We start from the raw sequence: 141247 nt of genomic DNA, 5'->3' as shown, positions 1-141247 counted from the left end.
TCTGGCTGATAACATTTTCAAGATGGATACCGAGACATTTCTTGGCTGATGTCAAATGAATAAAAGACTGAGAGCAAAGGGCAGATAGATTATTTTTATATAAAAAAAAAATCCTCCAACATATCTTGTTTATATAAAACATAAAGTTAGTTTTGCTGACTTTATAAGCCTGCAAGGCTGCAAAATAAGAAACACTTCCCAAACTCACACCCACACACACACACATACAAATACATAACAGCTCTTCTAAATGTCTGCGCCGTTAAGCCTGGCTGTCATCGTTCCTCCCGCTCCTGGCCAACAGGACAGGGCCTGCATTCATTAGTCAACTCCACACTCTTATATAGTATTTACAAGCAGCAGTTTATGTGACTGCAGAGACCTGGTGCCTCCAGAGAAGCCTGGACAGCACGGCTCACCTCAGACCTGATTGACCATAGCTCTGTGCGCCGCTCCTCCATTTTGCAGTGCGATCGGTGAAGCCCTAAAATGTCAGCCGTCGCCAGTTGTTGGTGCCAGCGACAATTGCTCATAGGCTGGCACTGATTAGCTTTGAATCAGCCTGAATAGCAACCTGGCCTGTGGGGTACATGGTGGGCTTTTGTGTGACGACTGGATGCACACCAGGAGGATATACCCCAGACATGCTTGGATAATGTTGACAGATTAGTCCTATTATTCACACAAAGCTACTCCTACAGATGATGTTACTGCCTTGAAGAGCTGAGAGCAATACACTGATACAATGTGGACACTGGTGTATGAGACTGCATCAAATAAAGATTTCTCATTATTGTGTCATTGTGATGAAGCTTGTATTTAATATGTTTTCAATCAGCTGCTCTCAATTGGCGATAGGCTCCTACACCAATACAAAAATAATTTAGTTTGAACTGTTTTGATTATTTCACATGAGGGATTTATCTAGTTGTGTTTTTGCTCTTTTAAATGGTTTACGGAGGACAGGGCTCAGATAAAAAAGGCATATTCTATTCTATTTTTTATTCTATTCTATTCAAACTCACCTTGTATCAGTCACTCAGGGGTCAGCATGGATGTACTTTAAGAACTGGGTACTGGAGCAGATGGCACATTTTCATTTCAATGGATGTCTCTTAGTGAGTGAACAGCTTCCATTGGAATCATGTGACACATTTAAAAATAGATGTCCTATGCTCTGTGAAAGTTTTGCTAATGTAAAACCTCTAAATTCAAAGATCTTAATTCATGGAGCAAGATTTGTTTGCAATTAAAGGTGGGTGTCTTTATATATATGTCTCATGATGGTGGAATACAGTATGTGGGGAAGACAAGACAAGATAAGATTTAGACGAAATTGAAAATCGACAAAACAGCGCAAGGAAGTAGCAGCAAAAAGGGAAAATGTAATAAGAAATGGAAATAAGAATAGAAAAACAATCTGTTAAAAAAAAAATCCTCGGCGCCTGAAACTCTAAAGAGTTGTTTGACATGTCTTGGTTTTAGGGTTCAGGTTAGAATTAGGTATTAAGGTGAGGGCTCAGGAATGCACAATGTCAATGAGTGTCCTCACAAAGACAGACGTTAAAATATGTGTGTGAACGCGCATGTGTGTGTGTGTGTGTGTCTGCCAGGTGACAGAGAGGGATGGGGACATGGGCAGGTCCTGGTAATGAAGGACTGATAAGTCCCTATTTCCTGGGCCGGGGTTAATTGTGCCCACAGATAAAGGGTAATAAATTGTCACAGGGTAATGGCAGGAGCCTGGGCTGGGCCCTGCTCCACATTCATCACCACTGACTGGGCCTGTGCGTCTGGAGATCAGGCAGGACTTAAACACCGGTAGAGCCAGGCTGCCGGGGAGGGAAGTCAGAAGGGAGCAGACGCCTCACAGGGCCGGATGAGGATATGATGCTTGTCTGTCTTACAAAGCTTCTGCTCTGAGCTGTGTTGTTGCTGCAGCGAGGTCAAGAGATGACCTGGGTAAGAGAGCTTACAAGAAAAAACAAGAATACTGTGAGATAGATAAAGGTTAAACAGTCTGGCATTAAAGGATTAATACAACTCTTATCACCACCCTGGGGCACTTAAAATGTATCCCTGATAAACTGACTAAACTGTAGTAGTGGAAGTACTCATATGTTCTTCTTGAATAAAAGTCACAATACAACAAAGTAAAAAATACTCAATCATGAAAAAGTCGTGCATTCAAATCCTACTAACATGAGTAGGTAGGCGAGAGCCACTTAAAAACATAATCTGTCAAATTAAAGTGTCAAGTCTTTAAAACATCTGACTTTTTCAACAGGGTGCCCTGTGACTGTCAGAGGTTCACAGTGAGATGTAGTGTTTACTGCATATAACCATTTATTTAGTTGCATTAATAATTAGCTCCAGAGCGTTCGGGGTGTTACATGAATAAAGTACAGACTCTACCCTGCACTGTTCCCTTCATGCAGGAGATTGACAAGAAACGTATCATTCAGGTATTTAAATAAACTGTCTTGCTTCTAAATTCTTTGGTACATACTCTAAATAATAACGGCAATAGAATGGTACCTTAGGGTGTGCTTGTGTTTAAACTAGTCAATTCTGACACGTTGCCATTAAAGGACACTCTTTATGGGGAGTGAGGGAATCTGATCCACCAAATGATACCACAGTCAGACCCTTGATCCAGAATCTTGTGAAGTAGGATATGTTTCTTAATTGTACTGAAAGCTGAACTAAAGTCAATAAACAGAACTCTGGCATAGTGTGTGGTTAATTCTTGATATTCAGCCACTGTATTAATTAGAGTAAATGCTGTAAAGTAGATCACTTTTTAAATATCCAATGTTCTGAACAGAGTCTGATGTATTTGGTTACAGCAGCAGCTCCTATGGTTCAGGAAGCTAGGAGATCATAAGGAATATCCACCATTCAAAATCAATCCATTCAAATCAGCCAATTCTGCAGAAAAATCTTTTATGATATCGTTGTCCATTGCATTCTATTATTGTTAATATTTACAAAAGCATTTCCCTGTTGTAGCAGGTTGAGAGGGGAGCCAGTGTTAACTACTTTATACAGCTTCATACAGTGTAGATATTGATTCAATAAATATTTAATAGCAACTGAAAGGGTTGTTTAAGTTGATCTACTCAGGTTGGATTCACTTCTCATCTCTCTGCAGTGATGTAGACGTGTATTCTAGGGTGTGGTCTGTATGGCTGGGTGTGGTTACAGGTATAAAATCCACAGCCAGCAGCAGATTTAGAGGAAAAGCAGTTGAACAATTTTCATTTTACAGTCAGCTGAAAACCTGGTCCTTCCAGTGGGTTCAATCGTTTTCTGCTTCTGCTATTAGAGGATTATGTGTTAAAAATGGATGTGGCCCTCATGGACTCATGACAACTTTTTCAGAGTCGGTTGTATCACGTCAAACATTCATTTTCATCCATCTGACATCCAGGTTGACTCCCAGTTGCTGAGAGGTGGCTGTTTTCACTGATATTCCATGTGCTGTAACATACCCAGAGCAAACAGTCACACATGGTGTCACCGAGATTTAGTCAATTACGTGAAGAAATAAGTCGGTGTCTGTTTTAGTGGGACTCGGTGCACCTCCTTGCCAGCATGACAGATCACCTCCTCACACTGAGAGATTGTGCTGGTTGGAGGTTGGCGCAGAGGCTGAGGAATGATGCATCCCACACATTATACTGCCGAGCCGCTCCCAGAGAGGCAGTTGATGTCCCCACCTCGCCATGATGACACTCAGCGTCTCATGACATATGATGTGTGTACAAACAGTAAGCACATAGGCTGCGGCTGTTGTACCTCTTAACTGTTATACGGGCCACACACATGACATGCCGGGGCACAGCGGGGGGGAGAGGGGACGTTTTTCATGGAACCCATAAAGGAGGGAAAGCACAATGCCCTTGAGACGTGACTTCTTGTCTCACAGGAATCACCAGGCAGAGTTATGTGGTACATGGGCGTGACACTGAACCACCTGAAAGGTCGCGTTCCTACCCGGTCAAATCCCCCCCCCCCCCCCTCTGACTGCTCGCCTTTCACTGAAACCTTGTTATTCTGACCATGAACATTAAAAGAGGAAAAAATGGAGCTGACTTTAGATTGGTCTGTCGCACAGTTCTTGTTTCTCCCCACAGAATAAATCAGGCCCAACGGAAACTGTGATATCAGATACACTGTTGTCACAAATTCACTTTCATTACTCAAAGGGAGACCATTTTAAATGGCCAGGAAAATGGTGGTAATGATTTACAAGTGAGAGTTTTATAAAGAAAATAGAAGAGAATCTTATCTTAGTCTTCGTCGTCCCTTGAAGACATCGGGGATCCACCCATCTGTGCCTGTCCTGCACTGTTAGGCCTCTCCCCATGTAAGAGCTCCCTGCCATGTTGCTCTGGGCCGACCTTGTTTGCGGTGTCCAGGCGGTGTCTCTGTTAGGGGTTAGGTCTTTGGTATGTGCTCCTCGTCCATTCTGAAGACATCTGATCTCTAGCACCAGGCTATTTAGTCTTCTTGTAAAGTTTTTCATTTGAGATCTTTTTAGGCCCATGCTGGGTATTTTCACGAGGCATTCATCGTGGAAGGCATTGATGTTGTTCATACGGCCTTTTACCATGCCCCAGCAGTCCAAGCTGTAAAGGAGAAAACATTTTACATTTCCAATGACCGACCTTGGCTCTCAAGTTCTCAAGAGAAAAGATCAGAGGCTGAAAAATAAGGAATAAGGTAAAAAGTCAATAGATAAGATTGACTGAAGAAGACTGATTTCAAGAATAAACGCATAGTCACGCCGGGATTATAAATGAATACATTTCACATCATGTGAGTGTTTGGAGATTTTCACTGCTTTCAATCATTACCAAGCACCAGAGAGTCCAAAGTGAGGGAAAGTAGTTTATTTGCTGAATGTCACCAGATTTATTTAACCCTCCTCTGCCACAGTAAAAACCTCAACATAAAGATCCAGATTTCAGACAGACACTGGGGAGCCATTTGAATAAACTGTGTGAACTTATTGTCATGTTACTGACTGAGCTGTCGCACTGGCTGTTGACTGCATGTGCAAGAGATAAACAGACCTGGGACCCACTCATTGAAAATCAGCTCCATGGCTCTCCCACTCTCTGGAGCTGAGTCGAAAAATACGACAAATATCTGACACCTGTCGATATGTTGCTGGAAACTAGAGTTTCCTACGAAGCCACTTGGAACATGGAGATTATTATTGCATTACCTCGTAATACTTTTCCGTTGTTTCGTAATACTTTGGCGCTACTGCACAATACTTTTCTTCCTCTATTCCCTCTGAGCCTTACGTAGTAGAGTGTGGCAAACCTGACGATCATTTGGAAATTGGCTCGTCTGCATTCACAGTCTAATTCATCGCCCATTTCTGCTTATCTCCCAGCGGAATCCCTCAGTTTGGACCAGCTTGCTTTGAACTGGGTGTGAAGGATGCTGATATAGCAGGTCAGCAGGCATGATAATATAATTAATGAAAGTAAAATTAAACGAGTTCTTATAATAAGAGTTCTCACAGTACAGTGATCTGCTGGATGTCGTCAGATGTATTCCGAACAAATGACTGTACTCAGGACAGATGCAAGGATACAGATGATGGCTCAATTGGGTACCTACGATTAAATGACGATGTTGCATGGTTTGAATAGGAAACTACTTTGAGATAAAGCAAAAGTATATACGAGGAAACGCAATATGTATTGTGAGGTACTGCAACATGTGAACAGTTTTTAAATGATTGGTTCTGTGGAGAAAAGTCGTGCTGGGAAAATTGGATTGGATTTTATGGCAATAACAAAAATACATCAGCAGCCTTATCCATTAAACAGCGACTGAGGGAAAACTTAAAATGCAAACTTTTCTCTCATCAAGATTAAATACTAAAATAAGTTGGTGACAAGAGAAATGTTGAGAAGTAGAAAATGAAACTGAAAGATGAGAGGGGAATCAGTTTTTTTGGACAACAGAAAATTAAAGTGAGACTTGAGGGGAAGAGAATTTCACAACACAGAGAAGAAGACAGCGGATATCAAGGAAAAAATTAAAAATAAATGAAACGAAAAGTGAGAAGACAGAAAGCCGATGAGTGCTCAAATTCATTTGTACGATGCTTTTCTCTACCTGGCTGCACGCAGCTTCTCTCCGCTCCAGCAGCCAGTGTTCACAGCTATAAATCTTGGAGTGACATTTTGGCCGGTGAGTCCCACGTAAACACGGCCGGCGAAATGTCAGCGCGGGAGGCAGACAAGCCTGACGTAGGGAGAGGGAGAGTAGAGGCAGTAATGTCACCACACTTTGACACACTCGCCATCAGTCTTCATGACATTTAAGAGATCTACCCCTGGGTCCCGGTGTGCCACAGCACACAAAGGGAAAGTTTGGAGTTGAGGCTGCGAGGAGAGGATGAGTGTGTGTGTGTGTGTGGGGGGGGGTTAATAGGCAGATCTGATCACATACGGACGACTCTTGGCCTCACTTAGATGCATTTTACTTCTGGTGCCAGTCAGAAGCTTTACAACTGCACAGACACGTATTAAATCAAGAGGGAGAGCGCAGCCTGGAAGAGAAAATCCATGACATAGTTTTATTCTCGTTTTACATCTGTTCACTTCTCCCTCAACTCTATTTCGCTGCTTTCAGACATTCACTGGACTCCAGATTATCTCCTGACATTATCCAGAGGGGTTGTAGGCGTACACGTAAATGTCTGAGCGAGGGGCTCCGGACTATCTCCGGGGTTTCTCCTGCCAGCCCCCTGAGTAAAAACTCCATATGCGAGTGGGCGTGAAGAGGACGTTTCTAACACACACAACAGATGCAAAACTGGAAAAAAATAAAATGTATACAAATGTCTCAGGATGAAAAAGCTGTGCCGTGCAGGTAGGAGACACCAACTAAGATGTCAAAAGAGCCTCTGGTGATGAGGGTGGACACCAGTGTCGATGTGCTGCAAACAACAGCACGTGATTTGAGCAGCTGACTGAACGCGTCCGACCGGAGAATCTCCTGCCGCGTTCTTCATGTGTGAACGTCCAGGCCCGAGTGAGAGGACATGTTGTCTGGAAACGGCTTGGATCTCTGCAGTAAAGCAGCACTGAGGACGGTCTGACCTCTCACGACACAGCAGTCACCTCCATTTCTTTCCACAGCCAACGCGTCAGAAAAGTACAGTGAGGCTGTGACTCACACCACACACATCCAAAGGCGAAATAACTGATCACAAATTAAAAACCATCCACCTTCTCCTCCTCTCATGTTCTTCCCTCTGCCTCCCTCGCCGCTGCATGGGGCTTGTATTGATTTCTCAATGAATAATTGAGGAAGTCAGCCTAACTGCCCTTTTCAAATCTCCCTAGCCTCCTCTCTGGTTCACCTCCCCCTCCCTCTCCTCTTTCTTCCCCCACTAACCTGCGTCTTCCCCTTATGTGTCGTGCCATCTCCTCTCTTCTCATCTCTTTCTCGTGTACCCTTTTCTCTCCTGCCCTGACCTTCCCCTCCCCATCTTTCCTCTCCCTCGTCTCTCTTTCCTCTCCTCTCCTCTCCTCTCTCTTGCACTGCTGATGGGGATCCTATTCGGTGACGGGCTGTTCAGGAGGGAATGGGCTGCTCGCATGGCTGGCCAGCCGGCCTCTGCGTATCATCCGTCAGCAAGACACGCTGTTGTTTTAGAGTTCTGCTGGGAGCTGTCTCCTTGTCTCTGTCTCTTTCTCAGTTGCTCCGCTCACACACACACACACACACACACACACATACACACACACACACGCACACACACACACACCGTCCTTTGTCTCTCTCCGTCTCCATCCCTGTTCCTCCTTCTCTTGTCTCCCTCCTCCTGACTTATTCCTACTGCACATCTCAACTAAAATACACAGTGAGCTGATCAGCATTTTAAAATCGACCCCAGGCTCTTTGCTTGGAGGGGAATCAATGACTGTGTTAGGCTGAGACTGAATAATCCTAATATGTTAATTCAACAGAGTGGGTGTGGGGAAGAGCTGTTTTGTTTTGGGATAAAAGCTGTTTGCAAACAACAGCCTCTTGTCTGTCTCCTGAACAGATGTTTCAGTTTAAAGGGCTCATTTACAGGTTCCTAGTTTCAATTTGGGGCTTCTACTTGACAAGGTTTGCCTGCTGTAATTCAGCACCTCTTTTCACCCTTTGTCAGAAATGCTGGATTTCTCTAGAACCAACTCCCCAAAAATCTCAGACTGTTGATTGGTCAGCTGGCCCGCTCTCTTGTTATTGGTCTAGAGTGAGTGTCGGAAATGTCCCAACCCTTACCCAGAGGCTTTCTGATCAGCTGTAAACACTGTCATAGCCACGGTAACAATAGCCTTGGTTCTGCCATATTCATTTGAACCAAACTATTTGCTAGCCAGGCATTTTACATATAGATGCTAAATGGGGAAACAAAAGCCAGGAATGAAAACAAGGTCTTCCAGGAGCAGTGTTTTCTGTGAGAGAGATGAATCCATTTGCTGTGGATTTTGGCCTCCATATTTCAGCAATTTCTGTTCTTTGGTCCTTGTTGGTATGGAGCAGATGGCTTTCTAAGAACTGTATTTCAACCAGCCACCAGAGGGCGATCAAGATGTTTTGACTTCACTTTAGGGAGCTGTCATCCATTTTCATTTTCAATTTAGTGTTTAAACACATGGATTATATGAAACTGGGCATTTGTAAGAGATCTTGAATGGCAAAAAAAAAGAAAAAAAAAGCAGTTAGGTGTGTAAATGTGACTAAAACTACTTGTCTGCTGTAATATCACTGAAGAGCAGCCACTATGGTCTCAAGTTATAAAATCAGGACAATAGTAAATTCAAGGACGAAACAGTAGCACGAGTGCAGATGCATCCTGGAGTCAACCAACTCGTCAGTCACATAACAATATCTCAGAAGCGTTTAACAATAGCTAATACTAGCTATAATAAGCTATTTTTCATTTCATGGTTACATTCTTAGAGATAATAGAAGAAAGATGATGACCTTGCTGTCATGTTTTCTAATCATCAATGGTTCCTGATAAACTCTGACTAAGCAAAGATGGAAGACATGACTGCTCCCCAAAAGTCAAGCCAAGCATCTCCATCGCCCCCGGTGGCTGGCTGAAATACAGGTTCCGAACCCTGTTGTGTGGGATATGGGCCAAACCAAATAGTCAAGGTGAAATTAAAAATGTTCAATGATGTCTTATGTCATTTTACGCAGTTCTTAGAACTGTGACGTTTGTTCAAGTTTTAGTTTAGTTTTAATTAGATATTTGATGCTATAAAAATGGCGAGAATTGCACAATCCCAGTTTTTATGTGTAATCTTTATTCATGAGTGTGAGGGACATATTTCTAGCACAGAACACAGTGCAGCACATAGGTTAGTGATGGAGGCAGAGGGGTTCAATCTGCCTGCGTGGTATCTCTATGCTGATTTCCACACTGGCTTTAGATCCAGATGTTAAAATGCATGCACTGAACCTGCCTGCATGATAATAAACCGCAGCTGCTTCTATTGATTCAAAGAAAACAAGATCTTTATCCAGCATTCCAAAGCCTTTCTCACTATTCATTTTTGTATTTCCTTTTGTATTTTTTCTGTGTCTGCCTGATGTACAGCAGATCTCTGCAGACACTTCCCAATCGTCTTCTCCATACATAAATGTATGATGTCTGTGTATGAACTTACACTCAGCTGGGCTTCCCTGCCTGTGGTCAGGTTGTCTGTGAGAGTGAAAGCTTGTCTCCTCCTGCCTCTCCTCACATGCACCTTGTACCAGCAGGTGTAAAAGTGGAAGCTCGACGGACGCCTTCCTCCAGCCTCTCTGATCAATGTGCCTCGTGGCCTTGGCTCACTTCTCGCTATTAACGTTGGTGGTGCCTTTACCGTCCGACCGCTGATGTTTCCAGACACTGCCTCATGTAACACCGACACCAACCTGTCACCCCTCACCGCTGCTCCCACAGTGTCTAGCACCAGGCCCTGCCGCATCTCCTGCTCTCTTTCTAACTGTCGGTGTGCTGTTATTGAAATATTTAGCACCCACTCCAGCTTACAAGCATCTTCTGCCTGGCTGGAAATATATCAGCCTGGCAGTATAAGTTGGAGCTGAGCAGCCAATGTGCTTCAAATCCGATTTGACTGTTAAGGATCTTTTTCTGGTGTTCAGCGGACGTGCTGCTCTCCACAGAGTAGCAGCAGCATGCTGGCCCTGAAAGATGATGTCATTATTCTGTCCAGTGAATAGAAAATAGAAGAAATAAGTGTCATTACCAGGCAGCTGGTGATGAAAGTCCAGCCATTTCCATTTCGTTAGAATCCTTTAGTGGCTGGTGATGGTGGCTTCAGATGGGAGTTTTCCCCAACCAGATCGATTCTCATCTCAGCCGTAGTGTTTTGCAGGCCCCGGTGTAGATCCTTAAAACTCATGAGCAAATAACATTGGCAATGTTGTTGCCACACATTGAGAGGAGGAGTTCATAAAGTCATTGAAATCCATGGTGTTTTCAGTACTGCTAATGGAAGAAAACATGCATCTGTCATCAAGTCTTCAAACAGCATGAATTTCAGACACATCAATAGTGTCCTGGGAAAAATAATCTGAATTCTAGGGAGGTGGCTTTCTCCCCCTTTTTCCCGACATTAAACATGTGGTCAGTTGATTATTATTCGAATTTTGATTATCAATTAGAATATGTAGCCCCTTTTTTATTTTTTTTGGAGTTGTGTGTTGTATTCTATTACAGCAAGTATTTGTTCACAGTTTATATTTATTTTTGTGATGTTGCACTGTTTGGTTGTTGTTTTCCAGGTATGTGGGGTCAGATCAGCACGTTGATCAGGGAGAGTGACAACAGGTTTACACAGATCAGCTCTGTGAGAAAGGGGGGGCTGCGAACTCAAGATGACTTGAGAGAATGGGTCAAATGTGTTGCATTGGATTACATTTTAGTACTAAATATAGTAAACTATTACGTTTTTCTTCTGTATTTGTGCAGATAGGTTGAATTGTGAGGTCAGCAGTAACAAAGTCCAAACTTGGAATTGTATTGAGTGTGGTTTCTGCTTGTCTTTCCTTTTTAGCTCACCCTATACGTACCAGCCCAGGTGGTAAGTTCCAGGCAGGTGAGGCTATAAAGCAAAAATGTCTGTCGGTAGTGAAGGGGGGGAGAGAGGTGTTGGCAGTTTGATGTGAGGCTGCAGATTCGTTCTAGTTTTGTTCCAGTCTCATTCATAGCTAGACTGGCCATCCGTCATACTGGAAGGTATCCTGTTGGACTATTGCACTGGGGAGCCAGGGACCTTTAAAACAACACAGGTTTTTACTGACCACACCAGGTGAATGAGGTCCATCCAGCCTTTCAATAACTGTCCATCTCGACTAACACGGGATTGGGAATATAATTAAGTTGAATAGAGATAAAAAGATCAAGTTTGTAAACAACAAAGTCATCACCTTGTCATTACAGTACATATATCTTCACCAATTTTCTTAATAATTATTGAATACTACTTCTTACTTTCAGGCATAGAGACATGAGAGGCAGGGAGAGGGGCGGGCTTGATGGAATCCCTCACATCTCTCATTCACTGTTCCCTCACTGAGAAGGTCTCAGGCTCAGCCACCCAGTTCCTCAAATAGCAAGTTTCAGCATGCATTGTAAACTATAAATCACTCACTGGTATTTTGGTCTAATGCCACTTGTCTCTATCCAGTACCTGTGATGTGATATGCTGTACAGTACATGTGTGGCTGCAGTGGCAAAGTAATCTTCCTGTAGGATCGATACAGTACCCAGTGGCGGACTGCACATCAGGAGCACCGCGGCCTTTCCCGCTGGCCTGATGGACACACCTTTCAGATGCACTTATCTGCCAACACTTGACATACTGACACACGGGGTCACCGAGAACAAGAGTGAGGTGATATATCTGTGTTTTCTTAAAGACTCTACAGTAAAACCTTCTGAAACTCGACATGCAGACAGTGGGGGTCACCATGATCATGTGTAAGGGGCAATATCTGCATTACACGTCTAGGCTTGCTTTTTTAATGACAGAATATTTAGTATGAACAAGTTATGAGTGCCATAATGAAAAAGTTGCCAAATTTGCCTTATAATTTTCTCATAATTTCTACAGTAAAATTTGCTGAAACTTGACATGCAGACAGTGGGGGTCACCATGATCAGGGGTGAGGTGGAATATCTGTGTCACTCTCTCGGATTTTTATTTGAATAATATTGAATATGATCAAGTAGATTTTGTGTAAATTTTCACAGTGTGGCTGGCATGACCAGGTTTTCACAAACGCCCCCATGACCGCAGTTGCAAGTGGGACATTACGATTCAGTCTTTAAATGCATGAATTAATTCATAAGTGAACGAATGTATTAATTAATTAAAATACACAAATTAAATCTAATAAGTGTTAGATTAAGGACACTCTCCATCAACGGGCCCACGGTGGAGCGAGTCAGCAGCTTCAGGTTCCTCGGGGTCAACATCAGTGATGACCTGACCTGGACCCATCACACAGACTCCATCAGGAAGACGGCCAGGCAGCGACTCTTCTTCCTCCGCAGGATGCGGAAGCTCCACATGGATGACAGGATTCTCTGCAACTTCTACAGGTGCACCATAGAGAGCATCCTGACTGGCTGCATCTCCGCCTGGTATGGCAACTGCATCGCCCTGAGCCGTAAGGCTCTACAGAGGGTGGTGAAGTCTGCCCAGCACATCATCAGGATGGCGCTACCATCCATGGAGGACCTCTAAACCCAGCGGTGCAGGAAGAAGAGCAGCCGTATTATTAAAGACCCCTTTCACCCCAGCCATAAACATTTTTGCCTGCTGCCGTCTGGCCGACGGTACTGCAGCATCCGGGCCCGCACCACCAGGCTCAGAGACAGTTTCATCCCCCAGGCCATAAGACTTTTAAACTCCTCTGAACTGCAATAACTCCACTAAATAAGCACCGTGGCATATTTGCACTATTGCACATAATTGCACTACTGTTTTTTCTTTCTTCAGCTGTATATATATATTTAGATATATATATTTTATTTCATATTTTAAATTTTTGATATTCTATTTTATACCATTTTATTCAACCCTAACCCTAACCCATTTGATAATACAACTCTCAGAATATCAAAGTAAAAGCCATAGACACCATATTTTCACACTTTTCTCTCTAAATTCAGATTGCTATAAAAATTAAGTACTTGTTTATGCAGACTTTTACTTCACAATGACAGTTCCACTCCTCAACTTGTCACCCAGACAAGGACAATCTGAATTTGGAATTTCAAAGTAAAAGTTCTTAGAAATAACATATTGTCACTGTTTTTATTGTGGCAACAAGGAGATTCTTATGAGATCATTGAAAAGATGGCAGAGGGGCAGTGAGTTACTGCGCCCCAAAAAATGTTCGGGAAAAAGTTGGCCTGTAAAGCAGTCAAATTCCCATCCTAAATTATCGTCCCAGTCCCAGTACCTACATACATGTATCTACCTCTACTATAAGCTACAAGGCTACAATCACCATAGAGGTGTCAAAATGACCATGTTAAAACAGGTTGGTGGTTCACTTCCATCTTCGATACTTCCTCGTATTCTGAAAATATTATACTGCTTCTGTTTTTTATTTTTTTTATGATACATAGATTAGCTGTGACACAGGGACACACACATGCACTCTTCACATCCTGTAGCAGACTTAAAAATAAGCCCACTTGACATTCTGCCTCCCACTGCACGGTATCCTTCATCTTGGTATTTTCTATGTATTTAAAAGATTTTAATAACATTTTTATAAAATGTTTATAAAATCTCATATCAGGAAATGATTCAACTTCCATAGGGAGTATAGAGCAGACACCTTCAGAATACTGGACACATATGACTTCACCACAGGGTACCCTTCTTTTTATGTCAAATCTCCTCTTTCTCACTCCCTCTCCCTCCATTATTTCCCTTCTCTCTCATGTTTCCACCTATGGAAGGATTAGAGAATGCATGTTAGTTTACATTAAAGGCCGGTGATGGTCTACATATTTGCTATTGTCCTCATGTTTGAAAAGACAAAAAACATCCCTTGGGTCAATCAGCTTTGCGACCATGTGTTGGACACACACATAAATTAAATACCGTTTCATTTTATAATGAGGCAAAATAATCTCTGCAAACAGCTTGACACTGTAGGTTTATATAAAAAGATTAACACAGAGGAGTAAAAACTGTATGTATTGAGAATTATTTTCTACCCTGGATTAATGCACAACTCTCAAAAGCAGGTACAGGCTCATGATTCCTGGTGATGCTTTGACTACAGCGGCTGTGGTTCAGGAAGTAGCGGGAGTCGGCCACTAACCAGAATGTTGGTGGTTCGATCCCCAGCTCCTCCAGTCCGCATGCCAAAGTGTCCTTGAACAAGATTCTGGACCTCAAATTTGCTGATGGCTGTGTAAACACTGTATATGTGTGTGAATGGGTGAATATGGCTTGTACCGTAAAGCACTTTGTGTAGTTGATAAAACAAGAAAAAGCTCTAAAATAATATAATCCATTTAGATATTTAGTATATAGGGCTGTGTTTGGTCTTTTCATGAGATTAGAATTTGACACGACCATTATTGTTGTAATGCAGACAAGTGTTTAATTTGATAATCTGGAAAAAACAAATTTATGTTAATTGAAATGTATTTTTCTCCAAAGGCAAATGTGTGCTTGGGCAGGGAATTACCAGTTTTCACTGTTAGGGAAGTTTTCCTCCTTCACATCTGTTCTGTCCACAGGGTTCTAACCCCTGCCCTGCGGAGCAAGAGTGGACTGGTTATTTTATGACGCAGGATTAATATGATTGCATGCATTTAGATGCAGGTCACAACCCAAGCTCAGGCTGGGACTGGTTTGCATGTGTGTGTATAGTAAGTAAATAAAGGATGACGTGTTTGATGTGTAAAGAGCCCAAAATTAATAAACACCAAACATAACATTGGCAAACATCAAGTTTTATATTTAAGCACGGTTCCAGTATACAAGAATCAAATAGAGAAATGCCTGATATGAATTATCTGTTTTTTTATTTATAACTGACTGACTTTTCAAACATGGAAAAGCGTAAAAAAATTCTTCGGTGTGTGTGTTGGCACGCTGCCTGGTGCTAGTGGCCAGATGGACACTTGATGGTCTCTTGGATTAACATTTGACTGTGATCTTCTCGGTTAAATGGGCACAAGCTTCCCTGAAAGTCTTCATCGCTTCCAAACGCAAGTGGCTTTTTTTATAGTCACTCAAAGGCAGAGCAGAAGTGTTCACCACAGTCCAAATCATACTGAAGTCTCTGCTTATACTTCCAGCTGTTTGCACAGGCAATACACGAAACAATATATGTCCTATACATAGTCTCCTGTGTTAGACACCATATCTCTTAAAAAACCTCTTCTTTTTTCCATTTTAGCAGCAGCCTATTATTCCAATATGTGTAGAACAAATAGTTCTCTACATGTTGTTTTTGCCTTTTTCTTGGAGCTTGAAAGTCAATTTTGTAATTGCATTGAGTTTTGGGATATTTTGTGCTCTGTTTACCCCGAGGATGCTGACTTGGTTCTGAGATAAGTTTGGCTGCTGAACAGTTTTGCCAGCTGGAAATATGAAATCTTGATGCTCAGTATCTCAGACTGCACAGAGGAGGAGGGACGAGAGCTGAGATCAATCATCAAGAATCTCAATATTAGATGGGGAGTTGGTGACTTTAAGTAAAACCAATCACATATTACATTGGATTTAAGTATATTAAATATTATTAAAGGGGAGAGGAGGGATGTGCTCATGCTGTATTATGATTCTATGTATCAGATTTATAAATCTTCACAGTCACACAGCAAGACAGGGTGAGACAGGGAGAGAAAAGAAAGGGAGAGGGCAGCACACCCCAGTTTATCGTATTGTAAAAGACTATATCATGAACTTTAACCCCTAACCCTTTTATATTATGTTATTTCTGTGCCCTTTCTCTTCAAACTCAAATCGACTTATATATTAAAACAGGCTAATGACAATAACCTCAAACACAATTCTTATTAAAATTGAATTTTCAGAGGCTCTGGAGGTTCTCCAAGAGGCCATCTTCTTAACCAAGGTGAGTTGGAAGAGATGTGCCTTTAGTCTGCAATGGAAGATGTGTAGACTTTCTGCTGTCCTGATGTCAATGGGGAGCTCGTTCCACCATTTGGGGGCCAGGAGAGTAAACAGTTGTGATTATGTTAAGTTGCTAGGTGTCACTGGCAGTGAGGGAGCAGCAAGCTGATTGGCTGATACAGAGCGGAGTGGACAGGCTGGGGTGTAAGACTTGACCATGTCCGTGATGCAGGCTGGGTCGATCCGTTTGCATCACAGTAGGCAAACACTAGTGTCTTGAAGCGGATACAGGCAGCCACTGGTAACCGCAGTGAAGGCGGAGCGGAGAAGTCTGAGTGAACTTCTGTTTGTGGAAGACCAGTCGAGCTGCTTCATTCTGGATGAGCTGCAGTGGTCAGGTGGCACTAGCAGGCAGACCTGCCAGGAGGGAGCTGCAGTAGTCTAGGCATGAGATGACAAGAGCCTGGACCACAACCTGTGCTGCCTTCTGAGTCAGAAGGGGACATATCCTCCTGATGTTGTGCAGAATGTATCTACACAAGCGGGTTGTTGCAGCAATGTTAGCAGTAAGGGAGAGTTGACTGTCGAGTGTCACACCCAGGATCCTTGTGGTCTGGTTGGGGGCTACCACAGAGCTGTCGATGGTGATCAAAAGGTCATGGGAGGGAGAGCATTTCCCCGGAAGGTAAAGTAGCTCGGTCTTGTCAAGGTGGATTTTCAGGTGGTGTGCGGACCTCCTCAGAGAGATGTCAGTCAGACAAGCACAGATTCATACTGCTACCTGTGTTTCAGAATAAAGTAAACTTTAAACAAATTACCAGGGGATATATTTTGTGTTATTTCTCAGCACTTAACACCAAGTCTATATGACCACTCAAGAAATTAAACTTTGACAATAATACACATTTGGTGCACTATTCAGGGGCAGATCCAGGGGTGGGTCCAGGGGGGCACTTGCCTCAGCTGAAATCCATTCGGCCCGTGAAGTGCCCCTGTCCTGTCAGCAGACTTTTTTTTAATACATTAGTTACTTTCTAGCAATATGATATTTGTTTTTGAAGAACAATATCTCAACAAATATTTAATGTGTGGCGTTGCTCAAAGCTATGGAGCTAAAAGTAAACGATTTAAATGTGAACCTCACTGAATCAGGATTTGTGAATAGTCACCAGTCTCTGTACGTCGACCCTGTGATACGCTGGCGACCTGTCCAAGGTGTGTCCCGTCTCTCACCCAATATCAGCTGGGATTGGCTCTGGATTCAACAGGCCCCTCACAGGATAAGCAATATAGATAATTGATGGATGGACTTTTTCTTAAACCAGTTATGAGGCAATGATATGTATTCTTGGGCTTTTATGTTCACCCACGCACTCATTCATCTTCAAAATGATCTCTATTATTGTTAAATGTCGGTGTGGGATTTCTTAGGTGTAATATGTGCAGGTTGTGAATCAGGAAGTGATTTGGTTAACTATAATGTGTTCAGGGGTGACAAACATGCATTCCCCTGCTCTCCATGTGCTAATTAATGAAGCCGCACGTGTGTCGGTGAGCGAGAGTTAAAAGCTGAAAATAATCATCAGTGTTTACCTGCCATTACTCCCAGTCGTTTTCTCCCGGCATCAGCAGGATCGCTTTTAGCGTTTCACGTTGTAACTGAACAAACACGGCGCCGATTATCCTCACGGGAAATTCAGCGGCACACGTCTGTACATTGCCCTCCTCATCTGCCTTAATATGTTAATATGTTTTCTTGCTTTCTGGCATATTGACTTACACACTTGCTATCTCGGGAAACAAACACACACACGCACAAGCACATGCAAACACACTATCTACCGGCAGTTCTTTGCTCTTGTTATCAGATGGTGCAGCAGAACGAGTGTAACTCCACATCAGAGCTGTATTTATTGGACCATAGGATCGTCCCTTTTACAGGAAGCCATCATTTGTGAGAAATACTTTCTCTAAAAACTTTCCCTGTAGCTGCACACTGAGGAGTTCTGTCAGGACGTGGGTGATGGGTGAGAATCTCTGCGAGGAGACAGTTGTTTAAGTTAATTTGGTGGAAAACATATGGGAGCAACTAGCTGTACCCACAGTTAAGGATTCAGCTATTCCTCAGTCTGGCCGAGGAAAATATTAAAGGCACGAAGTGACGGTTAAAGCCCCAAAAGGATTTCCAACTGTGAGGCGAACAGAGTTTACAGTGGAGAACTCTGTAACACTGAGTGGCCATAATTCTCTGTGGATTCGTCACTCCATCTGGCAACATTCAGGTTTTACACAGGGATTCAGATTGTTCATGCAACTTTTCCATTGGTGCAGCTTTAATAGAATACATTCTTTAAACTGGAATGGCAGTGAGTAGCTCGTATGCCTCCGCCAAGGCTCAGCAGTCTCCTTAGATCTAGTCAAACTTCACACACTCATAGTTATCAATTACCTGAATGTGTCTGATTTTCTTTAAAGGGGACATATTATGAAAATTCCACTTTTGTAGTGCTTCTACACGTTAATTTGGGTATCTGGCATGTCTACCGTCCCAAAAACTCTGGAAAAAAACAACTCCCGCGATTTGTTGTGGTTCATCTATGTCAGAAACTATACCACAGAGTGCGTTGAATGGATCAATCTGAGGAGGGCTGTTTTAGACAGGGTAAAAGGTGCTGTTTTAAATGATCCATGTGGTATTTTGACCAAAATATGTTACAGACATTTCATTAAGACCCCAAGGAACCATATCAAACTGTGGTAAAATAGGCATAATATGTCCCCTTTAAGAGGAAATTTTCAAAAGCTTTCAATGTTAAAGAAAGGTAAAAGGTTCTTTGTCCAGATCTGCGCCAAAATTCCACCAATAGAAATGCCACGTGGAGTGCTGACAAACTAAATTGTTCCACCTTCACTGAGAGTGCGTTAGCTTTATTTTTAAAATGGTGAGAAAATCGATGTTCATGCACTTCCCTTCTCTGTGGCCTTATTTACACACTTTGATAACGAGGGCAGGGCTAATTTCATTCATCAACACTACACCTGGCATTCCATTGGTGGAAGAGATCCGAGAGCAGAAGAGAAATCAGTGAGACATTTCATGTGAGCACAGAAACAGCGTGAGCCAGAGGAAAAGAGCTGAAGCTGGAGCGAAGGAAATCTGAGTGCGAGCGTCAAAACATTTGAGTGCACATGCACAGTTTGAGCACAAGCAGAGCAAATCCAACTACAAGCAAACAAACTTATTATCCCTCCACATTATATATAAATATCACGGAAATTATATGAGCGGATGAAAATATACTGTTTTCACAGTAGTATATTCACAGTTAAATGGACGTGGGATGTATCTGCAAAGTTACTTGGAGAGACGGAAGGTTTCATGTTGTTAACATAAACTACAGCTGGAGCACACGAGTTCACATGAGTAGATTTTCCATAGAATTTTATTTCCAAAAAGCAGTCAGAGAAAAGTAAAACCAGCCAGTCAAGTACAACAAAACAAATCCCACAGAGGGACGAGAAAAGAAAGAAAAAGAATAAAAGCCGATAAAGACAGAAGGCCTGATGATATTTATACAACAGCAGACATCTTTTTGGTGTTGGAGTACCAGTGAATCACTGGACAGACCCGCGGTATTCTTCATATAACGTCAAAAAACAAATAGCAAAATCAGGATTTTTTTTTTTATGGGCAGAGAAGGTTCTAAAAGTCAGCTAAGGCACACAGAGCCTCCCCAGAAAAAAATAAAAATAAAAAGATAATAGCAGGGGGGGGGGGGGGGAAACATCAGTCAGAGAAATTTGTGCAACAGTTGCTCAACAATACATTCCAGCAAGAACAACAACAATCTGGCATGTGATTTTCTCTGAGAGGGAAACAGGACAAGGCTGTTGTCCAGAAAACACTGAAACAGGTTATGTACTTTGATCAATAAACACCATCTATTCATTTGTGCCCAATTATCGACATTTTAAAAAGTCTTTAATAATTCCATGTCATTTTTACCACATCTGTATTTACATGTACAATACGGCTTTAAACAATATCTCAATACAAAATACCTATGTACATCTTCTTCATTTGTTATTCATTTTGTTACAAAATAGGACTTTCACATTGAGTAACATTTATCATCTTAATTCACCTTTTTTCCAAAACTGTCATTGAACTTACATCGTCATATGTATTGTGTGAAGTAATTACTCGGAGCACGGTGGCACTTTAAGTCAAAAGATGGCAGCAGCGGCCGGCCAGTGGAAAATAAAAGTAGTTCTTTACAACCAAAGCCCAGAAACAGTGTCGATTGGAGAGGGAAGGAGCGACGGCGATTATAATAGACACCTCCGACACTGAGGCAAGGTGAACTTGACATTAATGAACAGTAATGTCTCCTAATTAGCGGGAGCAGAAACACTCACTTAGCTTGAGTGGTGGCTAAACAATGTTGACAATCACAGATTGAAATCCAAATTGGCTTCAGACGAAACTTATTTCAAAGTAAGACAAATGTGCGACCGTACCTCATGTTCAGGATGTGTTGTGGTACAGTGGCTCCCCCAGAGTGAACTGTGTCATGTGTCCAGAGATTGTCTTGATGGCAAAAAAGGTTCTTAAAATGTAGATGTAAAGGTGCCTCAGACCCGATTTGATGAATTATGCATTTTGCAATCAAGACACAATAATGCTCACTTGAATTTGTACATTATTGTCACAGCATGAAGAGCACTACGGCTCACTATCATTCTCAAACCGTAAAACACCAAATAACAGCAGGTTCTCCTTCGAGCCAGACGTTGTCCTATGTGTTCGCTCGTGAGGAGTGTTTCTCTATTTCTTTTTTTTTTCACCTTCGCTGTTTGGTGAGGTTGTTAGGCAGCTGACCTTTGACCCCAGAGGTCAGGGTGGCTTTCGTGTGATGCACTTGGCCTTGTAAGAAACCAAGACGAGGAGATCTATTTAGACAGGACAACACTGACTGACACACAGGTGCGGGCCATAAAAAGGTACAGTATAAGTTTGGGGTGTTGGCCTTTGTAAATAAAGGCGGCTTTTCTTTACAAAAAAATATTTATCATGCTGCCAAGGCAGCGTCGCAGTTATTTAGTCACTGACTAAAAATATCAGTATTAATATAAACTTATAAATAAATAGTGACTCATGACTCATGGACTCAACCCCCCCCCCCCCTCCCCCATTCCCACACAATTTTTGAGACTTCTTGTATAACTATGTACAACATAAAGTCATTGAATTGACTGGAAAAAAAGTAAAAAATTATGAATATAAGGATGAGAATTTTAAGGTCAGCTTGAGATTAATGTGTTTTTCAAGTTTGAGGCAGTTTGGTAAAAAACAAAAAAAAAAAAATCTAAAACGAACAAAATAATAATCTCTTCGTCCTCTGCCTGTCACCACATCTGGGTTTTATTAAAGAAAACTAAGCTATGGCAAAGTTACGTCTTAAAATACTAATGTACAACAGCCACAAATCAAGCATTTATGAATTTAGACCTACATTACATTTCTATCCAGATAGTTGTAATTATGCTCTGAAGGCCTCTGTATTTGCATTTCTCTCTTTTTTATTCCACATGTAGGAAATGTGGCAGCAGCAGATGGTGAGCTCAGCCACGACAGTTCCACGTCCTGATCAGGCACTGACGTTGTGCTGCTGTTGCAAATTTATTCGACTGATTTACAAACCGAGTAACTTGACTATCAGAAACTCAGAGGTTTGAAAGAAAGTGGCTTTAATCACGCTAAAATATTTGTTGTTCAAAGTTTCGCCAATGGTGCTGTGTGTGAGTCGTATCAAAACAAACTTTTTGACTTGTTAGGGCTCATCTGAACGCCCAGATTTGTTTCTGCTGACCTGAACATGGAGGAGGCACGTTTAATGCAGTACCAGGCGTCCTCCTCAAACAGGTTTTACAGCTAAGGCCTTATTGCAGCAGATCTTAGTCTGCTACCAGTGTCGACAATCCACACTCACATGACCGCTGTGCCCCGTGCAGGGCTTTAAAAGCTGACTTCATAACTCATTCAGCAGCAGAATAGACGCTTGAAAATTGCAACGTTTGATCACAGTAAAACTCAGCCATGAGAAGAAAAATAAATACACTGAGAAACTGAAATAGCAAAGCCAGCATAATCCCCTAAAAGGAGCAACCCCCCCGGGAGGATCTGAAAACCATTCTCTCTTTACCTTCTGTCCAGACACCCTCACCAACCTCCCCAACAAAAACATGCACCGTTCCTTTAGTTTTCTTTAACCCCCCCGAGACAGAGGAAGAGCAATTTTCCTTCCCTGGCTTGCAACAAACCCCTTAAATAAATAAAAATCAACAGTGAAACTCCTGTGCCGTGGCCTCCCGTCCAGCTGGAGGCCTCACTGCTACCTGATACGCCCGTCTGCGTGCGGTGCTCCGAGCTGGGATTTGGGGTCCGGACTCAGGGAGCTCCAGGGGATCTTGGAGCAGGTCTGCATGACAGGACAGGCCGTGGGGCCCACGGCACAGACGTCGGCCGCCTCCCACAGCTCGCCCACCAGGCTGTCCAACCAATGCTCGAGCTCTGGCCCGGTCAGCGCCGCGTTCCTCTTGGCCTGCTCCACGTGGCCCGGGCTGACAGGGATGTTGAGCACCGGGTTGAGGCCGTGGAAACTCTGCTCCATGTAGCTGTTCTTCGCTGGCCCGTTGTGGAGCTTCACAGTTTCCTCTGGGGAAACGTGGGAAGGAAGAAAGAAAGAGAGCAGCGAGGAGGAGACGGTGATGTGTGGAGAGTTGACGATCAGTGGTCAGACAGAGCAAGAGGATTGCAGAGTGGGAAAAGGTTGCAGAGAAAGGGACAAAAGAGAAAAAAGGAGTCATGAGATAACAAGTCATAAACGTGATTTGCTTGATTATTATCTGAGAAGCTTTAACTGGAAGCTAATTTGCTTCGATTGATTTTTTTTTGGTTTGACTGGACTCCCTACAGCCCAGGCTTGTGTAATGTGGTTTGTCGGGTCACTGCAATGCTGACTTTTTGGAAACAGTCAGAAATACCCAGACGCACACTCATTCTTTCTTCCCATGACGGTCAAGCTGTGCAGGAAGACAGAAAACGCAGACATAACTTCTCCTTGAAACACCTTCTCCGCCCTGAGCTCCAGTGGAGCTGTAAATTCCTCACAGCTCCTCTAACTGGGGCTCCAGCCATGCCTTCTAAGTATGGCAGTGGAACCCAAACCCCTCACACCCACATGTTTGCAGACATCAGTGCTTTTCATGCTCTGGTGACAGAAAGATGCCGTCAGACGTGAGGTGCTCCTCCGCCTGTTCAACTCATGCCAAACCTAGCACTGTAGGAGAAGTGTGTGTCATGAATTTCTTTCTGTCGAGTCATTTCTGCACAATTTATGTATGGAAATGAGTGTGTCTGTGTGCATGTGTGAGCGTGCATGTGTCTGCTGCTGCCAATGCTGGTGGAGGGCCATGCCATAAAGTTTAACTTGCACTGCATGTAGGAGGGAAGTCTAGTGCCAGACATGCCAGTGAATTATAGGCGGTTGGATGGAGCCGCTGAGCCACGCACGCACAAAGAAAGAGCTGTGGTCCCTGTGGCCACAAGCGGTCATTAGTGGTCATATTCTGCCGGGGTACATGTAACACAAGAATCGTCTATTTGTGTCATTTTAAAACACAGTGTAACTGTAGCTAGTCCTTAAGCCTCTGACCGACTAATACAGCAGCATCTACTCTATATACAGAGTGTTTTTTGTAGGGCTGTGAAATGATTGAAATTTTTAATCAAATTAATCACAGGTTTCTATGGATTAATCATGATTAATCACATTACCGATTTTCTCGGAATATTTTTGTGAAAACAAGATTTATGACATTTAACTTTTCTTTTGTGCTGCAACTCAGCAGTTCTTCAGCAGTTATCATTGCTTTTCCATATGGAACATTAATATAATCTTCATCCTAAACAATATTCAGGCTCCTTAGCCATTGTGTGGTTGAATAAAACTTTTTTTTTAAAAATCAAACAGAAATTATTTGAGCTTCTTAGCCATAGGATGGTTGACATTTTTTATATTTTTTGTCACACAACCATTAACCACACCATGATACAATCTAATGCCTCTAAAGGCCCTCTTAGCTACTCGGTCTTTAGCCAGTTGGTGAGGCAAACTAACTTGTTCAAATTCTCTGACAGTAAAGCTGACCGCTTCTTTTGCACAATGTGTCCTGCGAGTGAGTCTGGTTTGGCGCATTCCACTTGAACGCCCCTCGCCAACCAACACATGCCATGTGCATATCACCTTGGTTTTACTGAATGTTCGATCTTTGTTTTTTTGGAACACGATCTTCCCGTCCAGAAGGTCCTCAGGTTCATCAGAATTATCCATGTTGTTTGTTTGTTTGAATGGCAGCTGCCGTCTGACTGCATTAGAGCGGCAACTAGTGCAGAGGCGGCGGAATTGGAAGGTCCTTCTGCGCATGCGTTAAATGCGTTAAAAAAAAAAAACGAATTAATCCTGTAATTTAATCATAACGCGTTAACGCGTTATTTTTCACAGCTCTAGTTTTTTGACAAAGCAGGTCAAGGAATATTGATAACACTTACAATCAAATTTTAAAGGAAGTCAGTTTTACACTGTGGTACTTTAACACGAGTAAAAGAACTTCTTCACTTCTACCATAAACAATCTTTTTCTTAGATGAAGTTTATAACATTCAGGTTTTAACTCTTACTCCACCTCTCTTTCAAAGAAAACATCCCATTATAACCTTCAGAGACGCAGGATTTGAGACTGAGCTGCTGCCTTACTGTTCGACAGAGGCACCAATCAAACAGGCGGCTGAGTGTGTGTGACAGAGCCGATCTAATAACTGAGCTACAACGCTGCTGGAAATGTGTTGTTCTGACACACACACACACACACACATACACACACACACATACATAAGAGGCAAATCTCAACAGCCAGACGTTAATGAGAAGCAAAAGAATAACTGTAATGCAAACGTTACTAAACACCCATTACTTATGATTCTCAGCCCCACTGAGACTCCGGTTAGAGACAAAGAGCCCAAACTTTATTTGTTGCCTCTCATCGACATTAAAACAGCTCAGGGAGTTTATTAAAGAGAGAAAGACGTAATTATGCCGGAGCAGCCGCCTCAACTCTCATGTGCGTTGGGAGCAAACTGGCTGCTTACGGTCGAGAACAATGCAATCCTGCCCCTTATCCATGCTGCCTGATTGACTTAATTGTGTCATTGTTTTTGGAGGGCTAAGTGCTCTGTTGTTTAACACTCTGTTTAGTATGTATGAGCAGCTCGCTGGGTTATTAGGGGTGACTTTTTGACAAACAACCCGGGTCTGCAGAGGCCCAGAGGCTTGATTAGAAAGGGCATCACTGCAAACACAAGGCTCTGGTGTTTGTGTGTCTGTGTGTGTGTTTGTGTCGTCTACCTAAACTGGAAATTGTTACCTCGCAGTGAATGCAAGGTTTCTCTGGCTGCTCAATAAAGACTTTGAATGTAAACTGAATATGAACTTCCTCTCACTCAACACAAGCCACAGTCGAGCTCTGTGTTTTCAATTTCAACATCCTGAACACAAACCACTGATCTAAGGGAGACAGTTACTGGGAATCGAAGCTAAATTGAGCCTGTCCATTAAGTGGCCACATGGAGGCCTCCATTCTGCAATAATGAACAACAAATATGATGCTTTTAAAGCTTGTAATTTTCAAGGTTGTGAATTCAAATCTCACTTTGATTTGAGTGTGCACATACTGTGTACACACAGCGGTGGAAGACCACACAACTGTAGTAAATAATCAAAATGTTATCCACTACAAATTTAAAAAATGTAACTTAAAGAGATGCAGCAGTGTACACTTAGTGGTGTTTTTTTTAGTTGTAAAGTAAGTTATCAATGATTAACATTAATACTGGTTTAATATCAGAGAGAAAATTTAAAACCGAATTTATAAAAGACCTACATTAATAGGTTGAACATGGCTCATAATGCCTAGTGTTTCAAACTGTTATACACCTTGCAGGGCCTACTCTTACATAGGGTCAACCGTTTTGGATTTCTCCATATGAAAAAACCTAAAGGGATAGTTCACAGAAAAATTTAAATTGCTGTTTCGAGTCCAAAAAAATTAAATTCAGTTGTTTTCTTTACGTTTGAGAAATGGTCACCACATAATTAAATTGTATTGGATCTGGCTGCAACGCTGTTTAACCCTGAAACTGACGTTTTGTGGACTCAAACACTTCACCCAATACAGGGCACCATGAACTTGTTTTAGAAAACTCTACTGGAAACCAATTCAACTGGAAACCAATTGAAACGGTCGCACCGTAGAGGCAGATTTTGTGAGTAAATCTCAAAACCAATCAGCAATCGTCTGACAACAAATTAGCCTCTGGGGCTTCTGGCGTTGGCAGCAGATATGCAAGGCCACGTCCCACTAGTGTCTCCACACATATCGTTTTGAGTCCAGACGAAATTTTGGCTAATCTCTATTAACAACTATCATGCATGTGAATACCGATAAATTAAAAAGACGGTAACGATGCATTTCAGTCAATGTGTTCCACATTTTGCTCTCCACATGGACTGTTTACCTGCGGACAACCAAAGCCTGCTCAAATGTGATTGGTCAAACTAGAATCAGAAACCAGAAGGCTTCCAACCACAAACTCTTGTCCCTCATCTACAGTTTCCATATATTCACATGATCTGTTTATAGAGATTAATCACTTTCTGACATGTAGAGGGACTTATGTAATAATTAACAAAAACTGGAAGCACAAATGAAACTGTCAACCACAAGTGAATGTTACAAGCTTCCCAAATATTGCACAGTTCAGATCCATTTGCAGCACTGAGCTTCCACTGAAGTTAGATGTGTGGTTAAATGTTTGTCCTTAAGGGTGACACCTTATGTGCTTGTTATCACAGTGCAATATGTCCGCTGGGCTGTCTATACAAATAACACAATCAATAGTAATTTTGTATTATGCTTAAGATGAGACAAATGGCGAGTTTGAGGTACAAATAAGCCTCATGGCAACCGCAGGCGCTATTTAACTCTCTCTCTCTCTCACCTTGTCGTATGGGCTGGTGTTTGTGATGGGACAGCGGGGCGATGAGGAACTTCATCTCGGCCACGGGGCTCCAGTGGTGCAGGATGCGCACGCTCCACACTCCCGGCCGCAGGGGCTGGTTCAGCGGTGGGCGGTAGTGGGTGAACTCTGCGCTGGCGTCGATCAGAATGTCGTAGGTGGCGGCGATGACGTTGGTGGGGTCGATCCACACGACCGTGACGGTGACGTTGGGCCCTTTGCTCCACTTCTGCATGCCCACCGTCTCATCCATGGGCCCCATTAAGCCGCCAAAGTTCCTGAACATGCGCTCTTTGGCATCCCACTCCGCACCGATCTGACAGGGTGGAGAGAGAGAGCATGAAGAAAAAGAGTGAGTGACAGAATGGGGTAAGAACAGAGACATGAAGAGAAGCATAAAAAAAGCACAAGAGATAAATATCTATAAATTCACTCCTACTACTTAGAGCATATTGTGCACAGTGATCATAAATAAGTAACCCTCTCTGTGCATGCACCACCATACTTTCAAGATAACCAATATCTACACCGAATCATCCAGGGAAATAATCTCCAGCATGCATTTTTCATCAAACAGCACCAAACTGCGTCCCAGCCCTCCATTCTGACGTTATATAATCCTATAATAGGCACAAGCTGACAGGCCTGACTGTTTCATCCTCCACATTTGTCCATAGTTACTCGATGATCTGTGAAGATAGAGAAGCTGAGGAAGCTCTATGACTAAGTCTACCCCTGTGCTCTCTCCGAACACATTTCAGAGCAATAAAAAAGAGAGATGGAAGGCAATGGCCACCAGTATCCGGTGTGAACAGCATTAGCGTTGAAGATAAACTAGTACACAGTGAGGATGAGTACAACCAATGAAAAAAATGAATCCAAACAGAGGAAGGCAGTGATGATATCTGACCACAGCCTTTGTGACAGGATGAGATGAGAGTCGAGGCAGGAAACAATAACAAAAATCAGGTTTTGAAGCTTCCATAAAAACTGAGAAAGATGTATTCTCTGCAACAGCGTTCAAAAAACATGTAGCAGATAATATCAAAGTCAAATCTAACTTTGGGGAATTATGAAATACTATTGCAGTACCTGTTCTAAACTGCAGGTTTGGAATGGGCTGTTCTCTTGTCCTGTGTTAATGCTACTTCAGAATTATTCCCTGTCATTAGTGAGTCCTCCTCAAACAGTGATACAGTGAACTGTCACTTTGTTATCGTCAGCGGGCTGGACGTTGATTAATGATTAACTGAACTGGGTTTTAGTTTTCATATATGGTATTTCAGAAGTCTGTTAAGCAATGGACACAATCTTCAGATTGCAAAGTGTGAAGCCGATGATATGAGTTCCGCATACATTCACACAGATGTTTGTGGAATTAGTAGGAAAATACATTACGGTGCCCCTGGCTGCAGAACATGGGAATAGCTGAAAGCCTTTAACACACTGGACCAATGAGCCAGTTTAAGATAATACATCTTGTAAGATTTAAAAATAAACGATAAGTGTTCACAAGTTTGCTGGTTTGTTTGTTAAACTAAACAGAGAATTACAGGCCGGGTATTTCTAATTGAAACCTATGATTTGACAAATGAAAACCGATTACATGTTTCTACAAAGATGTATGGCAAGAAAAGAGAGACAGAAAGGAGAGAGAGAGAGAGAGAGAGAGAGAGAGAGAGAGAGAGAGAGAGAGAGAGTACATTGCAAGAACAGGAAAGGAACAAAAGTATAATTTAATGTCGTCATAGTGGTGTAGACTGTAACTGAAGAGGTGTGATCTCTCTGTGTGTCGGATTGCAGGCTTTGCAAAACCGTGCGGTATGCAAAATGAGAAATATGGAGTGATTGCGATTGATGGTGGAGACAGGGTGATAAAGAAGGAGGCAACACACAGACACACACACACACACACACGTACTGACAGTGAAAGATGGCTGGCGTGTTGGCAGAAATGTGAGAGGAACGGCGGCTTTAGGAAGCGCTCTTCCTTACAATGGTGGCTGATTAACACAGCCTCATCCCGCAGGACGATCAATGACTGACTGGAACTGATTCTGTATTACCTCCTGTGAGAGTTGAGATTGCAATGTACACTATAAATAGACACAAGTTGAATAAATGAGCCCCACAGAGAAAGGGTGTGAGTGTCTTAGCCTATCCGTAAAAGACACCTCACTCTCATCTCAATTATTGGACTGACCTCTGCCATTTCTGCCACGTGGACCTCGGTTCTCTTCTCTTTAAATTACTAATCAACTCTCTTGTCTGGCACCTCTGGAGCTCATTACTTTATTCAGGGCTAACTCGCTGGCACCACATTACATCCCCAATTGATTGGCAGCACTCTTGTTCTAAGCCCGAGACAGAAATGGAGGGAGTATTGACGGATGAATCTCACTGTAATCCACTGGAAGAGAGTCTGCAGACTGAAGTGAGAGTTTTGAGAGGGAGATTTGGACAGTGTTCACATGCTGTGGGTATGAGATGACCCCCCCCCCCCCTGCCCACCCGAGACCGGCTTCTTGTTCTTGCCCGTATTATTTATTTGGCAAAATGCAAGTTTCACTATTTAAAACAGCTTCAGGCCAGACAAGTGGGCAACGTCCACAGGCTCTCCTCTGTCTGCACCAATACATACATATTCTATGGACACACAGGTTAGTAAGGTTCATTACGCGTAATTTGTTGACCGACGCTGACCTGGCGCCTAAGGAGATACTGGACAGAGGACAGTTATTCCGGCAAAAAAAGTTTGAAATGCTGTACATTGATCTATTCTATATCTTATGCAGAGCTTGGGGTCCTAATACCCACACAAAAATTGTCTGCAGGATTGTTGACTCAAAGTTTGCTGGAACATTTGAGCTACATTCCCAAAGTTTAATACTCTCTCTTTGATTAAATCTGAGGTATATCTATGGGTGACAATGGAAGCATAGAAGAAAAGAAAGTCTTTCTTCCAGTACGTTAGTGGCTCAAACAGGGATTAACTTCTGGCCCGTTTCAGCCTCTGCCTATAGCTTACGATGACCTCCAAACTCAACCTGTCCCTCGCTGCTGCCGCCGCCGCTACCCAATGAGCTTTAGCTTAAGACCAATTCTCAATCAAGCCTTGAAGGCCCTCAACAAGTCTGAGGCTTATGACCTTCTTTCGCTTATAGCTATACTTAGAAGAACACTGTTTTGTGGAACTAATGCTGATCTGCAAACGTCATTGTGGCCCCTACCCATTTTTCTTCAACACTGCCTCATCATGTCGTTTACTCATATTCCTTGTTTCATCGACTGCTCAATTCCCTGTCTGACATTATAGAGAACATAAAATGCTCCCGACTCATAACCCATCTCTTTTCCATTTCTTCCTTCTGACACTGCGACCTTGCAAACCTTTCGTTCATCTACGTCATTGGCTTGCTGGCGCCGAAAGTCTGACACCTTCAATAAGACAGGTCAGTTTGATCAGGCAGTGGCGTGGACAGTCCCAGTCTGCATCTGACCCTGATTAAAACCACAGGGCACAAATGTCCCTTGAAGCTCTTTTCAGAGACTTATTAGTGGCCCTTTTTGTGAGGGGGGTAATAAAACCCAGGTGTTCACCAGACGCAGCAGAAGACTCCCCCAGGGCATAATTTACACTACTGAGGGATTATGGGTAAGACGGATGGATGCCACCTAATAAAGATACACTGTGGAGCCATGGATGAAGGAACTGGTAGCAAGGATCTAATGTTTTCAAAAGAAGACAGAACCATGTAGTCGAAGCTGCAAGCTGGGAGTTTGAGAGATGCATCAATACAGACCAAAAGAAATAGTTTGACAATAAGATAAATAAGTATAGTATAAAGGAAGCATAGCATTTGGGGGGATAAATCCTCATATCGACAGCCGGCAGCAGATAGCTTGTCAAAAAATGTCTTTCTACTTACACTGCTAACGCTCAAGGACATCTTTTTTTGTTCTGCCAGTAAAAATCAACGCGTGGGAAAATGAACACATTTTGGTTTTATAAGTTGTTACAAACCACTGTTTCCTGCGTTTTCAATTGAGTATCTATTCTAAACTAACTGGCTGCATGCAGTACCTTCTTATCGACTTTACAAACTTTGAAGTAATATTATTATAATCTTTTTTATGAAAGAGTGCATTTCCTCAAAATCTCAATCAATTCCGATCACTAGTAACCATGTCTGTCAGTGCTCTTCAATTTGTTAGCTAGCAGTTAAAGATCACTTTTTTCATATTAGAAAAAAAGATTTAAGGATTCCGTAGGGGTCTCAAATCATATTTAGAGGCTTCAATAGCCAAGAAGCTTTCTTTTGAAAGGGTTGGGGGTCACTCATAAAAACTCCAGTGTCTTTTCTTCTAGCAATACATTTTGACTATACGTGCACTCCAACGAGGAGCAGAACATGTCTTCACTTTAAAATTGTATTCTAAACAGGAACCTTCTGAATTGCAGGTGGAACAGGAAGCAGTCACAGCCACATACAAGAAAAAAAAAATAGCTCTCTCTTAAACTGTCCATGCTAGGTCAACCCCTCTTTTTAAGTTCATAAGAAAACACGTAGGTGCCAGTATGTTTTAAGTAAGTTGATAAAATATGTCAAATAACTTTAAATGTTTTGACTTCAGATTTTTTAGAGAGGGGAAATCTAATACTTATTTAATTTTTTTAATTAAATCTAAACATGGGGGAGTATTAAGAAGTCACCATGGGATGATACACAGTTGACATTTTAAAGGCTTAGCACAATTACAGAACATCTTTAAGTATTACATGTAAAACAGCTATTTGTGTTGTCTCATGCTACATTTTGATTCCACTCTTGTTAATTTTGAGGTTTTAATTTGTGAAGTTGCTCTATTGGATTAAATCATCATGTCAGCTGTTATTGTCTCCCTGTATACATCCTCTACCATGATGTGCTTGTGTATATGTTGTAGTGCAAGGACTAAACCATCAGTCAAAGCCAGTCACTTTACTGTTTGAGATTTATTCAACGCAACATAATATACTTCTCAATGTCAAATCTGACTTGAGGTGAAATACTAATTTTAACAGTGCCAGCTGTAAGTGGTCCTACACTAAATCAAGCTGTAAAAGGGCCTATAAAGGCAGCTGGGAGGCAGCAGTGGAGGGAAGAGAAAGACATATCTGTCTCCCTTTATATCTCAAGGAGGACAGGAAACACATTGTTAAGCCGACCATATGGTTTATCTACCAAACTCCAGCATATAGCTTTAATGTAACGGGTCATATCTGCTAAGTTGACAAAGAGCATGGAGCTGTTACAGCTACGCCGCGCTGCCTAACTTAAGCTCTTTCTGCTCTCGTTTGGACTGACAGATGGACAGACTGACTGACTGACTGACAGCCATTACACAGCTCTACGTGGCGAGGGCTTCCTCGGGCTGAGCATCCAGATAAAGGCCACAGCTCACATCGTTTCTCTGTCACTCATGGTGTCACGGGCTCGACGCACAGAGCTCAGGCCACATCCTTACTACTACATTTCCTTTTGAAAGCAGCGTTATCAAACTAACCGTCCATACCCACGTGCCTGACAGCGCATACCGCATCACCACTCATGTACACTGGGTATGCGTGTGACGGTGTAAACAGGAAGAAGACACAGCTAGAAATGGACAAGTTTGCATATTGCTCAAATAACAGCTTGTCTCCTACACATGTAATTAGTTGTATCATTGTAAAATGCAAAATTCGACTGTGCAGAGATAACAGGATAAACAGTGCTTGTAAAGGATTATCCATGTTGCGTTCTACACTTGTAGCGGAGGCTTATGCAGGCTGTTTTCTTGCTAAGGGGTTATTTTAGAGGGGCCTGACGAATCATCGAAGGCCAAGTCCTGTCCAAGACAACCCAACCAGCGATTGATTGAGAGCGTCTACCTCATCATTTCCAAACATCACAGTTTCTGCCCATCCGTACTAAAATACAGCATCAAAGTTTGCAAACTAAAATCTGTAGCAAAGTTGAACCACTAGTATGGATGTAGCCTCAGTGGACCACGAGGAATCCGGATGCCTTTTGAGTTTACTCTGAGACTGTTAGACAAGGTCGAACAGGGTCAAGGTGTGTGACTGTGATCCAAAGGTGCAGACAAAGCAAACAAATCCATTCACAAATCGGTTGGCATTTCTGCCTCCGACCAAGCTGTGCATGATACACCAGAGAAAAAGGTCAATTTACATTCACTCAGTTAATTTTGTCCTTTTTAAGAAGACACTCGGTGGCTGTCACATCACAGCCGAGTGGCTGTATCCTAAACAGGCCTTGTGGTAAACAGAAACACAGATTAACATAACAAGACAATCAAGGGAAGCATTCCAGTGTGAAGGTGAGAAGACGTTCTATTAGGAAACAACAAATAAGCAGCACAGGATGCGCTCATCCCTATAAACTTAGTTGAATTCAATCAATTTACATTTTACAAGGCCATTACAGGCACGATTTTAAATGTGGGGAGATGCAGCGCCATGTGTCTTGGCAAGGTCGCCATAGCAATGAATATGAGTTCACCATGGCAATGAGCTGTATATCTCACCTCTAATTACAGGCTGAATAACTGTGTTTTTCCTGTGTGGTGCTTAGGATTTTAATGGAGCTCATTTCCTGACACTGGTAACCGCTGACTGATGTTCTGTGGCTCGTGCCAAACCAGTGGCTTAAATGGAAATGAAAAATACATGTGATACCAGGCGAGCAAATATGCTGACTCACCTCTGCAAACTGCAACCTGCTGAACGTGCTGCTCGCAGGGCTGCTCAGCTTGAAGTTCTTCTTGGGCGCCACCCAGGTCTCCATGGTCTCCAGCTTGCTCGTGGCCAGGTTGGTGGCGTGATGCTTGACCAGGTAGCCCTGAAACTGGTCCGACTGAAAGTAGAGATGCACCGACACCGGATGGCCCATGGGGAAGTACCTGGCAGAGCACGGAGAGAGTGGGAATCCATTAGCAAACCTGATATCGGCCCATCTACCTGCTGTGCCACTTTTCAGGGCCAACGCTGTAAGAGGAGAAGAAAATGGAGATTCCTCTGGTTACTTTCTGGTGGGGGCGGCCTTGGACATGCTAATGTGGCCGGATGCTAATTTATGCTCGCAGTGAAGGTTAGTGGGGAGTCGATGTGTTCTGTGTGTGACACGCCGGACATTAATTCAGTGACCTTTAACAGAAAACCAATTGGTCACAGACGTGCGTTGACCATGCTGATGATTCCCTTTAAACGTTACTTGCATGTACGCTTGGGTAATGGGTGACTTCAATTATTTTTATGCTTACACACACTATTACAGTAGATAAAAGATAAGTAATGGGCTGGTGAATACCTAATTAAAGCTGGGGTACCTTTGAAATCTTCTAAGTAAGTAAATAAACTTCTTCCACACCAGTGATTGCTTTACAATGTGACGGTTGTCGCAGCAGTTGCTGTGGTTGTGAAGTAGAAGGGACGGATCGAGAGGACACAAGACGGTCGAGACCACAGCAATCTGCGCTCGACAGAAAATTACAGAACAGTCATGGGCTGCCTTGGCAGCAGATTCAGATTAGTCAGAGCTCTGAACACACACACACACACACACACACACACACACACACACACACAAACACAGACACACGCACAGACGTTACAAGTCTGCTGAACAAAGTTGAACTGGGTCATCCAGTCAGCTGAAGCCAAATGAAGGTCTTGCTCCTCTGATTAGTCTGTTGTCCTGTTTGTGTGTCGACTCGTACGTGGCAGAGGGCCGGTCCTCGGGGCGGCCGGCCAGAGTGACTTCTGGAAAAACTAAAAAGAGTGGAGGGTGGGCACTGCTGGGGAACACTGCACAGCTGCTCTCTGCACCCCCCCCCCCACCCAGATTTCTCATCCTCCGTCTCTTATGCTTCCTTACACTAGTATTTATCCCCCCCGCACGCACGCACGCAAGCACGCGCACACACACACACACTGAGACACACACACACACACACACAAAACAAACACAAACGTGCGCGCTGCCTCCCTAGTGCTCATGGCCTCATCAGTATTCTACTACAGGACCAAGAGTCAACCCGTCCTAGTAAATGTTACCCTGACAAGCAGAACAGCAAATATTTACACCCAAAAGGATAGCGGTGCAAACTCACTCCTCCCCTGATGCCTCTTTCTCTTTCTCCTCTCTGTTCCCCCATCTGCCTCCCCCTCTTTGCCCCTCTCCTCTCCTCCTTTCATCCTGCTTTCTGGGCCTCGTCCCTCGGCTCTCCTTCCCCCCTGCCCTGTCTTTCCCAAAAGAGACGTGGTGTTGATGCCAGTGTGAGACGCAGTGAAAAGGGGGCCAAGGCTCCATTCAAGCTTTTACTCCACAGTCTCTTCCAGGCCAGTCACAGTGGATTTCATAAAGAGCCAAATCCCTCTCTGTGTCCTTTTCCTCTCTTTTACTCCCGTCTCACTCTCAGGCTGATCCATCCATCTGCTGGGAGCACATCTGAATGCTACAGGCATGCAAAATACACTTAGCCACACTTGTTAGTTTATTAACAGCACCTAGCTAAAACGAATGCGGTCTGCAAAGAACATGCCCTCCAAAGTGATCATCCACACCTCTTAGACAAAAAGCACTGATAGGATACAACAAAGTACATTTACTGAGTTGCTGTCCTTAAGTTTATATTTTGTGTATACGTACTATACTTAAATGATTTATTTTCAGGTATTTTACACTTTTATTCATTTACTACAAATTTCTGCAAATATCGGTTCTTTCCAGTCAACTTGGCTTTTACACCGCATTACTTTCCCATTGTTTTTCTATATTTTTAAAAGTAATGTATTACAGTACATTACATTTCATTTAGCTGACGCTTTTTATCCAAATATAGACGAGAGTAGACTGTTGATCCAATCAGAGCGGACAGGTTACATTAGACCACCAGTGTTTTTGGTAGCATCATAGGCAGCATTCACATTTAACATGACAAGACTCTGTATTATTCTCAATATTGAAGGAAGTATAAAGTAGGCACCGTTAATGATGTAGTAGATGTTGCATTACAGAATTCACTACACTGATACTTTTACTTTTACTTGAGTACATTTAGCCTATTTATATGTATTTATATGCACTGAAGTAACATTTTTGAGAATTTTTTCCACAACTGTTAAAAAGAAGGATTTATTGCAGGACTGTTGAATTAGACTGCATTAGTTTTAGCTGAACTGACAATAGAGTGTATGTGGCCAGTGGTCGCACACACGCAGACACACACAAACAGACACACACACACACACACACATACAGGCTTGAGATACAAGAACGGGACTTCATGCAGACATTTGCATTTGGCCAAATGAGGACTCATCTGCTGTGACTCGCTTTGGTCTTAAAAGCAAACACTTGATTGGATTTAATTACTCGGCTTCATCAGTAAAATTCCGGATCAATAAAACAAAAATAAGAAGGCTCCAGGCAGACAGGCCCTGTGCAGTCGCACCACACACATCGTTTATTTAATTATTAGGACTATAAACCATACTGTGGCGGAATTAATAGAAACTCGAAGACTCATTTTAGCTTTTATTTCTCCTCTGAACAATGTCTCACTGCAACTCTGTGACCAAATCATATACTTGTCTTATTGCACATTAAATATAACTTTCATGTATGTGTATTACACAGAACATTAAAAGAAACAGTGTATTATTCATGTCCTCCACCCAGTAATGCTACAGTTATCGATTTATGACCATATGACATCATAGACCAAGTAGGGTTAGTATCTGGTCTGTGTGTTGTAATAACTTCAGAGCAGCAATAAGTGATGTTAGAAAAACCTGGTTCGCAAAGATGGACAGCTAACTATTGTTTGAAAAGTAAGGGGACTTGTGTGGGACTCAGATGTCATGGTAGTTATGTTTGCCACTGATAATTACTTAATTAATTATTAATAGATTTTCCGATTAGAGCAGAATGCAGTTTAATTAAAATTAGATTTTATAATATCTTATTTTGTCTGACAAACATTACAATTTCCTACATATTTTACGTTAAATTATGAAATTATGAGTGACGAAGAAAAACAATAAACCGCATATTCAAGAATTTAGAAATTTGATTAAAAACTTTGGAATCAAATTTTACAAAAAAAGTAACATGTGCCAATGTTGGGTACGTATACAGGTTTATTCTTCCCTGATACTCATTTATTGTTAAGATTTATGAATTTTAAGTTTAGTCCTAGCACAATGTATCATCATACAATATCTGTTTTTCACATGTTTTGCTGTGATATTAATCTTTTCATAAAGTTTGTGTTCAATTGACTCCACGATTAAATGCAATCAAAGACTTTAGACTAAGTAAAACACTATCAAACTGTTTTCATGGGAAACACTGTAGCACAACATTCACACACTTTACAGACGGCAGTTTGATTTGCAGTTTGCTTGAGAAAACTTCTGACATGACCTGAAATTCACCCAAGGGCCTAAAGAAAACTCCCACACATCAGGTGACACTTCAGTCATTGTGTATATGTTACAAGGAAGCAACACACATACACACACACACCAGACACCCCCACACACACCCCCACATACCCCCACATACACACATACACACACACACACACACAAATGCAGAGACATATCAACAGGTTCATTCTTGAGTCAACTGCTTAAACACTCACACATACAAAACTTAGACTATATACACACAGACACACACACACGCACACATTTTCAATTTCCTTGCACAGTGACCTTTGGCCTCTGAGCCAATTTAAAACAGTTACATGTAAACGTTAGAAGACTGGCTTGTTTGTAAGGTTTGTTTGGAAATGCTTTTTCTCACTGGCTCATTTCCTGGCAATGACAGCAATGTGGAGACCCCAGCGTTCTGTCAAATACACAAATGCACTCATGTTCACAAACGCACCCTGTTAGTAGCCTCCTTCCCCATGGTCTGCTCTCACTCTCTTTTTTAACAGATGCGGTGTATGAGTAGAAACAGCTGTAGTGGAAAGATGGTTTTGAGGTTTGACAGATGGAAACATGTTTCCTTTCTCGGCTTGGCTTTACCCACAGGACAGAACACCCACAATGCAGCCGGGGTGGTGGGGTACTAATCACTAGGTGCCACACTTAAACTTACAGGGAGAAAACCATCAGAGATGACACTCGATGATAGCTTTATGTCGCCTCCTCCTCTACAACTGTGAAGCTGCTTTCAGACACGAACTCTGGAAAATTGGTTGGACGTTTTCCTGGAGTTTGCCTTTTACAATGAAGCATGCAGCAGGACAGTGTCCAAGTCACACATGTTCATAACAACAGGAAAATGTCCAAAGCGTTCAGCCGAGGGGGGGGGGGGTTCTGCTTATAACAAATCCTTGGTGCCTACCACCAAAATAATCTCTTTGAGAGACTCTTTAAAAGATTCAAGAGCTTTTGGTGATAAGCACCAAGGATTAAATATATATATATGACTTTATTAGTTTTTTTGCATTTGATGAGTTATAAAAAAGGTCATCTAAATGGCCAATCACTCGCTGTGAATCCAGATTGGTCAGATTTGTGAACATTTCCTCAGCAGACCAATAGGAATTGTCATGACTTGGATGACCACTAACAAAATGTTACGCAGCTCAGAACAAGGTGTTTCTTCAAACTGTTTTCCTTCATTCTTTGTTTTATTTAAATTGTCATATCCTCTCTTAGGGGGTAAAAGTCTTAATGTCTGTTGCCATCATGAAGACTAATGTCTTATTAATGTTTGTATTCTTTCCTGTTGTGTCTCCCTGCTTTATCCTTTGTTTTGAGGTGCCTTTCTATGAGATGCATGGAGATTCGCGTCACACTAACAAGCAGTTTGCACCTCTTCCTCTGTGTTTTGAATCAGCAGACTTAATTTGTCACGGTTTTTTAATCACTGGGCTTCATCAATGTGCAAATAAACTAATGGGAAGCGAAACCTAAATGCTCTTGCCCCAGATGCTACTGGTGGAAAACCCTTACTGAAGTACAGGGAGCTGAAATGTTCCGTTTGGCCATAGTGTGGTTTTCCCTTTTCATTTTAACCACCCATGTTAACAGCACTAAGGAATTTATACATCGCCACTAATCATACGCTGGCATGAAGGGACAGCTTTCAGTGCTATGACCTACATAGCCTCATTATCTCAGGGATAAACTGACAGAGGAAGATATCACGTTACAAAATGAAAAGCATTACCCAGAGTTCTCTGTTGCTATTTGGCACTATTCATTGTTATCCTATTTCCATGACATATGATCCCAGACATAGACATCAGCAGCGATTCAAAAGGCTTGAACACATTCTGTGGTTTCTCGTTCCAACATGTGCAGCTTTTGAGAGTATGATCAAAGTGAGGTGCACCTGTGCATTTAAGTGCATGTAGGTCCCTGGTGATGTAGACATGTAGACAAAGACTATTTGCACAGGTGAATCTGCCTGTGTTTACCTGCAGCTGTGATCCTTTGGGTTGCCCTGTAGCGAGGCGGCCGCCCTGGCCAGGCCCAGGCGAGAGAAGGAGTGGAAGTACGTGAGCCGCGTGTCCGACAGGCTGGCCACGCCGTCTGACTCGTCGTACACGTTCTCCCAGTACGAGTTCAGCGCCGGCATTCCCTGGGGAAACGGACCAAACAGGTAGGTGTCCAGCTGGTTCACTATCTCCTGGTTCACGCTGGCTTCAAACTTCCTGGCGAAGAAGGTGGGTCGCACAGTTTGCTGCAGAAGGAGGCAGGGGAACGGCAAAGCAGGGAAGGGTGAGATAAAAAGGGGAAAAATTAGAAGATTGAGATGTGGTTTTGTGCCAGGATGACAGGGGGGAAACATGTGATGTGTGAGATGTGTGTGAAAGTGACGTGTGGGTAGAGAAGAGAGAATGTGACGACAGATGGTAGAATAGATCAAATGTAGCAGATAAAATAAGGCAAATTCATTGTTATGCACTTTAAATTCAAATGGTCCACATGTACGAGGTCTCTGTCAGGGTTTCCCAACCTTGGGACTTCTGATATCTATGACATATCCCTCTTGTCCCTGCAGGGTAGCGAGGGGAGCAGCAGCTCATCCCAGTTGGTATCGGACGAGAGGCGGGGTACACCCGGGTTGCAAGAAGCCGGAGAACCCAGAGAGAACCCGTTAAGAGAACATGCAAACGTCTACACAGAAAGGCCCTGGTCCACCGAGGCCACAGATGCACACCTTCGTCTACTAGAAGTCTCAATTGAACATTGCTTCATTTCAAGGTTTCACAAGACTGAAAGTTTGGGAACCACTGCTCTCTGTGGTTCCTGTGAGTCAATTAAAATGTATTCCAGTGAACACAATGCACTAACTATAATTGATAATTAACAAGGAAACCGCCCAACTTGAATACCTCGTCTCATGGGAGGGAGAAAAATACACTGTTTCTTTTCTGAGTTCTTTATCTATTTCTTTTTCAGATCCAGAGCAGAGAGTGATAGGAAGAAACGAGGAGCTTTAGAGGAAAATGTGTGGAGAAAACAATTGATGTAGCAGGAGAGGTCTTTAAAGGTTATTGCTTTATCAATGAAAGTATTGATGAAGGGCTATTTGCTGCAGTTGATCAGGAAGAACTGTTTGATCACAGGAATTATAGACACGGTTAGAGGTAATAGACGAAGAAGGAAGATGCCTCACATCAGAGGCTGATTCTAACACCGGTCCTTTTTGTATTTTTCCCTCCATTCATCATTTCTCTCTTCACAGTTCTTTGTACAGTGTTTGTGTGTTTCGCCCTACACCTCTCCATCTCTGTCTCACCCTCTCTGTCCCTGCCACACTCGTGTGGTTGATGGTGCATCATGAAAACTGCCGCCTCCACAGCCTGGCTTAAACACAAAGACATCTTCTCAGTCGCAGTGACAAAACTGTTTAGTTACCCAGCACCAAACGCCTTGGTGCTAACTGCGGGGGGAAAAATCTCAATTTCTGAGACTTTGCCATTTTCTCAGGCTGAAACTGGCAACTGTGGGAAATTGGTGCTCCTTCACACGGCACCAGACGATGCGCCTGCCTGCCGCGATTGGCCCAAGATATCAAAAGAAATGAGGAGGAGGGGGTTTTAGTGTACACACGCTCCCGGATATTGTTCGTTCTGACCCGTCGTCTGAAAGCACCGACCTGTCACAGCCTGTCTTTCCGACACACTTCCCAAATGCACCTCATCCTGAAACACATTACTAAACAATGATGCACTGAGACAAAAAGCCCCACTCTCGCTCAGTCGCTCCAGAAGGATACCCCCCCCCCCCCCCCGTGAGCACAACTCAACAGTTGTACCTTGAATTATTCCTCCAATCTGCAAACCAAATCCCAGCCCACTGTAATTGTCTGTATCTCCCCCTCCGCTCTAATGTTCAAAGGGAAACTTAGATGGCGCTCTCAAAGGGATATTAAATCCTATAAATACCAGGGGCCTGGCTGCTTTCTGGAAAGGCTGCTTTGTTCCCAGGGTTGGTCTTCACTGGTACCAGGGTGCCAGACAGACCCTGCAGCCCTGCCAAGGACCTGTGGTAATGTGCTGGCGCTGAACAGCCAGAGACCGAGGCGAGACAGATGGCAGACAGGTCCGGCGGAGAGAGGACTGAGGTCAGGGCTGCAGCTTTGACTGGTATTTGAGGGACGGGAGAGACCAAGTGAGTCACAGCACTGAGAGGGTCTTTAACTGTGGCAAAATGCTTTTGATTCATCTGGTAGCTTTTACTTTGTAAGAGCCCATTAAAAGTCAAACAGCGATACCGACATTCTCTGGGGGTGTCGGAGTCACTGCCAATCACTCACTTTCATTTTGAAAAGCTAACTAACCCTCTTCTCCCCTGTATACCAAAGGCAGGCAGGATCTAATTACTATTAATTGTATTTTTTTCGTTCAGGGTCACACTAATAGAGACATAATTTTGCGCGTAGCGATTGTGAAAGCTGTGGGACCCGGCTGGATGCTGAGGGTGAGAGGACAGACCTCGAGGCTAGAGAATTTACAGATTACTGCCGAAGATTTCCCATGATGCACTGAGGTGTGTGTGCAGCAAACATCCTCCAAAACGATGTATGCTTTTCATTTTGATATCAGGTCTACTGGGTGAGACTCTGATGGACATCTACTTGAAGTTAAGACCTTTAATCCAGAGGAGCTTTGAAGCCCAGGGCCTACTTTTATCAAACTGCTAAAAGTGAGATTTTGGACATAAGTGAGACGTAAAGAGAGAAGTGAAAGTCTTTGGTCCAAGCTGTGACACAGAGAAAGAAGAGAGTGCACGTCCACATGTTTTAGAATCAATGTGCATGTCTCTGTGGACATGCACATTGGTTATTCATAGTAACCAATCCATTTTAATATTTAGAATGACTCTACAATATTATGGCGAACAAAATATTATATTATCTGAGGCTGTGTATGTAGTTTAAGATGGTAGTTTTGAGTCACCAATTGTCGATGCTGCTTTACTGTTATCACCAAATGTAATTTGTATAGTAGTTTATCATGACATATGCAGAGGTGGAAGAAGAATTACTAGTACCACAAAGTAAAAATACTCCATTACTGTACTACAAAACTCTAACGGACAAAAGTATCAGCAGCTATGAACTCAGTAATGTGAGATGGGGTCGCTCTCACAGCTATGACTTAATATTGATAAAGTGAACGTGTCCACATTACAGTCGTGTGTTATCATCACCTGGAAGCGATGGAAGTCTGCGGGCTTGAAATCATTCGGGGAGCATCCACACCAGTCCACGATGTGCTTGTACTGGCACTTACAGCCCAGTTTACGGTTCCAGTTGGTGATGCGCAGGTTGTTGTCCACCATGCTGTCGCAGTAGGCGCTGTTCTCCAGCACCGTGTGGAAAAAGGACTGGGAAGCCGGACACAGAAGGGGATTGGGAGAGAGAGGTAAAACCGGGAGGGAGGAAGCAAAGACAGAGAGATGAAGAAAGAAACTTAGAAAATGTTATTCCTTTTATTTGTTAATTTCTGTTACTCCGCCGGAACACACAAACTAAAATAGATTTGGAGCAGAGAATGGAGTTTCACAGCAGCTCATGATAAACAATCCGATTTTCCAAGTCAGCCTTTACACCTTCATCTCACTTTATGATTAATGTCGGCCTCCGACTTCTTCTTCTTTTTCCCCTGAACATCTAACACAGATAACAAAAGGCAACAGTGTCTACAGCTTCTATAACAAAGCAGTGCTCACTTGTTAGTCACGGGTTAGGAAACACTAGACATACACACAGAGACACAGACACAGACAAGAGTGTGTGTTTGTGCGTCTGTTTTAGGGTGAAAAACGAGAAGGGGGAACCTTTGATCAATCACCATGTTTTCTCCTGTCTTACCTCGGCAGGCAGCAGTGTGTAGGCGTAGAATCGCTTCATGTTGGTGACCAGGTCGTCCTTGGAGTTCATCACATATTCCACGAACATGCGGTTGAGCAGGAACCAGTCGGAGCCGCCGTCCACCGAGATGCCGTCTGGGATTTTACGATCGCCCAGCCGCCACATGTGGGTGTCGCACTCGAAGAACAGACGATCCAGACCCTGCTTACGGATAAACCTGATAAACACACATAAATGTGTTATGTCAAAGACTGACATCTAAATATACATATAGTTGATGAATTAATTATGAAAAATAAACAAAATCACAGAGAAAAGTGATCTGTATCAGCATTTTTCTTGCTTTTTTATCGTTACTTTCTCTAAATGGAATTTTTTTTTGTGGATGAGGAGAATCAGTGGTTTCGTGTGTGGCCTTAAATGACTCGACAAATACGTTGCTCACACTTGTCACGAGACGAGTTTATCCACAGTAAGACGAGCGTCACCCTGCATACATAACGAAGGTGTTACTCCTGTGAACGTATCGAGTGTTAGAGACAGGGAGTCAAATTCAGGCCACCCAGGTCAAAATGTTCCCTCTGTTATCCGACAGGTGACAAACACTGTTGATGCACTGACCTTGTGCTTCGCAGGAGCTCTCACACGTACACACATATAGAGGATGTTTATTCTTTTACACATTTTTATTTGTTTTATGCAAGCATAAGCATATACTGGTCGATTATCAGGCTCATTGCTGTTGTTAATATAAAATTAAATCAGGCTGGAAACCCACTCCATCATACAGCACTGAATAAAAATCTGTGACTGCAAACATAAAGCTGAGTCACGCTGACTCATGCATCCATGCTGGATGTTTTTTTCTTTTTCCAATTCTTCCCGTGTTCTGGATTTTTTTGCTCTCAGAGTCGGTGGTGGTGGTGACTGGTTTTCCACCGGTGGCGTGACAAGGCAGGAAGCAGAGGGTTTCAGCGGAGATGGACGGTCTGGCGGTGACCTCGCTTACTAACCCCAGCAAGAAGGTGAATTAATGATGCCACAGATGGCGGCTAATGGTGTCATGATTCGGTGACCACGCCATGGGAGCAGGAGTTTGCTCCGTGTGTGTGTGTGAGTGTCACACAAATACAATTTATCATAGAGAAACAATAAGGCAGCGATGTTGTGGGGAGATCCAAGTGATGATACACAACAAAACATGTTTTGAGCTGTAAACTAAATTCTATGATTGTTCTTTGAGTAAACACAATGCTGGTATTAATATTATATTAATTTAAAATTTATAAAAGATCTACATAGATGGGCTGAACATGGCTCATAACACCACCTAGTGTTTCAAACCATCTTGGACCTTTCATAGCCAATACTTGCGTAGCTTGACGTCTTACGACCTCTAATCAAGGGTGTGTGGTGAGCTTAGTTATGTGTGTGTGAGTGAAAGGTGGGTGGGGATAGGCGTGTCTTAGCCACGCCTCCCAACACTGCGTATAAAATGTATTGCCTGAATTTCTAAGGAGAGCACCTCAGTCAAAACTTAGGGGTGAAGTAAAACTTTTAAATTAACTGTACGAAATAGTTGCATCTCACCTGGCATTGTCCCGGCCATGTGACTTGATGAAGTTCATGTCTCTGTATTTGGACAGGAAGGCCACCAGCTGGTTATTGGTCCTGAAATGAAAGAGACAGACTTAGCTTTGACAGGGACACACAGGGTTAGAATGAGCTAGAGGCACAACCTTGATATTTTTTGGCCATGCTTAAGGAAACAATGTCCCTTTTGGGGCTAATTTATGCAAATTGCAACAATCATCTCCTCTGCCACTTGAGGGCAGTGAAACCAGGGGGCACTGACATATCATCACCATTTAACTTTATCATTAATCTGGAGTTTTATATCTGGCCGACGATATAACTCTCTTTCAGCTCCTTTCTTTATCTCCACCAACTTCACAGGGTAGCATCTGGGATTTTAGCAGCTAAGTGCAGCATCATGTACTTCAACCATCATATAAACCCAACTCTGACCTTTGGCCAGCGTAAGGCTAGCATAGCTGGTGCTTTGTTTTCAAGTAAAGGGAATAAATTAAAATTCATTATTGTCGTTCCTTGTCTGCCTCATATTCATCAAAATATTTGAACATCTCACCACTAAGCTGATCCAATAAATTTTTCATAATCTTAGATATATATCGGTAAATAATGTTAAAAAAAGTAGTTTATTCTCTTACTGATGAAGACACAGGGGCCATGTTGCAGGCTTTTATTTATTCATGCCTTGATATAACTTCTGTTAAGGAGGTTCTGTTTTGATATCTGTGTCTGTATGTGTGAAATTTGGTGCAAATCAATATATAAAAATCTGGATCTGAGTGCTCCCCTAGTTACAACTGTCTGTTTTAATATTAGACAAAAATCATTCAAGTCCAGACTGTGCAGAGTTCCGGTGTCCAGAACCTTTTATAACCAGAACCTAAAGACACATCACTCCTGGTTTAGCTTCACTGACCTCCATGTTCAATGTTTTAGAATTGAGTTCACTGTTAACTTTTAAGTTTCACACGACATTTTCACCCAGTTACAGTTATGACCTTTCGGTACCATATAAACCAAGACATGGTTGGGAAACCTCAGGCAAAGGTCTCTCATCTCTTGCAGCCACACAGCTCCAAACTAAAGAGGACAGAGAGTTTTCAGTCAGGGCCCCGAGGCTCTGGAACGACCCGCCTGAGGAAATGTGGCTGCATGAGTAAGTGAAATCCTTTCAATCCCCTCTGAAAAAACACATTGGAGAAACTTTCCAGACGTTTTTTTTTTTTACAGTTTCTGCCTTTCCTTATAATAATTTTCATACAGTTCTTGATTGACCTTTAATGATTTATTTTATCTTATATAACTGAATTTGTTTACTCTTTGATCATATGATTTCATGTTGATTTGCTGCAGGGTCGATTTTAGTTCAACAACTGTAAATAATAATAATACTAATAAAAGGCTATGTAAATCATTTTGGTCCCTCAAGCGATATTGTAATGATTTTATATAAATACCCTCCATAACAACACAGTGGATACAGGAGCGCTGGATACGGTACCTCCGATCAGACTGGCTGCTGTTTTCCCCCAGTGTTCACCTGGTTGTGCTATGAAAAATTCCCCACTGGCACAAAAAGCTTTTTCCCTGTTGACCACCATTATAAATGACTGCAGCACTCTTACACACCCAGAGCTGTAAACAAGGTTGTTTTTACTCTTAGTTTTATGAAAGTTTAATCCAGATTTCTCTCTGTAAAACTTTCTCAGAGCCTCAAAAAGTGACTTTTACTTTGGTGACATGCACTTTAGTTTTTTTCACATAAACAGTTTCTGTTTGTTTTTGTCTATGATCTCCTGACTGGTTCAGAGTGAACAGGACTCTGTACTTGTGTCTGTGCACCAATGAGAATCACTCAATCACTGTCCATCCATCCACACACACATGATGGTCCAATGAGGTGGATTAGCTCTGTATCATAAGTTAAATTAAATAAATAATAAGCAACAATTATGGATTAGATGCTCCAGTCATTTCAAATTTTAACTTTTATAGTTGTTTGTTCAGTCATGAACATTCAAACACATCCTCCCAGGAGGGGAGGACCGCCCCCTCACCGATGACATCATCTGATCTGCTACAGTTTCATACTGAACTGAAAGAACTTCTCAGTGTTTCTCCTACATTGATTTATTGATGGTCACAGCCACAATATTAACATAGACCATCACAGATTCATTTTGTATGTATTATGTATTTATTTACAAATTTGGTGCAGTACGCAGCATTGATTCAGTCAGCACCTTCTTGTTCCAATATCTCCCTCTTCACTGTAAAGTCCGTTCTCAGTGTATTTGCACTGGAGGTTTCACATTATCACATGATGCATGTGTTAGCTGCCTGTTAATTTCCTTCCAGACGAGCTGTGATGTGACACAATCCTGCTCATACGCAAGTGTCATAAGTGTTAAACTCACACTGAAGGGGAGAAACTATCAGCAGATAAGTGAGAAAACTGCCTATTATAGTCTGCATACACATCATTCTACACAGTCAAGCTCAAACATCAAAGTTTTTGGGGTCACTTCCAATCAATTACAGCCCCTGGTCTCTCTCGCTGTCAGCCCCTTAGCCCCTGCAGGCTGTTCAAACTATTTAGGATCATTCAAAAGATTGTGCTATCTGTGGATTTGATGAATGACTTCACGCTGCTCTTACATTGTGGAGCAGTCTACTTCCTCACATGCGGGCCAGACGGGCTAAAAGCTTTGCTCTGCAGGCTCTGCTCTAGTCAATGGCTCTAACATTTCATCTGTGGTGGAGCTTTTCATGACGGCTTGGCTTTCTGAAAGAGCAGCGAGGCTCTGGTAAAAAGCTCAAGGATCAGTGGGGGGAGGGACAAGCGCATATTAATGTCATTTTCTCTTGAAGGAGCAATTTCACAGCCTGGGGGGCTTATCTTAGGAGGTCCTGAGCCATAAAGCCTAACTGATGATGTGCTGTACAGACACATCACAGCCCTCTCTGTCTCTACTTCCCACACACATGCTCGCATGCTGTGTATCTGCTAGTACGCACACTGACAATACAATATACGCTACATGCACAGAGACAGGCACGCACACTCATACGCACACACACATAGCACAAGGGGAATTCATGTCAAGCTCCACATTTGCCACCTGAGTGGTCACCCCATCCACTGGGTCTAATTTGCTTACTGTCAGCCCTGTGGCTGCTCTGTCTCACAGTCACACTCTCACTCTCACACACACACACACACACACTGCTGTGAGTCTCCACTCCACCTCCCATACCAAAATGTGCACCTTTTCAATATCATAGCCAATTAAACATCATCATTATGGCACTGTTACACCTCCATGGTCTTACTGTCTTATTCATAATCTGCCCTTTTTATAACGAGGACTTTTAATAGACCATCCCAGTGGGGAATATCTGAACACTCTGGCTGTCAGGTTATGAACTCACACTCAAACTGAGGAGAGAATGATCACACAGTTGTTATATTGGTCCTCGGAAAACCTTCAAAAAGTTCAGTCACTTTGGAATTTAACTTTTTTACATTCTCAAATGGTGTGGCTCAGTTCTTAAGTGCTATAGAGATTTTTTTTTTTTTTTTACTGCAGGAAATGGCACCTATCAGTCATGGAACAGAGCTAAGATATAAAAAAAAAAGAACACTTTCCCCTGATGCAGATGACAAAGTGGAAGAGATTAGGAGATATGGCGCCTGCAGCCACTCATTGTCTCACAGAGCTCCGACTTCTTAAAAGCAGCTATAAAGTCTATGAAAGGGGCTTTACAGAAAAAAAAAAAGAGGTAAAAGCAAGGAGACTGTAGATAAAAGCTGGGAAAGAGCGCTGTACTCTCTGGCAAAGCAAGCGTGTAACTCATCCTTTGGCCTCCCTCTGGACACACACACACACACACACACACACACACACACACAGTATATCTCCCCGTGGACACACAGCCCCTCTGCTGGTGTAAGGGGCTCTGGATTTGCCTTTGAGAGCCATCCATGCGGCAGGACAGACATTATCAGGGAATTAGAGGGGAAATAATGCTCGTCTCCAGTCCCACTGATAACAACAGCAGTAGTCAGGACAGCGCGGGGCAGGGGAGCCCCCCCGCATTCCTGACTGCACCATGACGAGTGCCATTTGGGCCCAGCCTGTGTAATGTTAGGACATTACGGAGCAGGTTGGACAGTTTCAGCTGGACAAATGTTACAGGATCAGCATAAGTAATGAAAAGGTTTTTCTAAAGTGATGCCCGTGCTTATGCCAACATGCTTTACTGCGCTGTAGTGACTTCATAATGATGAAGTAATGCTGATGTGTTTATTTGTCGGGGAGAAGAATGTCTCTTTTCACTTGATCCTTTTTCCAAAGACAGGATTGTCAGCTGATTGGGTTTCAGTCTCTTGCTCGCGGACACTCTTACAAGGGCTGGAACCTGCGCCCGCCAGATTCTCAAGTTCAATTCAGTCAAATACGCAGCGTGCAGACTCGGTCAAATCCAATCTGTGGTTACAAATGCACTTGCTAAGCAAAGATACAAGTGTGCAATTTCCATTTTCTCATATTGCATGTCTTCAAAACATGCAGTTCCCTGTCGTTCCCCTTCCCTAACTGTTTCTTCTCACTGCCGCGTCCCTCTCCCTGTCATTTCTGCCTCTCGGCTCCCTCCTTTGCTCCATCAATCGTTTCGTTTCCCAACAGATGGGGCTTAAAACCTCTACTGTCAGCCCTTTTCTCAACAACATTGCCCTCATGCAAATGAGGAGGCAAAAGATGGGAAGGAAACAGTGTCTCGGCGCATGCACTCGCAAATACCCTTAATCATGCGCTGACAGACACGCAAACAGGATAGATATGCACACATGTACACAGACAAGTGCTGAGACACACTCAACTCGGCCGTGCACACACCGGTGCAGGAAAGCGGGCACGTGCGCAGACATTATGTCAGCAGCGTTTAACGAAATGTTGAAAACGGCTAAACACAACAAGACTGAACCCGTCCACGCACAACATCCGCATTTGGCCCTGCATCCTGGCTCCAGCTGTGGAGACATCAGATCCAGCTTCCCTTTCGCCAGTGGCTATTACAGCTTGTCTAAATTCAACTGGTGGACATCTGGCTGTGCAGGAGAGATAACTCTCTCCTTAATAGGGGGATTTTAATTGGCTGCTGCAGAGCTACATCAAAAACCCAGCAGACCCTGAACTCCCAGAGGACTTTAAACTCACATAAAAAAAACTGTTCAACTCATGAAATTTCTCCTCCTGTTTCCATGCTACATGTCCAGTTCAAGTAGACCTTGTGGCTGTTAATGACCTCTTACAGCCTCTTCAAAGGGATGTTTTGGAAAAGGAGAGATGACTTTCGGACCGTACAGTACACAACAGACCTCGAAAGTCAATAGATATTGACCCAGGGCAATTAAACAGTAATCAGTTCATCATGTAACCAGTTCAATGCAGTGCAAGCAAGGAAAGAGGCAGGGGCTTGGAAGAGAAGATGTGAACGAATAGCGATTGAGACTCAACTTCATTGATCTGTTTGCTTTGGAGTGACTCTGTATTTAAAGCTCACAGTTAACCACAGGAGGTTGGACCTGTGTGTATTGAATTTCCCCCTTATTGGCGGAGAGCTGTCCACTATTGTTGTACATGAAGTGCGGCTGCCTTTTTAAAGAGAGAACCACGTCCAATCCAAAGATTTGTTACCTTTAATGGACACTTCAAATTCTGGGAGAACTTCTGCTTTCCCCTCAGGCCCTACCCCTCTACTCTTTACTGTGGTGCAACATGCTGCTCTGTTACCTGATGGGATAATCTGCAGCACTGAGGTTGATGAAGAAATCCCAGCTCCAGTCCCTCATGGCCAGCAGGTCAGCCATGCTGCGAAGATACATGGTCAGCAGGCTGGCACCGCCCCAGATGGTGGCCATGCGCCAGGGTGTCACCCTCACGTTGGGATACTGTACAGCCAAGGCCTGCACCTGCCTGTGCAAGTAGTTGGAGCGCTGAAATAAGAAAAGTGTTGAATGAATGTGACCAAACATTGATTAGTATTCTGTGGGACATCAGGAGATTATATTTCAGTGAATTTCAAGTCAATGTGATTGAAAAACAAATAAATGGGATAACTTTAAATCAATCAAAGACCAAATTCAAAAAGAGCCTGACTAGCCTCATATTATTGTAAGAAACTCGTTCTCCAGAGTTTGCCTTCCCACACATGAGGAGCACAGCAGGAGATTCTCTGGTCAGATGCACTCACAACAACAACAACCTACTGGAGCGTTCAGGTGAGGGCTGGTGCAGCAGGAAGGCAGCGGGACTAAAATTAGTTCCACTGCAGAGATCATAAGTTCTTGTCTACAGCGACACTGGCATCAGCCCTTATCACAAAAGCTCTGAAATGTTGTCGTCTTTTAAAGTCGACATCTTTAACAGAGTCTTCTTTTGTTTTGTATTCTTTTTGTCTTTTCAGTATTGCACCTCTGTTAGAAACATGATTAATGTAATAATTTCAGGAGATTAACCGAAGATCCGTGCAGGTCTAGAAGCAGCTCATGTTTGCTCAGTGTGTCTCACCTGATCAACGTGGATGTAGTAGTAGTGCGAGGTGTGGTAGATGGCTTTGAAGAGGCGTTGAAACTGGCGAGCGGCTCGTCCGTGGACCACCAAGACGAACCCTATTCTCACTGGTTTTAATGGGAAACTCTCAGCAGAGTCCTCGTCCCACTGGACATTCACATTGGCTTTACCTGTGCAGGTTTCAAGACAACACAGTCAATATTAATGTGCTTCATTCGTTCACTCATCTGCATTTCATTCGGACAGTTGCATGGATTCTCAATCTGCAAATAACCCGTGGCTGTTTGATTATAAAATCACATGTGTTATTTCTTTGATAAATTATGAGAGGTTGTGCTATTAGTCATTACATTGAGCAGTTAGAAATAAATTCAAGGAACAAAGAAAGATAATTTGAAAGCCTTGTGAATACAGTCATAAATGATTATTCAATGTTATTCTTTAATTAAACAATAAACAGAGATAGCTAAACAGCAAGGTTGCTAAGCAACACAGTAAGTATCAGTTTGAGAGGTGATTAGCATATTTATAATAATGAACTGCTATGTCACAATTCAGTTGGTAATTATATGTTCTCTGTGAATGTTATCTGAGGAAGTACCTGTTTTATAACGACCAATCAAGAGGCCTTCTTGTATGTTAAGACTAGGATATTATAATATTAAGTGGAGGTGTTGCTCTCTGCTGCCTCATTGAAATACATCAGTCGTACTCAGGAGGCAAAACTGGTCACAATTATGCACAGGGAACCGAAGCCATGCTGCAACTAAAATATTAATAAATACATGAATAAATGAAAAGACAGTCATACATCTATTTCAGCCTCGCTGTGGAACCATAAACCGGCACCACCAAACCCCGGCTCGCTCATCCCTTTTCTTACATGATTGAATTGGAACTATGACAATTTCTACCAAACACTACACACACTGTAACTACTATCCTCCGTCACACAGGAATCCTGTAAGTGTTTTCTCTGGGGGGGCTTCCAGGGTGGAGCAAAGATTGACAGTGCGCTATCATTCCTCTCCGGAAAAACTCCCAAGATGCCTTGGATTTCACAGAAATAACAACAAGCGAGCGCCGCCCCGGTCAGGGCGTGCCAAGCCACTATCAAACTATAATCCAACCCCCCGGAGAGCCGCTGGTGACCTCACATAACATCGTACCAGCCTTAACCGCTCAAAACAAACACTTGCAATTCAAACACTAACAAAAACCTTTCTCAAGGCTATGCTTCACTGACGAGTGTCCCGAGCATTACCACGGAAAATTGTTTGTTTCCTTTGAATCTGCAGTTATCACAGCAAATGTGCACACGCAGCTTATGAGACATGTTTGTTCACAGGATGTGCCTTAAGGAGATTAATGACTGTAATTTGGGACTTCAGTTCCCAAGAGCCTGTCTGTGATAGAGTAGAGGAAGCTGAGGAAATACTGAAGTGTGGGGGGTGTTTACTCCCGAGGTGATGGTTCTTCCATTCAAAAAAAATGAAAAGAAAAAGAAGACAAAAACAGACCCTCTAGTCTCCTCTGAGTGTCTGGCTCCGGGTCCTGTAATTACTTAAAATTTAAGGGCAAGCGTCCGACATGTCTTCTCTTTATGAGTTGCCAGAGAGGGTATAAGACGGCCCCTCCCGTCCAACTAATCTCATTGATTCAAATTTAAGGCCAGGTGTCCAACACGGCTTTGTTTAAAGGTCTGACCACCAGGGTGAGGTTAATGACACGCTTCCTTGGCTCTAATTGGCCGTGGCTCTTGTCAGTCACTCAAACCCCCACCCCTCTCTGTGTGTGTGTGTGTGTGTGTGTGTGTGTGTGTGTGTGTGTGTGTGTGTGTGTGTGAGACAGCTCAGGGAGGGGAGCTGCTGTAGGCCATATCAGATTGAACCGTAATTGGTGGGCAGCTAAGAGGGTTCACTGGTTTGCTTTGCACACGGATAATTGGCCAGTTGCTTCACAAAGCTCTTTGAGAGTGTGTGCTATGCTAGCTAGCCAAACTAATGAGCACTGCTCTTTGTGTGTGTGTGTGTGTGTGTGTATCTGTGTGTGTGAATGAGTGTGAACTTACATTTTTCTGTCCGATTTGACTGTCGAGCATATGTTTTATCTGCAGAGGAGTCTTTTTTGACCTGCACCTGAATACACCACAGGCATATTCCAAATGGAAAAAAACTGAAACCCTCGGCTTGAACTCATCACTCTTCATCATGCTTCCCCTCATAATCCATCTTTTAAACTGCCTCTCCCTCATCTGCTATCACTCCCGTCTCTTCCTCTATCGTCCCGTGTAACTTCAGGCTCTTACCCTCCCTCCATCTTAACTGCTCATATGAGAGGTTAGAACAAGAGCTGAGGAATATCCTGCAGGGCTTGTGCCAACTGCATTTTTAAACATCTTGAGGACGGTGGGTGCTCCTCAAAACCATCCACAAAGACAGGTTGGCAAACATAGACTGTAAATCACACAAAATAAAGTGATTTTTTTTACGGGCTGTCAGTTATTTACTGCTTCTCCCCCCTGTCTCAACCGAATCGATCCATGCATTGAAGTTTCCAAATTCTGTTGTTTTAGGTTTGTGTGTGTGATTGGGGGTATCAGCACGAGAGACCAGCTGAATTATGAAAAAGGATTTAACTAATTTAAGTGAAGTATCAATCATTATATGGTGATCAGTCTTGAGTGTGTGTGTGTGTGTGTGTGTGTGTGTGTGTGTGTGTGTGAGAGAGGCCCGGGACAAATGTGATCCCTATAAGCGGTTACCACTTTAATTATATTTCTTGAAATGGTTTGCAGGGAAGCAATTGCAGTGCTGGAAAAGGTCATTACAGATGGAAACCTGCACCGGATGAGTTGTAAGGACAAATGCTTTTGGATAAAGTTACTGCTCTTCTGTGGAGTGTGTGTGCTCAACAATCAGTTTTTACAAGACCACATTCTGACAGAGACAGTGTTACACAGGCGAGTGTGGTGAGCGAACAGCTGAGATGCTGTAGCCTCAGTAAGAAGGAGAATTAGTGAAAGAGCCTTGTTGCTGCTGCCGAGCTGTTGGAACCAGACAAGGGCAGAGTTGTTCCAAATTATCAGTTTGTCTCCAACTACCATCACAGAGCAGATTACAGATCAAACAAATACAGCCCAATTTATCATTTTTGTTTATGGGATCACTGCTGAGTTTGATACAACGGACGAATCACTGTCCCAATTAGCATCTCAGAGCTGGTGAAAGAGAGAATAAAATCAGAGAAGTTCCAGGCATGGAAACCAAATTAATGAGCTAAAAGAGGCTATGAAGCATCATAGAGGTGAGACTGGGTGTTATTTGGGTAACAGATCTCTTGCACAGATTAATATGGATTATGGCAGCTGTATGCAAGACTTTTTATCAAATCATTTTCAGTACAAGGCCTGCAGAGTGCAGTTTTTACCTCCACCAGGGAGAATATGTTTTCATGTGTGTTTGTTTGTTTGTAAATTATCAGGATTACACATATACTACTGGCCAGATTACCACAAAACTTGGTGGAAAGATGTGATCTGGCTCAAGAAAGAACACGTACATTTTTGGTGTGGAACTTTCTTGCAATTAATTGCATTTTTCAACATTTTAAATGAGAATTCTTGGATCTAGATGAAATAAATCAGACATATTTAGGCGGCTGATATTTATGAGGATTTGCACAACAGTGCAGATCCAAACAAAAATCTGGATCTCGAAAATTAATATTATCCGGTTCATTTTGATTAGCAGTTCAAAAGTCAAACATTTGCCGTCTAATGTTCACGTGATGTGATCAACTCGAAACTTGAAACCATTGTCCAAAATCCAGCCCAACCATCAGAACCTGCAGGGCTTAGGTTCAGTATCAATCCTCTAATGACCATTAAGTGAACGCTACATGGGATCAGAGTCACCGTGTGCCAGCTCACGCCGCTGCTGGAGCAACACAGACCTGTCATTTCATGATTAGCAAAGTTATCATATGGGAGGCAAGACACTGTACACGTTCCGGGGCTATTCATTGATGCTACCAGAGCTAACACAATTGCTAATCTAAGCAAGGCCTCAAGGACAGAATACTGATCAAATCAAATTGGACAATTCTCTGCTAACAAGGTTAGGGCTTGAATTGGGCAGGGGAACAGAGGGAGGGAAGAGAGAAAGATTGAGAGAGATAATTCATTGGCAGGCGGCAGGCGGGCAGACAGAGAATAAGAAAGAAAAGTGATTTAATTTAGCTGTCGTGTTGTTACAACCCGACCACCAGGGGAAAGCCCTTTTCAATTCTTTGTCTCTTTTGATCAAACTGTCAGTTTGAGTGGGACGGCGGTTTGCCTCTGTGAGATGACAGGACCTTAGGCACAGACAGACGATACCCCTGCTCCTGGGAAAGGGGAATGTACAAAAGTTGCTAAGTCACCGTGCATCCTCCAGTTCTAATAACATGAGCGAGGGCCAAGGAAGGTATCTGAGTACAACAGGTGGGATGTCTAATATATTTCTCCTCCTCCCCTGCTGTCCATTCTGCATTCAGTCCACTCCCATGAGTGGAAATGCATCTGTGTGCATGTGCCGTTCACTTAAACATGGTTGCTGATGCGTCCGGCTCACCAATGGCTGCAGCCGCAACAGACTTCGTTTACAGCATCCACAACCAGACTGCAGATGTTTATAAATTCTGAGGATAAAAAAAGAGAGTGTGTGTGTGTCTGTGTCTGTGTGTGTGTGTGTGTGTGTGTGTGTGTGTGTGTGTAGGAACCTGTGTTCTGCGGCCAGCTTGACAAAACAAATGAAAATTGGAAACCAATTTGGAGAGAATACAAGCAGCATCCACATTTTTCCCTAACAATTTACTTCACCAATTACACATCAGCATAAAACACGCTTTCTCGCCTTTGACGAGAACTGCAATTACAGGAGCCGGAAATATTTCACCCTGTACTGAAGCCCGGCTGGTCAGAGTAGACGCTTTGAACTTAGCTTTGCAGACATTGTTTTCTTTTTTTTTGCCGTAAAATAAATTGTGCAGCAGCAGAGAGTTGGAGATAAATAAAGTTGGAAAAAAAATGAAAGGTCAAACAATACAGAGAAAGGCTATTGACAACCTGTCAATGGCCTTTCTCTGTATTGTTTGACAGAAGTTCTTTCAAAGAAGTTTTACTTTGTGTTTTTTACTTTCTGCAAGCCTGACGGAAAAATCAACCCCAGCAAAAAAATCTTAATTAGCTCATTGATATCCTGATTTGAGATTCTTGTGGGAGGTTTTTGCTTTCAAATTGATTTGAGGGAAACAAATATTTAAACGCCACTGCTGCCTCTGGCTCCTCTCCCCATTTTAACATTAGCTTTTTGGAGATTTGTTCATAACTGCCCCATTTAGACTGGATGCAACATGGTATTTAGCTGGTTGTGACGTTTGCGTGTTTCCCCCCTCAGAGCCGGATAACACACTTGCATCATCATTTCAAGAAAGGTGACTGATGAACTACATAGTGATTTGCTCAAATACTTGTGAAAAGGCTAAATGCATTATGGGTGATGTACTATGTATTTTTTAATAATTAGGGCTTTAAGCCAGCAAAAAAGTGCATGATCAAAGATCCACAAGAGATCCATGATCACCATCCATCACGTAGGATCTTGATAATGAATCGTGACCGTGTTACCTATACACTACATCTATTGCTCTTCTGTGCGTCCTGTTTGTTTTCCTTTTCATAGGTTTTTTTTGGTCGTTTTTCGTGACTCTTGCTGAGGGTTAAGGGCAGAGAAAGTCGCACCTTGTTAAATGAGACAAATTGTGATTTGTGAACATGCGCTATAAAAATGATATTCGATTGATTGATTGATGGAGGTAGCGTTTCAGATGATGGCTGGTGCTTTAAGAGAGGGGAGCGATATTAAAGCAGATTACAGGCTCCAAGGCTCAGTCGGTTAAAGACATGTTTGAGCAGGAAGAAGTTCACAAGCTTTAGGGAAAAGGTAATGATTTACAATGAAAGCTAGATGTATGAGCTCGTACATGTTTGTATTTCATGTCTCTGTCTGCTTAAGATGCTGAGAAATATAATTTTTTATATAGCCCTTCAGAAAACGTCAAAAGGTTTTAGGTGGTTTCCAGATGGGACGTAGGTTTGTAAATTGTCATCTTTAGAGATTTGCTCCTGGACTCTGAAGAAATTACACCATGTTTTCAGGAGCTTGAAGGTATCTTGAGGTATCTGTGCGGCATCAGACACTGTACAACACCTAATACAACTAAATTGGACTCAATACTCCTGAATCAGATGTGCCCTCGTAGTCAAGCTTGATAGATATCGACCCATTTAGTGAGAGGATTTTTGTGCAGAATACAAAGTGACTGTTCAACCTCCCTAGGAATAACAATTTGAATTAACTAAAATCAAATAATCAATCATTGTAATTACACCCATGGACTCACCCTCAAGGTGGCAGTAGCGAGTGACCTTCTCAGGCATTAACTGCCCTTCCTTGTGTCTGCAGTACACCTCTGCGATCTGTTGCCGACACTCCTTGCTCTTGGCTCTGGAGAGAGCTGAAATGGCTTCCTTCCCACTGATCTCGCACTTGGGTGGCTGGTCGTAGGTCACCTCCAGCGGCGCTGTGGTCGCCTGCCTCCAGTGGGGGTGCTGATGTCTGTGCTGCGACTGGGCCTGCTGGGCCTGCTGGGCCGGTGAGGCGCGGGACTGCTGCCGTGGAGCTCCCACGACACCCTGACCACCTAGGTAGGAGGAATTGTTCCCTACCGCTAGGGGCTGGTGGCCGACGGGCAGTACTTCATTTGAGCTGCGGCTCAGCCTGGGGGAGTTGTCCCGCCAGGCCTGCTGCTGCGCGTGGGCTTTCTCCTGCAGGTGCTCCCGCTGCTGTTTGCTGCTCGTGGCCCCGACAGACTGCCGGTTTGGCTGCGAGCGTGCACCAAAGTTACTATTGTCTATGTTGTCAAAGTCTTTGGGCACAGAGTTCTCGTTGTTGCTGTCGACTCTACTTTTCTCCTTCGGCCGGTGGGAGTAATATCCATCCTAGTATGAAGAGAAAGAAGAAGAGGAGAAAGACAACGGGGGCATTGGGAGGGGGAGAGAGAAAAGAGGATGGGGGGGAGACACAAACAAGAAAAACAAGATCAGAACTGAGTGAGCATGGTGCATATCAAATGTCGGATTAACAATCAATGGGGCATGTTTGAGTGGTCAGCGCTGCGTTGGACCGTGAGGCATGAAATTAAGTAGCAAGCTACCGAGTGTGAGGAGTACAAGGTGCAACTTAACCGGAGGTGATGCAGGGGCTGAGGGCTCTGCCGCGATGTGCCATCATCAGATTAGACCCTGTTTCAATTAAATTCTCCCTCAAATGGGCCCAGCACTCCGTAAACAGATTACCAAGGAGGGATAAAAGGACAAAATTTGACTGTGAGTTTGTGAGGGTGTTATGTGTGTGTGTTTATGTATGTATGTGTGTTTGTATATGTGTGTGTGTGTGTGTGTGTGTGTGTGTGTGTGTGTTGCTTCCTTTATTAGTGGTGCCATGTGAGAAATGTGAAGAAATCGTCTTGGTGTGGCGAGTGACTGGAAAGGCTTGCACTTGTCAGCGTTGTGTGTCTGCATACATGAGATAGTGTGTGCGTGTGCGTGAACGTCTGAATGTACAATTTCCCTATCTTTCCAGCAGAATGGGCTAAAAGTGAAGGAGCGGAACAGGGGCTGGCAGAAAAGAGGAGGGGGGGGGGGGGTAAAAACGGGCAATGAGCGAAAGTGGGGGAGCGCGAGGCAAAAGAGCGCTGACACGAGACATGAGTTCTGCTCCCAGGAAGCGCCGGCGAGTTCCGGAGAGATGTGCCACAATGCATTTAACGGAAGAGTAAGGAAGATGCCCGGCCGCCACACCTTGCTAGACACAAGCGGAGAAAGATAGAGCTCATGACAACAACAGGGATCCTGTGATGTGTTTGACCATTTACAAGACACAGAAAAAGAGGAGAGAAAGGAGCGTGAGAGAGAGGGAGCGGGTGCTAAATGCAATATGAGGCATGTGATACAGCCTTTAAGCAGGAGGTGTAGGAGACACAGGGTGAGCTGCCAGGTGCTCTGCATTGAAAGTTTTTCCAACCCCTAAAGTCAGGCCTGTTATCAGCCCATCAACCGTCTCTCTCTCCACAAACACCTTGTACCAGCACAATTACACAGAGGTGGCGGGATGACACATTTTCACACTCCGGAAAAAGAGGGAGGGGGTAGAGGAGACACAAGAAAAACTGGATGAAAAACAGAGGGAACAATATTCTAATGTCAGCTCATTTTTTAAGCTTGGTAGAGGTGCGATTTTTAAAAGTGGATACCTTTTTTCCCTTTCCTCCTCCTCCTCCTCCTCCTCCTCCTCTCTTCTCCCCTCCTCTCCTGGCTTTTCTTGACTCTTTGCCTCCACTTTCCTTCACACTTCTCTTCACACATCCTGATTCCACCCCTCTGCTCCGCTCCTTTCACCTCCCATCCCTTCTGCTCCACATCCCGCTCCCCTTCTCTCATCGTCTGTTCCGCGATTCACGTCTCTCGCACCTCCTTTTCTCCCCCCTCTCTCTCTCTCTTTCCCCCCTTTTAGTCTTGGCTCCATCTCGGCTCCTGCCTGTCATGACCCCATCTCACGTCCTCCCCTCCCCTCCTTGTCTTTCTCTACTTTCTTCAGCGAGCCAGTTTAAACAGACCGTGTTGTCTGAATGGCAGAACCTGCTAATCCTGTGTGTAACAGCTGCTTAGGGCAGTGATCACCTAAAAAGAAATCTCCACTTGCCGACTTTCAAAGGGAATACTTTAGGAGGCTAATCCATGCACTGCAAGTCGCTGGATGTTTGCAGAGGTAAAATGAGTCTGTGTGCGTTCACGATTATGTGTGTACAGTGCATGCTTCTCGTGGATTTTCACTTGAGTGTGTGTGTTTAAGGCAGAGAGAGAGAGAGAGAGAGAGAGAGACAGGGAGTAAGGTAGAGGTGGCATGTGTTTGCACTGGGGAAACGGATAGTCCCACTTTGAGTCCCACGGCGAGAGACATGAGAAGATAAGGGAGGGACAATTAAACTGGAAAAATGTCAAAGCAAGGAAATGTAATACCACAATAAATTCACCACAGAGCTTTTTGATGAGTGATAAATAAAGTATGACTTGTTTTTGCCAATTACCAAAAATGTATTGGTTCTTGTTCTTTTTTTTTGTCTTTTGTGATATTAAGATAAATACTAGGTTTTGATTTTGCTGCTGGTCGGATCTAACATTTAAATATTTGTAAACTTTCGCTTTAGGCTTTGGTTAATATTCAATTATAAGGAACAGGAAAACTCAAAGAAATCGGTTAACTCTCTACACATTTGCTTATCACTGCTTTCAAAAATTTCCTTACGACCAGGGGCATGTCTCTCTGTACTGTATGGCAAAGTATATGGGTTGCCATTGGGCTATACAGCTAATAAACAGCAGATTATAATATGAGTCTGGGCAATTTGGTGCAGATCCAAATAAAAATCGATCGAATGGATGTAGATGTGGCTTCAGAAGGGGAATGTTGGGAGGTCTACAAAAGACTGGGTTACCTGTGTCCATGTCGCTTAGCCCCTTCCAAACATAACAACACCCACCTGACTTATTAATCGTCTCACCATTGTAGAGTGACCTGCCTTCATTTAGAATTACCTAAATGCATCACAAAGATGTTGATTTGCTCCAAATGAATTGACACGGATAAGAATCAGAGCAGGTTAGCCCTATGTGGCCCTGGAGTGGAAATGAGTAGTATTTGTCAGCTGGTGGTGAGGAGATTTTTCTCTGGATAAACAATCTTGTGCCCCCTTCTTCCCTCCCACTCTTCCCACTCCTCCCTCTCCTCCTGTGAGCAAAGGACTCCAGTGGCCGTGTTGCTCTTTAATCTCGGGGACCGGGCCCTGAAGCAGGAAGCGGCGGGGGCACACAATTAATAGTAGTGGCAGCCGCTGGAGATAGGGCCGGCATGCGTCGGACTGCAGACGGAGGTGGGAGCAGGGGGTAGCTATCGATTGTTGCAGGGGATATGTTTTCTAGGACTGAAGGGGAGGCCAAACCAGGATTGCCTGGCATGTGTTGTGCTGGCTGTGCACAGACACACACACACACATACACACACACACACAAACACATAAACAGCGAGCTCTCGTTGAGCACTTGTTTGGAGTGAGAAAAAGGCAGAGGAGGTACGTGCTAATATCATCCATCACTGGTAGGTACATTTAGAGGGAAGGAGAGGCCTGTGGGGATTGGAGTTTCAGGACCCCCACCAGCCTCCCCCCCTTGGGAATGGTTCAGTCCATTTCTCAACACAGAGCTGGCCCTTTCCACTTTCCCTCATTTCCTCCGCCACAGGGGGAAATATTTCACCTGTCCTTCTTCTCTCCCTTTCTCCCAATCTCCTGTGCACCAGAGAGAGAGAGAGAGAAAAAAGGGCCACATATCTCTCTCTCAGCACATGTCCAGCTTCTCCTTTCTCCTCCTCCTCCTCATCCCCCCAGCCCACGCATCATCCCTCGTTCTAGGAAGGAAAGCGGTTCATCTACTCCGCCTCCTCACCTCCTCCCTAATGCCATCATTTACCGTTGCTCGGCGAGGGAGAGCAAGGTAGCAGCACATATCCGTTTCACCCCATCCTCCCTGCACCCTCGCTTTAAAAGACATCATTCCTATGGGGAGGCGAGCTGAGATAAGCTACTGCGTGTGTCAGCAGCGCGTACTCTGTCAACTGGGAGTGTAACGGCTCTCCAAATCCACAGATTGGGTCAAACATCTTCTTTTGTTCTCCATCATAAACTCATTAATCTTGACTAACTTTTACCACAGGCGTGATCGAGATTGTCATGCAACACACAAAGCTTAAGACGATTAAATAAGTGTGGTGTGGAATATTTATGAAATTTATACCTTGCCCTATTTTTTTATTGGAATAACGATTTTGTAATTGACAGGCTTTTGTGACAATTGTGACATGAAGACATTTTTCTTTAAAATCAATACTGTAATGAGCTCACAATCTGTGGTTCACCTTCAGCTGTGGTGGCAAATTGTGGTGTCTTGGTTCAGTCTTCTTGTCTTTAAGTATGAGATTGTGGATGTATTGTGGTTTTGCTCTCGGTTTCCGAATCGTCACGCCCCTTCTCTCCAAATAAGCTGCTGCATGCAGACCATAATAAATTGCACGTCAACATATAGCAAAGAGCAGAGCGTCCACTGACTGGGAGAGTAGGTGGGTGTTGAGTAACTTCAGCAGGGCGCGGGGCAGTTTCCGCCAGGACCTGCCCGCCATGTGGCTAACAAGCTCAGATTAATTACCTGGATTGAATCCCTGTGTTACTCTGAGCAAGATGTGGCATCTGGCATCATGACACGGGAGACTGATACACTGACAGACTTTAGTTCACAGCTGCTCTGGCCCCCCAGGACACAGCAGACGAGAGATGAGCCAGGGTAGAGCGGGGTTGACCTAAATGCTTAGTGACGTCTTAGAAAGTCGTACTTATCGTAGCTTATCAGCAGCGGACTATTGATGCGAGAACAGCTGTTCTTTTCTGTGTCCTTAGATTCACAGTTTAGGTATCAAACACTCTCATTCAAAAATAATTTACAAAGTGCAGCAAAGAAGACAAAGCCCGGAGTTTTCCAAGGGTCTAAAGTGTCGAAACTGACAATGAGAAAAAATCATACTGGAAACAGGGTAAAGAGATACACAGATGAGTCATGGAGAGGTTTTTTTGTATGCTTCAGTCAACTGGATTCCGTAAAAGATATGATGCTAGGTTCCACTATCTGGGGGTTTCATTGTATTTTGTCCTCTAGTTATTTCCTTTGTCGCTGCAACCTTTCTCTTTCTTTTCCTCCTTTCAGCCAATCCCTTCAATCCCTTTCTTTCTCCAGAGGCCAAAACCACAGGAATGCTATTCACATGTAATGTAATGTGTACATGTTTGTGTGTGTGTGTGTGTGTGTGTGTGTGTGTGTGTGTGTGTGTGTGTGTGTGTGCATGCAAATGCATGATTAGCGGCAACTCTGAATGAACAGTATGGGTTGGTATGCACAGAAGCCTCTTGTTGTGTGCCCTGTCACAAGCCCAGAGGCAAAGTGGTGAAAAGGGAGTGTGCCTCTGTGTGTGTTTTGTGTGTGTTTTTGTGTGTTTGTGTGTGTGTGTGTGTGTGTGTGTGTGCAAATGTGGACCAATACCTAGAAGAGACAGTGAAAAGAGGCATTATCTGAAAATAAAGCTAAAAAAGTAAAATAAGGAAAAGTGCTTTTCTTCTTGGAATCTTCTTAATCAGACAAATTATTGCAATCAGCTACTTTTGATTGGAGCCACAGAACAACAGATCAACGTCTTCCAGATACAAATATCCAAGGGATGAGACCGGTGGGTATTCAGCAGGACCAGAAGGCAGAGGTGATCTCACAAACTGCTGTTGAATCCCTCTTCTTTCTTTTGGACAGTCTTGGGTCGTAATTATATGGTTTCCCTGACTATATTTGCACACACGGATTTGAACTGGGCAAGAACACAAAAAGCCCAGACTTCTGCACAGACACAAGGAAGATATGAGTTTCTGTTCCTCAAAACGTCTCTTTTTCCAAATACAGCAAAACTCTGTATGAAACCCACAAAGATACATATGAAGAAATAGATTAACTCTGGTTTCCTGACGAGTTTCCTCAAGGCCAGAGTGGAGTTAAAAAAAGACTTCTGCTTCCCTCACAATGTATTTCCATTCCATTGCAATATTTCTGTGATCTCCCATAATAGTTCCCCCCCCCCCAGAGCTCCACTCGTGTACACGTAACGCTCAGCCCACTCGCTGATGTTCTCTGATGGCGTGTTGATATGCGAGCATAACCCAGAATCATCTATTTATATTTGTAGTTGGGCTGATGGTTAGCACAAAGTGGATGAAGTTTGCTGTAGTGCCAGTATGCCTTTCTCATAAAGGAGGATTAGGCCTAAGCTAAACTAATCGAGTGGTATCAATCTTCTCATCTAACTCTTGGCAAGAAAGTAAATAAGAGTATTTCCCTAGTGATAAAACATTTGTATAAACTGGATATTTGCTGTGGTTGGATTTATGGATTATATCATCATTGTGCTATGGTATTGCACAAGAAGAAAAACACATAACTAGAGCCGTTTTCAGACATGGACTCCAGAGAATTTCCGTACAATTGGGTCAGGACTTTCTCCAGAGTTTGCTCTTCACAAAGTCACAACGCTGCAGGAGATTGTCAACTCAGACACGTTCTCAAAAACACAAAAAGGTCCTCAGGGTTCAGGTGAGGGGTGGTACAGCAGGCATGGACAGGTCGTAATGGATTAATTATATTTGTGTATATTTTTCATCCATCATGTGTTGTAAAAGTCCAGAGACTCACACTCGGACATTTGCATTGTCACATACAGCCCCTCTGGAGAATGTCAGGAGATTATCAGGAGCTCGGTGCATGTCTGAAGGCAGCTTAGGGAGTATGCGAGCATGAATAAAAAACAATAAGAATTAGGTTAAAGATAATAAAAGAGGTTAATGAGTTTCAGAAATACTTTACTGCAGTTCATAGCTTAGTGTGGATTCGGTGTCACCTCACTACACATTCAATACAGCCACTTGTATGTTTAATTAGCTTCATCCTGCAGAGGAATAAACTTAGCTTTTCCTGGCCACTAATACTTCATGTAGCATGATCACACATTAGTTTTCTACCCTCAGTCCATTAAAACCCTTTCTCTAGGCTGTTTTGAGTACCTGGAATCCAGAAATTGAAGCTTATTCTACGCTTGCACTTTCTACAAGTCACTTTGGATAAAAGCATTGGATAACTGCTTGAAAGGTAAATGAGTCAACTAATGGGCATAATTTAATTTAGCTATGAGAATGCTATAGCGGAAACAAATGAGAAAATACAATAAATGTGTTGAAATCTAGATTATTGGCCTTCGGAGCTTTCTCACATAAATTGGATTAAAGAGAAATAGGGTCGAGATTCAACCTCAAATAACCTCAAAGATTAACTCTGAGTGTGTACAAACAACAAGAAGGCTCACACTGTGAACAACATCAGAGCTGAAATCCCCGAAGCATGTGGCAAAAGTGAAGCCAGTCTGCCTGAGTCTCACGAGGTCTTGTTCTCCCCTTAAAAATCCTTACTCGGAAAACCCAGCAGCTTACTTAGGTGGATTACTCCAAACACACACACACGTGCACACACGCACGCAAACACACACACACACACACACAAACAAACACACACAAACACACACATCTTTGCTAACTTTTCGTGTCTACAACGTTTAATACTCAAACAATACAGTAAAAACAGTGAATGCCTCTGTATTGTAAGTTAAAGAATTTGCCAAGTCAGCAATTTACACCCCACTTCATTCAACAAGATAATTAGTGCGATGTGCTTATCCAATCCATCACAGAACAAAATATGCATTTAGGATGAGATGATTTCTATTTCCATCCAATCATCATTTGTATATCAAAATAATAATATGCCTGTCAGCGGCACCGCCCCTCACCTGAACACTTATGGCGGCTGTGACTGAGGGGATAAAGCAGATCTCCAACGGGTGAATGGCAAAAAAAAAGTACTGTAAAGCGCTTTGAGTGGTCATCAAGACTAGAAAAGCTCAATATCAATACAGACCATTACCATAACACTCTGGAGATATCTGTGTTTCTGTGTGTGAGAAGAGAACATCTGACTGCATTGTGCATGTGTGAAGGGCAAACTGTGGAGGAAGTCCAGACCCTCAGCTTTAGATAACTTGTCTAGAAGAATACATAACAATCATCTGTAGTCATGTGCTTGTGACAAAACAGGCTTTCTTAATGTAACACAGATTGTTACTTATCAACTGGGAATTTCCAACTTCTAGCATAAAACATCTCCCTTGCAGCTAGTCCTGATAACTACTAATACTGCAAACCCACCTCAGTACACTGTATTTTCAGCAAAAAAGAAAAAATTGTAGTTTGCTGAGGATATTTTTTTGTAACGTTCTGATGCGTGGATTATATGACAAGACTTATATATCGACTCAGGGAAATTCTGAAATAAAACACAAGAGCAATCCATTAGAAAGACTTCATCAACATAAGGAAGTGAAACTGTAATAACTCTATGTCTGGCTGAGGTCTAAAGATGAGAGCGCCAGTCGCTCGCTTCCTACCAAGTTTGAATAAGTTCTGACTTTAGAATAGCAGCGCTGCAATCGATGGACCTCACCGGTCACATTCAGGGGCTTGCAACACACTACAGTCCTGAAATATATCTCTCAGACCTCATTACTGTTGTAGTCAGTGTATTGTGGAACAATGTAATGATCTAAAATGTCTTCTTTCCTTCTCAAACCCACCTCCTGTCCTCCCTCCCTGCTGGGTGAACCCTGGGGGGTTTCCAGATGACAACAGGAATCTAAATCATACGTACAGTGTATTAGGTCTGTATCTCTCAGTGGCATGAAAGCCTGTTAGCAAGACGAGGCGAGAAGATACCGGCAAATTCCTCCGCTCTGTCCCTTTACCCCCTCCTCCCTCTTATACCGGGCTCTTATTTTTCCACTGTGAATTAACCCCAGAACTTTACATCACCGGCTCTGAATGGGGCCCATCAAGCCATTTCTGAGCCATATCTCTCACAAGGGCATGAAAAAGTCTTCCCCTCCCCTCCCTTCCCTCCCCTCGTCTCCGCACACCTCCCTGTTCAGCCATGAAATGACACCCCTATTTAATCAATTGTGAATCATGAAATTTTGCACAAGAGACCCCTTTTCTTTACACTTGACAGTGATTGAACTGCACAGCCATGCAATTCCATTCACCACGGCGAGGAGAAGAAAGGGGTGTGGGGGAGGAGCCGCGTCTCTATGCACGGTCCGTGTGTATATGTGGAGATGAAGGCGGTTTCCCTGTGACATCATGGGCCTCTGCTGAATGGCACCGCAACAGAGGGTCCCTTCTGTGAATTAAGTCCACGTGGTCGGACGGCACAGTGGGATCCTACAGCTGATCTATAGGGGTGCGAAAGGGGTGTGTGTTTTTGTGTGTGTGTGGCTGTGTGAGAGAGAAAGAGAGAGAGAGAGAGGGAGAGAGAGAGTGTGTATGTGCCATAGATGAAGAGCCGTTCAGAGAGTTTTTACTGAGGCCCAAAAATACTGGCGGTTAAGAATAGCAGTGATGTGGAAGAAAAAAGAGGTATTAGAGAGATTACAAGTAGATGGGGGAGGAGAGGATATAGCAAGACAAAATAAACCCAAAGAAAAGAGAAGTAGAGGAGGAGATCAACAGAGAGAGAGGAGGGGGGAAGAGACCAGTGATTAGAAAGACCCCCATCCCCTCTCTCTCTTCTGCATGAATGGGCTGTGGGAATGACAATGTCAATGTATGATGTCAGGTCTGTGGTGAGAGTGTCAGGGAACATAGCTGAGATTCCAGGCATCTGCGTGACATAGCTGTGACACGGCATGACCCCGGAGTGACCCTGGTGCGGAGGTCGGCGGGGTCACGTCGGGCGGGTCAGGTCCTTTAAGCCACGGAGAGACAGAAAATGACAATCTCTGTGTTTGATGCAAAATCCATTCAAATGCTGTGTCATCCATTTTATTGGATGAGGGTGCAAATATCCATACGTGTGTGTTTGTGTCTGTGTCACTTCTGTGTTCGTAAAAATGAGTACAGCATGCTAATGATGTGCAAATATATCACAATGGTGGGAGCTTCTGGTTTCATTTTCACAATGCAACCAGAAATTGTGTCGTAGCACACGACTCCAGAAGCACTGAATTATGTGACACATGAATAAAGAAAAACACCAGCTTGACTAGAAATAATACTACATTACATCTTCTGCTCCAAATGTTCAACTATTAACATAAAATATGACTCAAGAGGACACACAGAGAATCCTAATGTCGACCGAGGCAAGCTTTCTTATTTCTACCCCCACCATCAGACTGTTATTTTGGAGTAAAATATCTCAGTGACTATTTAATGGAGCGGATAACCATGAAATTTGGTGCAAACATTCATACCTCGCGTTCTTACTCTCATCAGATCAAAATTCTGTAATGTTAACTAGCAAAACTAGCAGGCAAACACAGATGAGTCGTTTTCAGACATAAACTCCGGAAAATGGGATTCAGAGTGTGGCTTTCTCTGTTCGCATGTGAGGAACTTCTAGTTTCTTCTGTGTATGAAACCTTTCTTCATCTCCGGGGGGGCTAGCAAGAGAAAATCTGCAGAAAGTTAGCAGCAGATGACTTTTGAGTTCTCACATACAGCCAGTGAGTCCAGTGCATGTCTGAAATCAGCTACGTCTATATTGCAAACACACTTTCTATTTCCTATGGGTTTTCTTTACAAACATTGATCAAAATCTGCAGATCTGCATTCAAACCTGTTTCTCATGTTCCTTGATCTAACTTTCCTCCAACTTTTACTCACAGTTTTATGATTTGTCAAAGCAAAACCCAACTCAATATCCACTTGTTGTCTTGTGACTGAGCTTTGAAGCACATTAAACCGCTCTTATCGTGCTGATGAAGTATGCTAAGCTGGCTGAGAGTTATAGATTGTTTTTGTCAACTGCTTCCAAAGCTCAAAATTAAATGTCAAGCTCAAGGTTTCTGGGATCGTCAGAAAGAAACATTATCTTCTTATCAAAGGTAATAACAGTTCCCCGGGAACACTTTAAATTGTTTTGATATATTTCCTATTACACATCTGCTTTCATGGGAACCTCGGGCACTTGTTAATTACATTTATTAATTATGTTTTGATTTCCGAGTACGTCTGGTGACTCAGATGCACAACATAGCTCTCCCCACGCATCTTAACGTGGATTCAAATGAGGCTCAAGACTTGTCACACGTCATCTCTCTCTGTCTCATTCGTACGCAATTGTCAAGATGAATACAGCTCTGGAGAAGAACGCAGCACGGCTACATCAGGAGCAGACTATCATTAAGAGGCATTTTCTGGGAACACGTTTGTGCAAATACATAAAGTGCCAGTGACCTGACAATACAAAGAGAATATGTACTACGCACAGAGGTTAGACCTCTATCTGCTCTGTTAACACCCGCAGAGGAAAATCATCTCTGTGCACTAGCAGATTGATGGTGGAGTGAAAAACAAGATGAAAAGATGGAAGAGAGACACAATCACCTGAGGTTTATTTCTAGGAGCTTAATTGCCCTATCAGCCGAACTGCACAGACAGCAGCAGGTTATTTAGAAAGCTACAGACTAGAGAGAGGTAAGGTTAAGGGTAAACAGGAGAGAAAGAACATTTGCCTAATATTAGATGTGATAGTGATAGTCTGGTCGCCCGGCATCAAGTTTTAAATCAGCTTTTTTATTTGAAAAATTAAAAAAACTCCAAATGAGTTATTTTAACTTTGAATTGGAAATAATATCCATTCCCTGAAAACACATGAAAAGTCATAGACAAACAGGAAGCAGATTGTCTACTCGGCCATTGGTCGGTTAGTAGGAGAAAATGCTACGAACGAGGAGCAGCAATGGCAAACGGTAAGGCTACCTTCACATGAATATGCTTTTTATTTTAAAAGAAAATCAATCAAACTAAAACACATGAAAAATGCATAACACATGACTATTAACATACGCTGGGCATGTGTCACCTGGTTCAAACAGGAAGGAGGCAAGTCTACAGCTGGTTGCTTGGTAGCAGATCCAAGGATCTGTATCTCTATCTGTACATACATATTCAGGCCTATGGATTTGGACCTTTTTCAAGTTAAGAAAATAAAAAAAAGTGCTTCTTAATATGCCATACATGTCTGTGAATAAAAGACAAACCATCCAGACGTAGAGGAAATAAACAAAAACAACAAACCAAACAAGTACATTTCCTTCCTCCGCTGCCGGCAGACGTCGGCGGCAGTGGAGGGAAAAGCATGATGCTACATGTGACACTCTGTAGTAAATATATGGACAATATTAGTTCTCTACATGATGTGGATTTCTTTACATAGACTGATGATCAGGTGGATCTGTTACTGAGAGGAGCTTTTATAAGCACTTCCTCAGGTCATTACTGATAAGACCCAATCAGGACCCAATAGCACTATGACTTTTGGGTTTAGATGCACCTCTGTTGCTGCATTTACATCTGCTCGCTACGCCTAATTACAAGAAACTATAACACAGAAATTTTGAAGTACCACTGGCCTAATTTCAGTTTGAAGACTCCAGGGCTGTGTTAAAGACTGGACAGACACAAACTGAGGCATTTGGAAAAGATGATGCTTTTTTTTACTATCTTTGTTTCTCATTCGTAGTATTAACCAGCTGCGGAGTGGATGATCTGCCCATGTACATGAATACTCACGTGATGTAATTTCAGGTTGGGATCAATACTGATACGGAACTAAAGTGCCTGTGTGGACAAAGGGTGTTCCAATTTAAAATGAAAACGTAGCCCTAGGATTTAAATTTTTTTAGATTAGTGTGGAGAAGGTTATTGGTAAGGTATCTGTCAAGAGACTTGGGGTTGACATCTTCTGTCAGGATGCAGAACAAAGTGTTTTCCAAAAGTGTAAATGGCCCAGTTGTTGCATTCATGTTTGCTTGATTCCTGTTGCATATAAAGCAGTTCAACATATTGTCATGAATGTAAATTTCCAAACAATTACAATTCATTCCTATAGCAATCACATCATGAGGACGGATTTGCATGTAAACAACAAATGCAACCAACTAATGACTGTTATGCGAGCCGCTGTGTTACCCTCATTGGTTTGTACAGTCATGCTCGGTCACCACAAAGTGAAGGAAAAAATAAAGTCCAGTCTCCAATCTACAGTTTGAGAGGAATGTGGCTGATAACTTTGGAAAGTCACAAATGTCTGTCGGACTTATCTGTGGGAGATAACGATCATTGGGCTACAGGCAGAGCGGGGGGAGGTGGAGAGAGTGAAGGTGAGGAGTTAAGCACCTAAGCTAGCAATAATGAGCGCAGAGACGGCTGATACGATCTTCTGCTCTGACACCCAGATCATTAAAACCTCCAAATGATCGAAGGGCCCAGTGTCCAGCACAGCACACCCTGAAGCAGGAAGGAGATTTAAGACTTTAGGCTGTTTTCAGAGTTATTTTAAGATTCAAAGGAAAGAAATCTACAGCTTACTGATAATGTTTACCGGGTGAACATTTTGTACGCTGGCTTTGTTAATAAACAAAATGAGTCTTTAGTCCCTTTGTGACCGAATTAGTTTCCCCTCTTGCAACAATTACAGTAACAGTATTTATCAAAGGAGCTAATGATTAATTATAATCCTGTATGGAATGAAACTGCTGCAACTGAATTTCTTAACCAGCCAAGGTTTTTATAATTTCCCTCTGATCAGCATTGTCCCTTTAAAGAAGTAGACTACCTCAAGTCATTTGTAGAAGATGACTGGAGGTACGTTTAGGTTATAGAGCAGTCCTTACAATTTGGTTTAAAAGAGTCTGGCTCGAGCTCTTAAAAATAATTATTCTTTAATTATTAGAAATAAAATATAAACCAAGTTAGTGAGTATTAAATCTGAGGCTGATGGATACGCCATTAGTTTTGCAGGTCTTTGGTCATAAATAAAAGAATTGGACAAGTTGTAATTTTCACCCAACCAAAGTTATTACAATTCTTTTCTATACTAAATTTCCGGGCACTCAATCCAATGATTCTTGAGCTATTTCTATCCAATCTATGAATATAGACCTCACAGTGGTGCAAAAGGGAAACTCAGGGGATTATCGAAATCAGTAGAATTCATCCTCTCGGGACAACGAATGAGGGTTAGGGTTAGCTGTTAGCATTTTTTGTGATGTACATTGTAATCCACGGTGGTCAATGGTGGTCAGGGTGATGAGCATATCCTTGTTGCTTCTAACCTGTTACCACTATTAAGGAGTTCATATTTGGCAATAAAATGTATCCAGTGCGATTCCATGACTTGTGGACAGGTCTTAATAAGCCACCTGGTATTAAAATGTGTCTTCACATTTTGTCCTTAATGACAATCTCTGTTTGCAAACAACTAATGTGATGCGGGAGGCAGCAATGCCCTTCCTGTGCTTAGTATTCAGGAAATCAAAAGGAGAGGGAATCAAGAGTAGGTCTGTCGTTTATGATTTCAAATATCTCTATGGGCCTTTAATTTTTCAAATATCATGGATGGAGCTAGCTTATACATTACATGTTAATGCAAAACCCTAGAACAAGTGGATTGTCTTCCTTGACTAATGGGTCACATTTTTTTTTTTTTAACTCGTTTGACCATGAAACTGGAATACATGCACACTCTAACTGAATGTACCAGTTCACAGTGGTAGAGATTATGAAAGGCAGCTATATTGATACACTGACCGAGGCAATCGGCTTGTGTCTGGAAAAAACACCATGTATGCATGTTCCCACTATAGCATGTGATCTCTCGGTCCCAGAGGTAATCTCAAGTTTGTGAACATAACATATTAACACCTTGAAACAATTATTAACAAGCAAACATCCAATTTTGCAGCAACTCTGTCTAATCAGCATAACTGGGGAGGTGCTGGAGAACAACATGCACTGTGTTTCTCTTCTCATTGTTGACTCTCCAGCACTAAGCCCACCTAAGAACAGCATGCCGTCTCTCCAAGCAATCCAGGCAAACCTTTTAACCCTGACATCAAAAGCCATTTGTTGGCAGCAGGGATGCTGGACCAGGCCACACCCGCAACAAGTCATAACACAGTCTGGTCAAATTACAATGTTCACCTCCCCCATTTTCTACCCTTAAAGGGCACCTTAATATCCCCTCCACCACCTGGCTGGCATCAAAGCCCAGAAAACCCAGTGCTTAGCGCGGAGACACATCAGCAACATTTTTGGGCTTTCATTTCCTTCTCCGCAGCGGGGGTGTTCAGGAGAAATCCATGGCCTGGGCTCAGAGTGAGAGAGAGAAAGACGAAGGTAGACAGGGAGTCTCTTTTGCAGCCAATAATGTCTGTAATTTGTCCACGGATTGAGGAGCAAACAGACAAAGTAAAGGACCTTGTGCACCGCTCATTCTGCTGAAAGGCCCTTTATGCACCTGTGTGTGTGTTTGCATTTGTGTAATTAGCAGCATTGTGTTACAGCCATCTTGATTGACTGCAAGATTGCTTGACAACACTTATCCCCCCCCCCCCCACCCGACCCCCACTGTCCAAACTTCTCACCCTCAGCAACACATGTGTGGTTTGGCAGGACAATGGACAGAAGCACAGGTGGACAGATGTTTCCACACACACACACACATGCACACATTGATGCACGCAGGTGGCACATGATGTAAAACTGCAGTAAAGGCGATACCATGCTCATAATATCACACACACGCACACACATGGAGATACACATGCTATCTCCTCCTTACCGCCTCTCCTCCAGTCTTGCCTGCTGGCCCTGCATGGCCTCTCCACACCCACCATATGCTAACTGCTGGAAGAGAGCTGTAATTTGTAAATGATTTAACCTTTTAATAGAGAAAAGATGAGGTTGGCTACAGTTGAGTCCCTGTGGATGTGAAGCCAGAGAAGAAAAACAAGGATTGGAGCTGTGATTTAGACAACGTTTAATTGTACCGTCCAATTATCTGTGCGGTTCATCTGCTGAAGTGATTTTCCTTTTTTGCATGCGTGCATGTCTATATGTGTGTGTTTGTGTCTGAATGTGCACTTGTTGTTGGATTCTTACTTGAGGATAAATCTGTGAGCCTGCAAGTGTGTGTGTGTGTGTGTGGTTTTCAAAACAAGCTGCTGCCAAGGCTTAGCTGATAGGCTAATTAAGCTCACCACAGGGAATAAATGTTTCCTCTCTGCCTGCCATTTGTCACACCTGGCACGGAAATGTCACTGGGAAAACACACACACACACACACACACACACACACGCACACGCGCACACGCGCACACACAGTGGGAGAAGTGAAGAAGCAAACAGAGCTACTGTGTGAAAGGAAGTGGAAGCATAAAAAAAGGAGTAAGAGGCAAAGAGAGACGTACGAGACACAGACTTACAGCAGCAGAAGAGAAGATACAGAGAACTGCGCAAATGAGAAACGATGATTAAAAAACATGAGTGAGAAAAGGGAAACTGGAGAGAGAGAGAGAGAGAGAGAGAGAGAGAGAGAGAGATGGGAGAGAGAGAGAGAGAAGCTTTCTGAGCTCCTCCAGACAACAGCATTTCAAATACAACTGAGCCTTTTTAGAATTAAATTTCTGTTAATAAAAACAAGAGTGTATGTCTGTTTTAACTCCAGCTTAATTGAAGTTGCTGTTACACACTCCTGACTCAACACCCCATAACCTTCCTTCTTCACACTTTGGCCTTTATTTATTAATTCAACTTCGTTAATTGGTTTTGCTTTGTTTTCAGTGGAAGTAGAAGCATATCCTGTGAAGCCAAGGTGTGTGAGAGAGTGTTCCTGTTCTTCATAAAAAAATGAAGAACAGAATTTTTTTTCCAATGTGCTATCTTTTCCAAAAAAAATTAAAAAAAAACATTTCCTATCATATTATGAGTTTAAGACTCTTGATAGTTCAACTACATTTGCTATTGTGAGGGACCCCCTCCACCACCATAGATTGAATGACTTGCTGATGCTGATACATTATTTCATGAGAAATTGACAAAAATGTTGAAAAAGGCCTTATCTCGCAATGTTAAGCAAACAAATAAGATATTCCTGGATCTCTCTCTCTTTGAGCACATCCTCGCCAAAACATGTATGGACTCATCCCTGGCCCTATAAGCCCAATCCTCAACCAGGAGTCTGCACAACATGTTCATTCAACGGTTTATATAGAGAGGCGGCCTGACTGACGTCCTTATTCAATTTTAATGGGCAAACAGAAGTGTGTAACAACAGGTGGGTGGAGAAAATCCCAACCGTGGCCGCAGCAGTCGGTCAGAGCTTCTCCCCTCAGGTACCACGTTTGCCAACTTATACTCCAGTCCCCTCTTTCTTTTCTCTCTTTCAAACTCGCACACACCGGCAATCTCCACTCTGAAATTTGCTGGTCTTTACAAGCGTGACAACTTAAGTAGAGTGTAGCCCCACAGCTATTGTAACACTATCACCAATAACCACCAACACAGGCTTGCTGGTGCTGCTCAGGAGAGCTGAGAACCACACACCTAAAACAGCCCACAGGATTTTTAAGGTTGGTGTGAGGAATGATGACAGAAATTATGTAAAGCCTCCCCCACCTGACGCAAGGTTTTTCAGTGTGCGGGGGGGGGGGGGAATCCTCTTTTGTTTCCACCATCTATTGTTAGATTGAAACAAATGACCTGTTGTTGTTGTGGAGTTCAGCAATACAATTCTGAACCAACACTACAAGTCTCGGGGCTGGAATGTTGCACTAAAATGCATGGGGGGGGGGGGGGCAATTGCCTTTCATGTCTGCTCAATTGAAAACTCAAATTGAAACCATTGTTAATTTGCGAGCGATTATTATCAAATAGATTAAAGGTATCATCCTTTTCATTGTCAAAACTGATGAAATCCAACTGTGCGAGTTGATAGAGATTGAAAGTAAAGTGAGAGCTCATTGCACAAACAATGTGCGAGGGTGCACACTGGTGTGCCGTTGTCAAAGCACGGGGAACATTCGGCAGCTGTGCAAGCCAATGACGGCTGTGAAGTCTCAAGATTAGGGGTGCTGCACCAGACACTTCTTCTTTCTCCATCCATCGCTAAAATTCATGCATGCCACATGACGTTATTTCCATGGATCACTTCAAAGGGAAGTGGAATCAAAGATCTTGTACTTTACTGAAGCACACTGGCATCAGAGGCTCCCCGACGCTCGCCTTTTTCATCTTGGTTGTACAGAGTCTTCTTATCTGACTTTTGTCAACATGTCATTTAGTCAACCCTAACTAACAGCAATCTTGGTCACCAGCTGTCTTCTCTTCCCTCTCCTCCCTTCCTCCTCCTCCTCCCACTGCACTCTGCCTCATTGTTCAGCCCATCTCCTTCCTCCTGTGTGCCGACAATCGACACATTGCCATTACCGTCATCTGCTCTAATACACGCTACACATCCAGGCTGACAGCGGCCGTATGGTCCCGTCCTGCCCGGCACAGCAGAAACATGTTGGCCCCATATGGAGCCTCCGCACAAAGGGAATATATTTGGGACGGCTGTGGGAGCCAATGAGGATGTTAGGTGGATGATGATAATAGACTTTCCTAGTGCACCTGTGCAGTAATGATGTGGAAACCTTAAGCAGTTTAAACCGCAGGGTTGTACTATTTTGATGAAGCTCTGTAGCTTCCTGCCTCTCTCTATCTTCCTTTTTTCTCAGATTTCCGCTTTCATTTCAAAGTTTCCCCAGGAAGTTTCTGAAACATTCTCAACCCGCAGCACCGTTCCTTTTCTCTTTTCACATGTCTGCAAAAGTTCTACGTGCACTCCGATGGTTAATACAAGGGCACTGACTCACTGGGTTGTTGTTAAAGGCCAATGTTCTCATGCACCAGCGATAAAAGAGAAGAAGAGCAGAAATCAGACAGTATTCGAGCTTGCGCCTCTTAATCTCCCCTCCTCCGGCTCAGCCTAACTGACGTTTTCTTAATTTATTCCTCTCAGTATTCCAGCATTTTAATTAGGTCAGTCCAAATCTCCTCCCACGCAGTGTTATTCCGGAAAAACTTTTTTATTTCATCGTGTTTGTCATTTGCCTCTTCCGTCTCTCATTCTTTCCATTCCTTTCTTTCCCTTTTTGCACTTGACAGTTTTGCTCAGCGGGTTATCTTCCTAATGATGAGCCCCGGTTTTTCTGACTAAATCCTGCTGCTGCCAAAAGTAAATACTGCAGAGGTGAATACATTATTGAATCACGATTTAAATAAATGAATAGCCTTAAATAAAAATATATTTTTTCAGTGTCTCTGTGGTGGAGGACAACGACGAGATTTAGGAAAGCGAAAAACAGGGAGGCAAACTTTTAGATATGAAGTTGTTCCACCTGACATCGACTGACAGTGTCTGTGCCGTATGCACAGTGCGCACAGCAGGGAAATGTATAACTTCAGATTGTGCTCAAGTGTGTTCTTTAGACTTTATGATACTTCTCAGCAGCTTGTGTACGTGAGCTTGTTTGCTCTCTCCTATAACAGAAGAGTGTATATTCTGTGAGCTGGACTTCAGTATGCCAGCAGTCCTGGCTTATCTCCAGCCTCAATGGAAACTAGAGGTAATTACTTTTCTACAAAGCGTCTGACAAGGCAAAAATCTTTTACACGCTTTCCATCGGCACAGCAGGACATTTACTATGACTACTTGTTTTGCTGAAGGGGTCTAACACACAACTACCTTTCTGGTTGCAATTCTCTTTTACGATCGTAGGCGTGAGGCCCCGGCACACCGAGCTGAGCTGTCGGCTCTCAGGCGCCTTCAGGTTGTGCGGTGGCACCATTGGCTCTAGTTTGACCTTATTATCCATGATGAAGACGATAATGTTTTTCTTGGATTGGATTGAGGAACAGTCTACTGCTACATATAAATGAGTCTTTGTTGTGCCTTCAATAGCAGCTTTAAATGTAAATGCCTGTCATGTAATGAGAAGCTGAAAGGAAAGTAGGTGAGTGGTATCATCACAGCAACACACTCACTTTCACTCACGCTTCAAAAAAACTATATTTGTTAATTATGCTTTACTAAAACAAACTATATTTAACTTCGGCCTCTAGGGGTCTCTTGATCAATACAATAACAAAAGCTTTTTTGCTGATGTCATGAGGCAGATAGACATGGGAGTTGTCTATCTGACCTGAGTCAGATGCAAATCATGATCACACAGATAACAAATCAATTAAATTCTTTGCATTACGCAGCAAACGGCCATGAACTATCGTGATCCATTAAGAGTGACAAATACAAACTGTCAACTTTCTAACTATCAACCAGTGTTTTACCTTTGTCGTATGTTGTTTGCTCCAAAAGTTCAAACAGAGACAGGCAAAGCCACAGGTTATGTAGATATGACACAATACAAATGACCAAAATAAAACATCCTGTTCCCAGATTTGTTTGGGTTATATAGATAGATAGATAGATAGATAGATAGATAGATAGATGGATACTTAATTAATCCCGTGGGAAATTTTGATTTAAATATATCAACTATATGGTCAAATGATCCACTAATATTTATCTAAAAGCAATTTAATCTCATCTCCAAGCAGATCAGGCCCATTAATCCAAAACAGATTACAACCTGTGTTGAACCATTTATTCAGTCTAACAGCAACTGGAGGATAATTTGCCATCAGTGAAACAGTTTGTATTTTTAATATTCTGAGACGTGTAGAGTTTGTCTTCCAGATGATAAGACACTGAGATCATTAGAAATGGAGAAGAAAAGGCTAAGTGAAATAACAGGAAGAAAAAAGCGATATTATTTATAAAGTTGACACACTAAATTTAACTAAGATCTGAGAGTCTGTACAGCCCCACTGGGCTCTCTGATATGCACAGGAAAGTCCCCATGTTTCATGAATAAGTGCACTGCTCAATTAAAGTATTTCCTGTCTGGGTTTTGTCTATACTTCTTCTTTTCCTGTTATGGGGACGGGAAGTAGGCAGGGGAAACTCATGTCATCATTGTCCACTCTTATTCACATGCCCTGTATAAAGTTGAGATAGGAGAAGGCCCACACACAGACACACCTGTCAGCCCCACACACACCAAAAAATGGTCGTTATCTCCCTCAGTCGGTCTGCTCTCCTCTCCTCTCCTCTCCTCTCCTCTCCTCTCCTCTCCTGCTCTGCTCTGCTTTAGAGACAGAGAGCGACTGAGACTCAAGGCGAACGCCGGCAAGATCCTGTTCCACCGCAGTCCGACCACCTCCGATCAGACTTTCCTACCACAACTCTGAGCACTTCATCCTGCGATACTGGTGTGTTGACTGTGGTCCGGCTGCCGATCCACAAGAATGAGTCAGAGCTAGGCTACATCGCTACGAGGCCCAAGGATTGCTAATCCATGACCTTCTGAGGAAGATAAGCTGAGAATGCCGGCTCTATCTCCACCACACTGCAGCGAGGGTTATAAGGGCTGAGCTCGAGCTTTGTAGTCTCATATGCTCGAGGGTTTGGCTAAAGCGGCTCTCTCCGACTGAGGGATCATGCCTCCGCACTGCACCGAGAGCGGACTCGGCCAGATGAGTGCAGTAATTATGTGGTTAGCCTTGGCAAGTGGTGGAGGGTAGCTGATTATTGGTATAGCCGAAGGCCTGGAAGATAGAGGCAAGGATAGCAGGCTACAGCGGTGCACTGTGTGGCAAACAGAAACCAGGCCGGGTCTCAACTTGCTCTGTCTGAGGGGAAACTGTTAAAAAGCCACACAGAGCCTCCTCTGTGCGTGTGTGTGACCGAGGCAGCGAGGAGGAGTACCTTTCCTGAGCCGTGTAGGGATAGCTGAGGTTCACTGGGTTCAGGCACACTGTGAATGCAAAGATTGCTTTGTTTGTACATGTTTGGGTTTGTGCAGCACTGTAACGTGGCATAAAATGTGTCTCGTGTTACCAAGTCATTCACCCATGTGAATATGCAAACTGAATCTGTAGGCAAGGGACAAGGCTTTGGGGCGTGAAGCCTCTTAGTTTCTGTTTCTAGTTTGATCCCGCTTGAGCAGGGTGGGTTGCCTCCAGGTAAAAAACTGTCTGTATGGAGAGCAACCAGACAGAACACATTGACTGAAATGCATCGGCATATTTTTAACTTATCTGGTTTCATATGTTAGAGATCAGCCAAAATGTTGCCTGGACCTATAACAGCAACAAAAAGTATCACCTTTTGTGTTTTGTGTGGAGACACATTTGACTCATGTGCTGGACTGTAAACATTCTTGATTCTTGTTGTTCTGGGTTTGTACCCTCATGGTTGAATGCAATTATTGTAAGTCACTGTGGACAAAAGCATCAGCTAAATGAAATGTAATGTAAACTGTGTGTGTTTTTGCTGACATCCACTCTGTACATTACATACATGTCATTAAGCCAATGCTTTTATCCAAAGCGACTTCCAGTTTGTACATTTAACATCTATGAGGGACCATTCGATTCACTTTCGCCCCTGTGTACAATGGAAGCCCCAAAATATTAGCTGCTGACCAATGATGCAAATTCATAGACAGACAATTGCTGATGGTCTCCAACATTGCTTAATCACTATCCAGTATCCCTCCATAAACACACAAATACACTAAAATAAGCTCTCTATAATATGTATTGTCTTTTCGTAAAACCATTACCTCAGTTCCATCTTGTATGGTTATATGTGAGCATGTGTTACTGAATCAGATACACAACCCCTCCCTACTGTGTTGTGGGAAAGATTTAACAATAATATTACCATGTAAAACCAATTCTAATACAAAGTGACAGATCAGGCCTAATGCTTACTAGTAGGCTACATACGCAAACCATATGGGCATGTCACCATAGTAAAGACAGCTTCTGCTGCACTAATCACTTTGACATAGCAGATGCACAGACTGGGGCATTATTGGCTAAATTAAAGCGATTTTTCCTCAATTTTCACAGTGTGAAACAGCTGTCCAAAATTTGAGAGCAAACCAGAGAGAGAGAGATAAAAAAGGGGAGAAAGAGAGAGCATAAGAGAAGGCAATGAGGAAGGGAGCGATGGCCAATAGTCATACCCCGCAGCGAATCAGATCAGATCCCCCAGAGGTGAGGATTAGCTTTCTGATCCAGATTTTAGGCTGGATTTGGGGCTTTCTCCTCAAGCTGGGCCCATCTGAAATTCTGGATTTGCTCAGTGATGTCAGCCATATTCTCTCTCTGTGCGTTTGTGTGGGTGTGTGTGTGTGCGTGGGAAACAAAGAGACAGAGAAAGTGCTCACGGCCATCGCTTGCTATTCAGACTATGTTGTGGACAGTGCCACAGAAGGAGTAGTTAGCCAGTCCGGCAGCATCAATTTGTCAGCATTTCCCTGCAAAAAAAATCCTTTGGGGCCCCTGGGAGCCAAAGCAGGAGCGCAGAGGGCCTGGGGTGACCCAGCATGCGCTAAATACACACAGCTGTGCACAGATGCGAAAAACACACAAAAATGTGGATATCCTTCACAATGACTGCACACTAATATTGACAAGTGTATGACGGATATACACATTTAGTTCCATTGCTGCCCTCATCAGCACCAAACTGCGACATAAAGGAACACGCAGCTGCAGTGTTGTATTAACAGCTGCAGTAGAGAAGGGTCAAAGACAGAGCACGTCATGCAGCCTGTGTCCTCTGAATCATCGGGCCGGCTGCAGGCTGACATGCCATGTGTAGCACCACACACACGCACACACACACACGCACACACAGAAAGAGACAGAGAGAACTATCACCTTTCCTGACCTTTGATGTTCAATGCAGCATGCAGATATATCCTCATCCCACCCCAGTAACACGCACACACGTACACACACACACACACACACACACTCTCCCTCACAGTCTAAAGCTTCTTTCAGACATGCACTGAACTCCACAGTTGCTCCACGGTTCCACAACACAGTTTCTGTGGACTGTTGAGCCGAGTCCCCCAACTATTAAATCTGCAGAAATCCAGGAGAATTCGATGCGGGAACACAGCAGGGGAGCCCCTGCTGGATTGACCGCAAGCGGGTGAGGGGGTTGGGGTTGCCTCTTTAAAAAATGTAAAAAACAATTTTTTCCAATAAAAAAGCGGTTTCATAAACGAAGAAGATACTGACGAAAATGTCTCGAGAGTTTTTGGTGATAAGAGCTGTCTGTTGTCAAGAATAACCACGTGATATCCACAGCGGAGTTAATACGTCACCTACTGCCTCAACCTGCTATACCCAGCTGCTCCACCTCTCACCTGAATAATGTAAAGGATATGTTGCCGTTGGTCGTTCAGAAAACCTCCCGCTGTGTTGTGCACGTGTGAAAGGAAAACTGCGGGTAACTCCATGGCTAATTCTCCAGATTTGACCCGGCTATACAGTCACATCTAACTCTTACCCTAACCTTAAAACATGTTTTCCGTGTGAGGATGAAAAACCAAACCCCATACCATTAAATGTTAATGAGCAGACTAGTCCCCAGGTGACTGTATAAACACAAAGGTCCCCATGTCACAAGTAATACTGACACCACACACACACACACACACACACACACACACACGAACAGTGTGTACAGCCATGGGCTATCATAAACTCACAATGGCTTCATCCATTAAACATAAGTAACACAACATTGTTCTGGATTCTTTTGAGATCAAGCACTGCATTTATAATTCAGCATATACGCTACAGCACACTGGGGGTTATGTCCTTACTTCATTTCTTTCAAGTCAAATACATGTAAAGGAATAACACTAGGTGTCACCGGTCTATACTTCCAAACATGGGGTAGGTAAAATAGGATTTATGTGACCTTGCTTAACAAGACTTCTTGACTGAGGTCGTACTGTGCCTCCACCATGTAGTGAATCTTTACTATGAAGGAGAAAAATGCAGAAAACATTTTATTAATGCTTTGAAACCACTGGAAAAGGACTTGTAAGCCATGTGTCAGGCCACGTAAATATCACAATCTCAACTCAAGGTCCCCATCCTCACCTATTCTGAGCACGGCTGAGCAAATTCAAGGGCGAGGTGGGTTTTTGGAATGTTACAGAAATGGTCTATTGAGATATACAGGGAGAGAGTACAGTTGTATTCAACTAAATTTGTTACAAAAAAGCATATACGCTGGGGATGAGTTTGAGAACAAGACTGAAATTAGCACATGTGGTAGATGTCAGAAAGTCAGCGAACCCTGAGCTGAGACTGTTTTGACAAGTTCTACCACCAAGGTCGTGAAGGAACCGTCAAGTTCAAAGCATGGCCAAGACCCCAGTATGATAGGAAAACACATTCTGCATTTAATTGTCCGTCACAAGCGCAGGTTAATGCTCAACTCGAGTCACACAGTCGGACACCAAAAAACTAGGCTGATACACGGTGTAATGAGGATGTCCACCAAAGTGAAGGTCTCACACTGGTAATAACAGGGGATACGTTTTATCACATGTGGCTCTCATATCAAAGAGCCTGTGATAAGATAGAGAAGCCAAATCCAGCCGAGCGGTAAAAGCTGCAATGTCCAGGCAGCCCGAACCAAAGGGGGTTTAACCTCAGGTGCAGACGTAACTCAGACAGTACAGAGATGACAGAGAGCCAGAGACATACATGATCAAATTATTATATAATCATTTATTCATGGATATAAAGAACCACGGTCTGGTTTTCCTAATGCACTACGAAAATATTAAATTCAAAATAATGATAGGATAAACACATTGGACAACACCAACGAATAACACATATTTCTCAAAAAGAAGGGAAAGAAATCTTTCAACAAATGTGCTAATTCAAATGTAAATGTACTAATCGTCCCTGCATACGAACATGGAAGTTCATATTCACTGCTAATGGTACCACGCACCATCACAACCACCGACCTCCCAATTAAAAGGAATAATTGCAGAAGATGTAATATACATAGGCTATATCCAGACTCTATTAAGGAAGAGAAAGAAAGGAAAATAAAATGAGAAAAAGGTAGCAGAATAATTCTGAGACGCTAATACGCCTCCTACTCATTAATCTCCACTGCTGCCACTGGACATAATGCCAGTGAAAATATAGTCCTAGTCCTTTGATTATTTCTTCCCACCTCAGAGCAACACGCTCACATGAGGCAAACAGTTACCAACTCATTACAGTCCTCCTCTATTGCTGGTAAATTGCAGTCATTTGTGTCTCTTAGGCAAATAGAGTGAGTGCTCAGCCTGCAGACGTGCCCCGGCTCAATTCTAATTGTCTTGACCAAATCTCTTTCTCAGCAGTTAAGACAATTGTGTCTGTGTTCCTCTGGAAGACATGTGTATGTGCAATAGGCTAATACTAATGGGCAGGAGGCTTATATTAATAAAGAGGTAAACTTGCTCCCATGCTGAAGTAACAGTTTATACAGTAGCTAGTTTTTACTGTTTAGCACGTATATGTACAGTATGGTAGCATATTTGGTGTTGTGTTATAAGGTTATTATAGCATTTACACTTGGTATTGATAACAAATACAAACCAACAGTGCAATACATGCACGTCAGTCCACTACAGACTACCAGTAAAATCTACCAGTAAAACTACAACCAGTAAAGGCGTTAATACACCACAGACACCTCCAGCAGCTTGAAAAAATCAGCAGCGTGGTCTTACTTTGAATATTCCAAAAATTAATGACGATGCAAAGTGGCTTCAAAAGGAGAACACACTTTAAACTAATTTTATCCGTAACAAAAACACTGGGGAACATTTAAGCTTTGACCTTAAAATGTGCTTTTGTTTTCCACAGCATAGATCTTAGCCCATAAAGAAACACACACACACACACACACACACACACACACACACACACACACACACACACACACACACACACACACACACACACACACACACACACACACACACACACACACACACACACACACACACACACACACACACACACACACACACACACACACACACACCTCCCATGCTTTAGGGCTGAAATGGGAGAGTGGGGGTGTAGACAGGAATGCTGCGGCTGTTCCGTCTCTCACCTACAGTAACCTGGCAACTAGTGTGATAATCGTTTTCAGAACTTTGACACTATTTTCAGAAGTACTCCAAACGATCAATCATTTAATGAAGAAAATAATCATTAGTTCCCATTGGATGCAAAAGAGAGCTTAACCATCTACAACAGTAAAATCCTATTTTTGATTGTGTTTTGCATTATAACAGCCTACTTATAGTTTTCTATTCAGGACCTATATTTTATGCCGGACTGCGACAAGTACTACTACTACTACTACTACTACTGCTACTGCTAATAATAATATTAACAATAATAATATACTCTACACTTTAAAATCATGATATTTTCTGAGACGGTTATCATACCATGAGAATCAGACAGATTGCAGCCCCACCTTGTACTGGTTGAATGCCGTGAGACACATTCATCGATCTAGTGGAGAAACTGAGAGTTGCATAAAAACATTGATGTAGGCCTATTTGCCAAGAAAAAATAGATTTAATCACAGCAGTTACCGGGGTAAGTTAAGGACAAAGAGAGAGTTAAAAAAAAACTTAACGAGATTTAACCACCCCCCCCTAAAAAAAGAAACCAGACCAGCCATTCTGGGGAGAGAGAAATAGAGAAAAGGAGCGGTATTGTTCTTTGTTTGAGCTCAAACACACACACACACACACACTCTCATACACACATAAATATATAGTGCTGACACCAATAAGCAGTCAACGATTTTCCTAATGGTTCTCTTCTATGGAAAGGCAATTCTCATGAGGATGGTTAAAGTACTGAAAGCCATGTGTAAACTCCCCCCCCCCGATGGTGGCTTTTGCTCTCTCCCTCTCACACACACACACATACACAGAGGTGTAAAGACAAAACTTAAACGGAAAGTAAGAGAGGTGGCCATGTTGCCAATCCAGGTTAGCTGGTTGTGTGTGCATGTGTGTGTGTGTGTGTGTGTGTGTGTGCGGTGTGTGTGTGTCTTTGTGTGTGTTTGTGGGGGGGGGGGGTCCAAATTGATTAACAACTTTAATCATGCTTTTTTTCCTTGTGTTTTTTCTTCCAATATTATTTATTTATGCCCATAATTTAATCCGATTTCCATCATCAATCGTGCACAGTTTTACCAATTCTCTCACTTTCAACAAAACTTCCACCAGCTGTCATCGAGGCCTTTATTAAGTTGTATGTGCCTGTGAATGTGGGATTGCAGAAATGAGAATGTTTTCTTACAGAGTCAAATCCACAGAGTCAAAGACGAAAGGACTTATAGGTTAAATGTTTAAAATGCTTGAAATTCAAATCGTAAAAACAAAGACAGAAGCTATTTCAGACAAATTATCAAGCTTTCTTGTGAAGCCTGCATTAAGTGCATCGCGAAAACATTTGACATTGTGCTCACACAATCAGCCGCCCTAATTATCTTCTCCTCCGCTTCCCACCCACCCTCCACACACAGAAACGTTTTTCTCATACATTGTAATTTCTGTATACCTCTGAGGCTTTAGGTTCAATGGAATGGAACAGAAACAGGAAGGAGACGGATGAGAGGAGCGTATAGTGGTGGGGACGGAGCGAGAGAAAAAGACAAAGAAAGAGAGGAAATGGGAATAAAATAAGTGGAACGACGGCAATTGACGAAGAGAGAGAGGACGAGAATGAACAGAGTGAGAGAGCGGGGCAACTCCGGCGGCAGCGGCGTGGAAGCGTCTGCGGAGCGTTGCTGATGTGATGGCACGATGATGATGGTGTTGATGATTCACCGCTGGTAAGAAATCAGTGAGAAGAACATATTATTATCACACAGCTCAATTACAGCGCAATTTCTCCCCGACAGCGACTGCCTCGGCAGGGCTCCTCATTGAAGCTGATTTGGGAGGCCCGCGGCGTCTTGGAGGACCAGTCAACGACTCAGCGGTGCGGTGAGACAGCCCCACTTCAGAAGGGAGAGGGCGACCGGGGGCGAGGAGGAGAGGGAGCACGCAGTGATGAAGAGGGCGAGGAAGTGGTGGAGGAGACGCATGCACAGGATCGGCAAAAGTGGTGTCAGGCGGGGAAGGACAGACAGGATGTAAATGCACTGCTGATGGAGCAAACACCTGTTCAGTAATGAGTGCGAGCTGGTCCTGATGGGCTGGCATGAATACTGAAGAGCAGCTATTTGTGTGGTCCACCATGTTTCTGAAGTTTATTTACCCTCAAAGTATGTGAATGTGCTGCATGAGCAACGGGGGAAGGAGCAGAGAGATAGAGGCCTTTGTATATCTGCACGCTTTTGTGTGTGTGTGTGTGTGTGTCTGGGTGTGCGTGTGTGTGCGTGTGTGTGTTGGTGTGAGGAAGATTGTGTGGGTGAGTGTTTTTTGCGATGCAGGAAGGAGTGTATTTTATGATTTAATGCATTCTGTAGGTGTGCGCCTTCAGCACAGAGGGGGCCTCTGAAGAGTGTGTGGGTGTGTGCACGGACGTGTCGGCTTTCGTGTGGATGTTTGCAGGTGTGTATGAGCTTGTACAATTTAACTGGTACATCCCGGCTGTCTCCAGCGTACCCTGAAACGTCCCGTACGGTGTCTGCCCCGAGGCAAAGGCAGCCTCAGCTGAACCGCTTCACTGACCTTAAGGGGAGGGATTCATCAACGTGACCTTGACCATAAACCCTGATTCTCTCACATACTACATACTGGTACGAGTATGTAAGGGGTCGAAATATGCTACAATTATGTAGCGTTCACCTGCTTTGTCAAACACCAGCTTACTACTATATTTACCACAATATCTACCACATGGATACTAATGTTACCAATGATTCCTTCGATGTGGCTTTAAAGCTGCACCAATCAATATTTTTATACAGTCAGTGGATCAAATCACTGTGTGAGGTGAGAAAGGTGTCATGTGCAATGATGAAACCACAGAGAATTACCTCCTCTGCAGTTGCCCTCAGCTCTGCAGAGCATTTTATCGTCTTTCAGCCTATTGTTTTAGTTTTAGGTCCAGCGACTTTATAGTTTACTGTCATTCAGTTTCACTGCTCTCATGAACCTTGTTAACCCTAACCATTATCTTAAAAAAAAACAAATTATCTTAAAATGTTAAATAGAAAAATATTCTCCTGCTAGCTCTATGTTGTGAGTAAAATATTCACATTTCAAACACCATTTAATGCAGGGAAACACTGTATATGTGTCAGATGCTAAATGTCTATCAGTGTGAATTATTAAACCACTGCAATCACAACGTTGTGTAAGGTGACCAAGGAGAACTGGGATCATTGGGTAGATTTGCTAAACCTCCTCAGTATAATCCTGAATGAGAAGCTCCAATTAAGAGATGCTTGATAAAACCATTTGATCTGCGTCTTCACATCAGCTTACGTTTAAATCCTAAAGTACACCAACAGAGGGAAAAATCGCAGACCTGATTCCCTGCATGCATGGAGGCCATTTGGACTCAGCTAGTTTCCAGAAATGGTCTGCAACCGCACAGTCTCTGCCAGCCAGGGCCTAGCTACTATAACAAGCCCTCAAACCAAACCGGGTTCCCCTAAGGATTACGCCAGGATTTGAGTCGACGTCGGATTTGTTGAAGGGATGAGACGTTTATCTTTTCTTTTTTTTCTCCCCGCAACAGTCCATGATGCAGCTTTCTTCTGTCTTGCATATCTGTCTCGCTTCCATTGCCTGTCTCCATCTCCCTCCCTTTCTTTCTTTCTCCTCTCTCTCTCTCTCTCTCTTACACACATATAGAGACAAGTCTTTTGGGCTGTTGGCATTCAGCTCCAGTAGTGAGTGGAAGAAAAAAGGAGGAGGAGAGGGAGGAGGAAGAAAAAGGCACCACTGTCAGTTCCTCTGCTCTTGCTCCTCCACGGGACTGGAAGGACAAAAGCTTTCCCTGACAGGGCCTATCTCTACCCAACCGACGTGTCATCACCCTGTGTCTTCACCACAGCTGCCACGTACTCGCCTTTCTTCCTGTCACTAACTCTGTCTTATTACAGTAACACAATACATGGGGATTAGTGTATGGCGCGTTGAGGAGATAGCAAAGCAGTGGCTCACGCTCAGTGTCATTAGTCTGTGTGGGTGTGAGTGCATGTTCATGTGCGTTTGCGTGTTTCATGTGGATCAGCGTGGTGCATGTCAATGTAGCAACGCTGCAGCCATTTCACCGAAGTGGGCAATCTGCCATGTGCTTCCCCCGACGACAGGGCTGTCAAGTGTTTTCCGATGCGATGTGACCATTACGGTTGAGAGACAAACCCACTCCATGCTGTCTGATGATCCCCATACACGAGGCTATTCATCGTGAATGTTGCAGGAGGAACTATATGGAGGCTTTGGTGCACACTGTGATCAAGACTGGGAAATCAGCGAAGAAAAAGGACATGCCACTGTCGCTGCGTGCAATCTGACCTGATGGGAACGTGCTCATGCAGCTTCTCATCACGTCCCATTGCCCGGCACGGCAGCAGCACCGTGAAGAGAACATCCGCTCATGCTCCATTAAAGAGAAAATACACTATCTTCCATTTAATACGACTCTCCTCATAATTCGTGAATCACATCACAAGCAACTGTATTCACACACGTGTTGTTACACAGTGAACATCACCAAGCCCTAGCTGAGGCTAACTTGATGACATCAGGGTCATTTCGTCCGGACCGACTAACCATGTGATAAACTGGGGGAGTCTGCTGTTTCTAAGATTTATATTTAAACAAACGTATGTTAAGTCATTTATCACCAAATCTCCCCAACACTGACAAACCCTGTTGCAGCTTTAATTCATTGTTTTTACTGGTGTGCGTAATACTGTGGAGTTTCCGTGCCACTGAAACAGAGACTTCCGAGTTGCACTTCAGTCTGGACAAAGAGGAATGGAGACTTTCGGAAACAATGTCGCCGACAATGTTTGCTCCCTGATTAGGTGTTATCAGTCACGACTCAACAACCATTGGTGAAGGAAACACAGAGCGAAATACAAGTGTTCTTAACTCTTGCAGCTAATAGTGCCACTTTGTTCTAGGTCGACGCAAAGACATCCCTGCTCTTACTTTTTGTCATTGCTCATCTTTGTTTGTAGTAGTTTCTGCAACTAAGCAACCAACTGCAGAGTAGAATTTCTGCTTCCTGTTTACACTTACATGTATGTACAATATTAGTATAAAAAGTGGGTTGGACTGTGATATTATTTGCTCTTAGTGCTATTGTTCCTCAAGAATACATCTACACCACACAGGGGTCATATTGGGCAGTTTTTGAGGATCAGATTGAAAGATTGCAGGGAGTAATGGAAGGAGAAGGAGCAGCCACAGTGGGCTGTTACGATGAAGAGCTGCAGGCGACAGGCTTCACACCTCCATCCTCTCAGCGAGGTAACCAACTCAGCTCACTGTGCCCTGCCGATCGCAGACTGATGCCGTGTGCAGCATAAAATCAGATCATATGCTCGCAGGAATATGGAAAATGTTCAATGAATGCCTTGCTTTTTTTTTTATTCAAACAACAATAGTTTGTTATGATGGCCCCAGATTCTGTGACCTGGAGGATTAAACCGAATTCAATGTCACCAGCAGGGACAACTGGTGCCTCCAAATCAAACAGGAATCATTTTACATTGTTTCTCACACTGAACCCAAAGGCTCCTGGAATCTGCAACTTGTGCTTTTTTGTCATTTTTTAAAACAATATATCTTTCTATTGAGCTGTTTAATGTGATCATCATCTATCATGATCTACGCAACATGATCTAATTCTAGTAGTGTGTCTCACAGTACTCTGCACTAATCCCTTTTTATAACATACAGCAGATCTTTTTAAAGGGATAATCCTGAAACTACGAAACAGCAGGGGACTTGAGCAATTGGTCTGGTAACCCTTCCATATGGTGATGGTCTAGTCCAAACCTGTGTGTGTGTGTGTGTGTGTGTGTGTGTGTGTGTGTGTGTGTGTGTGTGTGTGTTTGTGTGTCTGTGCGCATAGCCTTTTAACCCTGCACTTAATGTCCACATGCACCCAACTTCAGATAAAACAAATTCGGCCCCTGCCTCGTCTTGCCGTCTCTCTCTCTCTCTGTCTCTCTCCCAGGGCTGCCTGCTAAGCCTCTTACCTTTGGGATTATTGGCAACGCTAGGTATTATATAGCTTCATTCATCTGGATGATGCGTTATTAATGTGTTGGGGAATGAAACCATCTGCAACAGCAGCCGTGGGTGATGTCGGGATGGGGTGTGTGTCCATGTGTGTATGTATGTGCATGTGTGCGTGTGTCTGTGCATGTGAGTGATGCAGCTCTAATTGATGGTAGTTTGAATAGACTTGACAGAGGAGAGATGTACAGTAGTTATGATCTTTGTTTTTTAAGTTTTGCAGATGAGGCACACAGAAATGTCATGCTGAGCACAAAGCGCACGCACAAACACACACATACATACACACACACAGCATTCACACAGTCTAACGAAGGACAAGATGGTAGTAAGTTATGTGTTCGTTAAATTCCTTTCAGACATGCACATCACTCTGTAAAAGCAGTGTTACAAAAGACAGATTTTCTGTGAAGGTCTCTCTTGAAATGTCACCACGTTTCCCTTTTCAGACAAAGTTTCCGTGTTCGTACAGTATAGCCCTGAAAATTACGAGTTCGGGCTCTAGAAAATACAGCATACAGTTTCCACTAAGACATGAGGCATCTTCTCTATCTGTGATATGGCCTTCATGTACTGTAACCCTTTGCGATTAAGGTGAACCTGGTGACAGTGCTATAGGGCTGGTTCAGAGTTAATTCAACTTGGGAACCTTATAAAGCTAATCCTGGAGCAGCTACCGAGAGCAGGCTACACTTACCAGTACATTTCATCACCTCCCATCAGCCCCCTCGTCAAAGCTACGCCCCCAAAACACAAGAATGCACACTGCTAGGAGCCAATTTTTCTGTGACTAAGTCTGTAACTTCTGGCTTTAGCCTCTGCCTCTCTGGCTGAAGAATCCAGTCATGCGCAGTGAAAGCATTGGCAGGGTGCACGCAGGCAGGCAGGTGGGTTAGAGACAGACAGGTCGCCGACCAATCATTTCATTCAAACCATATGAAATGGTCGGTGGAGAGGATTTCAACAAATGAGCTAAAAAGTGTTCTAGAAAAAAACGTATCGACCCCAACTTATAAAAACAGTTTGCCTTTTCACAGGCCACCATAGAGCCACGTCATTACATAACTGCATTTTTCACTCTTTATGTCTCGGATTTTTCCACCACAGGCTTTGTTCATGAAACTCCCTCTAGTTCAGCTGATGACCACAGAACAAGGAGGTGGTTTGTCCCTCGGCTGCTTCACTCTGGCATCCAAAAATATTAAATCTTCTTTGCCTGCTGCACAAGACACAACCTCTGTTTTTTATAAATGTTCATCACAATGTTTCGGATTGTGTTGTTTTGTTGGTCACAATAATTTTGCCCTGAACCCTTTACGTAAGCAGTTCTTCCTTCTAGCTAAATGTTGGTACGAGGGTCGAACTTGAATTTCTTTTCTTATATCGAAACTAAAAGAACTAATATAAGATTAGGAACTGGCTGAGGACTGGCCATTGAACTGCCTTAGTGGAAAATGGAAATAAGTCGCCTGATCTCATCCCAACTAAAGACCACAATCATCAAACCAGCCAACAAATAATTTAGCATTTTGCAAGAATGGTACAGGGATGAGCAGCATACAAGGGTCCTTGATAAGATGTTTTGGTACGTTTTTGTCTTTCATTAGTGGATCTCAAACATGACAGCATCGGCAAAGAGGTATCAGCAACTACCATGTTTTTAATTAAAATTTGATTAACCTTAGTTTTTCCATTAATCATTTCATAAATATGACTACATATAAAACAGTGAAAGGCTGCTTTTCCCACCAGCAAAAGCCAAAAATATCAAATTTATAACTACACAAAGCTTTACAAAAAGAAGCAAATTGTCACATTTGAGATGCTGGATCTTTGAGGCAACATCTCTTTCTCCTCCATCAGGGCTATTCACACATTCTGCCTTCTTGTAGAAATGCTCAAATTAAAACATGCGGCTGTTGAATGAGTGTAGATACCAGTCTCATTGAAGCCTCCTCTGCTGAAGTGCATTAGCTTTTTGAATGCTGATTAAACTGCGTCCTGGTAATGAGCATAAGATTTGGCAGAGTAAGAGTTCTTTATATTAAATTTCCGACCTGTTGAGATATATTTTATGTAGATTAGTGTACATACACTATTGGGCTGGTGTTAATCCCTCAACGCACTGTTTGCTATTAACTTGATGATGCAGTTATCCATTAACCCGATTAAATATAACACAATAATGAAAGTTGCACCACCTTCATCTCCTGAGCAAGATTCGACATAATTGACAGGACTGCTTGAGTCATGCCACAGTGTTGGTTGTGTGTGTGTGTGTGTGTGTGTGTGTGTGTGTGTGTGTGTGTGTGTGTGTGTGTGTGTGTGTGTGTGTGTGTGTGTGTGTGTTTGTGTTTGTGTTTGGCTGGTCCTAGGATTGAGCTCTCTACAATGGCTGCCAATGCAAAATGCTAATAAAAGATACAGTAGCTGCGTAAACCTGTTTGTGTTTGTGTGTGTGTGTGTGTGTGTGGTCCAGGTTATACTCATGTTGTGGGGACCTAAATCTGTTTACAGGGTCACATTATGAGGTTGTCTTCTTTATGGGGGAAAGCAAGCCCCCAAAATGTAAATCAATACATTTTAAGGTGAAGACATTTTTTAAGCTTAGGTCAACGTTTAGGTTTAAATTGGGTTATGGTTATGTTTAGGTTATGTTTAGGTTAAGATTAGGTTTAGGCTAAGGTAAGGTTTATGGTAGTAGTAGCTATGATTAAGATTGGAGTCTCAAGGAAATCAACGTAAGTCAATGTAATGTCTTCCGAAGTCATGGGTGTGTGTGTGTGTGTGTGTGTGCCTGCGTGTGTGTGCATGTGTGTGTAGTATTTCTAACATCCTGACACCTGTCAAATAGATATTCCTCCTTTACACACAGTCAGCAAAGAGACAGGAGGACAGAGAAAGGGTTGGGGTCTCCGCTGCAAACAGACAACCTGGATACCACACTGAAGAGACCGGCAGTAACATTTCACACCTGGTCTCGAAGGAGCGTTCGGCGGAGACGTGTGATCGTGTGATGTTTGCGCTGCTATGGATACCCAAACTTTCAGTCTGAAAACTACATACAGTCTCAAGTTTTCAGATTCCACGCTGACACAGATATTTTGCATGTGAGTGGGATCAGCTTCGTGAAACATCGTGACAGGGTTTTAGCGCCGCACTGCATTACGACAATAATGAAATGTTTTGCGGAGGGTTTTCTCCATCACAGGTTTTGGAGACAGATGGTGTCATGTATACAAATTACCCTTCAACATCAAAGTGTCTCGGGTTTTTTCGATGCATCTCTTTCAAGTCTGAGGTGGATACTTCTTCCCTCAGATGTGAATATGTTTCCAGCTCTCTCCCAGACTAGCAGCACTTGAAAAAGAAGCTCGCTGTGCGTGAAATAACGACAGATGGAAGGACTGATCGGCAGGCTGTACTTTACTTTCCCTCATTACAGGTTTTACCGAGTAACACTTTATTGGCGTAATGATCGGGACATTTGAAATTGCAAATCACACAGTAGCGCATCTTCTGGTCTTCTCTGGACTATAATTATGTATGTTCAAATGTCCACACTGGCCATGTGATTTACTTTCGGGGGGGGTGGCAATTTAAGAACCAATTCCCACTGCTGGAGTGGCTGGGCTACAATACAACACCAGCGCCGACAGTGAGTGGCAAAGGAACACGCCACATGAGAGAAAGGCATGGGAAAGGTGAAAAGGGCCGAGCTGTTGCAAACTGAATGAAAAGATGTCCAGGATACGAAATATGAGAATAATAGTGTACAAAAAGTTACACCAAAAGCTACCACACCAAAAAATTATTTTGTGATTCGCATACATTGCTTGTCGGCTACTTCAGGGGTCTGTTATACAACTAACACGATCTTTAGAAAGAAGAGCAAGTGATTCTATAAATGTTGTTTCCATGAGGTCAGTCCAATATGATGAAATAAACATTTTCAAATAGACATAATTATCTGGCGACGATTTTGACCTGCAGTTGGACCCAGTTGGTGACGTAGAAGAAGACATGTTCAAGTCAGTGGAATAAGTAGGTAGATAAGATGCATACAAACATAGGCCTGATTTTTTTGTGTCAGTGTGTTTACAAAGACCTTGCTGCTTTGGAGCTGTGTCACCTATGAGTGGATGTATGACCCCTTGTCCCGGTCTGTGTCGTGGCACTACACTGTCGGGCTATTCCTAAAAACAACTTATACAATGTGTATATGTGACTGTATGTGTTGCTATAAATATGTGAGAGTGTGTGGGTATGTCAGCATGTAGCTGCTTCTCTGTATCTACATAATTTTGGATTGTTTATGTGAGTTTGGTATGTGTGTTGCCTGTGTGTGTGTGTGTGTGTGTGTGAGTCAGCACTGTGATCATGGACACAGTGGGATGAATCATGTTGTGGTGGTGCTGGTGGTTGGAGAACAGGCTGGTAACAGCGACGGATTCAAGCAAAGCTCCCAAATGAAAAGCACATGTGAAGTGTATTGTGATTTGGTAGCATGCAAGTATCATGTCCAAGCCCTTTAGTGTTAATTCTGACAGTCTTTCAATGGATTCTGCCTTTACTTTTCAAGTTCCCAAAAAATATTGCAACAAAAGTTACCACAACTATGTCAGAATAAGTGTTTTCGTTAAATTATACGAAATAATTAATATCATATTAGTTATAGCCAGGTGGAAAGCCGGTAATATGAAATGTTAGCTTCTATTATTGTCTTAATTTCCTCCATCCATGGTCTAATATTCTTTGCAGATCGAGGGGGAGAAACGGAGCCCGTCCCTGCTGACATTGGGCAAAAGGCGGGGAACACCCTGGACAAGTTGCCAGCGAGACAATAGAACAATCATTCACCCTCACATTCACACCAAAGGTCTATTTAGAGTCTCCAATTAACATAACTCCAATCTGCGTGTTCCTGGACTGTGGGACGAAGCCAGAGAAAAGCCTTGCAAACACAGGGAGAACATGCGAGCTCCACACAGAGACCCTCTGCCAAACTGGGATTCGAACTCAGGAGCCGTGCTGCACTGTTATTTCCTCTCAGAGACAAAATGAACGAGATGTTTGGCAGTCACAAACTATTCAAGTAAAATATCCGCTGGCATGCGTTTCTTTGTATAAATTAGCCCTGAGCCAAGCGTACCACTGAGGGAAAATAACTGCACAGAAGATATTTATAATGAAATGATGTGTAGTATTTTTGTGGTTAAGCTTGTAGTGTAAGTATTATCATCATGCTGTGGAACAATGGAGAGAAGAAACCTGAGGTGAACGTTTTCAGACCATTTGAACTGCCGTCTTTGCCGTAGGAAAGCGTTTAGGAAAACTCTGTGCAAGGGGAAAAGTGTACATGAGAGGTAATGTTACATGTATTACCATGACTAACAGGAAAACTCTTTACGACATGTGTGAGCCGGACGCCCGCTGGGCCAATGGGGTTCATGACAGTATATGACTACCGTGGCAGATGGAAAGAAAATGCTGACGACCAGACGTGAAGCTCGGAGTCAGACGCCTTTCAAAGCTTTTACTCCGTCTCCTGCCGAAGGTAGGTTGGTTTGTTTAATTTCAGCCCAATAGCAGTTTTTCCGATCCATTACCGGGGCTACCCTAATAAGCACTTATTAATTATAATTGTGAGGTCATGCACTGTCAGGCAAAATAAGACAGAATAATTGATAAGTAGGAAATTCTGATAGGGCGTCTGCAACAGGTTGGAACTCCCAGCTAACTTCAAGTTCTCCATGTCATTATATATTTAAATATTGTATTGAGAGGTGAACAACAAGCTGTGGAGTCTGTCGGACGACGACAACAACAACAACAACATCCTTGCTCGGCATCACCCTTTCCTCAAAAGACACAAACAGGAGACAACCACTAATGACGACCGCAGCTCCTGCCTGCTGCGGTGACACATCCTGGACTGCGCATAATGTTTCCGTCTAACACAAGTTATCACGTAGAGACGCTGCTATTGTCACACTGGAGCTGCTGGCTCATTCTATTCTGGAAGTGCCATGCTCCCCTCTGTCAGGCGTGGTGCCTCGTATATAGCATCAGTTGGCGCTTATGCGTCACCCTCAGGCTGGACCACTCTGCCAGGCCAAGCCCCACACACACACACACACACACACACACACACACACACACCACCCACACGAATGAAAAGGCAGTGATTAAGCAGTTGAGGACGACTATATAGTTGAATGTTAAGAGTTTGGGGGGGGGGGGGTCCATAGAGAGAGAGAGAGAGAGAGGGTGGACTGGCTGACAGGCTGGTGGACTGACTGTCCTACACAGGCAGTGTGAAGTGCTTTGGGCCCGTGGGGAGGAAAGCCCTTCTTTGAAAGATCAAGGGTGCACATCCACTGTGTGCTTTAATATCACCACACATTTGCACAAATGTGTGTTGACGCAGCGTGAGCAGGTGGTGACACAACCGGTCCGCAGCTGCCGTTGTGTCGTTTATGCTGAGTCCTTGTAGGACAATTACAAATATTCCTCACAAGGAGAAATACTAATGTCCTAAAGTGCTCTAATGCCACCTTACTAACAAACCTCACAGTCCCTGTAGGACAATTGCTGGGATATTACACCGATATTTCATTGCGGGATTCCCAGTCTGTCAAAGTAAAGAACAAATGGCACAAATCGAACCCGTCCTTGCTGTGACTTTATGCCGTGGAGATGCCGGCAGGTGGGACGAGCGGGTCCTAGCAGATGAAGTGAGTGAGTCACTGTAAAATCTGCGGAGGAGACAGATGATACAGTGCAGGGCTCAGAGTGAGTGACTGTGCGGCGGAGGCCACAGTGTATCACACCACATCGCAGCCGGTTATCTGCTGGTTGCATGGTGGCTGGAGAGGAGTATGGGCTCTACTTGAATGGCTGGCAGCTTTACGAATGGGGGGGGGGGGGGGAAATGCAGCGAGCTTGCCAGGAGTAAATGCGTCCAATTTCTTTCTTATTCATTTTGTGGGCAGAGGGGGGGGCTGACTGCTTGAGAGATCATTCGAGCGGGAGGCTCAATTTTTGGAGAATTTAATTCCAGACATCAGGTTGGGGAAATTAATCACATGCTCCGCAAGAAGCACTGTACAAATACAAAAAGCTTCTCGTGTGTTAGCCTCCGGGGCGCAGGGAGCAGTCAGTCAGCGGAGTCTGCAAATAAACATTTGAGAATTGGGGTGGGGGGGAGCAATTTTTTCAAATTTCCACTGTGCATTAGCTGCTCCGCTTGAGAATGGACCCAGCTCCACAGGCTATGTGTAATTTAATTTATTCATTCTGCTTGCAAGATGTTCATTGTGCAGGGGTGCATGTGTGCTCTGGCTCCACAATCACATCCATCTTGACCTTTTGTGTTTTGTGCCACTACCAATAAAACTGTTTTCATTTGCACAGACAACAGACGACCCTAATCTCTGTGCACTCATCAAAAGCAAACCCTTCGCAAATGAGATTATGTTTCCGTTTGGCCTTGCTCTCACAGAGCTGCTGAGCCGTGCAGCTCCTGTGTTTGACTCTAAACACCAAATAGAGCGTGACAGGTAGAAGCTACTGCCCCAGTCAGGGACTCAGACTCTTCACACACCTCCACGGCTGCTATCTCGCGGAGGGGATTTGCCCTGCCGTGCTGTCCTGGAGTGAACTACACGCTGACTTCACATCTCATCCCCAGCGTTGGCATGTTGCAGCTGGAGTCCGGGCTGGAGTGCGCTCGTTCCCGCGGCGCAATGTGCCTCCTGTCCTCAGCGAGCGTTCAGCCGAGGATGCCCGTCTCCTCAGCATCATCACTGGGGGAACACGGGGGCTCGTCCGCCTCCTCACACATCCTACCGTGACCCTGCGAAGGCTGACAACAACCGAGCGCTCGTTCACTCAGAGCCGAGGCCGTGTGCTCGTCTCCCCCCCAAAAAAGCGCAACTGGGAATGTTTGGACCCGCCTGCCATACAGTGCCAACCGCTCCGGGCTCCATCCCCGGCGACGAGGAGCACAACCTCTGTTTTTCTACATGACATGATCACATCTGCAGCGGCTCGGTGTGTCTTACCGGCTGCTGTATGTGGCGAGCCGCCCCCCTCCCTGGCGGCGGCGGAGGAAGATGCTGCTTCTGCCGCTGCTGGACCCGCTGCTGGAAATAGTCGCTGCCCGCGGCTTTGTTGCCCGCGACCCGGTCCCTCTTCTCCCGCACGCTGGCGCCTCCGTCCTCGCCGGAGTCGAGGCTGCTGAAGTTCCACACGATCAGCGTCTGCACCAGCAGCACCGTGAGGGCTGCGATCAGCGCGGACCGCGACCGGCGGGCCAACCTGCGAGCGCACAAGCCGCCGACCATCTTCTTCGCACCGGGGCTGCACGGAGCTGGAGGAGCCGTCTGTGGCTGTGCGCAGCGCGACGGGAGGAAGCGGTGGAAGTAGAGGGAGGACGAGGAGGAGGAGGAGGAGGAGGAGCAGGAGGGAGGGAGGGAGGGATGGAGGGAGGAAGGCTGAGCTTTACGGCGGCGGAGGCGAGGAGGAGCGTGGGGAAGGAGAGGCACAGCGTCACCGTGTGGTGGAACTGGCTGGCAGGGTGATCACAGGCAGACGGTATCCCCGCTCTGTGTGAGAGAAACTACACGCACACACTGGATTCAATGTTCATCTCTATAGAAATTCTGATAATGACTCCAATACATGCAAATGCTGGCGTGGGCCATGTCCATCACACAGAGGGGCCAACATCCACGTACAATTACTGATCAAGTAAGGCCCACAGTTAACACTACGTTCATAGTACTACAATATCATTGAAAACAGTGTTTTCAAACTAAAATGATCTCTGTCCACACAAGAGTTTTGACTCCATATCAGTTTTATACTAATTTGCCTGACCACTCACGTGCACTGGGCATTTGGTTTTTAGATGCAGAATTGTTGCAGATAGCTTGAGTATGAGCTCACGTTCTACTTGTGTCAACAGTTGTATTATTGTAAAATTAAATTGTACAATTGCTTTTAGTAAAGGCAACAGGGTCAGCAATGCTTGAGATTGATTAGCCACGCTGTGTTTAACACTGGCAGCTAATGTCCTTTCGTTTTCTTTTGCATTACGAAGGTAACGTCATGACCGAATAGACCCATTCTGCAAGCAATTGTGAGTGTCTACATCATCGGTTCCAAACATATCCGTTTCTGCCCATCCAGTCTAAAACAAATTTAAACGGGGTCAGAAACCTTTCCAAACATTAGCAGAGTTGATGCATTTTCTTTTGAAAACATGGTAATGTGGATATAGCCTCTGTCCTTGTTTAATGTTAGCTCTAAAGCTTTGAAAAATACAATTTAGCAGTGTTCAAGAACATTAGTATTTCGAAAGAATTGCCATATTTTTCTTTATTATTGTTAGTAAATTACTAGTTTATGTAAAAAAAGGACCAGGGACAGGACAGGGGCAATGCAGGGGCCAATCAGATTTCAGCTGGACTCCCCTCGGCCCCCCTGGATCCTCCCCTGTTCCATTATTATTATCATAGATAGACTATCACTGGGCCTCTAGGGCTTCTTGACAGTGAATTAACTTGTCCATACAGGGGTGTAGCTACAGGAACTCTGGGTCCCCCCGATATATTATTTCCTCGGGCCCCCTCTAAACTATGCAACCCTGTGGAATTTCTGTCTTCTCCTCTGTACGTTTTTGGAAACATAATCTCCATTTACACCCCACTTGCTGGATCCCAGCTGGAATCCAAGAGGTATATTAACATTTTCTTCTCTGCTTTCCAGGAGGTATGTTACAGCTGTGCAGTGGAGCTGCTCAGAATTAAATGATTTGCCCGAAGACATGGCCGATAATTGCCATAAAGTGAGATTGTCATCTGATTGACTTTTTTCTTATTTAACCAAAATGCCACCCTGTTGATTCAACTAATAATTTATCAAAAATCTTAAATCATTCTAATCAGTCAGAGATGGACACTTTGTTCAGTTTTAGGCACAGGAATAAAACCATTTACCTCATTCACTTATAAAGAAAAGACCAGACTGCTGTGGATGAAGCTTCTAACTGGAGCCACAAACCTCCATAGGAAATAGAGGTTGCAATCAATATTTGATATCTCCTTCAATAAGCCCTTTAACTGCAGATTTTTGGCCATAGTATGAAAACCATGGTTGTTCAAGTGTCCGAGTAAGTCAAGACAGTGTGACAGAGAGCCGGCGTGAAGCCACAGCAGGTCCCTGAAACTGAAGCAGCTAAATCCTTGTTCACACAACATCACTTTCAGCCAGATTTGCCAGTTCCCCCCCGAGTTGCACAAGTCCCAGACAAAAGCCCCCGATTAGCACTCGCTCGGCAGTCGCTGTGTGTGAACTCTTCAGAGAGGCTCTGGCATCATTCGTTTTATTATTTACAACAGGGCTTTCCCTCGTGTTATAACCCGAAAATACGCATGTCATGGAGACAAGGAAATCTAATGTGATTCCATGCACTACGATGAACACACAGAACAGACATTGTACAAGTCACATGATAAAAAGACCTTGTTGTTCCAATATCCATCATGTGGCAAAAATTTGTCTAGATCTCTATTTGAGATCAAGAGCTGATTGTGAGAGACACAATTGAGAAAAAGAGGAACATATGAAGAAAAAATATAATATAAGTTCGGAAGAAGTACTGCACGTTTAGCGGCACTGTAGTGCGGGAATACAGAATGTATGATATTGAAAACACTGAACACACAATTCTGTTCCAGCTCCACACTAAACAAATTCCTGCAGTTCTGCATTGAATTGGTGGTGAGTTCTACAGCAGTGATATTTTTGGCTCCCTCACAGCTGTGACTGGGTTTATTGCACCTTGGAGTTCCATCGGCACTATTCCTATTCAATCACTTCTCTGCCTCTTAAAATGATTTAAAAAGATGCTTCTCAAACTGCTGGTCTTCCTGGATTTGTCCCTGAACAGCTCACATAAAATCCTCTCTGTAGCGCAGAGGATACACCTTGTAATGAATCCACGCCGAACTTTCACATTAATTAGTCTAAGGAGCGGAGCCAAAAGAAATAAATCCATCACCGCATCTGCATAGAGTTTGTAGATCTGATTGTTAGTCTTGACTGTGCGTGTTAATTGCGAAGAAAAAGCACACGATGTGTTAAAAAATGTTTTATCATTCAGACTCACAAGATACTGTCTGCCATTTCCTGAGAGATTGTGTATGAAGCTTCATAAATAACTGTCAAGTCAATCTCTGAGCTGGGAATATTTTTAGTTCAATCAAACTTTCAGCTCAGTTTTGCGGAGTGATTCAGAGATGCTTGTTAAATAAGCTTCCTGAGCTTTACACAAGCCAACACCACCAGTAACAGAGACGGAAAAAGCTCCTCTGCCAGATGCACAGCCCCACACTGCACCTATACTTAATAAGATAATTCTTATAATTTTGCCTGGTGCATGATAACAAGATGACATTCATGGTGCCAACCAAAGACCACAGCCCTTTCATTAAATGAATAACATATACTCCTATAAAAATAATGTTACTTTTATTACATACTTTTATTTGTAAATTAAAAAAATGTATAATCTTCTTTATATACCGAAGGTTTAATGTGACTCAAGCACTGATGCCAGTGACTCCACGGTGTTGTAAAATGAGGACTAATATGATGTCTATGCAGACATTGAATCAGCCAATCACAGGCCTTAAAAAGGTTATGTGTCATGGCCACATCCAGGCTGCATCATAACATTTATCATGGTGTAGTGCACTTCTCCTAAAAGACCACTCATCACTCAGTGCTACGTATGCTCCAATGTACTGAGCTATCAGAGAGCTTGAACTGAATAATGATGTATTTGGACATTCGAAATATTCATGCTGACAGCGTTAACCATTTGAAATGATATTCGTATTAATTAAATTAGTAATTAAGAACATTTTCAAATGTGAACAGTAGGAGTCCCGAAAAATGAATGTGCATGTTCCCTTTTTTCACTTCTAATAACAGCCAATAATTATTATACTCTGCTGGCGCTCTGGATACAGCCAGTGGGTCCGGGTTGTCCAGCCACCCGTCTCGTTGTAGTGAACATGATATCTGAGGAACACTTGATGGAATTTCTTCAAATTTGATAAAAATGTTAAGTTGAACTCAGGGATGAAATGATTAGAATTTGGTGCACAAAGGTCCATGTCAAAGTGACCTTGTAAATCACGTTTCGGGTTTTATGAATGGAACATCTCAGCAACACCTCAAGGGAAATTCTTGAAATTTGGTACAAACGTTCACATGGATTGAAATATGAACTGATTCGATTTTGGTAATATGTCAGGAACATCCGTCTGGCAGAAATATTCCCACACAACTCCCTTTGCCTTTTGAAAGTGTTATCTTAAATAAAAAGAGAATAATTTTGAATTTAGCACGTGTTCACTTAGACCCATGGATTAAACTATTCGGGTGGTCAATGTCAAAGGTCAAGTTCATTATAGCCTCTTTAGGATGATATTTCAAGTCTGATTTCAGGAGATGTCTTTTGTCAGTTGTCTCTTGGACTCAATGATTAGATTTCAGTGGCCAAAGGTCATGAGTCTGGAAAATTCAGTTTATAAAGACAGCCACATTATTTTCTAGTTTTTATTTGTGTGTGTATCTATGTGTGTTATACACACCAACATTTTGTGTTCTTGATGAATTCCTTTCTTAGGGTTGAATATTATATCACAAATCTGCAAGCAGCTTAACCACCATCTTCTTGACTGTTGGAACATAGTTCATAATGAATTATTGGATATATGCAGCTCTAAACCAGCTTTGTATATGTATTTTTTTAAGTGTCCGTTTGGCAAAAAGCAGGGTACGCTTGGCCAAATGCCAACTTACCTGGTGGCAAACTATGACGACAAGCGATAATATTTACTCAGAGCCTCTATCTTTATCAACCTAAGATCCTCAGTCATTTCCCAAACATCTGTTTTACACTGCCAGGTCTTTGGGTAAATAATGAGGAGCCAGAGAACAAGTTTCAACATTTAGAAATGATTATGTAGAGTGTTTTTAATTTGAATAAGATGTAAAATCATGTAAATTTCATGCACTAAAGACTGTAATTTACTTGTAAACAATTTGACCCACAAAACAAAAGCCGAGCCTGAGAGGAGGCGGCGGCCGATGCCAGGCTGACAACTGCACTGATGTGTGACTCAGAATTTAGGAAACTCTGCAGCTTCTGCTTAAGTTGCTGTTGGTTACACTTCCGGACAGTGGATACCGAAGAACAATAGAATCATTCTAAATTTCACTTACATTTCGTATTCATATATCCCTTATTTAAAACTCCACATAGCTGGTTCAAGCAAGATTTTCTGGCTAAATTTGTTAGCAAACACATGAAGTTAACAGGAAACAACATTTTCCCCAAATCAGCCAGGGAATTATGCAGATCTTGACGGAAAACCATCCAGCCTGGTGGACTGATACTCTGAGCAATTTTCTATTTGGGGGGCTCTTGGCGGAGCTCTCCACTGAATGCCATTCTAGTTTGAGTATGAATGCCTGAATTATGGTAAGAAACATGTTTAGTGAGTTTTCTTTTTAACCTTTTTGACCTATGACCAAATTATAATCAATTCAAACTCGAGTCAAAGTGAATGCACCTTTTTGTCAAGAAATTCCCTAAAGGCATCTCTGAAATATTGTGGTCATAATGGGATGGACCGATTAACTTTTTCTATGGACAAATGTACAGACAAACAGAAAACATTATGCCTCTGGCCTCAGCTGTCGCTTGCATAAAAATATTGATTCGTGCAGCTTTAAAGAGCAGACACACTACTCCAGACTCTGATGAGGAGGCCAGACAGTCCCCCCCCACCTACTCTGAGTGACAACTGTGACACAGTGACAAACAAGAGCCATTGTTGTAAAAGGTTTGAGCCTGCTGATGTTAAAGCTGTAACATTGGTTCACCTAATGCTTCAAAACAGACAACTCTGTTTAAGACTGAGGTTGCAGCTTCATTTGCTGTACACTGAGAACTGCAGCAGGGATTGTTTTCCATTTACCAAGAGACAGTTCCAACACACTCAGTGCACTGGTGACTGGAAGAGGAGACTGCCTCCATCAATGTTATCATGTTTACTCTGTGCTGCTGAATAAGTGATTGAGCTTTGGGCTATTAAAGGCTATCAGCCAAAATAATGCTTTTGTTTTATGGGACAAATTTTGTAGCAGTATTTGTCTGTTTGTGTGCTGAGTTGTGTGTGCGTGTGTGTGTGTGTTATCAGATCTAAAACACATAAAATAATCTGACATGTGTGCTGAGATTTGCAGATGTGTTCATAATCAGATTTGTTAAAAAAAAAATCAGAAAAAGGGGAATTAACTTATACATTTTCTCATAATTCTCCCCATGCATTTTGTTTAATATATATGACAAACATACGACCTAACCATACACTGCCTGACCAAACCTGGGTATGATGGCTGCTCTCATTGAGACAGGCTCTTTGAAAACATGTCCGTGGTTAAGTGACATTATCTTTTTAAACGGCCGCTTTGCTTGTCATACCCCAGTTCAGGGTTAGGGGTACAAATTTGTGGATACAGATGCAGATCCACCATATGAGAAGTGTAGCAAAAATCTCAAATGATACAGCCGCCAATTGAGAGCCCTGCCTTGCAGTCGGTGGTTGAGTCTTACCTGATGGCTTGTCTGTATTTCCATCTCTTTGAGTGAAACACTGCTTACTTAAAAATCTAGCCCCACATTTACATTTTTTTTTTACCCGTTAACAACTCTGATTCCGTACGCACAGTTTCTGAATACACATTTGCAGATTCATTTACACACACGCAGATTGAGATTACGTTACACAACTGCCCACACACACAAATAAATACAAATAATAAAGCAACAATATTTGCCATATAACGCTTTAACAGTTCTGAATCAACTCCAAAATAAAAAGGTTTTTCACGATTCTTTCTTTACTTCACTTATGTTCAACCTTGGCTTCCTCCGCTTCCTGCTTCTATCAAACCAATGCTCAGAAAGCTTTGGAGTTCAGGATGTGATTTAATACTAAAGGAAGAGAACATAAGAACACTTTATGTAATAATGTTGAGGACACTCATAAAAGCTATTCATGGTCAAAGTCATGTTGGTCCTTCCGTCTTTGTTTCAGTGCAACAAACCACTGATGTGAATAAGTAAGATTGTAGACCTGACTCAGACAAAAGCTGCTGCTTCCTGACAAATTGATAGTTGGTTTGATGTTGAATGAAGGGCAACACGGGATAATGAGGGAGGAAAACAAGAAAATTGCTAGATGCAAATTTTAAACACAAGACACAAGTTTTGCATCTGTGGAGCCTGGGCTAGGGAAGTGAATTTACACACTACTGGCTGCTGAAACACAAAAAAATAGGTTATTATTTTGAGCACCACACTGTGGTTTTCATCTTCAGGAATGCCTCGACTGACACGCAGACAAAGCATATTATGCAAAGCCCAAAATAACAACTCCAAAGGAGCCACAGGAAGATAATTCTCTCAAGAGTGGGAGCTGCTGACCTTGTGGTTCTTGAATCGACAAGGCAATTAGACATTCCTGCCATTTCCAGGATTGCATGTGGTTCGCTTGCAGTAGCTGTTCATTTTCAGCCCAACGGTTTGTTACAGTTCTCCCCGTCCACCTCTGCTGTGGCCCAGAGCTGGAACAAAGGAGCAATTGAACACGTGCATCCAAACTGCAGCCCAATATGGAGCAGTATTCTGTACGTCCAAACTGCAGGCCGTCATCCATTAGGTCGGGAGGAGAATGATGCTGTTGGATTGTGGCACTTGTCACAAAGAAGAGCCGCTTAAGTATTCTGTCATCCACGATCAAGTGATTAATCTGTATTCTCCTCATATCCCTGATGTCTTTTAAAGGATTTTGGCATTTGAATTGCAGCAGAAATGATAAACTTGGTGGTATTTCCTGCAGGCAAACAGCCAATGCTACAGAGATAAGGCTGCAGACCACAGACAGATAAATGTTGTGTTGAATTTCAAATGTCTTGATGTGCTCACCTACTGTCCAAAAATCTCTCATGAATGTTAAGAATGAGGGAGAGGAGAGGAGAGAGACGGTGCAAATGAAATAGATGTAAAGTTGTTAATCATGACAGGGACGAGAAAGAGGAAGAGAGGAAGCAGGGGAGGACGAGATGCACCCACTGCCATGAATGGCAGCAAAATGAAAGAAGAGGGAGATTAAGAACGGTTGAAGGACAAAAATAGATGTAATTGGAAAGAAGGTGTGAAGTTGGTAAAAAATGGGAGAGGAAACAGAGTTTTTTTTTAAACAGTGCGTATATGGCTGCTAAATTAGTAAAGAGCACAAAGAGAGATAGATGAGGGAGGGAAGACTGGGAGCGGAAAAACAAAAGCATTTATGAGCACAATCTAAAGTGATTAAAAGACAGAGAAAAGGAAAAAGAGAAAGAGAAAGAGAACAGCTCTTGCTCCTTTTACAGCAGAGCCATGTCGTCCCTCCTCATTAGCTGGAGCTCTGTTGCTTAGGGGACCGAGTGGGCCGACTGTCGCCACGACGATGGTTACCATTCCCTGCGGCAACAAATGCTGATTTTAATTATAACCGACCTCTTTGTCACTCAGAGAGACAGACAGACACACACACACACACACACACACACACACCGACTGTCCAGAGTAACTCGCTGGGAGATTCATGCAAGCATGCAGCCCGTCCTCACACACACTGTGCGCGTGTCTTCTGACGTTCACATAACTGGGAGACAGGGAGGAGGAGAGCAGGAGACAGATGAGCAGCCAGCTGGTGGAGTGAGTCTGGGACAGGAGGGAGAGAAACTCGGGTGGGCGCTGCGCAGCATGACTGGTGAAGCCTTAGGCATCCTGCTGTAGGACACTCTCATGCATTCAGTGTTTTATATAATCTGGCAGCGTGCTGACTGGAGAGCGGCGGAACACAGAGAAACACAGCAGCAGACAGGTGTCCTTGACAGCGATGCCCCAGGAGACCAGAGGGAGCCTTTTTTCTCCCACTGAGATACGACGAGACTATGGCAGCGGCCGGGGTGTGTGCACGGCAGATCGTCCTGTACGCGCGGGAACGGGAAGAACCATTCGTTGACTATTTTGTGTGACTGTAAAGAGCTACTAAAAAGTTCATGCAGTGTTTACACTGTTTGACAGAAACTAATCTGTAATCTCTCTGTCAGAGATCGAAAACGGCACGATTTAAAATAGTTGAAGGCATGTTGGTTCTTTTTCAATTAGCTGTTGGAACTGAGCCCCTTCCCTGGACAGTGATTATCCAATCACAGTTAAACAACCGTAAGGATTTCACCTCATCAAAATACTGTGCATTAGACACTAAGTGACTCTGTTTCTCAAGAGTTTTAAACTGCTCAAATCCTAAGGCTGGAGAGTAAAAGTATGAGGATGAAGTAAACCCTTTTTTCATCTTATTAGCATGTGTGGTATACTAGCTTACTCAGGTATCTCAGGTATTAGAGCTTTTCTGTATTTTCTAGTCACTTCTATATCAGAGTTAGGATTGATGTTAGTATCTATGTCCTAATTTTTATGTTAGATTTGCCAGATTGAAGTGGGAGAAACTCATTTTTATTTTAAGAATCTATATAAAGATGGACAACTTGACCCCCCTCCATAAAGTGGAGTCAAATATTCTGGATGCACCCTGGTGTCTGGCTGAAGTATATAGGTTGTAAACCCTGTCTCCTCCGTGTTAGTGAATGGGACATGGGTCACACTAAAAAAGTCATAGTACACATTTGCATTTCCTCAAAGATGGTTTCAATCATATTAGGTAGTGTTTATCACACTGATGTTTGTGTTGCTGTTTAAAAAAAAGCCTGTTTTTTATTGATGCCCTATAAAAAATGATTGATCATGATTGGTCAATCACATTTATCTACCTCGATACCATGGCTTACTCCACATCATATCCATCCATCACCAAATTTGACTAGGTTCTTGTTTAAGATAAAGCAACATGTAACATTTAAATGTCAATTGGATATAGAGTTATTAAGCAGGTCATGAAGATTTGTGTTGCATTAGCATGTTCTCCCTGTGTCTGCGTGGGTTTGTGTGGGTTCTTCTTCCAACAGTCCAAAGCCTGAGAGTATGAATTGTTGTTTGCCTTATATGCTGGTCCTGCAATACGTTGGCAACCCGGCCTGTTCCCCAGCTTCCCCCCAATCTCAGCTAGGATTGGCCCCAGAGTCCCTGGCAACCCTCAAAGCATAATCGTTTTATATAACGGATGGAGAGATAGATATGCTAGCAGGTTCTCTATGGCTAAATTTGCCATAAGGGAAATATAAAAATGCATAGCAACAGTAACTATGGGGGGCGTGGCTAGGCAAATAGCCAACAAGTGGAGTTGAAGAAACCAAGACCAACTAAGATTAGTACTTATCTCTCTTCAGTGTCCTAGAGCAGGGGTTTTCAACCAGGGGTCCGCGGCCCCTGGTTGAAGGGGGTCCGCATTGCAGGGGGTCCGCGAAATTCAGTTGTAGCCCCAGTTTATGTTGATTGTTATTGATCACCGTTACTTTAACGTTCTCTCAACATGTCAGCTACATGTCTGTACATTTAAGTCATGAACGTTATATATTGACGTACATATGGTTCTGAGATGCAGTACAACTACAAACTGCATTTTAATTTTGTTTTCAATTCTTATGCACTGAAAATCAACCGTTGTTTTTTACACATTTTTGTAGATTTGTTTGAGTTTTTTAAATAAAACCAACATGGAAAACCAAATGTTAAAACTTCCTTCTATCCACATGCACACGCACACACACACACACACACACAGGTAGGCACGCACACTTAGGCACATCAGTGGGCCGCGGATTACTTTCTAGTCAGAATGGTGGTCCCTGGGACAAAACCAGTTGAAAACCCCTGTCCTAGAGCATATACCACAACATCCTGGACTCACAAAGATCACGGCAAACTTACTGAGAGGTCCAAAATATTCCCACCTCTTGGGGACACGTTGTGACAGTTCCATTTAGCCCACTGGTGACAGCTTACTTTTGTGATTGGCTCATTTAATAGCTGAGCCTATTGATCTGAAGTCAGTTACCTTATCCCCCAAGGCGCGAGGCTGGTTGTCAGATTCCACTGGCACATGTGCACATGTGTATGACTGTGAGCATGTTTCCCGAGGAAAGGGATGTATTCCAGGATACCAAGCTTTTCTCACATCAGACAGCTTATCCTGCAGGAACGCAGCATTTCTTATCAGGTAAAAAGCTGAAATCACCACTAGGGAGAAACAAACCATCCAGTGCAAACCACAGCTTCAGAAGGGCAACCGGATAAGGAAAAATGAAGTCAGCCGAGAGACATTTCCTACGAGACAAAGCATTAACACCACATGTTCTGTAAAGAGGAAAACCAAAAGACCCAAAGATGTAGAAACATATTTGCACATCAGAGTAGAGATATTTTTTCTGTTGTTTGAAACCGGACAGATTTCCATAATTCACGTATCAGAGTTTCATGTGCCTTTGTGGTACTCTCAATACCATAGCAGCTAGCCTGGATCCCAGAGTCCTCTTCAAAGACCGCTGTACAGTTAGTAGAAGGTCAGCACATCACTTTACAGATCCATAACATTTTTTGTTGCTAAGCAACAAAAGTGGCAGATTGTGTACTCTTGCCAGCAGAATGACCTTTTTTTAGTCGAGTGAAATTTCTTGTTGACTTGCTCGGGTGGCGAGAGTTATATCTGGTGTGCTGCACAGTAAAGGAACAGCACAGTCTAATTTGGGTGGTTTCCTATTGATGCCTTCAATCCACCAGTGTATTTGCTGTGTTCAGAAGATATGCACTGCTACCTGCAAAAAATGATAAACGTCTATGTGTATTTATGTTTTATGGTATAATCATACAGTTAATAAATAACAACACCTTGGGAGCAGAAAAGTTTGGTGCTGTATTTTTCTCTCTCATTTTTATATCCATATCTGTTTCACCTTTTGACTTTATTTCACACTGTCAGTGTTGCAGTAAAGAGGCAATTCATTCAGAATGAGGGCACAAATATGCACAACATTTTTAAGCAGATCCCTGCAGAAATAAGCTACTTTTAAAAATTGATTTCCAAGTAATGTGCAGTGGCTTTATAAAACAACAAAGAAGTATAAGTTTAATTTAAAATGACATATTATTCACAGCAGCATCTTGCCAATGTACGTGAATATAGAACAAAGAGAAGCTGTTTTTGAAAAAGGAAATGGGGAAGAATTAGAACCATGGCCTGTGAGAGAAAAGGGTGTTTCTAGCTCACGTTCTATTCACATATTTTAATTAGCAGTGGAGCAACATAATCATATGTAATCTGTGCTCGTTTCACAAAATGTAATGAGGTCTGACTGTGAATACATCCATGGATTTAGACTTCAATAAGGCCGATAGGAAGCAAGTTAAATTACACTGGGATTATCCTTTGGAAATTTTCAAAGGATGGGACATGAACAATGCTATTTAAAAAGTATATATCTACAACACGTATACAGCAGAGATAGATTAAATGCTGAGGAAATTAACACTTAGTTAATCAATAGTGTCATTTAAAAATAGTGGATTGATGAATGTGGGGCAGATGTGAACAGACCTTTATAACTGACTGATATATTGAGTCACAGTTGTCTTTTGTTGTGATAATTGATTTGTTTTTTTCTCCTACTTCTTGCCATAGTGGAACAGCAAGCACTTAACAGAGCAGCTTGTGGTGTTTTAGTGTTGGCAGCATCAACTTGGACCTGACAGTTTCACAGAACTCGGCTGGTGGTCTCCCAGCATGTCAACCATTACACGTTGTTTTTGTTGTGTTGCTTTATTACCGGTCTGTTCGGAGGTGAGGAAAAAAGCGATGAAAGGCTTTATTTTACACTTGGTTCAAAGGGGTTCAACGCTAATTTCAGACACATGCAGTTGTCATTGTTACGTCCAGCAACATGTTTAAATAGCATTCAACTTGCTGTCAATGAAGCAGTGGAAAGCACCTTAACACTACAGTGTTTCATTGTTATTTGACATTAATTTGATCAAGATATATGGTACATAAGCATGTGCAGAAAAAAATGCCGCTTCCTCTTCTCTTATTACTTCCTGGAAAAACATTTTGGCAAAGTGCAAAAATACCTGGTTTCTTGAGTGAATGGAAGAATGTCTTGATTTTTGCATTTTAAACCCTACACACATTGATTGCAATCCTTTCTGAGCCCGAAATTAGCATAGGTGGATTTGGACACTCCTTAAATGCACTTGCACAATTTGCTTTAGACAACTTCCTTGGATTGTGAAACTTGTTATCTCTTAACCAGCGGTTGCCTAGGGCGCAAAATGCCGTGAGGGCGCCACAAGAGGCCGATTTATCATGACCTGATAAATACATTAACCAAAACCCCAATAACGTCACACCACAGTCCTCTCACACCGGAGGCAGAAGCGCAGGAAAGTGCCTCGAAAAACTTTTCCGCACCCATGTTAATCAATCGGGCTGTCTGCACCAGCAGCGGAGCTCCCGGGAGCACTGGGTAGCCCCGTGAAGCTCGGGTAAGCCCCGCGGCCGGCTCGCGATCCGTTCTATTTTTTCGCCAGCTGCAAGTGATCGGGCCAGAGAGCACATTGAAAATAAATTTTAATGATATAAGTGATATGTTATATTTTATATAAATGATCAAATAAGCATCCCATACTTTCGATTTTGGGGGGGGGGCAATCTGAAATCTTGCCTAGGGCACCAACATTGGATTTGGTTATAACCAATGTATTGAAATGAAAATGTGGCTTGTTGTTGCAAAATGAAATGATCACAAAAGTTATTAAAATTCATGACCTTTAATACCTGTATGAAATATGAAGGCAGTGCATCCAAAAGTGGGAGCGATATTTTACAAAACAAGTACAATGCCATCCTCGTGCTGGCCTTAAGGGTCATTGTCTGAAATCACAAAAATCAATGAGACACATTCTCTGGTAACTTTTAATTTCAATAGAAAATGAGATATTTCCGTCAGCACAAAAGTGGATGACTGTCTGTCCGACATGGTCAACCTAGCCACAGCCTAGCTTCTACAATGGCTATGAGTATATTAGTCACTGGCCCTGAATGTCACTGTGATTGAATAAAACAGAAAAAGGACAACTTTAAATTCAATCTGCACAAACCAGAATGTATGGATGTCATGTCATGTAAACTGTCATTAGCATTAACCTTTGGGGACTAGTACGGCTCTCTGTAGCTTTACATCTATTAATATTGATAGTCTATGACCTTACGGCTATTCTGTGTGTCCTGAATCACTCAGTGAACTTCCTCTTCCAGTGAGGCACCATTTACAACAGAGCAAATTTAGCCCTGTGCGCCTTCATTAAAGCACTGAATAATTTATCTTTACCAGATCCAGCTCTTCCTATTTTTTTGCTGATGGGACATAATGTAAAGCACAGTTAAATGGGTTTTGAATATGTCTCCATGTCTGACAGACAGAAAAGGACTTTTTGTGCATTGACGTTTGCTCTTTTCCTCTGAGCATTAGTTATTCGTATTACATAGAAGCCAGTGGATTAGATCAAATGGACTCTGTGTGACCTCTATGTAAATAGGAAGATATTGGATTCCATATGTCCTGGACCTTTCATAACCCAGCTGTGCACAGCAAGGATAGGAAATCTTCACCATACGGTGTATATAATTAAGTAATTTGTTTCTGTGAATATCTTTTTCTATATAGACTGTACAACTAAGGCAGAATAGCAAAATATCATGAAGGCATTTTACATTTTTGGACACCTGGTCAATACAAATAACCCTGCATAAAATGAATTGTCTCATTATAACAGTGCTTTACACAGATTAAAGAAGATATTAGAGTTAGTTCACTAATGAGCTTTGAATGTGCTGTTGGATGGATTTTATTGACTCGAAGCAAGGCGAGCTGTTTCCCACTGATGCTAGAACTAGACTAATTGGCTGCTTCAAATTTATAATTGATAGATGACGGTGGTATCAATCTTCTCATCCAACTCTCAGCAACAAAGTTAGGTATTTTATCACACTGTCAAACTCCCTCTTTTGCCAAAATACTGTTGATGCAATGTACACTGTATGCTTAGAGTGGACAGCACACAGGAAAACTATATGACCTCAAAAATGGTCACAGAGCTATATTTAAGCTTTATTGTTGACAACAAGATCGGTACAGCACCATGCAGGCTGAGTGTGTGTCTGTTGGTTATTAAGTAACCCTGTCAGTTATTTTGCACTATTAAAATAAAATTTCAATTGGGTTTTCTTATCAGCTTATTATACTTATATGACTTTTGAAGGGCTTTTTGTCAAAATCTATTCAGAGCTCTATTGTTTTAGTTGCATACTGTTTTCCCTCATTGTATGGTGATTTGATCAAATCACCTTAACCCAATATCAATTATTCATGGTTCCAGCAATGGAGTAAGGTTGCACTGGATGGATGTAAAGGAAACTTGAAGCTGAAAATCTATGCTTCTTGGGGCTAAACATGGGTTATTGCCAAGACTTTCAGCCATTGTTGCATACAAAGGACATGAGGCAAAATAATACACCCTCTAAGTAGCAGAGAGCTGAGTGGCGAAATCTTTTCATAAACAACTTTTGTAACAAACGGGCCGAGCTTGCCGGTTAACATACTAATTTCAGCAAAATCAAAGAATTGATAGAAAAAGAAGCTAAATCATTTATCTTCAGATTTACTAACCATCCTTGATTGGTAAGCAAACAGTTTTTACTGATAATATCAGTGTGTAGCAATAGCAAACAAAAGGCCTCTTTAAAAGTATAGTTTAAGGTTTCTGATAATACACCTAACTGCTTTCTTACAGAAAGCTAGATAAAGCCTGAAACATGCTTCTGCGACTGCGTCTGCGTCTTTTCACGCCGCTGTTGCGCAAGACTCGTTTTCATTCATGCTTCCCCAACCCTTGCGCATTTTACAAAGTAATTCCGCGCCAGAACACTAGGCGGAGTAATGCTTTTTGTCGAAGGCGACCTGAGAGATGCCTTCTTTGTGGGTGTGGCAATCGTTCTTGACTGTTTATTTACCTTCTACCAGTCGTGTTCTCCATTACAAACACACGGTGAACCATGGCAGAGAGTGTATTCACGATTCCAACCGAAAAACAATTGATTGAGATGGAGCTGCTGGACATTGAAGAGCAACTTCTTATAATTAGACTGTTTATTTACATCGCCACTCCGGCTCCTCATAGCCTATTTCTGGCGGACAAATCGGCCAGTCAGTGACGGGTTATACAAGTGGTCATACTTTCGGATCTCTTCTGCCAAGTACTCTTCTATTTGGTCCATATTCATTCTTCTAAATCTTCCGTGATTTCCGCGTATTGTGGGGCATGAAACCGGAAACTAGAAACCGGACGGGATGTAGAGCAGACCAATCACAGCCTTGCGGGCTGAGTGAGCTTGCGGAGCTTTGCCGTAAATTTTAGAAAAGGGGGTCGACACCCGTCAGCACGTAAGGAGGGATACATAAGCACGTAAGGGACCCGGAAGGGCTCTTGCGCTTACGGGCCCGTGAAAACGCAGAAGCATGTTTCAGGCTTAAGACTCTTATAGCTGTATGATTAGATAGATAGATAGATGATAGATAGATGAATACTTTATTAATCCCGTGGGAAATTTAGAGATTAGGAATCTGGAGCCAGGAGCAAGTTATCGAAGCATAAAGCCTGGAATCAAATGGGAAACAGTAAGGATGGCTTTGTCGTCAGGTAAAAGGGTATTAAAAGATTCCTAGAGAGACACATCCAAAAGAATCATTAGATCAACTGATACTTGACATTCGGTTAACTGGGTGAAAGGGTAGGACTAGTTCAAACAGGTACGGTGCAGTTCCTCTTCATTCAGCAGATAAATCAGCGTCTTTTTTCCTTTAACTTTTCAAAGGTTTAACTTTTCCTCCCCAAAAGACATCATACAACCCTGATTTAAACCCTGATTTTCTTTTTCGCATTCGCTCAGCTCCAGGCTGATTCTTTTCATCTGTCTTAAAGGTTAAGAGTTTGTCTAACCAGCGCCTGGACTGCAGCAGCAGCAGCAGCTCTTGCACCTGCTCCGTCTTCTTTTACTCCCATGTCTCCCCATCTCGGGGGGCTCCACTTTCAGCCCTAGGGCCCTTTGCTCTGCGAGCAGGCGTAACAGAAGTAGTGTGTTTGCGTCTTCGATCTCAGTGAACATTTCTCTCCCTCGCCACTACCCAAAGTCCTCAGTGACCAAGCAACCTTGTTAGAATGGTAAAAATAGTAACACCAGCTATGATGTGAGAGAAGTAGGAGACTGTGTTTATAAAAAAGAAAAGAAGAGGAAGGGGAGGCAGATAATGAGGGATACAGATCCTGGGAAATATGTGCCAGAAGTCCTCAGAGCAGCCCAACTTTCAGCTGCGTAGGTGAGAGAGATTATGTTCCCCTGTTGGTTTGGCTGATTAGCAATGACCTCTGCTACAGAGGTTGCGACAACACAAACTGCAGCCTATTACACACTTGGATACCAGATACACAGCTTTATTCAAACTGAGTTTTTTTTTCTTAAACGCTTAGCACTGTTCCTACCTTTCTGTAGGGAAACAATCTCATAAAATTTTGATTCATTCCATGATTAACGCAAAACAGAAATTTCTCAACAGATGGCCAGGGAGACACAATAGGCCTCTTTAAAGATACAAGAAGTACAACCCTGGAGACAGATGATGGTTTTAGTTAACACATGAGAGAAATTTCACGTCTATTTTCCAAGTTCCATCTGAAGTCTGGAGTGAACTTCAGTTTAAGGTCAGACTTTAATAACACATCTGATATTTTGGCAGAGGCAGTGGTGGCACTGCAGCGAGAGAGCTGCTGAATTCAGCATTAAAACACTAATAGTTTTCAGCCAACTTGTGCTCAATCAATAAGATGCCGGGGTAAGTGTTTGCTCTCAAATGAATTGGGAATTCATATTGTTTTGTTCCTCCTCCTCATGACTCTCAGCGGTTGTTGTGCTCCCGCTGTTGGTGCTGCTGGTTAACTTTTCCAGTACAATAATGGAACAGAGTGGACTGCCTATTGATTTGTTTGTCTGGATACAAGTCAGTGCGTGCTCTTGGCGGAGAGGCGTCCTTACATTTCTTTGCATTGTGCAGTGGCCTGCGGCGTCAACGCCTCGAATTAGGGAGCAACCGGAGAGGGGAGAAAAATAGGCCACATGTCAACCAGTGACAAACATTGTACGTTTTCAACCAATTTGTTTCCTGCGTGCACTTGATGAGGTCAGTGATGAATCTAATCTACGAAGTGCCCCTCACGCTGACAACGAGCAATATGTCTTTGGCAGGGTGCACTGTATGCATGAGGGTGATCTTCCTCCATGAGCATTGTGATGAATGAGAGCTATTATAGTTGATGCATGTGATTTCTGCACAATGTGGACTGCTAATATTGGCCTGAGCCCACAAATGATGTTTTTTTCTCCCTTTCTGACTTTTTCCCCTCTCTGTGTTACACAGCTGAGGTAGAAGGACAAGTTTAGTTCATTTGATATCCAGGTGGCATGGTTCCAGCATAAAGTCTGTTATGTGCAGAGGATGGCATATGGAAGTGTGTGTGCATGTGTGTGTGTGTCCTGTTCGTGTATAAGTGTTTGGGATTGAGGATGCTTTCATCTCAGCAGTGCTTTAAGGCCAAGATAGCAAATAGCGCAGACTGACCAGCTGCTTGACGTGCTGTTCAACCGCCAACAATCCCAGACTCCCTCCAGAGTCACCACTGGCTAACAGCCCTTATCTCTCTCTCTTTTACTCTGTCTCTCTACGGACTTTTATCTCCACCTCTCCTATCTCTGTATTTCTGTCATACTGCTCTCTTTTCTGCGTCCTGTCACTCAAGTAAGCTTGCCTGTACTTCATTTGATATCAGCCTTTTCATGTAAAAACTTTGATGCTGCTGCTAACAATGTGCAATTTGCAAAGTATTGTCTCCACCATGTTTGACTATTGTTAATTTTAGTTTGAATTCATTCAATTGTCTATTTAATGAATGTATAAATGAGTGTATGCTTATATGGTGATAAATGTACTGCTGCCAAACGAAATTTCGTTGTGTATTGATGCACCGTGACATTAATCTATTTACCTCCAGTCTCTGCTGAAATCCCCAGTGTGTTTCAGTTGTCTAGACCTCAGTCCGTTGTCTCCTCCCTCAAACCTTATTTGTCTAATCCTACGCTACGGGCACCATCAAAATTGTCTTGACAGTCACGCGGTGAGAGAGGCTGACCAGTCAGCGTCGGTGGAAGCATCCTTACACTCACACAGATTCATCGCTGTCAAGGTCCTTCTGTCCTTAGTGTATAGCCGCTGGACACGGTTGGTGCCGTTGTCTGAGCAGATTAGCATTTAAAGCACAGCAAAGCTTCGCTCAAACAGTAAAAGCTTGCACACATGCGTATGCATATGCATGTTGCAGAGTAGCACATGCCAACACATGAGGAGCACTTGGAGATGGACTGGATCAAAAGTGAGTGGCAGCCCACCATTGTGCCACGCAATGCCAGTCCCCACAATTTGGGCAATAAAGCAAACAAAGAGGAGGCAAGTTGAACCAAAGCAGTGTTTTGGGTAGGAATATGGTTATTTGATGAGTCAGTCCAGCTGAGGATCTGTCGCCTTGGCAAACGACTCCCTGATTAATGTGACAAACAGCATGCTATTTCTGGTCAGCGCTCTGCAGCAGTTTGGAGGAGAAACCGAGGGCGTAATTTTATTATCAGCAACCGAGGAACAATTGGCACTTACAAGACTTTGTAAACATAAACAAACAGCAGCTGTGTTTATGCAACTGGAATCCGCTTGACGTGTAAATGAAGTTTAGCTCAGACGTAGTCATTAAAATGTTGTGCATCATGTCAGGCTAAAAGGAAGTCACTTTAGAAGCATGAGCCAATCAAATCAGAAGCTGTCTAATATATTCAGCATATAACTTAGCATGTAGGAAGCACAAACACAAGTAACCTGTTGACTCAGTACTAATTACTACAGTATTACACAAGTACACAGAAGTTATCACTACAGTAATACGAGTATTAAAGTCATTACAACAGTTGAACATGAGTACTCATACACCAGCTACATACTTGTAGAGTTTTCCAAATTTATCTTGCTCTATTGGGCACTATTCTGATGACAGTCCACACAGTCACACAGAGATACTGTATATGTCTCTGTTGCAGTTCACGCTGCATTAGGTGTCTCCAGGAACACATTTTACAATGATGACACACAGACACACAAACACACATATACACATACATGTGTATATATATATATATTTATAGCAAGAGAGACATTTCTGTCGAAATATATATATTTTTTATTGTTTCTCATTCACAATAAAACACCAAACATACAACATTTTCTCATTAACTTGTCACCACTCCTGTTGAACTGAAATTGAAGAAGTAATTTGAAGTTTCTTCAGTTTTTCTCTTTCCTCCAGTGATATGAAGGTTTCAGGGTGGAGGTCGACCTTTTCTACAAGCGCTGCAAGCGGTTGACCGATCAGGAAGGGGGGCCTTAAAGAGACAGGAGCTACAACCAAGCCTTTCAGACAGTGGCTGAAAAAAGGAGCTGCAGCAAGGGAGAGGATGTGAGGAGTTACATGCTTTCTGAAGATTATTATACCATTATGTGGGGAACTCACACAGAGCCTTGAATCTTAAACGCTGTTCCCATAAATATATGCCAAAAATTAATTATAGTCTTATGAGAGATGGACAGATCGGCTCAATATCAACGCAGCAAAGACAAGGGGGAATTCAAATTTTAGGTCAAAGTAACTCCTGAAAGTCTCAGTCTGCCAGCTGTGACTTTTAAGCAAGGCTGAGCATGTGTTGCTAAGTTGTTGTTGTTGTCGCTGACTTTGAGGAAAGGTAAAGACACAAACATCCCTCAAAATGCAATTTTACCCCGCCCCTTTCTTTTTGAGACCCAATGGAGTGTTAAAGTGAACGAGGGCAAATGTAGTGTGAAACCAGTGAGGCTGCAGGGGCCGGGCTAATGGAAGCCACAAATGGGTGGACAGGGTCTGCAGGAACTAGTTTGTCCACGAGTACAACCACCCCCCCTCCCCCCACAGCCCTCCCTCTTCTTTTGAAAGTCACATCACGTTGATGGAGTGGGGGAATGATGGAGTGAGGACTCATTCAAAGTCAGACAGGAAACAGAGAAGAATTGAGGCTGTTTTACAAGGTGACAAGCACAGTTTATACGAGCTGGGAGTTGGAGTGAAGTGGGAGAGCGGGAACATCTATCCCTGGATGTGTGGTTACAAGGGGGGCATGACTTGACTGTGGATGCTCAAAATGAAGGTGTGTGCGTGTGTGTGTGTGTCTGGTGTGTGTGTGTGTGTGTGTGTGTGTGTGTGTTGGGGGCATGCCAGTATTAATTTCTGTCACTTAAGGCATCGTTTTAAGTTACAGGCACAAGCAGCATTCTTTAACATTCTGCAGACCCCTGAGTGAGAAGTGACAGCTTCAGTCATTTTCTCCAGAGGGTCTGAGGGTGGGGGGGGCGACCAGACAGGGATGGAGAAAGGTTCATGGTAAAATGTAAAATAGAAAAAAACTGGAATAAAAAACTAATAAGGGTGAAAATATTAGGAGCATCTCTGCTGAATTTTTTTTTAATCTGAGAACCACCAAGGGAGAGAATGGAGAGAATGGAGAGAATAGCCTGTATTGGTTTCTCTTCTCTTTGATTTTCAGCCCCTAGCAATAACACCCCATCCAAACACAGTCACACACACAGTCACACACACAGTCACACACGCACACGCACACACGGTGGCAGAGATACTCAGGATTTGATCTTCCTTCAACCGAAGATAATGGCATCTCGCCCTCACTCTTCTTTGCCCTTGTTTGCTTCTGAAGGCCTATAACATTGTCTGGGGGTTTTAGTCAACACACTATTTCCACACACTATTAGTTTGTGCATATATTTAAAGGATTCGTTTAAGGCGCTCTTAAGACAATGTGTTCACGAGGCCAATAAGGATTTTGCAGGGTCACGATAGACTTGACCTTTTTAAAATCAAATTAGTTAATATTTGAGTCCATTTGAAGGTTTTTAAGAAATTTTAAGAAATTCCCCCAAGGTGTTCCTGAGATGTTGCGTTCACAGTGACCTTGAATTTGGTTCACAATTTCTAATCTGTTCATCCTTGAGTCTAATTGAGTGTTTGTAAAAGCAAAATGAGATGAAATTTCCTCAAGGCGTTCTTGAGATATCCTGTTTACAAGAGTGGGAGGGATGGACCACTGGAAAACAACATGCCCAACCACTGGCTGCTACTGACAAGGTGTAATTGAAAATACTTTATAACCTCCCACCTGCAAGAAAGTACAGGTTTGAACCCGATGCAACACAAAACCAAACACACACCAAACAAATATCGATTGCAACCCGATGGACATAATTGACAGGGATTCTGTTTTTAGAGAGAATCTCTGAGTGAGGTATGTCTGAGGAGTCCCGCTCTGTTTCTCAACGTCTGCGATGGCCTCGTGCGGCTCTACGGGATGCCGGGTACGAGGAGAGGAAGTTGTGTTTCTGAATGCCAAGCAGAGTCTGTGGAGACACCTGTTCCCCCGGTTCCTCTCTTCCCTCTCTTCTCTTTTTCAGGTGGAAGTGCACGCTCAGGGCTACACGTGTTAAACAGATGTGTGTCAATTGGAGAGAACATCAAGGTTAAGACGAAAGGTGCGCAGAAAACCTGAGGCGACTCCGCTACCTGTGTAAGTATTCATGTGCGAGGGTCTCGAGGGACAAGGGATTTATTTGCATGTACAGGTGAAGGTAAAGGGAGGAAAAAGGACAATATTTGTATTCACATTCTGTGTGTGTGTGTGTGTGTGTGTATATATTAACATTAATGTACATTTATGTATTGGCACCAAAGCGCATCCATTTCCTGGTTTAATTTGTCATATTTTTCATATTAGTGTGCAAGTTGAGCACCAAGGGATGCAGTGATAATGATCAACAGTAATTTCTCTCCATACCTGTGTATCTATATCATAGCGATAATATTAAATTTGTGCGTGTTCATCTGTTCTCTTGTAGCTGCAACATGCTCATTTACACATTCTTACATGAATATATGAAACACATGTTTTATTCACAAGTGTGCATTATCAATTTACATGTATCTAATATGGTAAAAATGTAAATACTGTATGTGTTCACTGCATGTTCAGTATTACACATTCATATATTTACGTTATCATACATTGCACATATTGTTAATAATTCACCATATTGTAGCATCAGTATCTCTCAGTATCTCTCATGGAGATATGCACAGTTGTGAAGCCAACTCCATTAGGAGACAACAACACAGGACATTTAGTTGGAGAGCTACACAGTTGATACATGATCTGTCAGAAGGATGTATGAAAGCAGTGTGTAGCCAGCTTGCCACTCAGTATTTGTGTGCCTGTGTCTGTTTCATGAGGATGATGATATGATAATAAATCAGTTGCATTCAGCTATATAATTTTAACCAGCTTCAAAATGTTCCCTGCTGTGGGGAGGATCCGTTTGATGTCTCCCTGGGCACGGGTGGTAGTGGAGACCACACGAGGATGCTGCACATCTCTTTGTTTCCGCATTTGTCTGATGGAGTTTTTATTGTTTTGTTTTGTTTTCACATTTTTGCAATTTTTAAATCATTTCAAGGTGCAAAAGCCTGAGGTAGTCCATCACTGCTCTACTGAAGCTTCAGAGCCTCAGATCAGGTCCTTGTTGATAGTAAAACATGACAACACATGATCCCGATTCTACCTCTTCCATATTTATGCCTCAGGGCCAGTGACAGCTGCCGTACTGTTGACATCTGTGTCACCAGTAAGGCAGGTGAGATCCTTTTTGATCCCTTGGGACAAATGTGTCTCTGGAAATCTTTTACACTGGAAGTGTTGTTATAAGATTAGTTTTGCCATGAGGGATTTATCAGTGTCCCTTTGGTTAATTTCCAATGCGCCATGCCAAGATAATAGTGATTAGTGAGTCAGTGACTCATCGTCGGTCATGATGAAGAAATGCTCGGATTTCATTTTTTGGGCTGTAAAAACAGAATTTATCATCGGATGATCTCAGGTAAGACTCTTCTCAATTCCTGAGTCGGAAAACAAATCTCTCTTCATGTGTGTATGGTTGCTGACTAATCCGTTTTTATGACTTGGCTCTACACACACATACACATAGACATATCACAAATTGGAATGTTTCACACAGGTAAGGATAAAATGCACAGAAGTGATTGTTTAATAAATTAAACAATTCATATCCTTAAACATGTTTGATACTCATCTCCTGCCCTGGGTTTTTTTTTGCTGCATAATCAAGCCATGACAAGATAAATCTCAGCAGCAGGATATTATATTCAAGATTCCTCAAGTGCCCACAGTGAACATGGTGTACCAAAGGGTATACGAATCTGAGCCCTGTGACGGCCAAAAACCCTCATCTCTCTCCTTCTCTGGAACAAAAGACGGAGTTTCACCAGAGGAGTCTAACTTTTCTTGCCAGACAGACTCAAAAACATGCCACCGGTCCCAGCTGTCATTCTGCAGCCATGTGTAACAGAGACAAACAAACAGTGGGGGCTGCTCCGTCTCTGAACGCAACCCATCGATCATAACAAGGCACCACACATTTCCAGGAAGAGGGAGACAAGATGATGCGAAGAGGGAGAACCATGGAGCCAGTTCTCAGCCAGTGTATCTGTGTGTGTGTGTGTGTGTGTGTGTGTGTGTACAGATATGATAGAGGACTGGAAGACATTAGAGACTTCCTTTGAGGTGCCACCCAGACATCTGCCACCTCCCAGCCGGGTCTCCTGACGCTTCCTCCAGCCTGTGGTCACAGTTCTCATTGCGACGCCCACCACATCCGGGAGGATAATGCAGCATTGGTGGAAATGGAGTATAATAGAGTGGGAGGTTCAAGTGAGATAGTGGATGAAATAAATGAAAAATGAAGCTGATGTGGAAGAAATACAGGAGGAGATTGAAAGGGGGTAAACAATACAAAAAGGGGGTGGGTGAAAACAGAGGAAGAGTAGGATTAGAATCCCAATGATAAATCCTTTATTCTTCTTCCCTCCTCCCATCCAGGGGCTATCTGCACTCCCCTACTCCCCCAGCCCCTCCACTACCTCTGTTTTTCCCTTGCCCACACAGCTCCAGGCTGTCTTTACTCTCATCACCCCACCCTCAGTCCTGGAGAAAAGTTCAATCTTTGCATTTTCATTGTGGCTGCCCACACCAGCCCTGTGCCTCATGAAAGTTTCATCTCCCTCTTTCTCTCGCTCTCTCTCTTATCCTCTTGTCACATATGCAACCAGGGCTGGATCAGCTCCCCAGGTGAGGAATGATGATGAGAAAAAGCAAGGCAACCAGCAGAGATTTGCCATGCTGGGCTGGTAGCTATGTGTCTAGGCTCAGGGGCGACTGAAAACAGCCTGGATGGAGGAAGACTGGAGTTTCCTTCATATCTATGTCACATAGCCCGAAGCAAAGAATACAGCTGGTCTGATGAGGCCTTTTTGCAAATCTGCATCTAGTGGACAGGGCCTGATGCTGTCAGATGGTATGACTCTGCAGATACTCTTTGTCCTGTGTCCTTGCATATCAAGTAAATGTATTTAAATCTCAGCTGAACTCTCACACGTGCACTTATTACGCTATTTAAATGTATTCATGATCAAATTATCACAAAACAAACACACGGCAGTGCATGGCATGAATTCAGATTATGAAGGTAAAAACGTTGAGATGCATGATTGACACGAAAGCCCGAAAGAAAAAAATGCAATCTTAGCCATAATGATTCAAATGGCAGTCTCAGTTTTGGGTTTTCAGTTCTACATCGTAAAACTTTTCCTCTGTAGCATATCAAGCCAATCCAGCGCTAATGTCACTGTGGTAATTCCTTAACCCAGTGATTACCAAACCATTTCCCCCCCTGTGGGGCATAATGCCCCTACAAGCAGGGCTCACAAGATGATAGCAAGCAATCAAGATTCAGATTATCAACTGTTCTGACTGCAAAACAACACATTAGGAAAAGATTGCAATTGTTCTGGCAGAAAAACTGGTGAGTCGTCATTTGAACACATCAAAGTCACGCACCGAGTCAAAGTCCTCTAAAATCTCAGATCAGATTTAATATTTCATTTACATAACAATGACTCAACAAAGTAAAGGTGAGAAGCAGCATGTGGGTCATGCTTTTGATTTCTTTCAAATGAAATTCAAGTGGTTTCTTAAAAAACATGTTAGGCCTTAAAAAGTCCTATGTCTTTATGTTCATGTATGACACACTCGGTCTTAAAATTGTTCAGGTAGGTCTTAATTATGCCACCTTAATTTAATGCTACTTCCGTTGCATTTTAAATAAGTTACATTTTTAAAGAGAAGTGTATTGGTCTCTTGCATAATTTGTAATACCTCTTTGTGTTGTATCTCAAACATACAGACATTAGCATGACCAGCATGGGACTGATACCTGAGTACTAACACCCTGAATGTATCTCAGTTCACTCGGGTTGATGTGGGAAACACTTCAGATACCTACTCTCACTGCCTGTAGTTTGCAAGATAACGTTTCAATAGTTATTTTCTACTAGGCTACTGCACCTTATCTTTAATCAATTTAAAGTGTGAATAGTTCTGGGACTGGGACTTAAAAAGGTCTTTAAATTGAACTTATTGAATACTCGCAGCCGGGATTTAAAAAAAATGGTTGACCAACCAACCAGTAAATATAAATACATGGCAGCCAAAAAGGTTTGAGAAATACTGCCCTCACCTGATGGTTCTCAAAGCCCACACGTCTGAAATAGACACTTAACTACACCTGTGAGACATTCACTGACTCTGACCTTCCCCTCACCGCTGTAGCTCTAACTTCATAAATTGATCAAATCGTATCTGTCCGACCACGCAGCGAACCAGCAGAATGATTGTCCAGTCTGTCGTAGATGTTCTCTTGGATCCCAGGAAGCCATGGTGTACCTCACCTGATGTTGCTTCTGATCGAAAAAAAGCAAAGAGGCTCTGGTATGCTGTCTGTCTCTTTTTCTTTCAAACACATCCACAGAGACTTTATTCTCGCTTATTTACAGTAGCTCCTTAAGGCCGACCAGAATGTCAATGTTCAGCTATTACGGAGAGTGGAGGGGAGAAAGAGGAAAAAGGGCAGATAAACATCACTTACTAAATACCAAATTACCGTGGGCCGTCAGAATTTAGGGGGAAACACTGCTATCATATATCAGAGTGACGGACGATTTTCTCTCTATCGGCACGGCTGCCCATAATGAATCTTAAATGCCAATGCCTAGTGGCGATACGGCCTTCACTCCTCCTTCCTGCCTCTCCATTTCTTTGTTCGCTCTTGTTCACATCCTTGTCTCGGTTCTCTCCGCACTCAATTTCTATCGCTTCCCCTTTAATTCCTGTTCAATTCAGCGTATCACAGCCCTATCGTTAGACATCCTGTATGACAGCAAGCTGAAGAATGCTGGACACACTTATAACAAGGTATCCCCCACGTCCCAATCTCTCTTTTTAACCTGCGGCCATCACTTTAACTGCTTGATTCAGTTAAAATGTTTTCGTTATGGTGTTAAGAATTTAAAGATACCACTAAATTGACAAAGTTCAATACACAGTTTAGGAGAGAAGACAGAGGACTGAAAAAAACTATGAGGATCCAAATCCCATAAACTAGTATCTGGCCAACGTGTTTTTTCAAAGTACTTTCAGCTCTAAGAATAGGATGGAACATTGCTCTCCGACACGTCCCTGTTAGTGGGATACTTGCTGTTTAAACATACATTCGCGTAGACAACCGGCTGTGTCGTGAACGTAGTTGTTCACATACTTGTGGATACCACTAGAGGGCACATCGGAGAAATCAGACAGTATAGAAGTTCCAGATTTGGATGATCTAAACAATAAACATTGGGACACTCAGGGACGTTACCATTCTGTTCATTCTGAGATCACGGCAGAAAAAGAGTCCTCGTAGATGGTCTGTAAGGCCCTCAAATCAAGCATGGCGTGATAATGGCGAGTACGTTTCTCTTGTTCTGCCAATGCGAGAAATTGAGGATGAAAAACACTACCAGTATTTTCGAATATCCGCCAAGAAGTTTGATGATGTGCTCCGCCGAATGAACCCACTGATGATACAAAACAATACACACCGTGAGTCAATCGGTTCAGCAGAGCATTCCCATTCCCTAATACTACCGCTACTCTGCCCCTACTGGTCTAGTGCATATTGCATCTGGCGTACTCGTAGAGTTAATTTCGGAGGACGTGCACAACTGTCCCTCCAAATGGACACAGTATACACGAGGCAGCCATCATGCGCACACGCACATGTAGTTAACAGCAAGTATTTCTGGCCTTAATGTAATCCATGCCTTTACATATTTCCAAAATTTATAAGAAAATCAGTAAAAGATTGTACAACCACGATACCCCTTGCCTCACTCCTTTGCTTCCAAGGGAGAACCTAGAGTGGCCTTCAGGTGATGTAAACAAATAAAAGACCCTCTCTACAGATCATGGACTGGTTAAATATAGACAAAGTTCACAGTGATTTCAGACTCAATGGGGTATATTTAGGTTTTATACAAAAAAACACAGTCTGTCCCTCAACTTAACCTAGGGCTTGTGTCACAAGGACTGTGTATATAAACCACAGCCTCTGTTGTGACAGTATTCCCCCCCACCTACCTCCAGGCCGTTCTGTTACTCGTTCATGAATGGAGTAGCCTGACGTTGTTATACTCATAATTCTAGTCAGAATATGAGTCTGATACCGTTCCATTGGACTGTGATTATGGGGCGTGTTTCAACCGAACCAGGAAAAAAAAATGCCTCTTCGCTCAGTTAGATAGACCTACAACCAATCAGAGCAACGTAGTATGTGACGTATGTAAAGCGACGCATAGTTGCTGTCAACAGACCACAACTGCACGCACGCTGGAAGAAGTAGAAGAAGAAGATCAGCAAAAACGATTTTTGCCGGTGTTGTAAAAATAATTTAGGGATACACGGAGAACTTACCAACACGATCAGCATTTTTGAGAGAAACAGTAAATGTAACAGCCCCCCCCCCCCCCCGAACATAATCCAGCTAGCAATTACATTTTCTCCAAAACACATGCTATTTTCAGTACTGTTGTATGCAAACGTAATCTCTTGAGGAGACATGGTGGTATCATAAGGTCAAAAACCATTTTGAAATGATACAAAAATCCCATGCGGCCTCGAGGTCAGCTTTCCAGCCATGTGAAAATATCTTTCTGATGACTGCAGAGCTCACTTATCAGGGTTTTTCTCACACTGCAGAAGTGTTTATTTTCACAATAAGTCATTCACCGAGCTCTGTTCCTCCACAGAGTCAGCACAAGAAACAGTGTTTAGTTAGGACGTCTTGTGCTTTTATAACATCAGCTAATTGTTACCACAATTGCAACACCCTCCGTGCTTCCAACATTCACTGCCTGCTGCTCTGATAAGATTGTGCGTCTCAAGCTGCTACCAGCACTTGTTCCTCTGCAATAATCTGAGAGGTGTGTTGTATCAAATGACTTAGCGGAGATATTTTCAGACATTGTTGGGCTAGCATGACCGAAGCTCTTTGTAATCAAAGGCTGGAGCCAGAGGCGGAAGGAGGTTTAGACAAATCAAACCAGCTCTGATTCCCAATCATTTCAGCCCTCGTTGAGAGCAGATATTGACAGGCATTGATGTGTGTGTCAATTTGACCGGAGCTCCCAATCCGGTGGCTAGACCGAGAGGCACCCGCAGAGAGCGGGAGCAGGGAGGGGGATCGGGATAAACAGAGAGAAATGCTGCAGCAGTGGAATACAGTAAAAAGTAATGGGAGAATGAAACTGTGCACGACATAGAGGAGGGAGACTGAAGGAGAGAAATCATGTTGGAGTAAGTGAATGGGTGAAGCTGAGAGAGACAGAGAGGAGGGAGATAGATGGGATGAAATGGGATGAGTCTGTCTGAGGCCGGGAAAGATGGATTACTGTGCCTCCTGTTACCTGTGCTGGGGTTCAGTGTTAAACTGCCTGGGCCAGATAAGGGTTTGGCAATAGCTCGAGTGTGGGCATGGATTGACTGGTTACCTCATTGATTCAACTGGGAGTTAACACAGAGCGATGAGCAGACTGCAGAACTGTACAGCTGTTGTTCAATGTGTCAGATCCTGAGTCCGAAATGCCCCAGTCATTCATTACTCCCTACTTCACTGTATAGTAAATATACAGAGCACGACATAGTGAGCTCATCGGGAAAAGAAAGAAACGCTTTCAGACACTACTTGGTGCCTTTTCTCTGCGCTGGTAAGGACATCATTGTCACAGGATTACGACGCACAACAACAATGTCGGCCAGTGGAGAACCAGTAGAAAACTACATTTACGTTTATTTTGCACTAACCCTAACCCTATTAATTCTTTAAGGTAAAAAACATGTTGAAGGATAATCTTTATGTGGAAACAAACGTTGTGCTGTGTTGTGCTGCTCTGCTTCCGTTTCCATTTAAACCACAGGTCGGGCTGTTCCTGCTGCTCTCACTCTCTCGTCTCTCTACCACGAGCGCAATGCATGATGGTATATTACTCGGATAGTACACTACTTTTCATGATGCATTATGGGAAACAACGAGGGCACTATATGGGGTAGAAAAACTTTACTAAAGATTCAGACACCCCTATGAAATGGCGAACTGACAATAAAGTGCACTATGGGATTTGGGACACAGCCAGAGACTGCCTCGCCACAGAGGCCTGTCGCTGCGACTGCATCACCAGATGCTGAGGAAGCACCATGTTACAGACTGTGTTTAGGCCATTAGTGCTGTTTATTTCTGTCCTGTTTTGTGCGAATCAATTTCTTTTCTTTTATCTTTTGTCCCCACTGACACATGTAAAGCGTCCTTGGGTCTCTTGAAAGGCGCTATATAATTCCAAGCTATTATTATTATTATTGTGATAAAAAAAACTGTCCTCCCACGAGACATTCACTTGCGGGTATCTTGGCTGATGTAATTTAACATATTCTTTGGTAAGTACATATCTAAGGTTGCAAAGGGGCGGAACATTTTCGGTAAATTTCCGGAAACTTTCCGGAAACTTTTTATGGGAATATTGAGCTCTGGAATTTTGGGAATTTTGAAAAAAATAAATACGCAAACTAAATGCTGAGCAATAAAAACATCATTCAAAACTGTATTTTAAAGATGTATGGAATGCAACACATGCTGCTCGGTGAATTTCAACCCGGCACTGTGCATTTCTCCATCACATGCAGATAATTCCCAGCATCATGCACACTACAGCAGGGCTACTGAGTCCTGCTGTAGTGTGCAGGACTAGTCAGGTAAGTTTCCATGATATTACTGGGGGAAATATATTAACATGCTGATTGAGGATGGTTCATCTGTTCATCTAGCCTATTTCTATTCATTTATCCATCAATTGTAAAATATTTTTAAAGACGATTCCAATTGTTTGGCCAACTATTTATATCTCTGGCATTGCATTAGTGTTTTTTTACAAGCTTTTTTCTCGTCTTATTCTACAGAACAATTCCACATGCACTATCTCATGTGTTGAGACATTTCACCCCAGCAAATGTAGAAGGAAAGGCTGTGTACATTTGCAAATACTGTGCAAAGACCTATGTTAACAAAGATGCAGAAGCATATAGTCAAGTGCCCAAAGTTTCCTCAGGGCTCAAATCAGCCTATGACAAAACAAAATGTTTATATTTATGTAAATACAGTTAGTATAAATTACCCACAAAATTTCCAGTTTATTCCCATTTATTCCCGTTAATTCCCGTATATTCCCGTTAATTCCCATGGAAAGTTTCCAACTTTGAAAATTCCCGGAATTTTGCAACCCTATACATATCTGTACTGAACATAATCACAGTAGCTGTATTCAAAGAAACACAAACACTCACTAAAATATTACATTTCTGCAGATATTCAAAAACGTGCTTCCGAAAAAATAAACAGCTGAATCATCGATCACTCAAAAGCCATGAAAAGAATGAAGGGGAACGAATAGGAATTAGGAATGATCAAAACTGTTATTATAAGATACTTGGTCAAACTTTTGACTTTATTAGTCATTTGATAATAAACCAGACATATATAAAATCCCAGAGGAAAAACCAATGCAAAGCTGCGACCAAACTTAACTGTGCTCGTATAGAGAGTAAACACTAAAATACGAGTCCTCTACTTCTTGGTCTTGTTTTTATGTGGGCCCATTGCTGTTCTGACATTTGTTTTGAGGCGGGTGGGGTGAGGTGGAGGCCGGGAGAGGAACGGCCCTGGGTAGGATGTCTATAATTACATATTGATTTCTCGGGGGCTGTTGTTCAACCAGTGCTGTGAAAGCGTAAAATAAATCACTCGGCTTCTATGATAGCCAAGTATTTATTCTTTTTAATTCTGTTTATGGTGATCTAGATTCATGCCCTCCACCCTGGTCTCGCCTCAGTGCAGCTGCCCTCTTCGTGTCAGAGGGAGATCATGGTACATGGCTCTGTGTATGTAAGCAATTCACCGGGGAGGGCGCTAACATCTCTGAGAAAATGAAGGCCCTGGGAATACAGGGGCACTTTGCAGTCACTGATCCTTATCCCAGTCAAGGAGATAATTTGCTGAGGCCTCCTGTGTTTAGTCAAACAGAGTCACCTGCAGAGCACCGGCGATGATAATTGTTCACGAGACAAGATCAGAGCCAGCCATGGCAGGTATTTAAGGGTAAAATAGGAAATAACAACAAACACATCCACAGTGTGGTTGAACCATCTCACCTGAATAACTGCTCAGCATACAGCAAATACATGAAAATGTGTTTCTCCTCTAGAGAAATGTTTCCTTCTGTTTGCTTTGAGTTTTTTGAGACAGCCGTGATTAGATTGTTTCCCATAAATGATCCCTCTCACCACTGGGTTGTGGCGTTTTCAAAATTATACTTATCCCAGGTAGGCTGCAAACGGTATGAGCTGATGGTATCTCAGACATAACAAATTACATTTTGAATGCGGCTACTAAAAATTACAGGGAGAAAATAAGGCTCTGTATTTTGCGGCTGATTGGCCCAGATGGGGGCTACATTACTGGTTGTAGCAGACATTTTTTCTCCTGTCTTGTTAAAGGAGGTAAAGGAAGGAGACGAGATGAACTCCATTGATCTCCAAGGGGGAATTTAGTTATTACTGCAGCGGAAAAATGATAGATAAAATACAGTTTATACAACATATCTACTGATCATATTAAAGATTAACGATACATTGCCTTAGAATGATCTCCACCTAAAGGACAATTTACTGATTCAGTGAACTGTGAGTAGTACACAGGATGTGCTGTGGGAGGATGGTATTTTAGAAGTTTTTATTGCTGTCTGTGCAGAGACACCTGCGGAGCATTGTGAAGGATGAGGTAGAGGTGAACAAATGCTTCTTTGGCTTTTCGTCTGGCTTCAAATTGACAATTTCATTTTAACCCACTCCCCTTCTAAACTCAAAGGCCACGGCCACTGACATAAGCAATTGACAGTGATGGGTAAGGATTTGTGCTTTGACTTAGGAGAGAAACACTTCATTAAACCTGCGCCAATAACGGATTTTGTATATTTACACTGAAGAAGAAATAGCTTATTGTATTATGAAGGAGTTGCTAATAGTGATAAACCCAATACAACCCATCTCTGCAGTTTGTAATGGCATTCTCTCTACTCTCACCATCCTTGTTTGCAGTTGTTTAGCTGAGGATACAAATATGGTACCAAATGAATGCTGTTACATATATCAACTACACTGATATTATGCTGTATTTGGATCCAGAGAGTCACCGTCCCAAGAACCAGTCAGTGCAGGACTCAAAAGACACAGGTTCCTTCCTTTAAATGCCACCTGCCCAACAAAGCACCCCACCCCACTGCCACCCCACTCAGTCAAGAATGAGTACCACACAATCACCGACAGGCTTCCCCCAGATCTGGCTCCAAGAACATGCTTCAATTTCCATTTTGCTGTTGAGGTGCTGCAGCTCGATATTGTCGATTTATTAAGGTCACTCTTTCGCTCTTTTGGCTCCTCCTTAGTCAACTCATATTTGCTTTTCGTTGATGGTCCTGCTGGTTTCATCAGAATGTGATCTTCCGCGTGTATGACCTCGACTGGAGTGTGGGATGAGAGTCAGCACGTCCAACTCTGTGGCCATGGTTCTCTCACAGAAAACTGTGGATTACACTCCCCAGATTGGGGCTGAGGTACAGCCCAGAGCGAGGGATTTAAAGTATTCCTGGGTCTTCTTTATGAGTGGAAGATGGAGCACGAGAGTGATTGGGGTAATTCAGACTTAGTACTCAACCGTTTTGATGAATAGGGAGCTCCTTCACTTTAAAAGCAGCCAGTTGAGGCGGTTCAGGAATGTGATAAGGATGCCTCCTGGGTACCTTCCTGTAAAGCTTTTCTTTGCACATTATTGTGGAAGGAGTCCTCGGGGTAAACCCAGAACTCGCTGGAGGGATCACGTATCCCATCTGGCCTTGGAACGCCTTGGGATCCCTATGGAAGTTTTTTGAGTAACATTGCTAATGGGAGTACCCCACTTAGCATACCGCAATTGCAACCCAACCCCCAAAAAATTATGGATACATTAAATCCATAAGCAAATTTGCAACTTGTTATCAATTCACTATCTTATCTAACAGCTCCCCTCTTAATCTGCACTGATATGTATGACAGTATGTAAAGACAGATTTTAGAGAATTATCTGAAAAAACACATGAAACCAACTTGTCACTGCCTCTTGCCCTAATCATTTATTTTCTCGCTGACAGCTTAGGCTGCAATCCGAGCAGGGCCTCTTCAGTTTTTCAGCACCTGAATTTGATCAAGATGGAGGCACAATGAGAGGCACCATTAACGTGATTTATGGTCACCAACATGGTTGCTGTGGCAACCCAACTTTCAATACTCTCACCTCTGCGAAAGCACTTTGTATCCCTGTTGCTTGCTTGCTAATGCACATGAGTGTTCGTACAAACAGAGTACATTTGTGGAAACACACACAAAGTCACACGCACACACATGCACACACACACAAACAAAACACACACACACACACACACACACACACACACACACAGATTGCTTAGTGAAAGCGGCACAGTTCTGTAAGGAGCTTGTGTAACACACTTCATTTGATATATTCATGGTGCAGCTTGAGCCATAAGCGTCGCACTCAAATGTGAACTGAATTCATTTGAGCTAAAATGAAGGAACAAAAAAAATAAAATTCAATAACCCAGTGAAACAACACTTGTTTTCCCCATCTACTGCAGCTCAGTGGCAGCACGGGCAGAATGAGTTGTGGCTTGAAAAAAAAGAAAAAAACATATAAGGAGACAAATCCAATCCACCAGGGCTGTCATTGCGCCTGATGAGTATAACACCACCTCAACTCATCCCTCAAACTCTCACTTGCTGTTTGTCTGGCTCAGCCGCAGCGGCTCATTGCTGTTTTCTGCTCCTGTAGTGACTCATCAAAGTCAAGGTGAGGTTTCACTCATGTCGGGCTCTTTTCAGCTCTTATGTTTTTGCCAAGGTGATTCGACGGCACAACAATTCACACGTGACGAATAGAGAGGTCCAAAGTGGATCGAAAGCAGGGTAAGGGGGGGATTGTGGGGTCTGAGGAATCTGACTGAGTGTCTGAGTGAGGAATGGGAGACCATCATGTTTTATGACTGATACCCTATCAGAAAGAGGCAGAGCTGCCAGCTGCTTGGAGGCATTACATGTGTCATCTAAACTGATGTCTGATCAACATCACCGGAAACAAGAGGACTTTCCCCAAGAAATGTTTCCCCCAGTGCCTGTTCCACACATCATTTTTTATGAGTCTTGGATATGTTAAGAGAAAAACTAAAAAAGTTTATCCCAGCACCAGCAAAGGGAAAATTCTCTTCACGGCTGCAGCGACCCAATTAAAACGGTGTCTCCTCAACACTACTACAGTTTATGGTTACTTTAAAGCGGCAACCACTTGATGACGAAGCCATAGTGACATCCCTCTTTGGCTTCATGCTCAAACAACCACAGAAGATTTTCCTCATTTGATGCTTTGGAATCGTGTCGTAACCTGAGCACTATGGTTGGAAGTAGTGAAACATGAGATGCAATAGATTTGAAAGTAATTCACTGAGTTTCAGGTCTTTTATGGTAAGCTTTCAAATGTCATAATAATCACAGGAAGCTTGTAATTGTCAGATAATGAACTGCCATTAAATCTGCCATTTTGCTCAACTTACTCATTTAGACTGACACTGTGTTCATGTTAACACTTGAAATGACAGAATCTCTGTCCAGGCCAGTGTTTCATCTCCATCCATTTCAGCATGTCTGAAAAGCATTCACGTACACTGGCCAAGTGCAAATTGTGGCTTTACCTGAGCCAGAGCCTAATTGCACAACAACTGCTCGCAAAAACAACATGGTCAGCAGCAGCTGCAATTAGTCAGTTGCATTCAGCACTGGCGGTTAAACCTGATGCCGTTTATGTTCTTCAGAAAAAGAGTCATGTGATAGAAGATGAACTCTACCTCCTACAGGTTAGTGGATTGGATATATGGAACAAACTAAAAAATCGAAATACACGTCAAAAAAATATATCTCATAGAATTTCTCTTGTCACATTAGGTAGTCCTTCTCATGCTGAAAGTTGGTTCACAAGGGTGAAAGATGATGATTGAAAGCTAAGACTGACTTCCAGCTGGTGGAATGGATGCATCAGCGGGATCTTGCTACCTGGACTCGATCCCCTGATTGCTGCTGCTGACTCTGCAAGGCTCCAAATGATCCTTGGCACAAGATGGCAGCATTTAAGCTTCACTTCTGGATAGTGGAATGCAGTGGAGATATGGTTGTGACTGATGAGATCCAACCAGGACTCCAACATATTTATCTGTGGCTTCATTTCCAACAGTTCCGGTGTCTGCCCACCCAAGCTAAAACACAGGAATCCAAAGTGTTTCCTAAAGTCTGGGATTCAGGAAGTATTCATCTCTGATAGTAGTCTATTGAAAAATCCAACCAAGTTATGTTGCTGCTGTTTGAGTAGTAAAGTAACTTAATAACTTTTTCAAGTAACTTGCCCCCCAAAATGTCCCACACATTTGACATGTTAGTCGTGGCTGCTACACGCAGGGGGGAGCAGTCAACTCGAGGTTTTTCACGATTAACAAAGACGCAATTAGATAGTAAATTTGTCTGTAACTGTTTACGACATAGTTATTATAGCATACTTGTTTTCTCAATTCTTATGGTTTGACAATTCCAGCTGTAGGAAACAGCCATACGAGCATGAATTGTGCCTGTAAAATGTATATTATATTTGGGATAATGAATGTTTTTCTCAGTTAAGTCGGTGTACAACAGTTACACAGCTGTTCTCTTCTCTTTCTCCCTTTCTTCCCCATCCCTGTCTCTCTCTTCTCTCCACTCTTTTCTCTCCATTCCCTATAATATTGTCAGGTCGCGACCTTACTATGTAAATTGACTTGAGGTAATATAAGTCGTGATGGGTGCTGTACATATAAAATGGAATTGAGCTGAATTAAGGGTTATTGAGTTTGAAATGTGTTCAGCTCTGTGTTCCAGTTGCCATGTGGTGATTTGCCGGTGAAACGGTGTCTAGACTTCTGGGTTCTTACCTCTGTCAGTTACACATTTTAATGAGTACATTTGAAAGCTAAAAATATAGACATGAAACCCTGTTCAAGTCACATTGAGCCTAACAGCCCAGTTAGACATCTGGACGTTTTAGTTTTAAACCTGCAAATCACCAAATCATTGTTTTAAAGGATTGTCTGCCTTTCCCTGTAACTCAGCATGAAACATTTTTGCCAACTTTATGGTTTAAAATCATTTCTTGCTTTCAGAAGTCAAACACAATTTTCAGAGGAGATGATAGTGAAGCTTTGTGCTTCACGTAGGTAAACGGTATCAGCTTTAGCTTTTCAAACTTTTAAGCCTTTTCTTACTGGGATGTTTTGTTGACATATGCTCATATCATAGGGGAAATGTGAGTGTGTTGTGCATATCAAGGTGAAAGAAATGTCTTAAAGCATTGAGATTGTTCAAATAGAAAATTCATTCAAAGTGTGTAAACACCAATATTTTTTACAGTACATATTTTCTGATGAAATATGCAGAGTCTGAGTTTGAAGAAATGTGAATATAACTTTGTTTAAAAGGCAGAAGAGAGTTTAATATTCTTGTTGTGACATTGTACCTGCTGAGTGATCCATTTTATTTAAATGACTCAACAATAATTTTGAAGATTATTCACTGACACAAGCCCCATGGGCGCACCTGACCTGTCATCACTCTCCCTCCGCTCTGTGAAGTGTGCTCCATCCATCTCACCTCGCTCCTCTCCATCTCTCGCTCCACTCTTCCTTCTGTCATTGCTTGTGCAAATGTCTCGACTCTGCTCAGGTTTGTATAATTATGTTTATGTAGACTTTTCATTCGAAGACAGTGGATAAGCTGTGCATGAATTTGACCTCACACGACAATGTTAAAAGGAAATGGTAATATCTTATTTTGCACATACAGTGTGTGTTTATGCGCTTGTTTCACAGTTGATGGTGTGGATTTGTCCCCGTTTATCACCTCTGGCTTCCTTTGTTTTACCTCTTTCATTATTGGCTTCCTTACCTTTTGTTTTGGCCAGCAGAGTGATTTCACGTCAGCCTACAACTTTATTTACATCTCTCCCAATTCCCTCAGCTATAAAGGCCACAGCTCAAGGCAACCGCAAGGACATGTGCTTGAGCAGGACCTTGCTTTATATGTGCATGCGTTTATGCACCTCTCAGTAGTATGTGTGTGTTGCAGAGGTGTAGTGCTCTTAGATTGCACAAGATGTTATGGCTGTAAGTCTTCTGGTTTCCATTTGTAGTTTGACTAATTACATTTAGTAAACAATTAGTGTGGAGACTAAAAGAGGCGGAACACATTGCGCGAAATGCATCCATCCTTCCTAGAGATTAGCCAAAATGTTGTCTAGACCAAAAACAACAAAGTATCACTGGTTGTGCTTTTCAAAAAGAAACATTTAACTTGTGTGATAGAAGAAAGTAGTCGTACTGTAAACAGTGTATGGTGAACAGAAGTCTAGTATCAGCCCAGATATCTGCTGTACACCGGAGGACCTAAGATATAGGCTAATTAATCACCAGATGACCTAGATTTATGGAATTCTGGAGAATTGACTTTTACAATAAGACTTAAATAAAAAGACTCTTGAAGCCAAGTCCTAGACCCAACAGGGAATCTGGACTGCTGAATGAATTGGTCAAATTTTGTTTTGTTTGTTTGTTTATTAAATTTAAAATTTTTGGCCATTTCTACGCCGGCTTAAAAGGGTCAATTGACATGTACCGAATATTTGGTAGAATGTTAAATAAATAGTGGTCTGCACAGACCTCTAGGTGCTCTGTCTATCTCCCATCCCTCAATCTCAACCCTAGGTCAACACTTCCCTGAAGCCCTATCAGAACTCTACAATTAGTTGATTGAACCTGCCTCCAGTGAGCCATCTGCCTGGGCACACGGTGGAACTGATGTCCTCACCCGCCAGAGGCAATTAACTCTAAATACGACTCTTCCTGCTCATGCACCGCAGTTCTCCTCCCAGATGAGTATAATAAGGTTGAACTACGTTGAAGCTGAAGAGGGGGCGGGAAGCCAGCTCATGGCCCCGAAAGGCTGATGGGTAATTACTTCCGTCAGATTTATACTGGCAGTCATGCGGAATGGTGGACGCCTGTCTCCGACCCTCGCAGGCCGGGGAAGCGGTGGAGGCATTTTTGGCCGCCTTGGGTCAACTCGGATAAGAGGGTGGGGCGGAGAGGAGCGGGCAGGAGAGGGCAGCTGGTGGCGTGAAGGGAAGGTTAGGTGATTAATTGGAGGAGCAGTTCAGGGTCAGCTTCCATTGTTGGGGTGATGGGTCAAATGAGTGCGGCATTGAGTGCGTCACCTGATGCATGGCTCACCCCTTGTCCTCGGCTATTACTGAAAGATGAAGTTGTAACTCAGAGCGGTGCGAGGAGAAGAGAAGTGCAGCGACCGAAGAGACAAAAAAACAGATTCTGCGGAATTGAAGTCCTTGTGTCTGGACTGACATTTCAATTAAATTACTATCACGAGTGCCAAGAGTATTGTTGACTTCATATCTTGCAGAGATATTTTTTTGTCACTCTGAAGGATTTGAATTACTTAGGAGAGTGAAATTATCAGAGAGATTACAAGTGCCTGAAAATGTCTCCGTTCCACTGACAGTAAAAGATGTCTCCCACAAGAAAAAGAAAATAGGAAAAGGCTCGGGTGACTGTTCATTCACAGAAAAACAAAACATTTAAATTAAGGTATATCCCCCTTCCCCGTTCTGCACATTGAAAACCTTAGTTGATTTTTAGACTCCTTCGGGTTTCTGTGACATGAATGTCACCGCGGCTCCATTCTCACGCTCAGCCATTAAAGTCGTCCTGGAACATGACAGATCTTTGAAGCCGCACCCCCCACTCTTCCCAGCGATGTTCCTTTCCTTGCAGCCTCAAAATGACAGGCTCTAAGCGCCGTGAGATGTTACAACACTGTATTTCAAACCTGTTGTTGTCTTGTTGACAGTGGTGTGTGTGTGGGTGGCTGGGGTGGGGGGGGGGGGGGGGGTTGCGGCTTGGACTATCCTCTCTTTATTTCTCCTGCATCTCTCCATTTATTTTTCAAAAAAGTCATCTTATATGTTTTTTGTACCACTGATGCCCTTGAAGGAAAACAATGAAGATCTACAGAATGCTAAGAGCCATATGGGCGTATCATTGATAGCAGCAGTGAGCTATCAATCTTTGAAACAGATTGCCCATCAGTTGCATGGCTTCGTCCTTGACATATCTACTACACTGCGTAGAGGTGACCTTTCAAAGATAATGCGCACTGAGGATGATGGTATGTGTTTAATTCACTCTTAAAGTAAATGTACTTTTTCTTTTAAATGGAAATGTGGTATAGCAGTAGCACTTTGATAATTTTGATAATCATTAGTAGTCTAGCTAATTAATTAATTATTTCATATATTTTCATGCCCTCTTTTCTTGGAAGCTAATGAAAGCTGGGATGAAATGTAAAATAAACCATTAGACTATCCAGCCTCCCATTGTTCCCGGCTGCGCCACGTCCCGCTTATCAACAGCTCCATGTTGGCTTTCACTGCACAAGAAAGAGTGG

General features: G+C 42.9%; 1 protein-coding gene across 1 annotated transcript; it reads right to left on the bottom strand.

Moving 5' to 3' along the window:
• Positions 1–19588: 19588 nt before the first annotated feature.
• On the bottom strand, positions 19589–100075 carry xylt1 (xylosyltransferase I). Its single transcript, XM_053419462.1, has 11 exons — positions 99794–100075; positions 58306–58903; positions 51859–52031; positions 51082–51284; positions 45284–45364; positions 43694–43910; positions 43030–43206; positions 39786–40051; positions 34046–34244; positions 27282–27615; positions 19589–22881 (listed from the first exon to the last, which is right to left on the bottom strand). The coding sequence occupies exons 1-11, from the start codon at positions 100073–100075 to the stop codon at positions 22559–22561; spliced, it is 2853 nt and encodes a 950-aa protein (XP_053275437.1). The 3' UTR covers positions 19589–22558.
• Positions 100076–141247: the final 41172 nt, after the last annotated feature.

This window comes from Pleuronectes platessa, chromosome 3 (assembly GCF_947347685.1).
Source record: "Pleuronectes platessa chromosome 3, fPlePla1.1, whole genome shotgun sequence".
NCBI lineage: Eukaryota > Metazoa > Chordata > Actinopteri > Pleuronectiformes > Pleuronectidae > Pleuronectes > Pleuronectes platessa.
The sequence above is the reverse complement of the archived record's forward strand: the minus strand, read 5'-3'. Positions and strand labels throughout refer to the sequence as shown.

Coding starts and splice junctions, on each gene's coding strand:
- xylt1 (XM_053419462.1), bottom strand. CDS start 100,075: ATGGTCGGCGGCTTGTGCGCTCGCAGGTTGGCCCGCCGGTCGCGGTCC. Junction 52,032..58,305: donor TCGCTACTGCCACCTTGAGG/GTGAGTCCATGG, acceptor AAACCTGCACAG/GTAAAGCCAATGTGAATGTC. Junction 51,285..51,858: donor ACTACATCCACGTTGATCAG/GTGAGACACACT, acceptor TTCTTATTTCAG/CGCTCCAACTACTTGCACAG.